Raw genomic sequence first — 144,179 nt, 5'->3', positions numbered from 1 at the left:
TGAGTACCTAGCTGGAGCACCCTTCCCCTCCTGGTGGGGGTTGCTGAGTACCCAGCTGGAGCACTCTTCCCCTGGTGGTAGGGATTGCTGTGTACCTAGCTGGAGTACCCTTCTCCTGGTGGTGGGGGTTGCTCAGTACCCAGCTGGAGTACCCTTCCCCCTGTGGTGGGGGTTGTTCAGTACTCAGCTGGAGCACACTTCCCCTGGGGGTGGGGGTTGCGGAGTACCAAGCTGGAGCACGCTGTGGGTGGCTCGTCCAGGAGAGCACCTTTACCTCAGCTTTCTGAGTTCCCCAGGGGAAGATGCTGTGATTCTGCAGAAATGAAACTTCCTTGACAATGCAGCCTTAATTGGTTATCGTCCTTTCCAAAAAACACTTCACTATCATCCAAATTAAAGACAAAATCTCTAATCTGATATTTCAGAATGATTGAAAATTTAAAAAACCATAAGACTGATACATACCATAAAAAATACACCAAGAAAAATAAAAAACAAAAAGAAGAGTGAAACTGTTCAACGATAAATAGAAAAAACTATAAAAAGGGCATGAGAGAGACTGGTACGTGTAAGACAGGCAAGGGAGATCTAACAGGTGTAAACTGAAATTCCCAAACCAGTACACCAGAGCTGTGAAACAGAACAAATATTTAAAATTAGAATTCTAGAAAACTTTAACAAAATAAAAACATTGTATTGAAATATTGAAGACACATTGCATAAATGAAAGGAGCCGGGCTCCAAAGGACATATATTGCGTGATGGTACCTCTATGACATTCTGGAAAAGGCAAAGCAGGGGACATTATACATTTGTCAAAACTCATCAAATGTACAGCGAACTCTAGTATAAACTATAGAGTTTAGTTAATAATAACCTGTCAGTATTGGTTCGTCAACTGAAGCACACGTACCATACCTATAAATAACAGGGGAAACTGTTTGGAGGGAGAAGGGGTGTGCGGGGGCGCTGTGGACTCTGCACTCTGCTCAATTTTTGTATAAACCGAGAACTTCTTTTAGAAATTCTCCATTAACTTTAAAAAGTGGAGGAATCGTGATTTTTATGTTAGGAAAGGTATATAATGTAATAAAAAGTATGAAATGAGAAAAAAGATGGGTATTTTTATAAAAGGCTACCTTCCCATGTGAATATATAGAAGGTACAAATATCTATGCCCCAAATAAAAAATAAACAACTTTTGGACCCAGAATATGAAAGAGATCCTAGGAGGAATAGAAACTCATAACAAGAGGCATTAACATGCCTCCCTCAGACAAGGCCAGATCAAAGAGTCAAAACATTCGTTAGAATTCAGAAGATCTAAAATTATTCAACGAAGCAACTCTAATGGAAATAAATTAACCTCAAAACTCTGCCATAAGGGAATATACCTTCTTTTCAAGCGCAAATAAAAATTCATAAAAATCGACACTGTATTAGGCCACAAAGAAAAAATAACTCTATAAATCACAATGAAAGAAATAATGCACCATACAATAAAACTATGAAAGAAATAAACAAATAGCAACAACACTGTATTTCTCTACCTATTCCCTAATAATCTCTCCATTTAAAAAGTCTTGGTTTAAAGGGAAAATGCAAATTCTTCATAAAGTTACACTGTTAAAAAACATGACAAGGCCAGGTGCAGTGGCTCACACCTGTAATCTCAGCACTTTAGGAGGCCGAGGAAGGCAGATCACTTGAGGTCAGGAGTCTGAGGCCAGCCTGGCCAGTATGGTGAAACTCTGTCTCTACTAAAAATACAAAAATTGCTTGGGTGTGGTGGTGTGCCCCTGTAATCCCAGCTACTTGGGAGACTGAAGCAGGAGAGTCACCTGAACCTGGAGGCAAGATTGCACCACTGCACTCCAGCCTGGGTGACAGAGTGAGATTCTGTCTCAAAAGCAAACAAACAAGCAAACAAAAACCCATGACATAGGAGAACCACAAAATTGTGATATAAAGTATATGGCTGAGAAAAAAATAATGTTTAATTTGTTATTAAATTAATATTAAAACTATTACTTATATTAGGTATTAAAACAATTTAATATTATAATGCTTTAAATATTAATAATGTACATTTAAAATATAAAATTATAAATTATAATTATTAAGATTATTGATTATTAAATTTTAATTAATTTTGCATTAGCAAAAAATAATAAGTGGATTAAACATCCAATTCCAAAGAGTCAGAGGTTGACGATTGTTTTCAAACCATGTGTGTAAGTGAAGCCAGCCTTGGGGATAGAAAAAAATAGAGGCCAACTCCCCTTATGATTTGGGGACATGAAGAAAGACCCTACTATCTAAACATACTTCTTTTCCCTAGCTTAGATACGACAAACACATTAAATTCTACCCTTAGAAAGTATTTCCTTTAGTTTCCCTTTCATATTGCATAATACCAGGCAAAATTAAAGCATATTAAAGTTCATTGGTTAAGAACGAACTGGATAAATACTCCCTTAGCAAGAATGACCTGGGTGAAAACGAACAGGTAGAAATATATAATGGGAAAGAATCAAAGCAGAAGCGTGAAAAGCCAAAATTAAAACCCAAAGTAATCAGTAAATGCAAGCTACTGCTTACTAGTATTCACATCACACATTCCAGCATTTCCACTGGGAAGTGCTGAATTCCACTGAAAAGTGACCTATTCCAGCATCCGGAAGCGCAGAACGTTGTCTGAGGGCAGTATAGAGGTGCATGTGAAATGCTGCATAGCGCTGCAAGTCCTAATGTCCAGCCCAAGACAGTCACACACTCGCCCCCTGCAGAGCTGGATCCCAAGTGGGAATGAGTTTGCCGTCCCTTTTAGGATGGGTTGGATTCACACTGAGCGCATACAGAACTCAGTCCTCACTCTTTCTAAGCACGAGAGCATGCTTTCAGATCAGTTACTTCTGAGCCTTAGTTTCCTTGTGCATCAAAAGGAATAGTTAGGGAACCCACTTCAGGAGGGGTTTGTGATGACTAATAATAAAAGCAGGCCGGGTGCAGTGGCTCGTGCCTGTAATCCTAGCACTTTGGGAGGCCGAGGTGGGCGGATAACCAGACGTCAGGAGTTGGAGACCAGCCTGGCCAACATGGTGAAACCATGTTTCCACTGAAAATACAAAAATTAGTCTGGTGTGGTGGCGCGTGCCTGTAATCCCAGCTACTCAGGAGGCTGAGGCAGGAAAATCGCTTGAACCCTGGAGGCGGATGTTGCAGTGAGCCAACATCGCGCCACTGCACTCCAGCGAAACTCTGTCTCAAAAAACAAACAAAACAAAAACAACAAACAAAACAACGGTTGTGCAGTGCTCCCATGCAGTGGGTACGGGACAAATGCTGTCAATCTTTAGCTCGCAGACTCCTCACTACACTCTAAACATCAGGCACTGGTGTCACCTCCAATGTAAAGAAGAGGGACAGCTGAGGCACCCGTTTGAAAAGGGAAAGCCAAAGCACACCGTTGACACACCTGTCTGACTCGGAGGCCGGCACCTAATGGTCATGCTGGCCCAGGAGACAGTCAATACATGTTAACTTCGGCTAACAGGATTATGATCACAGTCACTTGGCATTTCTGTTGGGCGTGCAGCAAAAAATAACCGAATATGGTCTGTGAAATGCTCTTTGAAAGAGGGATTTTGGTGCTGAGTTACTTCGGGAATCATTGCATTTTTCTCTCTTTTAGACGGTCATAAAACTGATTAGCATATGAAAAGCTCTGAGAAGCCTCAAAATCATGCATCTCTTTAAACCAGAATTTGATGAACTTAGTTGAACCAAAACCCCGCTGATTTTCTTTTCATATAGTTGCTGTTGTCCTAAATATCCTAAATAATACTTTCACTCGCATGTTGGGGGAGAGCGTGGCACACTGACCTAATTGCGTTATAATAGCTCTCACTTGCATCATATTTACATATTTCCAAACAACTTGCTGTGCATTTCTTTCATTTCGCCAGAACAGATGTTTTCCTTATACTGGAAGAAGCTGAGGCAGAGAAAGCTTTGGAAACTTTGCAAGTTCACTCAGGTCCAGAACTCCTACAGGAACCCACTTCTTGTCACTTTCTTTTGAGTTCTTTAGCTCATCACAGACATGGGAGGACACTTGATAGGATGACGGGTGTGCTGCAGAAACAATGGAGTGTATCCAACTTAAATTTGTCTTGTATTCTGGAAATAAGGGAGGGCCCTAAGAGAGGACCCTTTCAAGGGTCCAACAGAGATACACAAATGGCATAGTAAAGAAATGAAGAGAATCATAGCGATAGTTCAGTTTAATGTGTGTGTGTGTGTGAGTGTGTGAATAAATGAGGAGACCGAGGCCCGGTGACCTTCAGTGATCTGTCAGCTTTGCAGGAGCGCATAGGCTGGTTTGAGTCCAGGAGGCATTGGTGCCCCTAGCCACCTCTGCACTCCACCTGGCTTCCTCCCCCGAGATGGCTGCTCCTCCCCTGAGATGATCACTGTAGTCTCCCTTGTGAATCTTCTTTTGAGCCTTTTTTTTTTTTTTTAATTGTTGGAAGACCCATTGTTCAGCCATGGAACATCTCATTTCTTTCTATGCATGTTCCCTACGTGATTCACAGTGTCTGCTATTCTCATTTTGCCTCTCGATACTCCCCCTCCACCCTTCGCTGCCGTCTCTGTGTCTTGGATGTTCAATCTGTGGGCTATACCAAGCGGGCTTCCTTGCCCTCATTTGGCTCAGTCAATGACAAACATCGGCAGCTGATCGGTGAGCAGGTGGAGGAGATGCTGGGAGTGCTCTTGCTTCAGCTCCCATACTGCCAGGACGCGGTCTGTCCATGGCATTGTCCTCTTACCAGTGACACAGCCCTTTCTGGTGGTCCTGCTCCCATGGCTACAGACCGCTCTCCCCAGAGTCTACACCAGCTTCCTACCATTTTTATGCTCTGAGTGCTAATGCTGACTGTTGTTGGTGCCCTTCATGAAACCTTTTTCAATTGCCCCTTAGTCTACGCCATCTTTTTCTTAACAGCATTTCTATGTCTATAGACAACATTGTTTAAGTAGAAGGACCCTATATGTGCATCTTCATCTCAGACATTTCCCAAGAACTCAAGATTCATGTTTAATAAGCATTTCAAACTTAAAATGCGTAAGACTAAGCTGATATTTCTTTCTCCCTTTCAAATTTGATCTTTTCACAGTCTTCCATGTTTTAGGTTCTGGAAATCCTTCCAGATGTTCAGAATTTACCTTCTCTGTTTCCCACACACCTCCTGTCTGAATGGCAGCATAGTCTGTGGCTCTGCCTTCAACCATCTCTTAACACCTCTGCTGCTACTACTTTGGCTAAAACTATCATCATCTCTTATCTCAATTATTGCAACTGGACTCCACCATTCTGCCCTGGCCCACAGGCATCCCCTTCTGTTAAATTAAATTAAATGTGGCCTGAAACTGCCTTCATACTTTGAGTTCCTGGATAGAGGGCTGTAACCCAAATTAGTATACAAAAAACAACTGCAACCTAACTTAAGTGTGTTATTCTTGTAACAAATATCTTAGTTTCAACCAGTCACAGCCACTGAGCTTCAGCCCATCGCATGCTGCCAACTCATCAGACCACACCCGTACAAGGCAAATGCCTCACACCACACAATGCCCCAATAAGGCAAACGCCCAGCTGTGACTCATCCAGCTGCTTCTGTACGGCACTTCCCTTTTTAATATGTAAATACTGCCTGCCGTGGAGCTGGGTGGAGCTCTCTGAAACTCTGCGTGTTCAGGGTGCTGCCCAATTCATGAATCAAATCATTCTTTGCTCAGTTAAACTGTTTAATTTAATTTGTCTAAAGTTTTCTTTTAACACTTCCCAACACAGATCTTGCTAAAAGAACATCAGACCAAGTCACTGCTCTGCCCAAACCTTCTGGTGGTTTCACTTTTTTCATGAAACCTCCCAGGTGGTTTCATTTCACTCTGGTAAATAGCCAGAGGTCTTGCTGTGACCCATAAGGTCACATGGCTGGCCCTAAGACTCCTCTGCCCTCACTGCCTCAAGCCTCAGTCACCCACCCTTCCCACCACACTGGCCTCAGCTCCAGACTTTGAGTATATCCCAGTGTCCTCCTGCTGACATCTCTTGAACGTGCTGTGCTTTTCTCCTTGATGTTCTTGTCCTGGATTTCTGAAGGACTCACTGCTTCACTTTCTTCAAGTCATATGTCATTTTTCTCTGGACACTGTAGGTAACATCTCAAACTGTTCCTCCACCGATACTTCCTGTCTACTTTCATTTTACTTTTCTCCTTATCTTTTATCACTAGCTAACATACCATACCTGCCTTCTTTTGTGGTTGACATCTCTCCACTGGAACATGAGCTCTGTAAAGTAAACATTGTTTTCCATTTTACAAACACCAAGGCTGGGACTTAGGGAGTTGAAATGACTTAAACAACATGGCAGGGTTAGCAAGTGAATACACCTGGGTCCAAGTGATGATCTTTCTAGGATTTCCACTAAGCAGAGATGCCTTAGAAATGTGATGAAGAACTGGATAAAACTTATGTGGATGTGGACACATGGGACATGGGAGAATGTTTTAAGGGGACATTAAAAATGATACTTTATAACAATTCATGCTTTTTGGGGAAGCAGAGAGTGTTGTTTGTTTTCATTTTATGCCCGAACTTTACTTTCTGTGTCAAAGTGTATCCCCCTTACTTGGATGAACACAGAGTGTCAAGCGAGCAAAAGAGTGGTCTGAGAGCTGAGAGTTTCTGGGCACTTGGACTAGGTGGGCACACCATCTTCACATGCATTATCTCAGTTTCTCCTCATCTCCCTCCTAGGAGGCAACTGTCATCATCCTATTTAGAGATGAAAGACCAAAGGGCCCAAATCCCTTGTGCAAGGTCACCCAAATGGTAAGGCGCAATGTCAGTACTTGGACCCAGATCCGTCGGACCCCAAAATCTGTATTCAGAACTGTTACTCCTGCCTGCCAATATTGTTTTTGGTAGAACAGAGTCCCGGGATTCTCAGTTTCCAGTCACTCAGCAGCAGCTTCCTCTGTTGAGTGTATATTGGAAGGCTTCTTTGCTTACGTTAGGAGAAATCATTATGTTTCTTTTAAAACTATGTGGCTCGTTGATGTTAATTTCTTCTAAGCGCTTAAGAAGTATTTTAATTTATGCTGGCATCTGAATTAGTATGGCATTATTTCAAAAGATGACAGTAATTCAAAATTCCGAAGGCTGGAAAACATCCAATCAAAACAAAACCCAAAGCTAACAAAGCCAACAACATCATAGCAGGCAGCACCTTTCCCTGAGGAAGGCAAAGTGTTCTGCAGGCACATGCCCATCCGGAGACGTCTCTGCTATTTTGACAAAGTGGGGATTTTAACCACATTTAGCAAGTGCCGCCATAGTCTGCGAATGTGAACGATTTAACTCAAATGGAAGTTTAGTGTGAGACTGCGTTTCCCGAGTACTTGCCACCTCTTTTGTATCACATTCTCAATTCAGATCAGTGTACTGCAGTCTATTTTTACCTCTCCCAACTCAACATACCGTTGGTTCTGTACAACTATGTATCGGGTGTTCCATTCATCAATAAAATAGTTTTATTGTTCTTAAAAATATATGACAAACTGGTCTTAGGTATCACTCAGCATCTTGTTTCAATGAAGAACTTCTGTATTTTATTCCTCAGCTTTCTTTCTCACAGAAATAGATACCATTCCAAATCTTCTGGTATTTATTTTATTTAATTAATTAATTTTTTTGAGACAGAGTCTCACTCTGTTGCCCAGGTTGGAGTGCTGTGGTTCGATCTTGGCTCACTGCAACATCTGCCTCCCAGGTTCAAGCGATTCTCCTGCCTCAGCCTCCCAGGTAACTGCGATTACGGATGCCTGCCACCATGCTCATCTAATTTTTTTTTTTTTTTTTTTTTTTTGGTATTTTTAGTTGAGACGGGGTTTCACCATGTTGGCCAGGCTGGTCTTGAACTCCCGACCTCAGGTGACCCACCCACCTTGGCCTCCCAAAGTGCTGAGATTACAGGCGTAAGCCACCGCACCCAGCCTCTTCTTTTAATTTTTTTAACCTGTCATGGCTTGCTAAATCAACGCAGCTGAATTTGATACAAGTTCCATGCTATTTCACTTATTCCTGGGCTTAAAATATCAAGCAAGCAACACCTGACCTCATCCAAACTCTGCAGATATATTTTTTATCCAAAAAGTTGTGAATGTCAGCAAAAATCCTGGTCTCCTGAATGATAACTTTGTCGGGAAGGTGGATGCAGGCAACCTCATTTTGTAGTGGAGATCCTTGATCATGTTCGGTCAATGACAATATGGAGTGCAAAAAAGAGCTGATTTCTTTCTTTTTCCTACCATTCATCAACCCAGGGTTGCTTGTTTTTTTTTCCAGGGAAGCTGAGTTTCACCTTGATGTGATTGAGGTTCCTCTGCAGGACTCTTCCGGGGTCCTTCATAAAATGTGGATGTCCCTTCTAAGTGACGTTGACATTTTGTGAGAGGTCAACTGTCTGGTTGTTGAGAATGATGATCATTCTCACCATAGACGCTGCAAGAATGGACCACATGCTGTTATTCCCACACTCTCCTCTGTTACTTGTTCAGAGCCTTACCGATGGTGTGTGGTCAAGGTATGTTAAACTTTTACATTGGACCTGTTGTCTCTGCCCTTCCCAGCACTTCTACCCTCTTATCTATTTTATTTATCTAAAATGAACTATTCCTGGTGTGTGTGTGTGTGTGTGTGTGTGTGTGTGTGTGTGTATTTAAGCTACCAGACATGGATATTTCCTCTCCTTCTTGGCAAATATGTGGTCAACTCAACTCTAGATATATTTGAAGTCCTATTTTTAAATACAGGCTGAAACGGGTATCATGCGGTGCAACATTTGTGTACAGGGGAAGCAAACAGGGTGTGAAGCACTATATCCTGAAAGAAAATCATCTTACAATTCCTTTTAGAGAAGCAAAACATATTTATATCCTGACTTGATATGTAAGTTTCCAAGGCTTTCTATATGTGCACCCAGATTAGGCTACAAACACCTAAACTTTTAAAAATAGCATCATGGTACAAGCATTGTTGTGCAATTTGCTTTTTTAAAATTTAAGAATATGTATATTGAAACAAAATGAATTATTTATAGATAAAAAGATATGATATCTTAGGTTTGATTAGAAGTAATTCTGGCTGGGAGCAGTGGCTCACGCCTGTAATCCCTGCACTTTGGGAGGCCGAGGCAGGCGGATCACGAGGTCAGGAGATGAAGATCATCCTGGCTAACATGGTGAAACCCCGCCTCTATTAAAAATACAAAAAATTAGCCAGGCGTTGTGGTGGGTGTCTGTAGTCCCAGCTACTTGGGAGGCTGAGGCAGGAGAATGGCATGAACCTGGGAGGCGGAGATTGCAGTGAGCTGAGATGATGCCACTGCACTCCAGCCTGGGCAGCAGAGCGAGATTCCATCTCAAAAAAAAAAAAAAGGGAATTCTGACGGGATGAGCGAGTGAGGGTAGAGATGTCACAGGACTGGCCGTGAGCTGAGCTGACAATAGTTGTGGCCGGGCCACGTGTGCAAGACAGCACATGTTTGATACTAGTACCAAATGACCATGGTTATCCTCATAGAAATAGCAGTATGCATATGCATGATTATTTCTTTTTTTATTTTGAAAATATTTGTATTGTAAAACAAAATCACATGCAAAGTGCACACAACAAAATATTTAGGAAAACAATTTATCATCAAGCGAACATCTGTGGAGAAGTGGTGGCAATTTGTGCTCTTGCTCTCTTGCTTCTCTGTGAGCTTAGTGATTAACATGAATCTTTCTTCAGAAAGAACTTTTGGCTTAATTTTTCTGTTTCGTCTTCCATTTCATTGATTTCTGGCCTTATATTTAGTATTGTCTTTTTACTTGTTTGGCAGATACTGCCCTTTTAAAAAAAAATTATCTTCTTAAGGTAAAATCTTGGGAAGCTGAATTTAGATTCTGTTTCCTATCTAATAGAACCATTTAAAGTTATAAGTTTTCCCCTACACACTGCTTTATCTTTACCACATAAATTTTCATATATTGCATTTTCGTTATTACATTTAAAATATTTTCTAATTTTTCTTTTGTGTTCTTTTTTGTGATCAGTAGGTTATATAGAAATGTGTTATTAATTTCCAAAAACTTAGGGGACTTTTTCAGAAAGCTTTTAATTATTAATTTCTAACTTAATTACATGTGGTCAGAAAACATACTCTATATGATTCAGTTCTTTAAAATTATTGAGACTTGCTTACTGCTGCAGCATACGCTCTATTTTGGTGAAAGTATCATGCATACTTGAAGAAAATGAAAAAGAATATTTTGCAATTGTTGAGGGTGACCTTATGTAATATCAGCAAGTCCAGGAGGGCAGTTAGTGTTTGCCACTTGCGTGTTGCATATATATGTGTATATGAAAATTGGTTTTATACATGAACCTTGTATTCAGCAATCTACTAAACATGTGTATTAATACTAATAATTTGTCTCTTGACACTTGGTTTTTCTATGGACATAATAATATAATCCAGTTATAATGAAAGTTGTATTTCTCATTTTCTTTTCTTTTCTTTTCTTTTTTTTTTTTGAGAGGGAGTCTCTGTTGCCCAGGCTGGAGTGTAGTGGTGCCATCTTGGCTCACTGCAACCTCTGCCTCCTGGGCTCAAATGATTCTCACATCTCTGCCTCCTGGGTAGCTCAGATTACAGGTGCCCACCACCATGCCTGGCTAATATTTTCAGTAGAGACGCGGTTTCACCATGTTGGCCAGGCTGGTCTCGAACTCCTGACCTCAGGTGATCTGCCCAGCTTGGCCTCCCGAAGTGCTGGGATTACAGGTGTGAGCCACTGCGCCCGGCCTTCTGATGCTCTTTCTTAAGTTTCTGTTTATTTTAACTGATATGTTGATAACAGATCTTTCATCAGATTAAATATATTCCTTTAGATACTTCATGTGGTATTTTAATTATGAAAGATAATTTAATTTTTTCTATATTTACTAAAAGAGAATAAAGTTTTTTGGTTGTTGTTACTTGTGAGCTGTAAGAATTGTGCAAATGTTAAACTAACTTCAGATTCCAGAAATGAGTCCCAAGTTGGTCATGATATTTAGAATTCTTATAAATTGCTGGATATTATCTGATATATATTTAATTGTACCTCTTTTTATCAGAGGGATTGTCCAGAACATTTTCTTTCTTATAATTTCCATTTAGATTTTGGTATTGCAGTTTGGCTTTAGAAAAATGTTAGAAAATATTTCTTTATTCTTTGAAGAATATGTGAAATAATTGTTTTATGTCTTTCTAAAATGTTCTATGGAATCTAGGCCTAGAGTTTTCTCCACTAATTTTAATTATGGATCCAATTTTGTTAGTAGTAATGATATTCATATTTGTATTTTTAGTGCATCAGTTATAAGAAGTGTGTTTTTCTAGGAACTTGTTCATTTCACCTGAACTGTCAAATGTTGACATTAATTTTTATAATTTTTTAAATTATATATTTTTAATATTTATAGGATCTGTAGTGATTACCCTTTTAAAATTCATAATAGCAGTTATTTGCACCTTGCCTACCTTCCCTCCTTTGTTCCTGATCAATCTGGTCAGGAGTGAATCATTTTCATTTATCTTTTCATACCAACTTTTGGCCTTTTCTATTGGACGATGCTATAGTTTGAATATTTGACCCTCCAAACCTCTGTTGAAACGTGATCCCCAGTTTTCAAGGTGGGGCCTAATGGGCAGTGTTTGGGTTATGGGGGCGGAGTTCTTGTGAAAAGATGAATGCCCACCCTAGGAGGGAGGGAGAGAGGCAGTTCTCCCTCTGTTTGTTCCCGGGAAAGCTTGTTAGAAAGAGCCTGGCGCCTCCCTCTCCTCTCTCTTGCTTTCTTTCTCACCATGTGACCTCATCACACAGGGGCTCCCCTTCCCCGCCCACCTTGAGTGGACGCAGCCTGAGCCCTCCCCAAATGCAGATGCTGGCGCTCTGCTTCTTGTACAGCCTCCAGAACCATGAGCCAAATAAACCTCTTTTCTTTATAAATTACCCAACTTCAAGTATTCCTTTATAGCAACACGAATAAAGACAGCTGTTATTTTAAATTTATTCCTGCTCTCATTTTTATTTTGAAGAGCCAAGTTCTCACTCTTGTCTCCTAGGCTGGAGTGCAGTGCTGTGATCACAGCTCAGTACAACCTTGAACTCCTGGGCTCAAGAAATCCTCCTGCCTCAGTCTCCTGAGTAGCAAGGACTACAGGTGCATAATACTGTGCCCAGACAGTTTTTCTATTTTTTTGTACTGACAGGGTCTCACTATGTTGTCCATGCTGGTCTTGAACCCCTGGCCTCAAGTGATCCTTCCACCTTAGCCTCCCAAAGTGCTGGGATTACAGCTGTGAGCCACTGTGCCTGGCCTCTTAGTTTTGTATATATTTCTTTTTACTTTCTTTGTATTTAATATGTTTTCCTTTTTGCAAAATTTTTTTATTATTAGGCTTTTTCTGTATATATGTAATTTTCAGTTCCCATCAGATCATAACTTTGGCTGTCTCCTGAAGTATTGATGTAGCATATTTTTTTATCATTCAGTTTAAAATATTTTAAAATTTCTTTTGTGCATCCTTCTTTAACTCAAGAGTTATTTAGAAGTATGCTTTCTAACTTTCAATTATTTTGAGATTTTACAGGTTTCTTTTTTCTTATTCTGTGAGACTTTTGCTCGTATGATTTTTGTTTTTGATTTTCAGCTTAATTCACTATACTCTGAGATCATACTCTTTATTTCTTTGTTACCCAATCGATGTGTTTTCTACCTTGTTGGGTACAATTGATGTGTATTCTACCTTGTAGGGGACAGTGTTTTCAGTGTGTGGCCATGTAACTTTAAACAGTGTTAAAAACAGGGAATTATTTAACTCTTCTGTATAGGTACCTGTTCTTTTCAGCTGCTTTCTAAAAATCACTGCTGAGAGAAGTGAGTAAAACCCTTCCATGATGATTGGAGCTTTTTCTGTTTCCTCTTAAGTTCTGATAATTCTGACAATTTATATACATTTGAGTCTAATATTAAAAGATACTACAACTTTGGAATTATTCAGAAATTTGGAATTATTAATTATTTGAAATAGGAAATTACTATATCTTCTTAGTAAATTATGGGATACCTCTCTTTATCACTAGCAAATCTTTTTGCTTTAAAGTCTAGTTTATCTGATATTAATATGACCATACTGGCTTTCTTTTGGTTAGTGGCTAAATGGTCTATCTTTTCTCATCCTCTACTTTCAAACTTTCTAGATCCCTGCTTTTAATGTGTATTTCCTTCCACAGAACATATGGAAGTTATCTTTAGCACCTTTGCAGGGTTACTTTAGAATTTTATGTATCATGCAATATCAAAGTCTAAGATAAATAATTACTTTTACAAATTTCCAGACAAATGTTGAACTTCATGTTGTGACTTCAGTCTCACATGAGTCTCACTTTTCCCAAAACAATTAGTTGAGAACTGAGAAGTAACTCTAGTCCACAAGTGATTTGTAGGAATTACCGGCTTGATGTAATGGGCCATAAGACCTGCTTTTGGAGGGTGATCATGACCCTGCTTCTACTGAGCTTTCTACGGAGCTGGATAAGCTCCCCATTGTGTTTATTCACAGCTAAAACGTAAATGCTCACCAGCTTTACACAGAATTGGCCAGCTGGAGCTCATAAAACACAGAGGATGTGGTGCACACTCCTCGTTTATCATCAGAATACAGATACATCTATTAAAGGTCAATTCACTGTCTTTCTTGGTCTCACAGTCACATAAAGAAAACATTAAAACATTTCTAAATGCAAGCTGCATTAGAATACATATAAAACTAGAATAGAAACTTCTATTTCTGGAAATGTAATGGGATTCTTTAAATGGCTACCTACACAATGAAAGTAAATCAGGGATAAATTATGACAGACCTATTCCATGTAGTGATGTGATTCTTAGAAAGTAAGTGACATTCCCAAGGGTGAATACTGAAGGAAACAACAAGCTGGATCTGCTGAGCGGTTACCTTGGAGAAACGGAAGATTATGCATTGGACCCAAAGAAAGAGGGGGCCCAACCGGGTATTTCTACGTTGAATTAGGACTTGTAAACTCCTACAATCGCAGTGAAGGGGAGGGCCAGCTAAAAGGCTGCGTTCCAGAAAAGGCAGCATTTTAGGAAACTTGTTTCTGCTGTGGCTTCTGAAGAAAAGAAGAAAAAGGAGAAGAGAAGGAGGAGAAGAGAAGGAGGAGGAGGAGAGTCTATTATGAATATGTGAGGCTGTAGAACTGCCTTGGGGTTTGGAAATCAACACTCTACACCAACCTCTTGGTCAGAGAAAAATCCAAAAACAACAACAAAAAATTAGATTAAAGTAAATTCAGGTCGGTAAACCCAACACAAGTAGAAGAAAAACCCAGAAATCCTCATGGAAGAAAAGTATTCCCAATTACAACCTGCAGAATTTACACACATAAGTACACAATTACCCAACACTAAGTAAATGAGACATCATCACACAGGCAGTCAACGGGAGAAACAAATTAGAACGACAAAGACATCAGGTACTGGAATATTCAGACATCTGTATAAAATAGCCATGCTGACATTACTATATATTTTAAATACAAACTTATATATATGATTTATGTGTACATGCACATAGTTATTGTATTTAGAATATATATAAATGTTAGAGGCCAGTGCGGTGGCCCATGTCTGTAATCCCGGCACTTTGGGAGACTGGGTGGACAGATCACTTAAGGTCAAGAGTTCGAGACCAGCCTGGGCAATATGGTGAAACCCTGTCTCTACTAAAAACACAAAAAAACCTATCAGGGTGAGGTGGTTCATGCCTATAATCCCAGCTATTCAGGAGGCTGAAGCATGAGAATCCCTTGAACCTGGGAGGCAGAGGTTGCAGTGAGCTGAGATCGTGCCACTGCACTCCAGCCTGGGGGACAGAGTGAGACTCCATCTCTAAATAAATAAATAAATAAATAAATAAATAAATAAATAAATAAGAAAAGTCAGCAAGGAACAGGAAACTGTCAAAATGAGAAGGCACATTTGACAAATAAACCAAATACAACTTTTGGAAAATAAATGCTGTCATTAAGACTAGATTCTTATCCATAGCTTAAATAAATGAGGCAGCATGAAGGAAAATTCACAAACCGGCAAATAAAAATAAATGTAGCACGCAAAAGGAAGTTGAAAATACGTGAAGTTAAGAAATACGGATGACAGAGCGAGAAGTCTTAATGATAGCTTGTTAATATGCTGGAATGAGAAAATAAGTAAAACAAGGGAGCAGTCCGGATTTTTAAAACTGTATTAGAAACCACAAAATCATAGAATAGAAAAGCATCTAAAAATGAACACTGAGACACACTGAGTATACTCAAAAAACACTGAAAGAGAGAGGAAGACAGAGAGAAAGGGAGGGTCTCACCAAGATATTTTTCTGATTGAAAAAATTCCCACACACACACACGTGCGCGCGCACACACACACACACACTCTGAAGCATGTAATCCAACAGACATATACTAAGGAAATCTAAACAATGAACTTCACCAGAGAAGAGGAAGAAAAAAGACTCCAGGAAAAAGATATTCAACAGTAAAAATAGTGAAAGAAAAGGTAAAATTTTTAAAAAATACTGTGTAGAAATCACAGTAATAATAGTGTCTAATCCATGGTGTTATAAAAAAGAGGGATTTAAAATAGTGACTGGAAATGGCATGTGTGTCTGGTCAGGGATGATAGGTGTTCAGATTTTAAAAGCACTTAATCAGACAGAGGGTGGACTCTTGATGAATTTTAGACTCTTGAAATTTATTTATTTATTTTTATTTTTTGAAATGGAGCCTTGCTCTGTCACCCAGTCTGGAGTGCAGTGGCATGATGTCGGCTCACTACAACCTCTGCCTCCTGGGTTCAAGGGATTCTTGTGCCTCAGCCTCCGGAGTAGCTGGGACTACAGGCACCCACCACCACGCCCAGGTAATTTTTTTTTTTTTTGTATTTTTAATAGAGAGGGGGTTTCATCAGGTTGGCCAGGCTGGTCTCGAACTCCTGATCTCAAGTGATCCACCTGCCTCAGCCTCCCAAAGTGCTGGGATTACAGGCGTGAGCCACCGTGCCCAGCTAGACTCTGAAAATTTAAATGGAAAAACACTTAGAGAGTAGAGAAAAAATTCTTCAATTCATTAGAGGAAAAATAAGTGGAATCAGGAAAAAGATAAGAAGGGAAGAATAAAAACGACAGAGCAAATAAAAACATGAAATAAGACAGGAGAAAGTATAAAAATGAATGCAAATGTATACCTGATCATTATTACTGCAAATAGTGTAAACCAGGGATCAGAACTTTTTTTTCTGTAAAGAACCAGGGAATAAGTATTTTACGTTTTGCAGACCAGTTGGTTTCTGTCACAGTTACGCACCTTTGTCATTGCAGAAAGAAAGCATCCATGGACAATGTACAAATGGACAGCTGTCTTCCAGTAAAACCTTGTTTATAAAACTAAGCAGGCTGGGCGCGGTGGCTCAAGCCTGTAATCCCAGCACTTTGGGAGGCCGAGACGGGCGGATCACGAGGTCAGGAGATCCAGACCATCCTGGCTAACATGGTGAAACCCCGTCTCTACTAAAAAATACAAAAAATTAGCCGGGCGAAGTGGCGGGCGCCAGTAGTTCCAGCTACCCAGGAGGCTGAGGCAGGAGAATGGCGGGAACCCGGGAGGCGGAGCTTGCAGTGAGCTGAGATCCGGCCACTGCACTCCAGCCTGGGCGACAGAGCCAGACTCAATCTCAAAAAAAAAAAAAAAAAAAACCACACACACACACAAAACTAAGCAGTAGGCTGGATTTCAACAATGGGCCATGATTTACTGACTCCTGTTCTTAACTTATTTTAAAAATGCAGAAGTTAAGATTGGGAACAAGGCAAGGATGTCCTCTTTTACTACTTCCATTTAATTTCCTACTGAGAGTCCTAGCAAGTGCAATATGACGAAACAGGGAAATAAAAGGTATGCAGATTGTGAAAGAAGAAATAAAATAGTCTTTGTACATAGATTCCACATTGCAACTGATATTTGAGAAGCTATCAGTTTCTTAAATCTTAAATGTTCTAATCACACACACATGCATACACTCTGTAACTATGTGAGGTGATGGACAGGTCAATTTGATTGATTGTGGTAATCATTTCACAATATATATTTATATCACATTGGGCTGGGGGCAGTAGCATGTTCCTATAGTCCCAGCTACTCAGGATACTAGGTGGGAGGATCACTGGAGACCAGGAGTTCAAGGTTGCAGAGAGCTATGATGGTGCCACTGCACTCCAGCCTGGGAGGCAGAATGAAGATGTGTCTCTCAAAAAAAAAAAAAAAAAAAAAAAAAAAATGAGGCTGAGGTGGGTGGATCACGAGGTCAGGAGTTTGAGACCATCCTGACCCACATGGTGAAAACCTGTCTCTACTAAAAGTACGAAACTTAGACAGATGTGGTGGCATGCCCCTGTAATCCCAGCTACTCAGGAGTCTCATGCAGGAGAATCACTTGAACCTGGGAGGCAGAGGTTGCTGTGAGCCAAGATCATGCCACTGTACTCCAGCCTGGGTGACAGCGCAAAACCCCATCTCAAAAAAAAAAAAAAAAAGAGAGAGAGAGAATCAAGTGGAACGTTCTTGTTGAATGCCTGGGACATTCAATGGAGTCACCACAGGAGACACAAATTAGAGTGGGCTAAACTAGTTCTAGAATAAAGCTACTATAAACCTTCTGTAACAAAGCTTAAAAACAAGCTTCCAAAAGTACTTCAAGTAATGTAAATTCCTGCCAGCATGAGGTACAACCTTCTTGAAAGGAAGACAACCGAACCTAGACACTCAACAACAGGATATGAACAATGCGTAACCTCCAATATGAAAAAGTAGCAGACATGACAAGAAGCAGAAAAATGTAGTTCATAATCAGAAGAAAAATCAGTCAAGCAGTCTACATAAATAGAACCAAAAGATGACAAAGTTAGCAGGCAATGGCTTTAAATTGCTATGATAAATATGCTCTTAGATTTAACTATGAAAATATCAAGGAGAGACATGAAAGATATTAAGGAAAAAACCAAAACTTCCACAGATGAAAAATGCAATGCCTAAAGTGAAAAATACATTGAATAGACTCAATAGCAGTCCAGACACTGCAAAAGAAAAGATCAATGAACTTGAAGAAAGAGAAATAAAAAGTATCTAAAGTGAAGCACAGAGAAAAAAAAAAAAAAAAAGCTGACCAAACTTCAGTGGCCTATGGGGACAATAGAAGGCAGAAAAGGAAGATGCAGAAAGAAAGATGTAAAAAAAAAAAAAAGTAAAAAAAATTTCCAAATTTGATGAAAACTATAAGCTAACATATCCAAGACTCAAAGAATTCCAAAACAGAATAGAAAAAAGAAAGAATAAAGGAAAGAAAAATACACCCAAGTCACAAATTCTAACTGAAATACTAAAAAAAAAAAAAAAGATGAACATCTTGAAATCAGACACAAAAAAAGACATATTGTTTATAGAGAAATAAAGAGGAGAATGACAGCAGTCTTCATGTTAGAAAAAATGCAAGCCGGAAGACAGTGGAACAGGGCTTTGAGTACAGTCATGGGTCACTTAATGATAGAAATACGTTCTGAGAAATACATCATTAGGTGATTGGTGTCATTGTGTGATTATCACAGTGTATTTACACAAACCTAGATGGTATAGCCTACTACATACCTGGGCTGTATGGCATAGCCTATTGGCATTAAAGATAAAAAATACAACACCTGTTTAAGGCACTTGCCATGAGTGGAGCTTGTAGACTGGAAATTGCTCTGGGTGATTCAGTGAGTGAGTGGTGAGTGAATGTGAAGACCTGTGACATTACTGTAGACTTTTTAAACACTGACTATACACTTAGGCTACACTAAATTAAAAAACAATTAAGTAATTGTGTTGTGACATTACAATGGCTATGATGTCACTAGCTAATAGGAATTTTTCAGCTTCATTATAATGTGCTAGGACCACCATTGAATATTCATTCCATCATTGACTGAAATGTCATTACACATTGTATGACTGTATGTGTTTCTTGACTTACAACGGGCTCACATCCTGATAAATCCATTGCAAGCTGAAACTATCGTAAGTCGAAAATGCATTTAATAAACCTAACCTACGAAACATCGTAGCTTAGCCTAGCCCACGACAAACGTGTGCAGAACAGTTACATTAGCTTATAATTGGGCAAAATAATCGAAAACAACACCTATTTTATAATAAAGTGTTGAATATCCCATGCAATTTATTGACTACTTACTGAAAGTCAAAGACAGAATGGTTGGTGGGTACTTAAAGTGTAGTTTCTCCTGAAGCATCATTTTTACTCTATCATAAAGTCAAAAATCATAAGTTGAACCATTGTAAGTTGGTGAACATCTGTACATGTAAAAATATCTGTATATACAGACACATTCTAAAATTTTCGGAATTTTGGAATTCTATACTGAGAAAAAAGTATCTTTAAAAAGTGAAAACGAAAGAAGAACGTTTTCAGAGAAATAAGTTTGTAGAACTCGTCACAGAACGCCTGCGCTGCAGGAAGTAACGAAGGGTTTTCTATGAGCAGAATTAAAGTCATACCCCCCAAAATTTTTTTCTCATTTGAAAACCTATTTTAAAAATAATTAACTGTTCTACAAGGAACTCAAACAAAACAGCAAGAAAAACAAAGTATCCCATTAATATGAGGGCAAATGACATAAAGAGACATGTTTTAAAAGAAGATGTACAAATGGACAATAAACATATGAAAAAATGCTCAACATAATTAATCATCAAGGAAATGAAAATTAAAGGCGCAATAAGATACCACTTTACTCCTGCAGGAATAGTCATTATTAAAAAGTCAGCAAACAACAGATGTTGGCATGCATGTGATGAAAAGCGAACGCTTATACATTGTTGGTGGGAATGTGAATTAGTACAACCTCTATAGAAAATAGGACAAAGGTTTCTCTGAGAACTAAAAGTAGATCTACCATTCCATCCAGCAACCTCATGCTGTACATCTACCCAAAGGAAAAGAAGTCACTAAATGAAAAAGACCTGCACATATATGTTTATCACAGCACAATTCACAATTGCAAACATATGGAATCAACCTAAGTGCCCATCAACTGAGTGGATAAAGAAAATCTGGTGCATATATACACCACGGAATACTGCTTATCCATAAAAACGGATAAAATAACATTCTTTGCAGCAGCTTGGATGGAACTGGGGGGCCATTATCCTAAGTAAGTAACTCAGGAACAGATAAATAAATACTGCACGTTCTCACTGATAAGTGGGAGCAAAGCTCTGGATATGCAGGGACTTCCAGAGTAATGAATACTGGAGACTCAGAAGGGAGAAGGATGGGCGGGAGGTGAAAGATTACCTACAGATGAAAAATTACCTACTGGGCACAATGTACACTATTTGGGTGAAAGATACACTAGAAGCCGTGATGTCACCACTGCACAATTCATCCATGTAACCAAAAACAACTTGTGTCCTTAAATCTATTGAATTTTTTTTAAAAAAGAAAAGACATGTCAACAAGACTTGGCACCTTGATATTCTACATTCACAAACTGAAAAAAAGAAAAGAAATTGTTAAAGTGAAATATAAGTCACTGAATGCAGAAGTCATATGTGTGACAACAAGAGTGAACAGGACAGGAAGTAAAAAAGAAGTATATTATTGTAAGTTTCATACACTATACTGTACATGAAATGGTATTAATTAAAGGTAGACTGTAGGCCAGGCACGGTGGCTCACACCTGTAATCCCAACACTTTGGGAGGCTGAGGTGGGAGGATTCCTTGAATCCAGGAGTTCCCTTGAACCCAGCCTGGGCAACATAGTGAGACCTGGTCTCTAATAAAAATTCAAAAATTAGCTGGGTGTGGTGGTGCATGCCCATAGATCCAACTAGTTGAAAGGTTAAGGTGGGAGGATCACTTGAACCCAGGAGTTTGAGGTTGCAGTGAGCTGAGATTTCACCACTGCGTTCCAATCTGGGCAAGAGAGCAAGACTCTGTCTCAAAAAAAAAAAAAAAAAAAAAGAAAAAAAAAAAAGATAGGTTATGATAAGTTAAACATGCCTGCTGTAAAACCTAGAGACATCATGAAATAATGGCAAAATAGGGATATAAATAAAACACTAATGAAGATAAAATAGATACAATGAAATTAGAAAAAAATTTAGTATCTTTTAAAAAGCCCCATTTGCCTCTATTTTCCTAGTTACACAAAGGAGGCAAAGTGTGAAAAAGAATAGACCATGTTCTTCTAAGAACCTATGTCAGGTGTCAGTAGAATGGAGGTGATGCAGGAGGGTGGGAATGGATGCCCAATGTTGCTAAAGCTGTGGGGTGTCTTCTCTTTTCATTTTTTAAAATCCAGAAATGTAGATCTGTTCATTCATCCATTCCCTGATGTAAAACCTGGTTTCTGAGGTGTTCAGCTTGCTGACTGATCTATGTATACGTCACCATCACAATCACACTCACTCACATTTCCATCACCTCGCAGAGCTGCCCTCTTTTGTGTGTGTGATGAGAACACATGAGATCTACCCTCTTAGCATGTGTCAAGTGTACATCGCAGTGTTGTTAGCTATAGTCACAGTGTTGTACAGTGGATCTCCAGAACTTACTCATCTTGCATAACTGAAATTTTGTATCCTTTGACCAACATATCCCCGTGTCTCCTTCTCCCAGCCCCTGGCAACCACTATATACCCAGTAATCCCCTTTCTGGGGATATAGTAAAAGGAAATAAAATCAATATCTGAAACAGGTATCTGAACTGTCATGTTCATTTTGGCATTTTTTACAATAGCCAGATAATGGAACAATCTAAATGTCTGCCAATGGATAAATGAATAAAGAAACTGTGACATATATATATGTATATACACACACACACACATATACACACACACGCATACACACACACGTATAGGTATATGTATATACATACATATATGGCAGAATATTATTTAGCCCTAAGAAAGAAGGAAATCCTGCCATTTTTGACCACATGGATGAACCTGGAGAACATGCTTGGTGAAATAAGCCAAGCACAGAAAGACAAATAGCACATGATCTCGCTTATACGACGGCACTGTGTTCATGTCTCAGCCACATCTACCACATCCACCCATGCAAACACAGCCACTGTCTCAATTCCCGCCCCTGACTGGGGTACAGGTGGGTGCTCTGTGAACATGTGTTCTACTCCTGGCCCAGCTTCCTCATCTGCAGCTATTTCAGGCTGTCACACTGGAAATGAAATTCTTATCAAGACTGGGCCAAGACCGAGGTTGTGTGGAACTAGGGTGCCCTCTACTGTCTTCCACAACGATCACGTCATTGCTTAATTTCATTCAATAAAGAGAAAATGCTAATGGAACAAATGGGAATTCAACGGATAGCCCATTATTTCTCAGCACAAATACAGAATTCCATAGTAAAACAAAAATCATTGAAATGGTAGTAAGTACTCTTCTAGCAATGTGAGTTTCTATAAGGTTCTGATAGGCCTTACGATTTCACTGTCCCCTCAGGGCAGTCCATCTAAAGTGAGGCTATGTTATGTTACATAAACACTAGGAGGAGAGAGAGTGGCATAGCATTTCATTACAGGGAAGAGAAAAGAATGTAAGCAACATGCTGAAATACAATGTTAAAGAATGACTCTAGCTTAAGATGAGTTTTATATATTCAATAATATGTGTTGTGTGGACATAAAGCTGATAGAAAGTGCACCAAAAAAATGGAAGTTTTAAACATAATCCATCAAAAGAACATATTTACTTACAGCTGACATTTCTTTTATTGTTAAGAATTAATGTCTATAACCCTCACTAATACAAAAGTCATCCCTTGTTTATATACATTTATGTTTGCAAACTCACACTGAACGACTTTGTGTGACAAACTGTGAAGTTTTAAATTGACCAATTCTTCCAACTCTTTGATTTGCATTATGCTGTTTAATCCTGAGAGAAGAGCAGCTGTCGCTGGTATTAGGTGTTAGAATTCCAACACCTAATAGGTGAAAATTATATTAGGCTGATCATAAAACCATGTTGTTAACTTTCTAAAATTTAATGTCTACCAAGGAATTTCACCCTAGTGGTACATCTTTTGAGAAATTAGAAAACGAAGAAATGCATACGTTCAATGGTCCATTTCAGCATTAGAAAATTCAAATTAGCATCTTATTTCATTCATATTTCCTGAAGAACCACTGGAAACAGTTATTTAATAGCGTGGCTAAATGTATAGTCAGAGAAACACTTCCTGTATATTTGCACATTTATGTATATTTATGTCCTATTCCTGGAATAGATTTACAAGTTCTGTTTTTCAGAAAATTTCAGAGTTTCTGGAATGTGCAGAAGTATTAGCAGGTAACTTAGATTTGGAATACACTGTATTAGAGATAATTGGAAAAATGAAAGGCTTCCTACACTGGAAGGTCAAAGATCTTTCCCGGAGGGGAGCTAAGAATTTGCCTTTACTTACCATTATTCTGTTAAAAGAGACCATGAACAACGCAGTTTCACAAAAGGAATGGGAGAATGGTGTAAGTAAACCTCCCCATCACGTTCTCAGTGGCTTTCCTTTAAGTCTTGAACGTTTTCCACTGGGTGTTACAGTCGAGAGTCCCCCAACTCCTGAGGAAACAAGAGCCCGCAACCCCTGGACGATGCGCTCTTGCTTGTGTTGTTTGAAGGGGCCCTGCTGCCCCGCAGTTGTTATTAATGCCACCCTCACCTCCCAGGGACTGCACCACTAGGACCAACGACACACCGACGGAATGACCATAGTAAGACCCCATGTAGGTGGCTAACGAGACAGTGACGCCATGTGGCTTGGAAGCCCTGCTGGGAAGATCCCGCCCCGTCACCCCAGAAGCGCTCTCCGACCTGCACCCCCAGGGCCCTTTCCCGTTGCCACGGCGGCTTGTTGTCAAGAAACAGAACTTCAGAAAACCCCCAGATAAACACTGCATTAGGTGAGGATTTCATTCTAATCCAGTCCAGTGTGGCCCTGGCTGTCCCTCCCTTAGTAATGCATACCTGTCTATGAGGGAGATGGAAAGAATGTCCAAGGCCAGTTTCTTTCAGAAGCGCCTAGAGATGCGCATGTACAGGGGTGTCATGGAGCGCCCGGGAAGGACCAGGCCTGGGCAGGGAGGCGCTGGGGCCGACTCTAGGGAGCAAAGCCCTCCAAGTCCCGACCTCCGTCACCCGACTGCTGACCCTGCCCTCCCATCCCTGCTGCACAAGGGAGCAGTGGTGACTACTCGAGGCGCTGAAGACACTGTTGAGGGCCCTGAAGAAACTTCAGCAGGGCAGGGCCTCTCCCCTTGCAGGCCGAGCGCGGGCCCTGCGCCCTCCCCCTCCGCCGAGCCCGGCCGAGGGCGCGTTTGCGAGAGTCTGGCGGCCTCTACCGGAGCGCTCCGCAGAGGGCCGATGCTCCAGCCCGGAGACGACATGTGGCGCTCGGGCGAGGTGAGAGCGGGCGCGAGTGCGCCGGGGGCGCTGGGGGGCTCTGCGGCGGGCGGCGCGCGGCCCCGGGCGCGGCGCGGAGCGGAGCTGCAGGGCGGCGGCGGGAGCGCGGGGCGCAGGAGCCGCTCCGCCCGGGAGCGCCGGGGAAGTTCGCGCTGGCAGCATGGGGCGGTGACGCCGCACCGGCCTTCCGCGCCTGCCAGCCGGGCGAGAGCAGGCGGAGGAGAAGGAGGATGCACCCTCACCGACGGCTCGCCTCCCGGGGCCGGCGCGCAGGGTGAGCCCTGGGCGCGCCGGGCCGGGGCAGTGGGGTAAGAGGACGCGAGCGGGGAAGAGAACCGGCGGCCCCGGCTCGGTCCGCACCCCTTCTCCTCGGGGCGCCGGAGCGGCAGGCTGCGTGGCCGGGGAGGAGAGGTGCAGAGCGGGCGGGGCGCGCGGCCAGGCCAGAGCGCAAACTTTACCCCGGCGACTGCGGAGCTGAAGCCGGGCACGGAAGGGCGCGGGGTCCGGGCGGTCAACCCTGCCGGACGGGGCACCGGGGTGCAGTGACCAATTGGGGGTGGGGGACACCCGCTGCCACCATCGCAGGAGCCGGAGGGGAGAGATCGCCCACCTGGAAGGCCAGCGTCAGCCCCGGGGCTCTGAGGCGCGCGGCGTCCCGGCGCTGCTCGCGGGGTGGACTCGGACCCCGCGGGGGTGGCGCGCGCGTGTCGCGCGGGGTGCTCGAGGCCAGGGGACTCGGAGCCACCGCTGCACCGCACGCTCCCAGCCCAGGAGGACGGCGCTGCCCGGCGGAGCGCTCGACTCGGACCCGGGGCAGGAGCCGGGGAGGTCTGCGAAAGCCGGGAGCGAGCAGGGGAGGGCCTGGGAGCTGGAGACCCTCGGCGCGCCGCTGCGGACCGGGCGGGTGGCAGACCGCGGGTGCCAGGGCGACCCAGGCTGCGGCTCCGCAGTGCAGCCCCCGCGCCCACCTGCCCTGGCGCGCCGGCCCTGGTGAGCCTCTGTGGGGGTCGGGAGGGTCGTGGGAGCGCAGCCTCTCCTGGGGGTCCCTGGCTCGGGGCTGAGGGGCGGCTGGAGGCGCCGCCCGGGTTTCCCGCATGCAGCGCCGCGTGCTCGCCGCCTGGCTCTGGCCCGGGCCCCGCGACGAGCCCCAGGACGCGCCCAGGCGACCACCGCATGGCACCCTGCCCTTCTTGGCAGGAGTCGCAGAAGGCCTTCGCTTCCGAGGTGGAAGTACCTGTTGTGCCTCCCAATTCCGGAGTTTGCGGGGGTTGGGGGTGGGGGGGCTTGTTGGGAAAATGCTTCTTTTCGAAGCATTCTGTTCGGATGCCATGAGCACCTATTTGCGTTATGCGCATACTGAGAAATGCGCGTTTTCGCGAAGGTTGGTCGTTGAGCCCAGGGACAATGTCTGCCTGGATCTCAAATGCATTAATTAGGGTCCAGCACTGAGCGGAGAGACTTCCACAGATGCAGTGGTTAAGTTATGTAGTCACGGGGACCGAATGCCGGGAAAGTAGCCACACTCTTTTATAGGCAGTTGTTACAGTATTGTGATCCTGCAGAAAACCTGTTTCTTAAATGTGCTTTTCCCCACTTCTTTCCACATACTTTCTCAGTGCCTTGCAGAGAGAGGAGTAGCTTGCTGGCTTTGAACGCGTGGCAGATATTTCAGAAAGGTAAAATTATTGCACTTGTGGATTTGACGGATACAAAATACAGTCGCTCAGATAACTAAAGCGTTTATTTTAATAATTGGACTAATGGTTTATTTGATAACATACTGAAAGACAAAACAGACTATTTGAGTGGAAAACAATAAATTAGGATGATTCTGCACCCTGACTAGAAGCAAAAATAAGCCTTTTGTTACTTATTTTTATATTCCAACTTACTGCCCAGTGAGGGTGGTGGAAAATACCTGGTGTGCAGCTGTCCTGGGGAAGGACAGCAGGCTCCTTTCTTTGCAAATTGTTGTGATAGCAGTGTGATTTCATTCCAGGAACTGTGACACAACAGCATTGATGTTCACGTGCTTCCCCGCTTTGTGTGCTTTTCAGCTTCAAGATCAAGCTGGAGAAGGGAAGAGTTATTCCCCCATATTCACCTGCTTCAACTCCTATTCTTATTGGGAATGGACAATGGAATGTTCTCTGGTTTTATCATGATCAAAAACCTCCTTCTCTTTTGTATTTCCATGAACTTATCCAGTCACTTTGGGTAAGTTACCATCTGTGCTTTTATTTTATGATGTGAGGGACACTGGTGCCTTTTTCAGGCATGTTGCAGGAGCAGCACATCCGTTGAGCAAGCCCTCGCCTGCCACCATCGCAGCCCCAAGCCCTTCCCTTGTTGTAAATAAATGGAGTCCTTGCCCTGACCCACGCTTTCTTCCTGAGCAAGGCTGCTCCTCGCGTGGGGTCTCTGAAGTGAGTCAGAGAAAAAAAGGCAGATTATGTTTTCAGAAATGGAGCTGAAGATGAGATCCGAGTCAGCTGTGATTCTTCCTACTCAGGTTAAAACAAGATTCAGGAGTTCACGTGCATGAAGGATAGTCACTGCTTGTTAGACAAGGCAGTGCCAATATTTCAGTTGCCCTCCGCAGTTCCATTATGCAATCGAAGTTGCCTTGAAAGCTAGGCCCATGCTACTTGGCATTGAAAGGGACTCACAATGGTCCTGGCCTGAGCCAAGGCCCTAGAACTGTGACCATCTGAATGCAGGTGCAGACACTGTAAACCACAGGTGCCCGAAGATCTGAAAGACATCCCCAAGGTTCTGGCATTATCATTTCCAGTAACCCCTCTTTCATTTTAGCCTTTAGTATCCGTATACCAACTCTAACCTTTTTTTTCATGAAACTAGTGATAACCGACATGGTGGATGAATGTTCTTAGGAGGCTGCTGTTCCTGTTCTGACCTGTGCCCCAGAATTGTTCTGGTTAATCAAAAGGATTGTAACTTGAAGTTGATGGCGTATAATTAAGAAATTAAATGTCAGGATGAAAGTTGCCAAGCATTAGTGCTGCAAAAATGGGGTCCAGAGGTTTCACAGCCTATCCGCATTTATGTTAATCATCACGGATGGAGAGTAGACAGTGGCTTGGCAACAGCCTGTAGACAGCCTTTCCATCCAGGGGAGAAAGAGGACATCCCCAGGGCCACGATGTTTTTTGTCTGTCCTCTGTACACTTTCTGCTCTTCTGACTCTTCTATGCAGAGGGAGGGGTGGATGTGGGGGCCTTGCTCAGGTGCAGTGGCTGGTAGAAGACCGCACTGGGACTGTAGTCCAGGTCCACCCGGGTGCAAGCCTGAGCCATCAGCTCAGACTTTGTCCAGCGGAGCTGAGCTAAGGAAGATGCCTGTCCCTCACCAGCAGAAGCCAGGCAGTGTGTGCACTCTGACCCCACTGACGGGAACAGGTGTGTGGCATGTCTCAGCGCTTTGAGCCATTCTAAGTATTACCTTGGGAAAGAGCATGGGCTGTGAATATTGCCTTGCTTATCTTGAGTGGACGCCTCCCTTCCTATGCCTTGGGACTTTTTTTATCTGTTAAATGAAGGTTTTCCTTTACAAGTTCTCTGCAGCTGTCAAAGCCTGTAAACTAGCATGTTCACAATGTTCTTCTGAATGAAATGTCTGTACATAAGTGAAATCACACAGAATATTCAAATTTGTCAGCTAATGCATTAGGTAGTTGGGTTTTTTTGATAGACCACATATATTTGGTAGCATTTTGGAGGTGAAGAGTATGTCAAGATTGGAAACTTATATTTTCTTGTATTTTTTATCTTTTCATATATTTTCTTTAAAAGGTCTTGGCTAGTGCAGGCGCAGTGGCTCATGCTTGTAATCCCAGCACTTTGGGAGGCCAAGCAAGGGGCGAATCGAGATCAGCCTGGCTAACATGGTGAAACCCCATCTCTACTAAAAATACAAAAAATAGCCGGGCATGGTGGCACATGCCTGTAATCCCAGCCACTCAGGAGGCTGAGGCAGGAGAATCGCTTGAACCCAGGAGGTGGAGCTTGCCGTGAGCCGAGATCATGCCACTGCACTCCAGCCTGGGCGACAGAGCAAGACTTTGTCTCAAAAACAAAACAAAACAAAACAAACAAACAAACAAAATCTTGGCCAAATGTATTACGAATTTTCATTGAAGAAGCATGAAATAGTTTCACTCCCTGGTAGATGCAGGTCTGGAATAGGAGGTAATGTCTATAAGGACTTTAGCCCCAAGAAGCAGTTATGCTTTCTTCTTTAGTTCTGTAGCTTTCTGAGGTCATCTTCAAAACAGAGGGGTATCTTAGTCTCTGAAAGCTAACACTGAGTAAGTGGTAGAATACTCCTCAAATTTTCCAGAAAATTAACTGTTGGAGCAGCTTTTAATCTTATGGTATATGGCCAGTAGTCCATCATAAAACAGCACCTACTAACTGCAGCAAATACATGAGATACAGAAAACGATAATAAAAGAAATCTCTTTAATTCCGCCACCCAGAGACAACCGTGCCTCCCATTTGGTGCACTGACTTCCCCTTGCTTCTGCGCATGTTTTTATACAGTGGGATCAGGCTGTGCAGTTTGGTACTGTGCTTTTTTCATATCCAATCCATTTTTACAGTTTCTTTAAATGTACTAGTTTAAGTGGCTGCATATTTGACAGGGCAAGAGTGCCTTGTGTTAGCTTCTTCCCTAATTGGGGATGTTTACGTAGTGAATGATTTTGCTGTTATAACTTTTCCTGTAGTGAACGTATTTGGCTTGCAAGTTTTCTTAGGTATTTGAGATTATTTATATTAGAAGATATTTTCGTAAGAGGAATTTTACATCAGGTTCTTTGAGCACTTTTCACTCTTGACCCTGCGCGCCCAGTTGCTTTTGAAGAAGTGGGGTTTCTAGCAAAGCGGGAAGCCAGTTTCACACATTCTGGCCAGCAGGGCATGTTTTTCAACAGCCACAAAAGACATCATAAAATACATCAAGCCCCTATTTATTTCTCTTCCTATAGGAGGCTCCTCTCACTTGTATATTATCTAAATGGACTTAAGAATAATTGTGTCAAATCCCAATTGAAGTTTCCTAATATTGAATTAACTTTAAATCTTGAAAAAATAGCTACCACAACATGGAACACCTGTCTTTATGTTTCGTGTTTTGGTTTTCGATGAATCCTGGGAGCCACTGTATGAGCTAAGCACCGTTAGCCCATCTTCTGGCTGGGAAGGAGGGAGGATGAATGCCTGACCTCGGAAGTCGGGAGTCCTTACTCGGAGCTTCCTGTGTGACTGTGCCCTCTGTTACTTCTTGGGCTCCCTGACTTGAATGCACACAGTTTGCAGGGTAGCTCTGGATCAAACCAGTCTAGACAAGAGGGGATATAATTCTAAAAGGTAGTCCCTGCTTCAGAGTGGAGAGAGTTTTCAGTACTTGGGGATTAGGGGGAAAAAGAGTGTGGGTCAGCTCTGTTTATTTTCCCTCCAAAGAAAGAGTTTATGTGATTGGGCTCAAAAGAAAGGGGAAAGAAGAAGCATCAAAGGGTTTAATTTGAACCTGATTCTAGGACAAGAGAAGTGCTCACTCCTGAGAGACCAGAGAGCTGGCACAGGGTGAGGAGGGCTACAGAGAATCAGGCAGGGGAGAAGAAGGAAAAAGAAAAAGTGTAGGGCTATGTGCATGGACCAAGTTGAGATGCAGTGTTTGTGAAATGTGTGTGGCACTGGCAGTTGGAAAATTTACAGATGTGATAAGTGCAATGTACTTGGTGATTATATGGGATAACTGATGTGAAATCACTTTGAAAATACATGAGTGTTCTTCTCCTTCTCTTGGTCATATTCTGAATTTGATTGGAGTCACCAGCAGCTCATTTTCAGTAGTCTTTCTAATTCTTCTGTTAGTTTTAACTTATAGAACAGAGCCCGAGTCAAGCACACAATACAATAAGGCCCTTTTTGGACACTCAGCCCTGTGCTAAGGTACTTTTGATGACCTGGGATTATTTGAGGCATTCTATTTATTTTAGTAAGACCAGTAAACAAAAGTACATAGTATAGAAAAACCAGTACAGAAACAATATTGGCACCAATATAATGTCAAAATACATAATATTAAATTTAAACTGGAATTAATTTATCATCATTAAGAAAATCATACTTTATCAGACCTGATAGACCAGTGACAATTGTAAGATAAAATTGAGGATTATCAGCTTTAATAATAAAGTCTGAGTCCATTGATTTTATTGTCTTAAATATATTTTGGAGGTTTACTGATTGATAACAAATCTGCTGAACAATTTTGTTATGTGGGAGCTGCAATTCAAATAGAGTTTGGAAAACAATATTTTATAAGCAGCAATTAAAAGTGTAGGTTCTTGCAGAAGTGGCTTTTGAACATGAACAGATAGAGTCTTCTTTATCTGTCTACACAAGTGTGCCAGTGTGGACCTTTGGTTCTGTGAAGAGAGCCATTTCATACGCGCATTCAAGGACAGTTCCCTTCTTTTAAGTGGAGCAGAAAGTACATTGTCTCGGAATCATGCAGGTACTCACGATATCTTTTTAAATGGAAAGTTCTCCCTTGTGAATCCTCAGATGACAAATTCTTCCTGCACCATAGCTGCAGGTTCAGGAGGCCCGGGACAAACAGTCATGGTAACAATCCTAAAGGCTCTCAGAAAGCCCACTGAAGCAGGTAGCGGGCACACAAGTGGTGGTGCGCCTACAGACCTCAGCGACCCTCAGAAAGCCAAAAGGCAGTTCTTGCATGTGGCAAAAAAAAGTAGGTGGTTAAAACAGGGCTCTAGGGGAATGTCCAACATTTTTTTAAAGGTACCCAAAGAAGATAATTCCCAGTTGTCTGCTTTATAAAGGAAACTTTCCGCGTGTTCAGCAGGCACTGAGCAGGCAGGAGAGTCGGCCAGCGCAGCGCTTCGCCAAGACCGTCTGGCAGTCAGCTCAGGAGTGAGTCACCGGCTCCCTTCAAGGGGAGAAGGAGCTTGTGGGCTTTGGGTTTTTACAAAGGTTCAAATTGCATAAGATGCTCATTTTAATTAATGAGAAATTTCAGAGGAAAGTACCAGAAGCAAAAATAAAAAGAAATCTCATCAGAGAAGTCTGGTGGTAGCAACGATAATTATCAGCATGTATATGAGTGTATCTCCTTAATATTCAGAATGCATTTTTTAAAAAATGCACTGTTTAATTTACACATAATTCTTGATTTTCAGGTGAAAAGAGCTCAGGCATTAGAGCTTAGAGAAGTGTGTCCAAGTTTCACCTTCTGAAAGTGGTAAAAGCAAGGACTCCCTGAGAATGCAGGCTGAGCTAGCACAATCCACTGCAGGGCCTGCTCCAGAATGTCCTAATTTGTATTATAGCGCCCTGAAATGGGAAGGAATGAGGGGAGGACTATATATGGGAAACCAAAGAATATCCTAATCTAGAACTCACATGTTTACCACTGTGAAAACATTGTCTCCTGCAGCCCGAATAAACTCCGCCACGGAATATAGATTGTGAACTGGAATGCTGTAGACAAAGATCATTTGCTGGTGAGAGTAAGACCTGCAGTGAAACAGCCTTCAGCGGTTCATTGAAAACTCCATTTTATTTGTATTTATTTAACAACCTATTTTAAAATCAAAGGCCAGTCTAAAAGTGAATGAAGCACAGAACCAGCTAATTTTCAGTTTTAATAAGAACAATTGGGCCATCACTGTACTGTCAGTTCGGTTCCTGTTTCAGGACCGATGGTGAATATTTAGGATGGCATTAAGTGTCATTTTGACAGAGGGCAGTCTAGCTGCCCGGCTTCCATCTCTGTCCACACGCTCTCTGTGTGATGTCAGAAGAGTTACTTCTCCTGCCTGCAACTCAGTTTCTAATCTCAATGTGGGATTAATCGTGGGTCCAGGATCACAAGGCTGGTATGAAGGATCCATTGTCAACCTATGCCAAATGCTTACGCAAGCCCAGGTCTGTCAGGGGAAGGTGTGCTAAGTGCACCAAGCCATTCTGGGTACTGTGACCAGGAGATTCCTGGGGTTTACTGGACCCAGAGTGTGAGATGGCGCCTGGCCTCAGCCTGAGCACAGCAAGGTCATTGCCTTGCCTGCATCTGCAATGTCTCCCTCACAGGGGCATCCTGGGGGACATTGCCCTTCAACTACACCAACGTGGATTGTGCCCTCACCATGCACCAGGCACTGTTCCAGGTGCTGAGATGCACAGAGCAGAGCAGGGGCAGAGTGGGGCCTGCCTTCCAGGAGGGTGCACTCTGGTGTGCACGGAATAAGTGTCAGTAGGTTATGGCGATTGCTATGAAGAGTGATTCAGAGTAAGAGACAGTGCGTGTGCTGGAAAGAGATGCTTGAGCAGAGATCTGAGGGAGGTGAGGATGTGAGCAAAGCTGTTGGCAGAGAAACCTGAACTGGCAGGAGGAATGGCGGGTGAATCCCAGGCTGTGTGGCAGGTGCATGCTTGACGTGTTAGGAACAGCGGAGGGGCAGGCATGAGGAAGTGAGAGATGGGGAGAGAGCATCATCAGGGAGGAAGGGCTGGGGTCAGGATCATGTTCGGAAAGTAGGCCATACAGGGGAACATCAGGAAGGACAGTTGACTTTTATCTGGAAGGGCAGAGAGGGCCACTGAGTGGTTTCGAGTAGGTTTGAAACATGATACAATTTAGATGTGAGAATGATGTGACTTAAACGTTGAAACTCACTCTGGGTGCAGAGTGAAAGAATAGGATGGAATCTGGAGTGAGGTGAGAGGGAGTTAACCCAGGACACAGTGGGGACAGTGAAGAGGTGATTACAGGGGCCCAGGGGAATGGCTGTTTTGGCCAGCAGCATTAGTTGATGGGTTATTGTAGGCATGAAGGAAAGAGAGAAGTCAGGGATGACCCCTAGGTATTTTACTAGAAAACCTGACAGGTTCACCTGCCTATGATTGAGCTGGAGAGGGCAGTAGGGAAGAGGTTTGGGTACAGAAGGCCACAGGTGCAGTGGTGGTGTGGGAAGCCCCTGGAGACACTGCTAGGTCTCCCAGTGGATGTAGAGGTCTGGAGGACAGAGAGGGATTGGGCTGGAAGTGTGGACCTGAGGTGTTTCCATACATTGGGAAGTATTTAAGCCACTGGATTGGATGAGACAGTCAGAGATTAAGTGCAGACAGAAAGGAAAGGGTGTCTGGATGGTGCCATGGAGCATGCTTGTGTTCTGAGGTCAGGAAGGTAAGGGCGGCAGCAAGACTGAGGGGAAGAGGCAAGTAGAGAGAAAGACAGAGCTGCGCCCTGAGGTCAAGCGGAAAGGGGTTGTAGGAATGTTGCCCACAGGTCAACTAAGCTGAGGACTAAGACTTGATCTTCAGATTGGCCATGTGGAGTTCATTCCTGGCCTCCCGAAGAGAAGCTTCCTTGGGATGCAGGCAGTGAAGGCCTAGCAGAGTCATTGCAAGAGAAGGGAGGGGAGGCAACGGGGTTTGCTCATACAGACAAACCTCCCAGTGAGTTTTCATGAGAAGACGGGCAGAGAATGGAGCAGTGACTGGAAGGGAATGTGGGGTGAATGAAAGGCTCTTTTAAAGAGTGTTGATATTAGAGCGGATGTGCTTGCTGATGGCCATGGCGAGAGAATGGGGAGAACGTGTGTAAGGACTGGGATGGAGCATCACTGTGTCATCACCTATGCAGGACCCCCAGTGTGTCTGGAAGGAGGGATGGGGCTGAGTCGAGGAAGGAGGGCAGGGTGGGAGAGGTGGCTCTGGCCTGTGGGACCAGAGGACTTGGGTTTTACCTTGTGGGCAGCAGGATTCTAAGCTGGGCAGCAGTGTCAAGGGCAAGAATGCAGAACCTCCGTGAAGAGTGAGGCATGCACTTCAGCAGGATTTTGGGAGCTGCAGGGAGAACTGGGGGATTTTAGGATTTGGCAGGAATATCAGAGAGTTCTAGCATGGTGTTCCATGGCACAGACTCAGAGCTTCATAAAACAATGTGGCGTCTGTCCATGTTTTCTACCTTAAGAGGGGAAAGCTGTTATTTGGAACCCTAGGATTGACCCTCACTGTCCAGCCAGTGTGCATCTTGGTTTTGTTTTTCTGTTACATTGCTGTTGTTTTTCTAATATGGTGCTTAAGTGATGGGTAATGGGCATTTGAGGAAAACATCACACAATGGTGCCATTTAGAGGTACTCATTTAATGACCTGAAAGTAACAGACAAGTAAACGGAAGAGACATTCTTTTAGAAGTCATTGAATACTGGGGAAGAACAAAATTTAAGAAGACGGATAAGCTGCAGCTTAAAACAAACAAACCCAGTTCAACGTCCAAAGTAATTTCCAATCAAAATACGTCTGCAGTTGCCATTATCGAGCTCACTCTACGTAAGTCAGAAGCGGTCATCCATATAAGGAAGATTACATCACAAAGAAGCACATCACACACTGCCTTCACTAGCACCCGTCGTGGAATGACAATACCGAAAAGACTTTTTCTTCTCCAGAAGTGACGCCACAACTTGTACTCTTTCAAGTACCAAATAAGGAAAATGTTGGAACTGAGAATATGGCATAAGTGGGACATGTTTTGTAGAGAATATGCATTCAATATAAGGAACTAATTCCTATTTTAAGAGAACCTAGTGAATTAACCCAGACTAAAATTGAAGGGTAAGTCACCAAATTTTCAAGTATTTCTATTATGTCTAAGACTGTTGTTAGTAATAGGGATATAATCTCAGCTCACAAAAATTCGCTTCCCCAAAGAGCGGAGACTTTACTTGTCCTTGAAGCATTCGTGGACTCTGGTGGACTCTGGTCGACCTCAGGATGAGCAGAGCTCCTGGGCTGTACTCAGTGCAGTTAAGCAAAGCGGAAGTGGAGTGTCGCCGAGTCCAGGCTGCCTGCTGACCCTAAACGGAGTGAGCGCTTCCTGGGCCGAGGACATCTTGGTTTCCACCTGTAGGACTCATCCGTCACAGGCTGCACATTATTGCTCACCAAAGGCGTAGCCCTGGATTTCTGTGTTGTTTTTCCAGTGCTTTCAATGAGCCAAAATGGAACAAAGCCAGCTGAAGTTCCTCCTTAGCTTAGCAGCAGTTCTTAAAGATCATGTAGCTTGATAGAGGCCCTAGCCATTTCCCCAGGCATCTGTGAAGGTCTCCTGTATGAAGGCACTTACACACCAGGGGCTGAGAAAACATAGCATTTGCCTTCATGAGTACAGCAAAGAAGATTTCCTCCACTTAACTGTAGGCCCAGGCATTATAACTCCTTTTCTGAATTGAGCTTATTTTGAGGATGATCACTGGACTGGAGGGAGGGCCCCCAGTTCCTTGAAAAACAAAAAGCTCTGGAAACAGAACCAGGCCCTGCTCCTGTGGGCATCATCAGGCTTTTTTTGCAGGCTGGGTCTGCCTCCTGTCCTTGGGCTTTTAGGTGCAGAAGTGGCCGGATCACCTCGGCTCCGCCACCAAGCTCAGCCTCCGGGTTCACGCTATTCTCCACTGCCTCGGCTTCCAGTGGCTGGGACTGAGAGCGCCGCCACCTCGCCAGCTAATTTTTATGGCTTTTAGTAGAGGCGGGGAGTTTTACGCCATTATTAATAGGATAGTCGATCCCCAGCCTTGCCCGATCAAGCCCGTCTCTGGGCGCCGAGTGGCTGGGATTACAGGCCACGCCCGGCCGTCAGGCTTTTAAGGTCTGGCTGCTTCCGGCGGCCCTCTTTGAATTAATGCAACCAAGGACAACACTTGCTGGAATCCTGCCATGGCCTATCGCCGCAAAGAAAGGTCTACAGGTAAATGCAAAAGGCAGTTATGACAGGAAAGGGCAGACACTGAAATTCCTCCAAGAAAAGTGTAATTATGTGCAGATGTGTGTAGATATACCGAAACTAATGAAAATAATTTTGATCAAGAAGTAGAATCCGAGCTTTGAATTCTTAAGCATAGCATTCTGTTCCACCACTGTGGGAATTGATTAGGGTATTTGTGAGTGGGAATCAGAGCCTGGTGGGACGGTGTTTCCCTAAAACTGGCAGAGCAGTGTGTCTTTATCTCCGCTTCTGGAGAGAGCCACGGAAAACAATGTTCACAGAGACATCACGGCGGCTGCACAGCCTCCGAATGGTCAGTCATGAAGTCAAGCCCTTGTCTCTGGACAGCCAGGGCTGTTACCATCTAACACAGTTTAGGAACATTTTCACAACAGAGAATGGAGTAGCTTAGAAAACTTTAATTTCAACATTAAGATTTGCTTTTTCTACTACTACCTCAATTGGTACGATAAAGAGACAACAAGGACCTTCCAAAAATTGAGCGCCTGGACATGGCCTAAAATTGAGTTGCAAACTCGACGATAATTATGAAGTCCATCATGAGGCCAGATCTGGTTTGACCAATAGTTACACAACTGGGCAGGTACAAAATAGAACCTTCTTTCTTCCTCCCACAAAACCCTGAAGAAGAAAAAGCAGTTCCCTGGAAGGAGCCATGCTAGGCTTAGCGCTTTGTCCTTCCGAAGTGTGCAACTAACGGAATGTGAGAGCAAGGGGAATTTAATGTCTTCAAATATGAAATCACAGAGTTAAAAAAGTATACGTCTGTGGGCTCCATACTAACAGGAATGAATTTTAGCTTGTTAGAGCTTCAACTATATGCATTTTTATGGGGATGTGAAAATTAGATCAAAAGAACTTTATTCTTTTATTCTTTATTCTCTTATTCTATTCAAAAGGGAATAGCTTTAGGGCTAGCAAAGAATTGATCTGTTTAGATGCAATCAATGAAAATGACTGACTTTTAAGAACAGGGTGGAGCAGACCGGCATCGATTCTGACCTCAGCATCTCTCCATGTCTGGTGGCTCTCAGCCCGGATTTCAGCCCTTTCATGGGAGAGAAAGCGCCTTAAGCAGAGCTAGGGCCCCACAGCCAGGCACTTCAGGGAAGTACCAGGAATCACGTGTTCTTCTCCCAAGTGCCCAGGGCGCTCACTTCTTGGGAACCACAGCTGGCTTTCAGTTTGGTAAGTCCCCTTGAAGCCAAATTTGCAGTCAAGTGCTCAGTCATTCAAAACCGGTTGCTATTTGCACATCTGAAAGCAGCTGTGGAAACCTGAGGTGGGATCCATGCTCTTCAGCTGTGGGTCTGTCTTCTGGGCCTGTGGTCTCTCTGTCCCCCCGATACCATCCTCAGTTTGTCTAGATCTGCTAAGGCAGTTTCTAGTTTTGTTCTGTTCATACTACATAAGCTTTTGGAATCTGGATAACTTAATTGAACAAACAAAAAATGTTCTTGTGTCTTCCCTGAGGCTCTGCCCACTCTTCTCGAGGGTTTATTGTGACGCTGGGTCCCACAGAATGTGCTGGGAGCTGGCCCACTGAAGGGGCAGGACCCCAGAGATGACACAGACTCCATCATGTCTGTCACTCACTCCCCAGTCCTGGCATATCATTCACAGCACAAATGCTCCCAGTCCAACTAAGGATGCAGTGAGGTTTGGGCACAGTGTCGCCACCACGCCCCAGTGCCCAGTTGCAGGTGACTCTAGCAATACCAGAACTCGGTTTTTGTGTGTTTAAACCACACTTCTGAAATCCCCTGTGAGTGGATTAGGCTCTGCCAGTCCATGCGCAGTGGCTAATCGCTAATTGGTTGTTTAAAATGGCTAAAATATTGACATAAACCAACTCCTCAGAATCACAGAATGATAGACTTTGAGCCTCAGGTTAGGTGGTTGGATAACTAGCCCCAAGCAGAGTATCCTTGGATGTTCGAGAACTGAGGTGTATCGAGGCCAAATAATCCCCCAGGCAGTGTGGGAGCTGTGTTCTCAGATCCTGGTCTCAGGAGACAAGCCTCCATGTGACTCCCTGGTTTCTGTATCTTGAGAAGAATTTGTAAGAGATAATATGTTTTAATGCTTTCTCTTGTTTCTCTTTTTAAAAGCTTTTCACAGATGCCAACCAGTTCAGTGAAAGATGAGACCAATGACAACATCACGATATTTACCAGGATCTTGGATGGGCTCTTGGATGGCTATGACAACAGACTTCGGCCCGGGCTGGGAGGTGAGTGTGCTGTCCTCGGCTGAGCCCGGCAAGGATCTAGGAAGGGCTTACGCCTCATCTCAAGCTTGTGTTTGCGCTGATTCAAACAATTTCTGAAAGAGCTTCCCTGCCAGGATTTTGGTTTGATGGCTGTTCCACTCTCGCCAAGGATGATGCCTCCTCTGTTATTTTCTAGATGCAAGAACCTGGGGGAAGTGGTCTCCCCCAAGCATCTTTGCAAAATTCCCTCTTCCCAGATAATCTGAATGTCTAGTCTGGTTAACTTAAGGAGGAACCGGCTTTTAGGTGTTACTAACGCTGAGATTACCCTATGTTAAGAAATAATATAAAATCAACCTCATACTCTTGTATCTATGCGAGTCCTTTTCAGAAATCCACTGTGGAACGCAGTCATCCTTTATAGCTTCATGGGTTATACATTTAATGCTTCACTGTGGCCACAGTCCTAGTATTTACTTTGACTTTATGGAATTCAATAAAAATGAACTGATGTAGATTGCTCTCAGTAGGGCACACCTGGCACAGCTTCATTGCTGTGCTAAGAATTGTGTACAGTTTCCAGTTTAGATGTGGAGTCTGAACTTGTTGGGTTAGGTGAGGTAGATACTTTCCAGTGAATACATTCTTGGAGGACAAAATTTAGTTCTCTAGTATTTGCATTTTTTTTTTTTTTTTTGAGATGGAGTTTCATTCTTGTTGCCCAGGCTGGAGTGCAATGGCATGATCTCAGCTCACTGCAGCCTCCACCTCCCAGGTTTAAGCGATTCTCCTGCCTCAGCCTCCAGAGTAGCTGGGATTACAGGCGTGCACCACCAGGCCCGGCTAATTTTAGTATTTTTAGTAGAGACGGGGTTTCACCATGTTGGCTAGGCTGGTCTCAAACTCCAGACCGCAGGCAATCCACCCTGCCTCAGCCTCCCAAAGTGCTGGGATTACAGGCACGAGCCACCGTGCCCTGCCTAGTATTTGCATTTTTAACAGGGAGATCCACTTAAAGCATGAGTGGCTACTCTTTGCCTTTTGGGCACAGGCTCCTTGACAGTCTCTTACTCTGCCCTCTGAATTATGTTCCTAGGCCTCTGTGCCCAGCGATCCAGTCCCTTGAACACACTTAGAAGGGTCAGAGCATCTAGAGGAGCCCTAAGCTGCTGTCAGTGCTTGTGGTATTCTGTCATCCTCCCTGCCTTCCAGTCCTGCAGAGTGGGAGGAGACCACGGAGAGCCTCTCAGGCCACCCTGCTGGGGCTGGCATCTCAATGAGGAGACAGGCACACTGTATCATACAACACACAGCATCACGTAGACACCTGCCTGCGCACAGATGCACTCCATGCAGACGGACGATCATCACACCGCCAGCTGCTGGAGAGGCAGCCCCACAGTGTGGCTGGAAGTTACTCGGTGTGAGCTGGGGTGCACTTAGAATTGCTTCTTACTCATGACCTCGGGGACTTACAGGGCCCTGGTAGTACCCAGGGAACCACACAGGTTTTCTCCCAAATATTATTAGCCACTTTTATCACTTTACCTATTTGCAATAATTTTTTTTTTTTTTTTGAGACGGAGTCTCGCTCTGTCGCCCAGGCTGGAGTGCAGTGGCCGGATCTCAGCTCACTGCAAGCTCCACCTCCTGGGTTTAGGCCATTCTCCTGCCTCAGCCTCCCGAGTAGCTGGGACTACAGGCGCCCGCCACCTCGCCCGGCTAAGTTTTTGTATTTTTTAGTAGAGACGGGGTTTCACCGTGTCAGCCAGGATGGTCTCAATCTCCTGACCTCGTGATCCGCCCGTCTCGGCCTCCCAAAGTGCTGGGATTACAGGCTTGAGCCACCGCGCCCGGCCACCTATTTGCAATAATTTTGTTTTAAATCATAGTCTCCCACGATAGGGCTTTCTATAATAATAATTCAAAATGCTGCATAAGGAGAAGTGGGTCTTCCTTCCTGTCTCAGGGCACACTGGGCACATTCTCATCATCCTCTCCCAGAGACCACCCAGGACCTCCAGCTTTGATTGGAAATTCAGCTCCCCTCATCCTGAATTGTCTGACCCTTTTTAAAGCCCCTCTCTGTGGTGATGGCATGGCTCTAAGCTGCCCGGCTGGCATTATTGTTCCAAGTTTACAGAGGAGGAAATGGAAGCTCAGGTGTTTGCAAAACCCCAAGGCCCCACAGCCAGGCCTCAGCCCAGCTGTTCCCAGGACTGCTCCCCAGGGGGCAGAAGGAGGGGGAGAGCCAAGCCGTGTTCTGTAGGATGGGAATTTCGTTTCGTGGTATAGTGGGGAGCAGCTTGGTTTCATCCGGCGATTGTCAAGTCCTCCAGGTTTACGAAACGCACTGCAAAAGCCCCCGGTTGCAGAGGGTGGCACTGGTTGATGGACTGCGGGCACGAGCGTGTGACAGACGCGCAGGTGAGTCGCTGCAGCCGAGGGACCTGTGTGTGTGTTTCAGAGCGCATCACCCAGGTGAGGACCGACATCTACGTCACCAGCTTTGGCCCGGTGTCCGACACGGAAATGGTAAGTCCCGGGGCATGGCTGGGCGGACAATGCTTCCTCCGCCCCGCGGACCCCGCCCCGGCCCCGTGCCCTCTGACCTGCCTCGTGCCTTCCTTTGCACTAGGAGTACACCATAGACGTGTTTTTCCGACAAAGCTGGAAAGATGAAAGGCTCCGGTTTAAGGGGCCCATGCAGCGCCTCCCTCTCAACAACCTCCTTGCCAGCAAGATCTGGACCCCAGACACGTTCTTCCACAACGGGAAGAAGTCCATAGCGCACAACATGACCACGCCCAACAAGCTGCTGCGGCTGGAGGACGACGGCACCCTGCTCTACACCATGCGGTGAGCGCCGGGCGGGAGCGGGCGGGGCAGGGGACGGTGCGGGGCAGGTGCGGAGCAGGTGCGGCAGGTGCGGGGCAGGTGCGGGGCAGGGGACGGTGCGGGGCAGGTGCGGAGCAGGTGCGGCAGGTGCGGGGCAGGTGCAGGGCAGGTGCGGGGCAGGTGTGGCAGGTGTGGGGCAGGTGCGGCAGGTGCGGCAGGTGCGGGGGCAGGTGCGGGGGCAGGTGCGGGGGCAGGTGCGGCAGGTGCGGGGCAGGTGCGGCAGGTGCGGGGGCAGGTGGGGGGCAGGTGCGGGGCAGGTGCGGCTGCCCGTCCTGCTGCAAGATCGGCGCCGCGGAGCTGTTCCGACGGCAGGTCTGAGATGGCAGCGCGTGTGTGCTGGGGGCTCCCCCTTGCCATCTGCCCACACCAGCGCTCTTGGACGTTCTTTCCCTGGGCTGCCATAGGTCCGTGGCCGTTTGTTGTTCGGACTCGTTTATTGGGTTCAAGCTCAAGAGCATCTTTGGAACCATGGCCCAGATAATGTCAGACAGGGAAAAATTATTATATAAAACTTAAACATCTAAGGAGGATAGGGCGTGGTGGCTCATGCCTGTACACCTGTAATCCCAATACCCTGGGAGGCTGAGGTGGGAGGATTGCTTGAGGCCAGAAGTTCGAGATTAGCCTGGGCAATATAGTGAGACCCTGTTTCTACCAAAAAAAAAAAAAAAGACGAAGATCTCCCCCCGGTGTGGAGGCGTGCACCTGTGGTCCTAGCTACTTGGGAGGCTGAGGTGGGAGGATCGCTTGAGGCCAAGAGTTTGAGGTTGCGGTGAGCCATGATTGTACCACTGTGCTCCAGCCTGGGTGACAGAGATCCTGTCTCGAAAAAAGAAAGAGAGAGAAAAAAAAGGAATTTTTTCTTTTCTTTTGTAGCAATTGTGTAGCCTTTGAAAGTTTTAAAAGCCCATTTCTCACATGCTTGGATAACATTCCAATGTTGAGGTTAAGTTTTAGTGTTTATAATTTAAATGGACTGTTAGTCATTTTTAAAATTTTGAATTATTCATTGCCTTGGGTAAATCAATAAATTGATCAATGAGAAAGGCTCCTTTAGAGTTTTTCAAAGTTTCCAAAGTGGGTCTACGGAAGTAGGCTTCAGAAAATATTTTTTTTTTTTTTTTTTTTTTGAGATGGAGTCTTGCTCTGTCGCCCAGGCTGGAGTGCAGTGGCACGATCTCGGCTCACTGCAAGCTCCACCTCCCGGGTTCCCGCCATTCTCCTGCCTCAGCCTCCCGAGTAGCTGGGACTACAGGCACCGCCACCTCGCCCGGCTAATTTTTTGTATCTTTTGGTAGAGACGGGATTTCACCGTGTTAGCCAGGATGGTCTCGATCTCCTGACCTCGTGATCTGCCCGCCGTGGCCTCCCAAAGTGCTGGGATTACAGGCTTGAGCCACCGCGCCTGGCCCAGAAAATATTTTTTAAATTGAAAAAAACAGCATTAAAGTCAAGTTAAAAAAAGGAAGCACATTTCTTTTGCGTAGGTATTGGAATTTCTCTATCTTGCTACAATTTTTCACAGTAAACTTTATATTTAAAAGTGTAATCATAGTAGAAACTAATATTGATGCTTTCATCTTTGGAGGATCTGTGTTTCCTAGTATATGCCCTGGTGAATACTCTGACACACTGTGTCCTGTTGATTAAAGGGGAATAAAATCAAGCTTTTAAGGAACTAAAGTTAATTTTGTTCAGAGGTCTTAGAGGGGACTGCAGCCTGAGGCCTGTAGCCTGGGAGCCGCCCTTTGGAGAGGGTTTACCAGGGGCTCCTCGCAGTGTTTCATCCCGCTGCTGTGCACAGGTGGTGGATGATCAGCCTGTGCAACATCTCATCACAGCTTGGGTGCAAGGGCACATCTGGTTATGGTTTGCAGAGGCATAATCACTAACCCCCTCAGACCTTACTTCTGTGTAGGAAAAGGCAAGGACTGGTGCTTTTATCTTGTAAAGAATGTAGTGACTCAGGTAAGAGATGTAGGGGCCGTGTGCTCTATCCTGTTTGGGCTTCAGGGGTCTTTCTGGAGACACAATCAGGGGCTTTGTGAAATGATGCTGGCAGGTGGAAATGAGCAAAGGTGACTTCTCTCACATTTGTTGCCTCGTCTCACAGTTCTAAATCTATTTGGCAGCAGGACTGTCCTGGTAACAGCCCGATAAGGAGCTGTAATGAGGGAGCCTAGAGCACACATCTTGGCATTTTGTCTTTCCTTGCATTGATCTTCAACGTGTTTGCCCAAAGATGGAGATGTGAGTTTTGAGCATCAGTGTCCTTGGACATCTCCTTGTTGATGTAGAGAGGTTTGTTGAAAAGCTGAGAAATGTTGCAAGCGTTGAGAATAAGTCCTTAGCCATCAGTCCATGGAAAAAGGAAGGGTTTGGAGAGAAGCGAGTGCAGTCTCAGCCCTGTGTGTAGACAGCAGGTGTGGAGACAGAGGCCAAGGTGTTGGAGGATGTCTGAGAGTTCACGCAGGGCTGGGAGGAATGCTGGATTTGGTTACTATGGGGATGCCTGTGTTCTGATCATGGAATGAAAATACACTCCTGGTCCTCATCGGACTAGTGCTCTTGATTCTCATCCTAATTAAATCTAAATCAAATCTTTGGATCCAAAGCCTGAAAGGTATATCACAAGATATGCAGTTTGTTGTTGTTGTTGTTGCTGTTGTTGTTTTTGAGATAGAGTCTCACTGTGTCACCCAGGCTGGAGTGCAATGGTGCGATCTTGGCTCACTGCAACCTCCGCCTCCTGGGTTCAAGCAAGTCTCCTGCCTCAGCCTCCCAAGTAGCTGGGGTTACAGGTGTGTGCCACCATGACCGGCTAATTTTTGTATTTTTAGTAGGGAGGAGGTTTCACTACATTGGCCAGGCTGGTCTTGAACTCCTGACCTCAGGTGATCCACTGGCCTCGGCCTCCCAAAGTGCTGGGATCACAGGCGTGAGCCACCGTGCCCAGCCAAGGTATGAAGTTTTAATTCTAGGAGACAATGGGGCACACTCTGTCCTCTGAAACATTGTTGCCTGAATGGGATGGGGAGTTAGTGTCATTCCTTACAAGGGGGAGAGGCAGGAAGGGGGCCTCATACTGAGTCTGTATAGCAGGCAACTTCACAGACACAGCGTCCTTCAGCCCTCAGACAGCCCTGCCAGCCAGGTGACACTGTGACCATAATGGACAGGGAAAGTAAGGCTTAGGGGTTTTGATAACCAGCCCAGGATCACACAGCCAGTGAGGAGGTCACAGGAATTTCAGCTCAGGTCTGAGCAGCGTTCTTGTCTAATCCACCACATCTGAAAATTCGAGGGACACAGCATCATTAGATCAAGAGTGGTTTTTTGGGAGTGTCATGCCCAGAAGGGAGCCAAGGAGAGGTGAGAACCAGAGCGACTTGCCAGTGGTAATTAGTGGCTGTTTGTGCGGAGGAAGAGTCTGCTAATGAGCTGCAAGGTTGATAATGAGTTTTCTTTTTCAGTCATATACAACATTTGGAAAGTGGAAATAGTTCCACTTCCAAGTGTTATGAATTTTAATATGATAGAGCTCTAGCTAGAATGCCACAGCAGTTTTACCCATGGATTTTGCAAAGCTGGTGAAACGGCTGTGCAAACTACTGATGAACTAGGAATCACTAAACCACTAGCTAGAATGCCACAGCAGTTTTACCCATGGATTTCGCAAAGCTGGTGAAACGGCTGTGCAAACTACTGATGAACTAGGAATCACTAAACCACTAGCTAGAATGCCACAGCAGTTTTACCCATGGATTTCGCAAAGCTGGTGAAACGGCTGTGCAAACTACTGGTGAACTAGGAATCACTAAACCACGAATCACCCCATGGTCGAGCACTTCAGTGCCAGGGCCCTTCTGGTCGGGAAGACGCCACACTGTCAAGTCATGGAAAGCCGACGGTATACTTTGATCCAGTCATGCCCACATAGTATCCATCTCAAGGAAATAATTAGGACTACAGAATAAGATTTATGCACAAAGGTGTCTATTATATTACTTATGATACCAAACATCGGAAGAAATATGAAAATTTGGTTAATTTTTCAAATAAAAATGTATCTTTAATTTTTTTCAGATGTTGGACCTAAGTAAAAAGACAAAATATGAAAGTGGAGAACAAACTAGGTTCCCATGAGGCCATTTATTTATTTATTTATTTTTGAGACGGAGTTTTGCTGTCATCCAGGCTGGAGTGCAGTGGCGTGATCTCGGCTCACTGCAGCCTCCACCTCCTGAGTTCAAGTGATTCTCCTGCCTCAGCCTCCCAAGTAGCTGGGATTACAGGTGCTTGCCACCATGCCCAGCTGAGTTTTGTATTTTTAAAGTAGAGACAGAGTTTCACCATATTGGCCAAGCTGATCTTGAACTCCTAACCTCAGGTGATTCACCCACCTCAGACTCCTAAAGTGTTGGGATTACAGGTGTAAGCCACCATGCCCAGCTCCCATGATGCCCTTTTAACCTGAGACAAACATCTAGAAATGTTTGCAGGAGTTCAGTTACCATTTTCTTAAAATTGACTCCATACAGGTTATTGTACTTAAATACAATTGCTTTTAAAAAATTCCCTTTTATTTTTAGTTGACCCATAAGAATTGTACATTTAGATGAAATACAGACTGATACATGTATTCAGTGTATAATGATCAAATCAGGGTAATTAGCATATCCATCACCTCAAACATGTACCATTTCTTTGTGTTGTAAACATTCAAAATCCTCTCCCTCTCTTCTACCTTCTTGCAAATATACAATAAATTATGGTTAACCATATTGAATAAGATTTTTAAATGGGAAATCCCTGCCATGCTTCAGAATTCCTTTAAATTAGTATTCAGAGATACGCACAATTGAGTGAGCTGGAATTCTTTACAAAAGAGATTCGAAAGAGGCTGAGGGAATGTATGCTGTTTGCTCCCCAAATGTCTGGCAGGGAGCCTGAGGCATTTTTCTGGAACTTATCCATGATATTGGCTCTGAAGAACTTCCTACCACGAGTGGGTCATGCATTCACTGAATTTTACCAGTGAAATTCAGCAGCTTCTCAGAATCAGCCCAAAGACAGCAGCAAACATCTCCTATTGCATCCTCTAGAGGCTGCCTATAAAGTACTGAACAATTTCTTTGAGGACCATCTTTCAGCAAATGGAATGAGCCATTTTACAGAGCCACGCCCAGAGTTAGGCTTCCAGCATTAGGCAGGGCAGTCAGATCACTCCAAGGAAGCGCAGAGCAGTTCCTCCCCACCACACCTTCCTCTGTAGGGCTGGAGAAGTTAGGGAGCTGAACCCCGTGACTGGCCTGAGGTCATCTAGGGTCCAGATGGATGACCGTCCCTTAATTATTTTCTTGGGTGAGGGGAGGTAGAACTTTTGGTTGTCATTGTGTAGCAGCAGGTCCCTAGTCCCCCCCAGATAAGTGCCTGAAGTACAGGGTGGCCACCTGTCTCAGAGACCGCACCAGATCTGACCATACATACACCACTATGTAAGTTATAAAGAGCATATAGAGATAATAACCAAGTGAGTTGGGAGGCAGTGGCTCCCTTTCAGCTCCCGTCTTCCCACACCTTCTAAAAGTGCCAATTCATGTGAGAACACACAGTGAGGGTCACCTTAGGGAATGTCCCCCTGGTCTTTGGGCCCCTGGCAGGAGAGCAAGTCCCCTCCGTAGGCTCTTGTGACTGCAACAGGCAAGGAGGGAGTCCCTAGAAGGCTAGCTCTGCCTGCGCCACGTGGTTCTGCCTGTCTCAGAGAACCTGGCCGCTGCTCCACCCAAGCTCACTTGCCCGTGCCTGTTTAATAGAAAGATCTGGGCAAACATTGTAGAGTGTTGACAGTTTTACCATTGTAGTAGAATACGCTGCACCAAGTAAAACAACACTAGGCAGTCGTGCACTGAATAGCACGCTGCATCATCTCTTTTGCACACTATGCTGCTTTTACTTTAAGGAAGACATATTTTTATGATTGCTTACACTCCATTTAGATTTTCCCCATGAATGGAAACCACTGCTTAATTCATGAATTGGGGAAATATGTAGTGAAGATTGTGGACTTTGGAGTTAGGCTGACTTATATTCAGGTCCTGATTGTCATTTAGTAGTCATGAGTCCTTGGCAATTATATTTTAATCTCCTAGAGCCACTGTTTTTTTTTTTTTTTTTTTTTTTGATTGGTTGGTTTTGGTTTTTTCTCTTTTCCAGTGCAGTATATAGCCAGCTGCGGGGTCTGTTCCGTTCTTATTTGAAAACGGCTAGTAAATATACATATTCCTTGAATGGCCTCTTGGGGGCAGCATTGTCACATTTTTGCTTCATGATCGGTATCAAAGAGCATATAGGTAAATATCAAATAGCATAATAGGTAACTTGGATACATATATATCTGGAAGTTTTGAACTAGACACTGAGATGTGTTTGTATATATATACAAGCATGCATAGCTATACATTGTCAAGTTCAAAGCTTCTTTCATGAAACCACATGTATTGGCTGACTTGCAATTTTTAAGGTAACACATTTTATATGGACAAGAATCAAAATATGATTTAGAAATTTGTAAAACATAGAAAATTACAAAGTGTGGAATATGGTTATGATAACACCAAGACCAAAGAGAATTAATTTTGGTGTGTATCATGTTTATATGTCTCTGCGTATAGACATACATGAATACATATGTGTATGCCTGTGTATGTGCACATAGTCTCCTATAGTTTTTGAGTGGCCTCATTCACTGAAAACTTTTGTGAATAGCTTTACAACTTAAAATACACAGCATTGAAAAAACATTTTCCCATGTCATTAAACATTGTTTTGAAACTTTGTGTTATAGCACATCCCATCATGTGGTTATACTGTGTTTATATGATTTCTGTAAAAAATTCATGATACATCTATTTTTTTTCTCTGTGATAACATTCTGATCCAAGCACCTACATATATCCTTTGAACAAATCCCAGGAATTGGACGAAACATAAATTTTTGATATTAATACAAATTTTCAAACTGTTCTCTAGAAAAATAGTACCAGTTTCACTTCCATGAACAGTGACAGTAGAGACCATCTAGTACTTCCTCTCTGGCACCTTATATATAAAAATGAAAATGAAGTTTCCGCCTGTTTTGCTACATGAGATCCAATTAGCCAGTCCATTAAAAACCATACATAACGTTTACTCATCTCAAGATTTGTAGTCACTTCAATTTTTTTTTTTTTTTTTTTGCTTTGGGACATGCACAGAGCTCCCTTGCTCAGACTTAATTTGGAATGAGCCTTGTTCCCAAGATTGGAGACACGGAGCCTGCCTGGGACACCACTGTCCTTTCCTCTGTCTAGTCCCGCTGAGCACCCTGTAGGCACACACCCACACCCTCCCTCATGTCCTCAGGCACTGAAGACAGAGACTTTGCACCAGCCTGCTGTGGAGGCAGGCAGTGGGGCCAGGGGGTGGCACGTTGGGCACACTGCCTTTGACTTCCCAGCTGAAGTTCTGTGTTCCCTGCAGAGTGTCTTTTGGACATATATGTCTCAATCATGTATGACATATGTTTGACACATGTCTTCTGTGTCATTCCATATATTCCATGTCATTCCAGCACTGGGCACTCAGGAGGAACTTATGTGTGCTTGTGAATGAATGAACCATAATGGAATGAATGAGATCTCCTTTTCCTATATGAGGCCATCTCACCACCCAGACCCTAGTATGAGGGACTTGGAAAGAGATCCAGAGAATGTCTGGTTCACAGACATGTTCTGTGCTTAGGTTTTTGCCACTTTAATAAAGAGTCAGATTTATTTTTGCTAAAATTGTACTTGCAGCATACAAATAAGGACATTTCAACACACATTTCTTACGTATTTGGTTGGAAAACGTGACCAGACACACTCTGGGCCTGTTGAGAAGGCCATCAGTCTGCAGCCACTGCAGGCAGTTCTATCTGGCCAGGCCATGCTTTGGACTGTCGGGCACACATCTCACACAGGACCACATCACCCTTTGCAAATGGACCCTCTCCAGCACATATTTGCTTTCTTAGGTCCTGACCCCACAAAGGCTGCAGACATCCTCGTCCTAGTGGGAGAGGAACCCCAACTTCAGAAATATAAACCCATTTAAACTGCGTAAACACCTTAACATTTGGTAGTATGTTTATCCCCCTTCACAGATGAGATAAATTAAACAGGTGAAATGAACACATGGTAATTAACCCATCGATAACGTCCAAATGCCAAACCTCCGGGCCTCTCCCTATTTTCATAGATATTTTCATAGATAGAATATACATCAAGCATGCAACAGGAAGCTGTGCGCGCTATTCAGCCACGGGGATTGAAAATAACGTCCACGAGGTGGCGCCGTGGCCTCGTGCATCGAGGGGAAGACAGGCAGGAGGGCGTTCTAGGGCCCCGTTAAAGCCCCGGATTCCCGGAAGCACGTCCCGGGAAGACAAAGTGCTGCGCGTCTGCAGCGTGTTCCCGAGCTGCTTGGCGGGTCTGCGCGGCCTTGAGGTTGCTCAGAGCCAGGGAGCCCGCGCTCAGCCCCAGGTCCTCCCTAGTGTGCAGCCAGCCTGCACCTCCACCGCGCTTCCGGACCCCAGAGCCCCGAGTCCGGGCCGCAGCGCTGCCGCCGGCATCCCTCCCGTCCCGGCCAGCGGGGAACGGTGAGCCCGGTGACCCGCTCTACTCGTTTCACTCTGACGGCGGTCCCCGCAGCAGGCCGAAGCTGCTGGTCTCATCTCCTGCACGCTCTCCGTTTGGCCTTGGGCTCAAATGCCCCATAAACGCCGGTCAAGCGCCCCGGGTGGTGGAAAATTCGGAGCAGCCGCCGCCTGGCAGGAGTGAGGCTGATGCAACTGGGATTTCCATGTTTACCCTGAGAGCAGTTAGGCGTTTGCCCCGTGCTGCTGGAGAAGGGAGACTTGGCAGAGGCCTCCGGGCCCAACGTGGTTCCCGGTTGGCCCGGAATCCGGCGTTGCTGTGGTCTTCCCTCCTATAATTTGCGCTGTCTGAAACGGCGACTAGACATTTATCACCCTTTAAAATTAAGGTCGAAAAACATTAATAATCCGGCTCCCCCGTCGTGCCAGCCACATTCCCAGCAGTGGGTAGCCGGCTGTGAACGGTGGCTTCCGCGCTGGCGGGCAGTGTGGACAGCGCAGTCGGCTACCCAGCCCCGGGAAAATGCAGCCCCGTGGCAGCCCCAGGCGCCCTTCTCCGGGCCCTGCCCAGCCCGCGCCCCGGGGCCCCGCAGTGGAGGCCGCCTTCCCCGGGCGCGCACGTGACCTGCGAGTCCGCGGACACAGGGAAGATTTTTTTTTTTTTTTTTTTTTTTTGAGACGGAGTCTTGCTCTGTCGCCCAGGCTGGAGTGCAGTGGCGCGATCTCGGTTCACTGCAAGCTCCGCCTCCCGGGTTCCCGCCATTCTCCTGCCTCAGCCTCCCGAGTAGCTGGGACTACAGGCGCCACCACCACGCCCGGCTAATTTTTTTCTTTTTTTTTTGTATTTTTAGTAGAGACGGGGTTTCACCGTGTTAGCCAGGCTGGTCTCGATCTCCTGACCTCGTGATCCACCTGCCTCGGCCTCCCAAAGTGCTGGGATTACAGGCGTGAGCCACCGCGCCCGGCAACACAGGGAGAATTTAAAAGATTTCGAGTCAAGTTAGAGCATTTATGCTACAATCTTTTAACGGAGGCGATTTTTCTAGAGCATTTTGGAAGTTTGAATGAGTCCCAGCTACTCGGGGGGCTGAGGCAGGAGCATCGATTAAACCCGGGAGGCAGAGCTTGCAGTGAGCCGAGATCGTGCCATTGCACTCCAGCCTGGGCGGCAGAGCGAGACTCCATCTCAAAAATAAAAAAAAAAGAAAAAGAAAAAGAAAATACAAGTGAAAAGAGTTTTTCACAGCATCCAGCCCAGAGATACTCGTGTAGCCCCTGTTGGCCATGCTGGGTACCGTCTCCCTGAGAGATGGACCAGCCTCCCCCTGCCTCCATGCACAATGGCCCGGATCCCCTTCCACCGTTCCCTGCACCCTGTGGTCGCACATTCTTCCTCCCGGTTATCAGCGCCCGTTGCTCCCACCCTTCAGTCATTCCCCAACCTCAAGTTGTCCTAGAACCAGGCACCCTCTGACCACTCCTTTGCCCTACATCATACAGAGTCTTCAATGATTTGGAATGTTTTTTCTTCCTTTTTAAGGGCTCTGAAGTATCTTTGTGTGTGTTCATGTTGTCTCCAAAGAAACAAACATTTATTGGTGTCTCTGCAAGGTAGCCAAAAATAGCTTTACAGGCCGGGCGCGGTGGCTCACGCCTGTAATCCCAGCACTTTGGGAGGCCGAGGCGGGCGGATCACGAGGTCAGGAGATCGAGACCATCCTGGCTAACACGGTGAAACCCCGTCTCTACTAAAAATACAAAAAATTAGCCGGGCGTGGTGGTGGGTGCCTGTAGTCCCAGCTACTTGGGGAGGCTGAGGCAGGAGAATGGCGTGAACCCAGGAGGCAGAGCTTGCAGTGAGCCGAGATCGCGCCACTGCACTCCACCCTGGGTGACAGAGCGAGGCTCAGTCTCAAAAAAAAAATAGGGGTACAAAATAGCTTTACAAAAGAGGTGTATGAAATAGGACATAATTTCTCTCAGAAATTCAAATGTTTTAACCCTGCTTTAAAATCTCGCTGACCAGCAATCACGATTTAAGTAATTGGAATAGATTTCCTCATGGTCTGTGTCAGTCTCTCTCTCCCATCATATGTCAGATTTGTCAGGCCAGAAACCCAGTGGGTTTTAATTAATTAAATGAAAATTAATTGGATATGACTATGGACTGAATTCTGTTGCTTCCAATTTTTTTTTTCCAGGGGAAGAACAAATAATGTTTACTAGAAATAAACAATCACAAGACTTTCTCCATCTTTTAATTTAACCAGGTCCGTGTGTTAGGCAATTACTACTTTGCAATAATTTTTATTATTTAAATTTATAGTACTCCAAAATAGGAGTTGGTAGGTCTGTTTTTACAATGAGAACTGCTAGTGTGATTATACACACTGGCCTAAAGATGTTGAGAGAGTATATGAAGGAAAAAAGAAATTGCTGTAGTAATGAGTGTGAATTAAACATCAGAAGGACGCTAATGTACCACCTGGTTAACCCAGTCATCACCAAGTTGGCCAAAAGTGATACAGCAAGTACTTCTATCACTGCTCCATTTCCTCAGGTGATTTATTTTTCTGTATGTTTTCAAAAAGTTTTATTATGTGAATTTAAGCAGTGTAAATTAATATGTAGAGAAAAAAATCTCTACACCTGAGAGATGTAGAGATGTAGATTTTTACATCTCTAGATGTAAACACATTTACAACACACCCCTTATGACAGCACCTACTGACAGAGAGTTCCCTTGACTGCCATTATCATAGCGAATACATGAGCGTGAATTTTAACCAGCCAAAGCAGCTACGTGACATGCCTTTGTTGCTTCCAGATTCTTAAGTCCTAACCTCTCAGTTGTCAGAATGTGACTGCATTTGGAGATGGGGTTTGAGAGAGGTAATTAAATGAATTTGAGGTCATTAGGAAGGGCCCTTATCCAATATGATCAGATTCTTATACGATGAGGAGAAGATTAGGACACAGGCACACACAGAAGGAAGACCACGCGAGGACACAGGGAGAGGACGGCCATCTGCAAGCCAAGCACAGAGGCCTCAGAAGGAACCATCCCTGCCGACACCTTGATCTCAGATTTCTGCCTCCAGAATGTGGGAAAATACGTCTGTAGGTTAAGCCACTCAGCCTGTGGTACTTTGTAATGGCAGCCCCAGCAGAGTACTACAGAAGCAATGAGAAGCTCCAGTGCTGTGCAAAGGAAGAGCCCTGACTCGGCGGATCTGCTGCACCAGCTTCACCCTCAAGGTGTCAGTCCATTTCTTTACAAACTCAACAGGAGTACAAGTTCCTCCTTGATAACTCTTAAAGTTTCAAGATTCAAATGTCTTTCAATCTTAAAGAGGGTGGAACAAGATACCTCTCGTTACTTTCCCTGTTACACGTCAGCTCCTCCATCACAAGTCTCTGATTCTTTGCTGCACTGACTTAAAAGAAGTAGACCCGTCAACATCACTTGTCAAACATCCCCTGTGTCCCGGGGATGCAACTGGCCCACCGGGAAGCTTTTTAGTGCCCATTTTATCACACTGTTTTCTAAAAAAAATGCATCTCTTCCAAGATCATGACACTTGGGCACTGGTAACCCTGAGCTCAATAATTTAAACGATGGCAAGAACAACGTGAAACCTTTCCTCATTCACAGAAACTCCAGATGGTCCCAGAATATTTGCCTGGCCACTTAGGAGGAATGAGAAACTGACATAAAACGAGTTGCCATGGTAGAAAATAGAGCATTTTTAAATGTGCAGTGGAAAGAAGAGATTTAGGGTCAGATCACTTTAATAGAAATTGAGAAGAACGCTACTGATTGGCAGATAGGTGGAAAATTGCTGTCAAGTCTCCAAGTATGGAAAAACAAATCCTCTGCTCAGTGATTCAAGGCCCATGGGAAACTTAACCCAAATATTTGCACAATGGAGGATGCTGTACAGCTGTGCTGGTGAGGCTACCCTCAGGTGGGCTTCTGAGTGTCACTTTATACATCAAATATCTATCCACCCACCCATACGCTTCAACAAGCACCCTTTCTCTCCACTCCCCAGAGGGGGATGTGGTGCCATCATTTGAAAGAGTCTGGGTTGTTAAAAGAAAGTGCTTAAATGGCATTAAAAATATTAGCTCAGGCCGGGCGCGGTGGCTCACATCTGTAATCCCAGCACTTTGGGAGGCCGAGGCGGGTGGATCATGAGGTCAGGAGTTCGAGACCATCCTGGCTAACATGGTGAAACCCCGTCTCTACTAAAATTACAAAAAATTAGCCGGGCGTGGTGGCGTGCGCCTGTAGTCCCAGCTACTTGGGAAGCTGAGGCAGGAGAATGGCGTGAACCCAGGAGGCGGAGCGGAGCTTACAGTGAGCCGAGATTGTGCCACTGCACTCCAGCCTGGGCGACAGAGCGAGACTCTGTCTCAAAAAAAAAAAAAAAAAAAAATCAGCTCAAGTTATTCATTCATTGTCAGAGGCATTCAGAATTGTGAAAGAGGAGATCCAGGGATTGAAAGCTGCAACACCTGTAGGGTGGAAGACTGGCACCTGTGGGCAGGGACTCTGTGGGCCTTCACATCCCCAGTCAGCATTCCCTCTGACCTGCCTGTAAGCCCAACAAGCTATGGGCTTTCTCGTTTCCATTTCATTTACCCAATCTTTACTTCCTTTTTTCAGTTACCTTTGGGCTTAGCGTGCTCTTTTATTTTTCTAGTTCCTTAATGTGTAAAGTTCAGTTATCAGTTGAAATCTTTTTTCTTTTTTAATGTAGGCATTCAGAGCTATAAATTTGACTCCAAGCACTGCTTTTGCTAGTCCCATAAGTATTGATAACTTGGGTTTTTGTTTTCATTTATCTAAACATTTTTTTCTTTTTTTAGGGACAGGGTGCCATCATAGCTCACTGCAGCCTAAACTCCTGGGCTCAAGTGATCCTCCCACCTCAGCCTTCCAAGTAGTTAGGCACATGCCACCATGCCCAGCTAATTTATTTTTATTTTTGTAGAGACAGGGTCTTGCTATATTGCCCAGGCTTGTTAGGAACTGCTGGTTTCAAGCAATTCTCTTGCCTTGGCTTCTTAAAGTGCTGGGATTACAGGTGTGAGCCACCATTCCTGGCCTCAAAAGTTTTTAAATTTCTCTTATAATGTATTCTTTGACCCATTTGTTATTTAGAAATGTGTTTAATTTCCACGTATTTGTGAATGTTTCAATTTTCCTTCCGTTATTGATTTCTAGTTTCATTACATTTGGTCAGAAGAGATACTTTGTATGATTTTAGATTTTTTAAGTATGAGATTTGTTTTGTAGTTGAACAGATTGTCTATCCTGGGCATGCTCCCTGTGCGCTTGAGAAGAATGTGTATTCTGCTTTTGTTGGATGGAGTGTTCTATATATGCCTGTTAAGTCCAGTTGGTTTATCGTATAGCCAAAATCTTCTTGTCAATGTTCTCTCTAGATATTCTACTCATTATTGAAAATGGGATATTGAGGTCTCCAACTGATATTGCAGAATAGTGTATTTTTATTTGAAGTCTGTTAGTTTTGTCTGATATATTTTTGAGTTTCCATTTTGAGTTTCATATATGTTTATAATTTCTCTATATTTTGATGAATAGAGCCACTTTTTATCATGTCATATCTTTGTCTTTTGCAACAAATTTTGTCTTAAAGTTCTCTTTGGTTTTGATTTCAATGGAATGCCTTCTTCATCCTTTCACTTTTGACTTTTTTATGGTTTGGAACTAAAATGAATCTCTTGTACATGATAAAGAATTATTTTATATATCTATATTGATTCTGCCAATACCTGCCTTTTAATTGAAGTATTTAGTCCATTTACATTTAATATAATTGCTGAAAGGAAGGACTTTCTACCTTTTTCCTATTTGCTTTCTATATTTCTTATTCATTTCTTGTTCTACAATTCTTCCATTTCTTCCTTCTTTTTTGTTTGTTTTTTTTGTGTACGACTTTAATTTTCATCTAATTTTTTACTGATATTTAAAAATTTTTCACTTAGTACTTATCCTGCAGAATAACATTAACATCTAAATTTATAACAATATAGTTTGGGCTAAAACCAACTTAGTTTCAGTCATATATAAAAAACTTTGCTCCAATAGCTCTGTCCTCCCATTGTTATTGTCATAAATTGTATCTTTTCACATAGTTTGTATAACATAGATTTATAATTGTATATTAACATAGATTTACAATTATTATTTTACACATTTGTATTTTTAAAATCATATTGGATAAAAATGGGTTACAAATCAAAAATATCATCACACTGATTTTATATTTACCTATGTCATTACCGTTACTGCTGTTCTTGATACGGTTTTGAGTTATCCTCTTGTGTCCTTTTATCTCTGCCTAAAGGATTCCTTTGGCATTTATTATATGGCTAGTCTTATAGCAACAAACTCCCTCAGTTTTTAAAGAATGTATTTTTTTAAAAATTTCATTTTTGGAGCAGTTTTAGGTTTACAGACAAATTAAGAATATGGTACAGAGATTTTCCATAAACCCCTGTCCCCACACATGCATAGCTTCCCTCCTTACACATCCCCAACCAGAGTGGCACATATGTTACAATTGATGAACCTAAATTGACACATCATTATTGCCCAAAGTCCATACTTTACATTAGGGTTCACTCTTGGTGGTGTACGTTCTGTGTGTTCAGACAAAATTATAATGACATGTACTCACCGTTATGATATCATGGAGTATTTTTGCTGCTCTAAACATCGTCTGTGCTCCGCTTATTTTTATCCCTCCCTCCCCTGAGCCCCTGACAACTACTGACCTTTTTTACTCTTTTTTAGTTTTGCCTTTTCCCAGAATGTCAAATAGTTAGAATCATAGCGTGTGTCATATTTTCAAACTGGCTCACTTCACTTAGTAAAATGCATTTAAGTTTCCTTGGCATAACTCTGTATTATTTGCATATACTATAGTTTATCCATTCATCTATGGAAGGACATCTTGATTGCTTCTGAGTTTTGGTAGTTATGAATAAGGCTGGTATAAACATTCTTGTGAAGGCTTTTGTGTAGACATAAGTTTTCAATTTCTTTGGGTAAATACCAAGAGCACAATTGCTGGATCATACAGTACGGGTTTGTTTAGTTTTGTAAGAAGTTGCCAAGCTGCCTTCCAAAGTGGCTGAGACAATTTGCATTCACGTCAGCAGTTAATGAGCAAGTTTCTCTTGCTCCACATCCTCTCCAGTGTTTGCTATTGGCAGTGTTCTGGATTTTGGCCATTTTAGTAGATGTGTAGTGGTATCTCAATGTTGCTTTAATTTGTATTTTTCTGATGACATCTGTCTTGGAGCATCTTTTCATATGCTTATTTGTCATCTGTATCTTTTTTAGTAAGATGTTTGTTATGGTCTTTTATCATTTTTTAATTGGGTTATTTGTTTTCTTATGATTGAGTTTTATGAGTTCTTTGAATATTTTGGATAACAGCCCTTTGTCATATATGCCTTCTGCAAATATTTTCTCCTACTGTGTGACTTGTCTTTTCATTCTTTTCACAGTGTCTGTCACAGAACAGAAATGTTTAATTTTAATGAAGTTCGACTCATGAATTCTTACTTTCACAGATTGTGCTTTTGGTATCTCATCTAAAAAGTCATTACCAATCCCAAAGTCATTTAGATTTTCTCTTGTGTTATAGGAGTTTTATAGTTTTGCATTTACCATTTAGATCTGTGATCCTTTTGAATTAATTCTTGTGAAGCATGTAAGGTTAGTGTCTAGATTCATCTTTATACACGTGCATGCATGCCCATTTGGTCCAGCACTTGTTGAAAAGACTGTCTTGTCTTCAGTGTATGGTCTTTTGCTCCTTTGTCAAATATCAGTTGACTGTATTTTTGGGTGTCTAATTTCTGGACTCTCTTCTATTTATCTGGTTGTCTATTCTTTCACCACTTCTACACTGTTTTGATTACTATAGCTTTATAAGTCTTGAATTGGGTGGTGTCGGTCCTCTGACTTTGTTCTTTTCCCTCAATATCATTATGGCTGTTCTGGATCTTTTGCCTCTCCATATCAATATTAGAATCAGTTTGTTAATATCCACAAAACAACGTGCTTGAATTTTGATTGGCATTGCATAGCATCTGTAGATCGAGTTGAGAGGAACTGAAATCTTGACAATATTGAGTCTTCCTATGAATGAACATGGAATTTCTCTCTATTTAGTTCTTTAATTTATTTATCAGAGTTTTCTTGTTTTTCTCCTAAATATGATATACCAATTTTGTTAGATTTATACCTAAAGATTTCACTTTGGGGTGCTAATGTAAGTTGTATTGTGTCTTTAAAATTTCATTTGTTCATTGCTGATATATAATGAAATGATCGACTTACATACATTGACCTTGTATCTGCAAGCTTACTCTATTCATGTATTAGTTCCAGGACTTTTCTGTTGTTGATTTTTTCAGATTTTCTTTTTTTCTTTTCTTTCTTTTTTTTTTTTTTTTTTTTTTTTTTTGAGATGGAGTCTCGCTCTGTCGCCTAGGCTGGAGTGCAGTAGGGAGATCTCGGCTCACTGCAACCTCCACCTCCCGGGTTCCCGCCATTCTCCTGCCTCAGCCTCCCGAGTAGCTAGTAGCTGGGACTACACCCAGCTAATTTTTTGTATTTTTAGTAGAGATGAGGTTTCACTGTGTTAGCCAGAATGGTCTCGATCTCCTGACCTTGTGAGCCGCCCCCCTTGCCTCCGAAAGTGCTGGGATTACAGGCGTGAGCCAATGCACCCGACCCTCTTTCAGATTTTCTACATAGACGAGCATGTCATCTGTGCTCAAGGGCAATTTTGTTTCTTTTTTTCTTTAATCTATATAACTTTTACTTCCTTTACTTGTCTTATTACATTAGCTAGAACTTTCAGTATGATGTGGAAAGGGTAGTGAGAGTAGACATCCTTGCCTTGTTCCTGATCTTAGTGAGAAAGCTTTTAATTCCTCACTATTATGATGTTAGCTGTAGGTTTATGGTAGATTTAAAAAAAATCAAGTTGAGGAAGTCCCCTATGTTCCCAGTTTACTGAAAGTTTGTATCATGAACACGTATTAGATTTTTGTTAAATGCTTTTTCTGCATCTATTAATATGAACATGTGATTCTTCTTGTTTAGTCTGTTGATGTAATGGATTAATTGATTTTTGTTTTTTTAAAACCTTCATATGAGGTTCAAGGGTACATGTGCAGGTTTGTTGTATAGATAAACTGTGTCACAGTGGTTTGTTTACATATTATTTTGTCACCCTGGTATTAAGCCTAGTAGCCAACAGTTATTTTTCCTGATTCTCTCCCTCATCCCACCCTCCACCCTCAAGTAGGCCCCAGTGTCTGCTGTTCCTCTCATTGCATCCATGTGTTCTCATCATTTAGCTCCCACTTATAAGTGAGAACATGAACATGTGGTATTTGGTTTTCTGTTGCTGTGTCAGTTTGCTAAGGATAATGGCCTCCAGCTCCATCCATGTCCCCACAGAGGATATGATCTTCTTTTTGTCACTGCATAGTATTCCATGGTGTATATGTACCACATTTTCTTCATCCATTCTAACTTTGATGGGCATTTAGGTTGGTTCCATGTCTTTGTATTGTGAATCATGCTGTAATGAATGTAAGTGTGCATGTGTCTTTATAATAGACTGGTTTATATTCCTCTGAGTATATACTCAGTAACAGAATTGCTGGGTCAATTATATTTCTGCCTCTAGGTCTTTGAGGAATTGCCCCACTGCTTTCCACAATGGTTGAACTAATTTACACTCCCACCAACAGTGTATCAGCATGCCCCTTTCTCCACAACCTCACCAGCATCTGTTATTTTTTGACCTTTTAGTAATAGCCATTTGACTGGTGTGAGATGGCATCTCATTGTGGTTTTGATTTGCATTTCTCTAATGATCAGTGATATTTAGCTTTTTTTCATATTCTCGTTGGTAACATGTATGTCTTCTTTTGAAAAGTGTCTGTTCACATGCTTTGTCCACTTTTTAACAGGATGTTTTGTTTTCTTGTAAATTTGTTTAAGTTCCTTATAGACTCTGGATATTAGACTTTTGTCAGATGCATATTAGACTTTTGCAGATATTTTCTCCCATTCTGTAGGTTGTCTGCCTGCTCTGTTGATAGTTCCCTTTGCTGTGCAGAAGCTCTTTAGTTTAATTAGATCCCATTTGTTCATTTTTGCTTTTTGTTGCAATTGCTTTTGGTGTCTTTGTCATGAAATCGTTGCCCATTCCTGTGTCTAGAATGGTATTGCCTAGGTTGTCTTCTAGGGTTTTTATAGTTTTGGGTTTTACTTTTAAGTCTTTAATCCATCTTTAGTATACTTTTAAGTATATGGTGTAAAAAAGGGGTCCAATTTCAGTCTTCTGCATATGGCTAACCAGTTATCCCAGCACTATTTATAGGGAGTCCTTTCTCCATTGTTTATTTTTGTCAGTTTTATTGAACATCAGATGGTTGTAGGTGTGTGGCCTTATTTCTGGGCTCTCTGTTCTGTTCCATTGATCTATGCATCTATTTTTGTACCAGTACCATGCTGTTTTGGTTACTGTACATCTGTAGTATAGTTTGAAGTTTGGTAGTATGATGTCTCCTGCTTTGTTCTTTTTGCTTAGTATTGCCTTGGCTATTCCGGCTCTTTTTTGATTCCATGTGAATTTTAAAATAGTTTTTCTAGTGCTGTGAAGAATGTCATTGGTTGGTTGATAGGAAATAGTGTTGAATCTGTAAACTGCTTTCAGCACTATGGCCATTTTAGTGATATCGATTTTTCCTATCCATGAGCATGGAATGTTTTTCCATTTGTTTGTATCGTTTCTGATTTCTTTCAGCAGTGTTGTGTAGTTCTCATTGTAGAGATCTTTCACCTCCTGGGTGAGCTATATTCCTAGGTATTTCATTTTTTGTGGTAATCATGAATGGGATTACATTCCTGATTTGGCTCTTGGCGTGACTGTTCCTGATGTATAGGAATGCTACTGATTTTTTATGTTGATTTTGTATCCTGAAACTTTGTTAAAGTTATTTATCAGCTGAAGGTGCTTTTGGGCTGAGACTATGGGGTTTTCTAGATGTAGGATCATGTCATCTGCAAACAGGGGTAGTTTGACTTCCTCTCTTCCTATTAGGATGTCCTTTATTTCTTTCCCTTGCCTGATTGCTCTGGCCAGGACTTCCAGTACTATGTTGAATAGGAGTAGTGAGAGAGGGCATTTTTGTCTTGTGCCAGTTTTCAAGGAGAATTCTGGCAGCTTTTGCCCATTTAGAATTATGTTGACTGTGGGTTTGTCATAGATGGCTCTTATTATTTTAAGGCAATACAGAGTTTATTGAGAGCTTTTAACATGAAGGGTACATTAATTGATTTTGGAAAGCTCCCTCAGCAGCTGTTTATCTGGAATATCATAATTTCTTCTTCATTTTGAAGAATCATTTTGTTAGAAATAGAATTCTTGGTTGACAAGTTTTTTTTTTTTTTTTCAGCACATTTAGTATTTCCTCCCACTACCTCTGGGCTTCCATGGTTTCTGATAGAAATCACCTATTAATGTTACTTAGGATCCCTTGTGCATAAATTGCTTCTATCTTGCTGCTCTAAAGAGTCTCTCTTCATCTTTGGCTTTTGAAAGTTTGATTATAATGCATCTCAGTCTGGATTTCTTAAATTTATACTACTGGAAGATCATTGAGTTTCTTTTCCTTCATAAAATTTGGGACATTTTCAGCCATATTTTTTTTCAAATATTCTTTCTGTCCCTTTCTTCTTTTTCTCTTGTTCTGGAACTCCCATTATGCATAATTTAATACTGTTGATGAGGTCTTGTTAAGTCTGTTAGACTCTGTTCATTTTTCTTCAGTGTTTTCTTTCTGCTCCTCAGAATGGATAATTTCATTTGACTTATCTTCAAATTTGCTGAATCTTCATCTTTATTCTACCTGAACAATCCACTATTGAAACCTTCTAGTGATTTATTTACTTCAGTTGTTGTTTTTTTTTCCATCTCCTGAAGTTTTTTGGTTCTTTTCATAACTTCTTTTTATTTACATTCTCTATTTGTTGAGACATTTTTCTCCAGGTTTCCTTTATTTTCTTATTTCTTGTTTCTTTTAGATCTTTGATATTTAAGACAGTTGATTTAACATGTTTTCTAGTAAGTCTAATGTCTGTGTGTTCTCAGAGACAGTTTTCATTCATTTATTTTTCCCTTTGAAAAGGCCATTGTTTCTTTGATGTCTTTTGTTTTTTTTTTTCTTGAAAACAGGACATTTTGATTATGATAATGTGGTGACTCTGGATGTTATATTCTCCCATGTCCATAGTGTTTTTTGTTTGTTTGTTTGTTTATGCCTGTTGTGATTATTGTTGTTTGCTTGGTTGGTGTGTTTTTGAGCTAATATTGTAAAATCTGTATTGTTTGTTCTATGGGGCTACTCTTTCCTTAGTTCATTGGTCAACTAATGATTTGACAGACATATTTTTAATGCCTGAAACCAAAATTTAAAAACCAAAACAATTAAAGCCTCTCTCAGTCTTTGCAGATAGGGTCTGCATGCATGTTGAAACACTCTTTCAGTGCCTAGCCAGATAGTTTACAACATTGCTATAACTTCACTTTCTTCTTGTGTGGAGTTTGAAGGTCAGCCAGACGTGAAAACTTTAGGTCTTTTTAGGTATTTTTTTAGTATGTGTCCAGCCCTGGGCATGCATGTGACCGCTTAGATTTCCTGGTATAAGTGGGAATTTTACAGCCCTTGTTCTTTATGTATACCTTTCCCCAGTCTCTTCTTTCCTAGTTTTATGATGAAATAAATGCTTTTATTTCTTAAAGTTAAACTTTGAATTTTATTTTGAGAAATAACCTTTTTTGTGGATTTGTGCTGTTTCTCTTTTGTAGTAATTTTTAAAAAATCGTTCAGGCTTATGTGTATTTTCCTACATTTGATCTGTTAAGAAGATTTTTTGTGGGGTGTGTAGATGCACATAACAAATTAAACAAAAAATATTTCCATTTCATGTCAATTGTTGCGATGTCCTCCTGAGAAACATGAGCATTAGAAAAAAGCAACAGCTATGTTAATCAAAATAGATCAATATACTTTATATCTCTTTTGGATAAGAAATATACTAACATCTCAAAATTATCAAACTTATGCTGGTTTTCCCAACATAAATAGGAATTGCTGACATCTTATTTTCAGTGGCCAAAAAGGAATGAGACTCGTAATAGCGAAAAGCACAGTGAAAAGTTCTAGCCCAGTATAATTCTGGTGGTTGGTCTCGTGTATCTCCTTACTACATGCAGGGATACAAAAGAAATCCATTAGCCTTAAAATAATTCATGAAATCTGTAATTCAAACTCAAAGTAAGTTGTAGAATTTGGATATATTTTTAAAAAGGAGACAGTCACTTTGTTATCTCAATAGCAGATTTTTTTTAAAGCAAGGAAGTCTACAGTAATATAAACCAACACGTGGATTATTTTAGTGTATTCTTATTTGAAAGTTTTAAAATTTCAGTATTACATTAAGCTGATTTTTACAAGCTTGCCCTTCACTGAGTTTTAATTCTATTATGTATAAAATAGGTTGCTGTACACTTTATTCTTCTAGCTCTCTGCTGCCTACTCCCCATTCCCGCCCCACAGCAGGACTTGATGTCTCATCTATTTCTTATCACAGGCAAAACCCTGCTTTGGATTTGATGGGGTCAGGCTTAGTGCTAAGGTAAAGATCCCTTAGGAGGTTGGTGAACCAGGACAATCACAATGGCCAGGCCCTGAAAGAAACTAGGTCTACAGTTCTTGTGTGGATCAAACACAACTGCAGTGGATCTACAACCGTCACAGAATGGGACCAGTACACACGTCACAGTCAGAAAAAAAGGCGAGGGAATTGCTGAACCTGGCAGTGACCTTTGGGTTCCAACATACACTGTTCCTGACTTACCAACGTTTCTGTTCCCAGAGTTCAGTTTTCATTTAGTTGACTGAGCTTCAGAATCCTTTTTTCCTTGAAATATTGTAAGCTGAAGCTAGGTTCCTAGAAAATCAAGCAATGCCTAACTACAGGTATACAAATAACACATATGGTTCATCATGATACTGATTGCATATAATAAAACAAATACATCGTGCATTCTGTTCCTTAGTAAACAAGTTTGGAGTTATTTTTATGAGCACAGCAGTACAGGGGAGAAAGGTCTAGCCAGGCAGGATTTAGGCATCAGGCAGGGCTCATGGGAAAGTTTCTGAAGGAGAAACAGGCCACCTGTATTGCTAGCATCAGTAAATTATTAAATATGTATGTATATATGTATGTATACATTTGTATGTATGCCTATGTATGCCAGTTCTTTTTAATTGAATATTTGGATCAGTATCTCTTCATTTGCCAATCTTGATCTGAGTCAGTTGTAGGGAAACAGGCCTATAATCCTTACAGCTGGGTTTCCTTTCCAAGACGTCCTACTCATAGCACACACTGTGCTCCCTGTGCATGCTGTGAATCTCCTCTTCCATCCTTTCTAAGGATGTGACTCAGGTGTAGAGTGAAAATTCACCAGCAGCATCCCTGCTGGTGTGCTGAATAAGCCCTGCACAGATTTGCAGCTATGAGTACACCAGAGGCACCAGAGTCAGGCTGCAGCCCAATAGAAGAATAGTGCCTACCGTCATGCCAGCTGCAGAATGCCAAACCCTGTGTCTCCAAACCCTGCAGGCTTTCCGATGGCCACAGCTCTGGTGCACAGGAAGTTTTCTCTATTAAGCACTGGTGTGTTTTTTACAAGGCCTCTCAGGACTAGACAAAGATCATGATGAAAGTAAGCCTTATTTCTTTTCTGTAACATCAATCTTTAGACACTGTGTTGATACTGAATTTCAAGGGTCCCTAAATAAATTCCCTATATTGCCTGAGAGTCACGGGTAGCATCTTCACAGGGAGGTCATGTTTCCAGTAATTCCGGCTGAGGCACAGCATGCTGTTCAGTAACCGACCCAGCTAGGACGCCTCGCGTGAGACGTCTATTTCATTATCAAAGTCGGAATTTTCACTGCAGTGAACGTGGTGTCAGTTACTTACAAATTGGCTAATATTACTAAATTTATTTGTCAACTTTGTGAAAATGATTTCAAAATATGCATGGGGCTGCTCTTCAGCACAATAACTGCTGGTCATTAGACTTGTATGAGTTTCCTGTTGCTGCTTAACAAATTGCCACAAACTTAGTGGCTTTTCAACACCAATTGATTCTCTCACAGCACTGGAGACCAGAAGTCTGCAATGGGTCTTGTGTGTCTAAAATCCAGCTGTGGGCAGGACGGCCTCTCTTCTAGCTTCTCTAGGGGACAGTCTGTGTCCTTGCCTCTCCCAGCCTCTGGAGGGGCCAGATTCCTTGGTTCATGGCCCTGCATCACTCTTGCTTCCGCTCCCGCCATCAGATTTCCTGCTCTGATTCTGACACTCCCATCCTCCTCTTCTACGTGGCCTCATGATGACATTTATCCCACCCAGATAAACCAGGAAAACCTCCCATCTCTAAAGCTTTAACTTCACCACATCTGAACAGTCCTTTGTGCTATGAGGGAAACGTATTGACAGGTAGGAAGGGTTAGGACATGCACATCTTTGGGTACCGCCATTTTGTCATAGCATCAATAGGAAATACAAATTTTGGCTTAAAACACAACAAAGTTATTGTCTTGTAGTTCCAAACAGGGTCCCAGGAGGCTAGAGTCAAGCTCTTGGCAGGATTGCATTTCTTTCGGACACTCTAGGGGAGAGGATGTTTCTTGCCTCTTCCGGTTTCTAGAGGACACTTGTATTATTAGACTCTTGGCCACTTTGCACTGGCCTCTGCTTCCTCATCACATGTCTTTCTCTGAATCTGACACTCTTGCTTCCCTCTTAGAAGGAGCCTTGTGATTATATTGGGCTCCCATGGAGAATCCAAGATTATCTCTCCATCCCAGGATCCTTCAATGAATCCCATCTGCAAAGCCCTTCTGCTGAGTGAGGTAGCACACTCACAGGTTTGGGGTTTTGTGCATTGGCACATGGACATATTTGCAGTGCCATAATTTTGCCTGCCACTGTCACACCTACTGCACTGATGCAGGATTTCCATGAGAATGAAAAAGGCTTTGATTTGAAGAAGATTTTAGTAGAATTTTGGAGACTTTCTTCAGTCACCTCATTGTCATCGAACTGGTCATAGCCAAAGCCATTTTACCCTTTTTATACCTATCATTTATTTATTTCAGAGAATAAAAGAATTTTTTTTTCTTTTTTTCACACAAGAAGACTGGACCAGAGATGTTAGGCAGTTTTACAAAGGTGACACAATTAGTTAATAGCAAAGGTACTCTAGAATTTGGCCGTTTTACCCATCATAAAGTACTCTTCAGCCATGAGCTGCTCCTGACCAAGCAGAGAGCTCTTCTGTGAGTTTAGGACCCTAAGCCCTCAATTACGATGATATAAATCCGAGTTGAAGCAATTATCTTAAATTATAAAAATGCCCGACTGGGCATGGTGACTCTTAATCCCAGCACTTTGGGAGGCCGAGGCGGGTGGATCACAAGTTCAGGAGTTCGAGACCAACCTGGCCAACATGGTGAAAGCCCGTCTCTACTAAAAATACAAAAATTAGCTGAGCGTGGTTGCGGGCGCCTGTAGTCCCGGCTACTGGGGAGGCTGAGGCAGAGAATAGCTTGAACCTGAGAGGTGGAGGTTGCAGTGAGCCGAGATCACGCCACTCGACTCCAGCCTGGGTGACAGAGCGAGACTCCATCTCAAAAAACAAAACAAAACAAAAACAAGCAAGCAAGCAAGCAAACAAAAAACCCTTCTTCTTATCCTAAAATCAAGATGCTCTTCAAAAATGGGACATTATGCTTCAATAAGTGAATGCTTGAATGTCTTAACAGAAATTGGAAGTAAAACAGAAATGGGACCTTTGGAAAACTGGATTCCTGGGTCTTCCAGTAATTCAGTGAAGTCTTTCCACAGTCAAGTATCTTAACCTTTTGGGCTTGATTTTCTTTATCTAAAAAGTGAGGGTTTCAAGCAGGTGACCTGGCTGTCTCTCTCGCACTGTGACGGTCACCCACAGCACAGAGGCCTTGATCTCAGCTCTGTGTGGAGGCGGCTGGTTCCACATCAAGGCATTCCACGTTTCAAGAGCCCCATGAATAGAAGGCCTTCTTTCACAGAGAGATCCTTTGTGAGTATTATAAAAGCATAGGCCATTTTTGAAATGTGTTGAGGGATCGAAAATTTAAATTTATTTCCTGACTGAGGCTGAAACAGTTCTTATTGAGAGATTCATCTGAATAAAACATTCATGTGTTAGAGGAGAGAAACTATCATAGATGAAGTATACTTTCCTGAGGTTTAGAATTCTAATTCTAAGGAGCTCTATAAAGTTGGGAGAAGTCACAAGGCTCTAATAATAGCATTTATTGAGATGGTAATGTAAAAAAAAAACTGTCTTTTTTACATTTTTACTGGAATTATTTTTTCTTTAAAACTGGCCTTTTTTGTAGATCCAGCTAAATGCTGTCCACCTGTGTTTGTGTACCCTCACTGTCCCTGCCCTTGCATGCACACACACACACACACACACACACACACGCGTGCTCCTACAACATGCTAAAAGCCACCACCTTGGTGTACATTCCTTGTTAGAATGCCATCTTTCAACATTGTCAGTGCAGTGATTTTCGGAAGGTGGGCAGTTCTCAGGGCCAAACAGCTAGAATGAAGCTCACTGTGGCAGAAAGAGTGGCTCTGGTCCCTTTGTAAACACATGATGTTGGCCAGGAAAGGAGGAGGAACGAACCAGGAGCTGGCAGAGTGCCTCATGGGGCATTTGGGATGAGGTTTCCCTGGGGTCTGCTCTGAGAGTAGGGGCATGCAACAGGAACGTCAGGTCTGGTGCCTGCTGTGGCCTAGTGGATTGGAGCTGGACGCCAGCACAGAGCAAGGGGGCGAGGGTAACTCAGACTCTCCAAGTTGTCAAGAACTCAGCCCACAGACTGGCTTCTAGGCAGCCTCCAGACCCAGTGGGAAAGTGAGTGCCTGCTGGGGGCTGGCAGACATGTCTGTGTCTGGAGAGAAGACAACCATCTCCACATCCACCCTGACGATGGCGTAGACCATGTGGGGTTGTCAGTATGGTTGTCGGGAGACTCAGAGAGTAGAACCAGGGCTGCTGGTTGAAGTCTTCAGTAGCACAGCTGGGCTAAGACAGTCGGGTCACTTGAAACGCCCTCCCCTCCACCCCACCTCAGACTGCTCCCCTGCGGCCCCGCGTGCTCCTGTTAGAGCCGAGGCCACGGGCCAGCGCAAAGCATGCCTCTCCTGATGAGAAGTGTCCTCTGAGCTCCCGCAGTGCTGTTTCCTCGCGTGCTCATCTTCACATTTATCGCTATGTATCTAATCTTACAGCTTTGTGTACACTTCCTATTGCCCAACTAAAGTCTTCCTTCTTAAGGAAATTCTAGATATTTTGAGCTCATTGTGATTTTGTCCCCAAGAACACATCTGGCCCCGTGAGATTCTCTGCTCCAGTAACTGCATCACTTGACAAATTGCTTGAATTTGCTCACCACTATATAAAGTAACCTGTTTTCCTTTGTGTTGGCTGAATACCATCTGTATAGGCATTTTTTTTTAAGTTCTAATTTTCCTAATTCCAATAAGTTTTTTCTTTATTTACCTTACCAATTTCATAGTCTCTAATAACAGCCCTTTTTGATAATTTATGATTGAAGTGGTCAATTGCAGGCTATTAGGTAAAATAATAGAAAAGTCCAGCAACAGCTAATTGAAAATTACACATACAGACAGAAACACACACATATGCATGCACGCTAGAATCAAATATTTAACCTTTTAATGTCATGATTATATAAAGATTTTGGTGATAGGGAAAGTACTTCTGCTCTAATGTTAGGTGTAAAGAAGACTGACATACACCAAGAATGAAAAGAAAATATATGTACATGTCGAAAAACTGAGGACTAAATGAAGGTGAAATCATAAGTGAGGTGGTAGATGTTTATAATTTTCTTGTTATTCTAGGAATATGTGTGGAATATCATTTAAAAAATCCTCTCCCAGCCAGGTGCAGTGGCTCACACCTATAATCCCAGCACTTTGGGAAGCTGAGGCCGGCAGATCACCTGAGATCAGGAATTCGAGATCAACCTGGCCAACATGGTGAAACCATGATCTCTACTAAAAATACAAAATTTAGCCAGGTGTGGTGTTGGGCGTCTATAATCCCAGCTACTCAGGAGGCTGAGGCAGGAGAATTGCTTGAACCTGGGAAGTGGAGATTGTGGTGTGGCAAGATAGCACCAGTGCACTCCAGCCTGGGCAACAGAGCAAGACTGTCTCAAAAAAAAAAAAAAAAAAAAAAAAAATCCTCTCCCTGCCTGAACGTGAGACTTTTGTGTTTTGTTCTAGATCATCTAACACACAGGCCTCCGTGAGTCACTCTATCTTTGGGGAAACTGTCCGTCAAAAGTTTTGGCAACAGAAGATTTCCTATCTTTGAAGGACACGGACCTTCCTTCCACTGACATGTATTTTAGTTTCATTCAGAGAATGCACACATTGACTACTCAGTCTGCAATTACCGTGTGAATTATGTGCCCAATTTAACAGCAAAAGGTTAATCTATTTCACAGAAGGAAGTAGTAAAAGCAAAAATGGATGTTTACGTTTTGATTCTCACCCTAGGCTAATCAGGGACATTCAGTCTTAAATAACAAGGAATGAACAATAGCACTAATGTAACCTTGAATTATTATTTGCTCTAAAAATAGAATTATAACATGCACTCGAAGTTGAGCGTTTTGTATCTCCATCTTTCATTGTATGTAATCTCATTTATTTTAAATAATGGAAAGAAGAACTAAGGAACAGAAGATGGACTCATTAATAAAATTTAGAATCATCCCTAATTGGCAAAGGTGGTAGAGAAATGAAAGCACCACGGTGTGGCAGCTCTGGGAGTACACTGGCTTCCTACAGAACAGAGCCCTGCCTATGCCGCGTGTGGTGGTGCCTTTCAGGGACCTCTGCAGCCAGGGCCAGGCAGCCTGGGTGATTGTCATGGCTCCACCACTGAGCAACTCTGCGTTCTTGGCCCCAAACTCCTTAATATCCACACCTCACTTTTCTTCTTTGTATACTGAGATGGTCATAGCACCAGATCTCCCCGTGCTGTTAGGGTGAGATGAGTCAATGCAGGTAGAATCCCTCACAGGCTGCCTGGCACAGACATGCCAGCTCTTGTTACCATCACTATTGTAGTTACCGGTGACAGTGGTAGTGCTCGGTGATATTAGAATTTGGAAGACTAGGCCTGGATTAAAAAATAATAATTCGGGTGTACCAGAAGATTGTTATTATGGGTTCACTTACTATACAGTTTCATATTGGCCCATTACACAATGGTTATAGCCAGGTTCTGGTCAAAATTTGGGCATGTAGGAAAACTCTGTGCTAAATGTACCACGTGAAGTTATAAGTGAAATAGTAGATATTTGTAATTTTATTAAACTTTTTCTGTATTTTCCCATATTCTACAAATATATGTGCATTTATTCTACATTTATATTTTTTGAGCTTATAAGCCATTTTAGCAAATGCGTATGTTTTCAGTTCTGTCAAGGAAAGCTTTATGATAATGCTCAATAAGGGATAGGAAACAAGGAATAAATAACTTTTAAAGGCATCTTAAATTGTTTTACAGGCAGTAATGTATGTATAGACACACACCCTAAGCCACTGAACTGCTGAGTAGATTTGATTTAAGCCTTATTTCTGAATGATACTCACCTACAACACAAACTTATGTAATTTGGTGGGGTAGTTCAGATAATCTCATAAAAGACATTACATTTTAAAAGTACTTAATATGGCTTTCTGGGACATGATGGTGGCTCAGTGAATGGCTAGAGTGAGAGAGTCATTGAAAGGTCTTGATCTTTTATTTTTTAGCTTGACCATCTCTGCCGAGTGCCCCATGCAGCTTGAGGACTTCCCGATGGATGCGCACGCTTGCCCTCTGAAATTTGGCAGCTGTAAGTTATTTTCACAAGTAAGAGCCTTGGACATATATTTTGGGGATCAATTCCACATTTATTCAGAGGAATTTAGGTTCTGCATATACATAAGCACAGTAGGATGCAGTCTGTTTAAGAAGCCTGGAGAGTGTTTTGCTCTCCCCAGACTAGCTTTCTTGTTTGTAAAATGGGGTCATTAACACCTGCCACACATCACAGATTAGGATAAACTATGACAATGCCAGTGACATCACTGAACAATCTGGGATGTGCCCCTCTGGGGGTGTTTCTCCTCAGATCTCCAGTAGGCAGTTCTTTTTTGTTTTTGCATCTCAGACTACAGGTCACCTCGTCAATGGTGACCAGTACCCAGTACCCAGCCAGTGATATTTTTTATTGTGCTGTAATCATCGCTGTGTTGACTCACTTCTTCTAGAAAGTTTCATAAGAGTAACAGCCTCATCTGTCATGTTCATAGTCAGTGCTCACCCAGAACGCTCAGCATTTTAGGAAATTTGTGTTGCTTGAACAAATAAACAAATTATCTGTATCACATTACTATAGATATATACTTACACAATTCTAATAGGAATTCCTGGATTCCAGCCATTCCAGACAGAGGAATTGACAGTTGAGACAGTTGAAAAGTTCTGTGTCTTATGGGAAAATGTAATCTATTTTCTTTACTGTGACAATTAGAATGTTTTAAAATATTCTTGAAATATTTATTTCTCCAGATGTTAAATTTTGTTACACTTATTGTTTCAGCATCATCCCCACATGTGAGATATTTGGAGCAGACTTGAAATTGATCTAGTTTCCATCTTTCTTTTTACTCTTCACTTGCGCACATGCTATATGAAGTTTTCACTTTGAAAGCACAATGTTCTCGTTGAGATGAAGCATGGAAACTATGGGTTTGAATCCTGGCTCTCTCACTCCTCTGCTGAGTAACTGTGGGCAAGTTAATTAGAGTCTCTGAGCCTCTCTCCTCATTAAGCTCTCATAAAATAGACGAGAGCTGTTGTAATATGTTTGAAACTGGCAGAGTAACACCAGTTAAAGTGTTCAATAAATGCCCATCATCATCATTACTATAAAAGTTCATTATATTTATAGCTTCTTGACAGGATGCATGTCTTATCACTATAAATCATCTCTCTTTGAACATGTAATGCCTATGCAACTAAATTTTGTCTAATATTAATATTGCCACACTAGTTTCTTTAATTCTTGCCTGGGATATCTTCTATCCTTTTTTTTTTTCTGTTTCCTGTTTCATTATATATACAAGTTGAAAAGTTCTATGCCTTACTGGAAAATGTAATCCATTTTCCTTACTGTGAAAATTAGAATGTTTAAAAATATTTCTGAAATATTTATTTCTCCAAGTATTAATTTTTTTACACTTATTGTTTCAGTTATTTTTCCCTTCCTCTTTAAAAAGAAACATCACTTGTTGAAGAGACTATTTTTTCCTCATTTTTGTATTCTTGGCACTCTTGTCAAAGATCAGTTGACTGTGTATGCATGGATTGATTTCTGGACCTTCTATTTTGTTCCATTGGTCTCTATGTCTGTCTGTATGCCCATGCCATACTGTTTTAATTGCTGTAGCTTTGTAACATATTTTGGAATGCCTCCAGCTGTCTTTTTTTCCCAAGATTGTTTTGGATATTTGGGGATTTTTGTTATTTCATATGATTTTAAACATTGTTTTTTCTATTTCTATAAAAACTGCTGCTGGAATTTTGATGGGCATTGTATTGAATCTACAAATCACTTGGGGAGTGTGGACATTTTAATAACATTAAGTTTTTAATCCATGAATGAGTGGTGTATTTCCATTTGTTTGTGTTTTCTTTAATTTATTTCATCACTATTTTGTAGTTTTCATTGTACAGATTTTTCAACTCCTTGGTTAAGTTCATTAATTATTTTGTTCTATTTCATGCTGTTTTAAGTGGGATTGTTTTTCTAATTTCTTGTTCAGATACTTCATTGTTAATATATAGAAATGGCACTGATTTTTGATGTTGATTTTGTATTGTGCAACTTTAATGAATTTATTGACTAATTCTAACAGTCTTTTGGTGGAGTTTTTAGGGTTTTCTGTATGTAAGATCATGTAATCTATAGATAGGGAGAGTTTCACTTCTTCCTTTATGATTTGTATGTCTTTTAGTTCCTTTTTTTGTTGAATCGTCCTGGATAGGTATTATACTGAATAGAGGTGGTAATGGTGGGTGGGCATCTTTGCCTTGTCCTGATGCTAGAGAAAAAGTTTTCAGTTTTCCACCATTGAGTATGCAATTCACTGTGAGATTTTCATATGTGGCATTTATCATATTGAGGTGATTTTTTGCTATTCCTTGTGTACCAAGAATTTTTATAATGAAAGGGTGTGGAATTTTGTCAAACACTTTTTCTGCATCTACTGAGATGATCAAATGATTTTTGTTCTTCATTCTCTTAATTGTATTACATTTTGTTCTTCATTCTCTTAATTGTAATGTATTACATTAATTGATTTTCATGTGTTGGACTTTCTTTGCATCCCAGAGATAAATTCCACTTGATATAAACCTCTTAATGTATTGTTGAATTCAGTTTGTTGAGACTTTATTGAGGAAGTTGGCATCTATATTCATCAAGGACATTGGCCTCTTGTTTTCTTTTCTTGGAATATTTTTGACTGCTTTTCATATAAGAGTAATGCAGGACTCATGAGTGTGAGTTTTGTTCCTCTTTAGTTGTTTTGAAGAATTTGAGAAGGATTGGATTAAATTCTTCCTTAAATGTTTGGTAGAATTCACTAGTGAACTATCTGGTCCTGGGCTTTTCTTTGTTGGGAGGTTTTGATTATAGATTCAACTTCCTTACTAGTTATTGATCTATTTAGACTTCCTATTTCTTCGTGATTCAGTCTTAGTAGATTGTATGTATCTAGGAATTTACCCATTTCTTCTAGATTATCCATTTTATTGGCATATAATTGTTCATTGTTGTCTTTTACAAATCTTTTCATTTCTGTGGCATCAGTTGCAATGTCTCCTTTTATTTCTAATTTATTTATTTGACTTTTCTTTTTTCTTAGTTTACATAAAAGTTTGTCAATTTTATTTTTTTTTCAAGGGACAAACTCTTTGCTGATTCTCTGATTCTTTTTTATTGTTTTTATATTCCCTACTTCATTTATTTCTGCTCCAATTATTATTTTCCTCCTTCTACTACATTCAGACTTAGTTTGTGCTTCATTTTCTAATTCCTTGAGGAGTTGTTTATAAATTTCCCTGTTGGTGCTGCTTTTCTTATATCCCATAAGTTTTGATATGCTGCATTTTCAGTTTTTGTCTGTTTCAAGATATCTTCTAAGTTCCCCTTTGATTTCTTCTTTGGCCCATTAGTTGTACAAATATGTGTTGTTAAATTTCCACATATGTATGAATTTTCTAGTTTTTCTTCTGCTGTTGATTTCTGGTTTCATTCCATAGTGGTAGGAAATTTCTGTCTTCTTAAATTTATTACATTTGTTTTGTGACATAAAATGTGAACGTTCTGTGTGTGCTTTAGAAGAATGTGTATTCTGCTGCAGTTAAAGTGTTTTGTGTATGTCTGATGTTGTTCCAGCCCACTGTACCTCTTTGTTGATGTTCTGTCTGGTTTTTCTATCCATAACTGAGAGAGAGGTATTGAAATCTCCTACTATTATTGCACTGCTATTTCTCCCTTCAGTCCCGTCAATGTTCGCATTATATTTTCAGTTGTTCTTACGTTGGGTGCATATTTACTTATGATTGTTATATCTCTCTGGTGAATCAATCTTTTTATCATTATATATTGTTCTTATCTCTTGTGACAGTTTTTAACCTAAATTTATCTTGCCTTATGTAAATATAGCCACCCCTGCTCTCTTTTCATGGCCCTTTGTCATGAGATATCCTTTTCCATCCCTTCATTTTCAGTCTATGTGTGTCCTTAAATCTACTGTGAGTTTCTTGTAGACAGAGTAGAGTTGTGTAATCCCAGTACTTTGGGAGGCCGAGGTGAGTGGATCGCTTGAGCCCAGGAGTTCAAGACCAGCCTGGGCAATGTGAGAAAACACCATCTCTACAAAAAAAAAAAAAAAAGTTTTAAATTAGCTGGACATGGTGGTGCATGCCTGTAGTCACAGCTACTTGGGAGGTGGAGGTAGAAGGCTCACCTGAACCTAGGAGGCAGAGGCTGAGGTGAGCAATATTTACCCCACTGCACTCCAACCTGGGCAATAGTGTGACACCCTGTCTCAAGAAAGAAAGAAAAAAACCACAAAAAACAGAGTTGGATCTTGTTTTCTTATCCATTCAAACTCTCTTGTGTCTTTTGATTGAGGAGTTTAATTCATTTACATTTAAAGTAAATACTGATTGGGAAGGATTCACTATTGCCATTTTGGTAATTGTTTCTATTTGTCTTTTATTTCTATTGCTCCTCTTTAACTCTCCTGCTGTCTTTGTGCTTCATTAATTTTTTTTTTTTGTATTGATATGCTTTGATTCCTTTCTCTTCTTTTCTGTAACTTCTATAGTTATTAACTTTGTGGTTACTGTGTAGCTTACATAAAATTTCTTAAACATGGCTGAGTGTGGCAGTTCACGCCTGTAATCCCAGCACTTTGGGAGGCTGAGGCGAGCAGATCACGAGGTCAGGAGATTGAGACCATCCTGGCTAACAGTGAAACCCCATTTCGACTAGAAATATAGAAAAAAAATTAGACAGGCGTGGTGGCAAGCACCTGTAGTCCCAGCTACTCGGGAAGCTGAGGCAGGAAAATGGCGTGAACGTGGGAGGTGGAGCTTGCAGTGAGCCAAGATCGCACCACTGCACTCCAGCCTCAGCGACAGAGCAAGACTCAATCTCAAAAAAAAAAAAACATCTTAAACGTGTAACAGTCTATCTTATGATAATATCTGAACTTCAATCACATATAAAGACTACACATTCACTACTATTTCCCACACACTTATTTACATCCATTTATATTGTGCATCATTAACATTTTTAGTTATAATTATTTCTAATACTTTTGCCTTTTGACTTTTATATGAGAATTAATAGTGACTTATTCATCATTGTTACAACAATACAGTATTCTTTATTTATCTGTGTATTTACCTTTCCCAACAAGTTTTATACTTTCTTATGCTATTGTGTTGCCATTTAGCATTCTTTTAACTTGAGAAAGCTCTCTTTAGTATTTCTTGCAAGTCAGGTCTAGTGGCGATGTGTACTTTCTGCTTTTGTTTTTCTGGAAAAGTTTTTGTCTTGCCTTCATTTTTGAAGGAGAGTTCTTCCAGGTATACCTTTTTTCAGCACTTTGAATATGTTCTATCATTCTCTACTGTCCTGCAAGATTTCTGATGAACGAAATCCACTCATAATCTTATGACATGACTATTTATAACAAGTGGCTTCTCTCTGGCAGCTTTGAAAATTCTTTGTCTTTGACTTTTGACAATGTGTTTATAATGTGTCTTGGTGTGGATTTCTCTGGGTTTGCCTTATTTGGAATCCTCTGTACTTCCCAGATCTGTTTCTCTATTTCCTTTCCCAGACTTGGAAATTTTCGGCCATTATTTCTTTAAATAAGCTTTGTTGTTGTTGTTGTTGTTCTTTCTCTCTCTCTTCTCCTTTTAAAACTCAGTATACTTATTAGTCACTTGATGGTGTCCCATAAGTCTCTTAAGCTTTCTTTTCTCTTTTTCGTTCTTCTTTTTGCTCCTCTGACTGAATAATTTCCGCTGACTTATCTTTAAATTAATTGATCTTTCCTTCTACTTGATCTAGTCTGCTGTTGAATCCCTCTGAGGAATTTTTCAGTTCTGTTATTGTATTCTTTAGCTCCATGATTTCTTTCTGGTAATTTAAAAATATTTGCTTTTTATTGAAAATTCACTTTGCTCATATATTGTTTTCAGTAAGTATCTTTATAGTGGTTATTTTAAATTCTTGTCAGGTGAATTATATAACTCCATTTCATTAGGATCAGTTTCTGAAGATTCGTCTTGTTTCATTTTATTGAACATATATCACTGTTCCTCATTTCTTTATATTCTGTATTTGGTGTGCACATTAAATAAAACGTTCACCTCTCCCAGTTTCACAAACTGGCATTGTACAGGGAAAGACCTTCACCAGTCCACCTTTGCCAGAGATTCTGGGGGCCTCTCCAACCTTGGCGCTGGTCAAACTCACTTCCTTTATTCTAAGCAGCTCCTAGGCATCTAGGGTATGCTGGATCCCACTAGCACTCAGAGACAAGCAAGACTGAAACCAGTTCCTCAGACAGCCCTCAGAAAAGCTGTCTTTCCGTGTTTTCTGCATCAGGTCATATAGTCATGTGAGTTTTCTTTAGCCAGTTAAATGGTGGGTTACATTCTGCCTTGCAGCTCTGGAATAAACTTTATTTGGTTATCACATATAATTATTTTTATGTATTGTTGAATTCAATTTGATAATATTTTGTAAATGAGTTTTTGCATATATATATATTTTTTATAATATCTTTTGTTTTGGCGCCAGGGTAATCTTGGCTTCATAAAGTGGAAAGTATTCCCACCTATTTTATTTTCTAGAAAATACTGTATAGAATAGGTGTTGATTATTTAAGATATTTGTTACAATTCTTCATTGAAACCACCAGGGCTTGAAGGTAACTGTTTAGGGAGATATTTATGCTTTAAATTTTCTAAGTGTTTAAGACTGTTTGAATTGGGTACCTCTTATTAGGTGAGTTTGGGTAAATTGTGTTTTCTGGGAAATTGGTTCATTTTATCTAAGTTATATTAAATTTGTGTAGAGTTGTTCATAGTTGTTGTATTACTGTCTTGATGTCTGCAGTGTCTGTAGTGTTATCTCTTATTTCTGACGCTGGTAATTTGTGTTACTCTCTCAGCAAGATTGATAGAGGTTTGTCAGTTTTATTGATCTTCTTATTATTTGTAGCTTTTTGTTTCATTGATTTCTCTATTGCTTTTCTATTTTTTATTTCACTGATTTCTGCTTTCATCTTTTTATTTTCTTTCTCTTGCTTACTTTGCATTTAGTTCGCATTTCTTTTTTGTAGATTCTTAAGGTGGGAACTTAGGTTATTGATTTGAGATTTTTTCTCTTCTAATCTATGCATTTAATGCTATAAATGTTTCTATAGCACTGCCTTAACTGTTTTGCTCGAATTTTTAGTCGTTGTATTTTCCTTTCATAAATGTATTTCGAAATTTCCCTTAAGACTTTCCCTTTGACCCGCATATTGTTTAGATATATGTTATTTAGTTTCCAACTGTTTGTAGATTTTTCTGTTATCTTTCTGTCATTGACTTCTAGTTTAATTCCACCATATCAAGAGAATGCCCTCTGTATCACTACAATTCTTTTAAATTTTTGAGGATTGTTTTATGCACAATATGGCCTACCTGATATTTATTCTGTGAACATTTGAAAAGTATGTGTAGCTTGTGGTTGCTGGGTGGATTGTCTACAAATTTTGATTAGATTATCATGATTATGATGGCGCTGAGTTCACCTCTATCCTTGATGATTCTGTCTCATTGTTATGGATCAGTTCTTAAGAAAGGGGCACTGAAATCTTTAGCTGTAATTGTCTGTTTGTCTATTTCCACTTTCAAGTTAATCAATTTTTGTTACACATAGTTTTTAGCTGTGTTATTTGGTGCATACACATATACAATTGTTGGTGTCTACTATTTAATATTTCTCTCTGTCTCTGGAAATTTTTCTTTGCTTTGAATTCCATATAACTCAATTCAATGTGGCCAGTCTTGCTTTCTTTTGATTAATATTTGAATGATAAATATTTTTTCATGTTTTTACTTTCAGCCTCTATATATCATTATATAAAAAGTGAATTTCTTATAAATAGCATAGCTCAGATTTTTAAATTTACTTTCTCTTTTAATTGATATATTTACACTCTGTATATTTAATGTAACTATTGAAATGTTAAGGCTTAAATCTGCCATTTCTTTGGCTTTCTGCTTTTTCTGTGTTTTTATTTCTTTGTTTTCTTTTGTCTGTCTTACTGTGGACATTTTTTACTATTCCATTTTGATTTATTTATAATGTTATCATGTGCACATTGCTGTATAGCTTTTTCAGTGGTTCTTCTAGGTGTTAATTAATTGATTAGTTAATTAAAGAGACAGGGTCTTGCTTTGTTGCCCAGACTGGAGTGCAGTGGGGTGATCATAGCACACTGCAGCCTCAAACTCTTTGCCTCATGCAGTCCTCTAGACTCAGCTTCCCAAAGTTCTCGGATTATAGGCATGAGCCACTGTGCCTGGCCAGCATTACTTTATATATACAAAATTTATCGCTGTCTACTGTATACTCATTTTGCCAGTTCAAGTGAAATATGAAAACCTTACCTCCCTTTACATCCCTTTACCTTTCCCTAATCCTAACACAGTTGCCTTAAACATTTCCTCTACATACATCTTGAACCACATCAGAGACTGTTGCAATTTTTGCTTGAACTTTCAAACTTAATTTTGAAAACTCAATAGACAAAGGAAGTTTTATTATGTTTATCCATATTTTTACTTACTGTGTTCTTTTTTCCTTCTCAGTGTTCCAAGATTCATTCTTTTATGGTTATCTTTCTGTTAAGCAAACTTTCTCTAGCCATTATTTCAGGGTAGGTGTGCTGGCAATAAATTGTCTTAGTTTTTATTCATCTAAGCATGTCTTGACTTCCGCCCTTGATTACTGAAGGATATTTCACTGGATATAGGATTAAGCTTTGACAGTTCTTTTGGCACTTGAAAAATGTGCCACTTCCTTCTCCAGGTTTCTGATGAGAAATCTGCTGTCTTTCAGATCTTTTTTTCTTTATAGGTAAGGTCTCATTTCTGCCTTGTTACCTTAAAGACTTGTTTTTTCTTTGTTTTTAGTGTTCAGAAGTTTGACTATGATGTTTATTGGTGTAGGCATATGATATTTATAGGTTTATTGGTCTACACCAGTAACCTTTCTGGTGTGCTTGTTTGTTTCTGTAGGTTTCGGTCAAGTTTGGGAAGTTTTATGAATTAATTATTTGAACACTCTTTCTGGCCCAGCCTATTTCTGTTCTTCCCTGACCTCCAAGGCATGGATCTTAGCTCTTTTGTTATACTCTCACAAGTACTTGAGGACCTTTTCATTTCATCTATTTTCTTTCTGTTTTACAGATTGGACAATTTCTGTTGTTCTCTCTTCAATTCTCTGATTTTTTCCTTTTTCCCCTCCATCTTATTTTGTTCCTCTAAGGAAGTTTTTATCATGGATATTTTATTTTTTAATACTGAAACTTCCTTTTTTTTTTCCTGTAGCTTCTGTTTCTGTGTTGAGACTTTCAGTTTTTTAAAAGTTTGTTGCAAGCATGTTTGTACTTGGTCGTTGCATCATTTTACAATGGTTGCTTTAAAAACGCCTTTGCCCAGTAATTCTGACATCTCTGTCATCTCTGCTTTGGCATCCATTGATTTATTTTTATTCAGTTTGATCTCCCTCACTCTTGGTTTGACGAATAATTTTCTATCATAACCTGGTTATTCTGTATGTTATAATACAAGGCTTTTTTTTTTTTTTTTTTCTCACTGTTTTGTCAGGGGAAGGTGCGGTACAGCCTCATTATCACTGGGTCAGGGCAGAAATCAGGTTCCAGCTTAGCCTCTATTGACCCAAGAGTGCCTGGGGTTCCTTGTTAATGCTGGTGTGTACAGGACTTCCAGATCCATGCTAGGCCTCGACTGATACTTCCCTAGATGAGAGGAGCTGGGGTGACTTCAACTTTCCCACAGCTTCCACTGACGCCATATGCATGGCCTCATTACTGCCAAGCGGTGGAGAAAATTTGGAACATCTACTAATCCTTTGTCATGATTCCCATAAAAGGCATAAAAAGCAGGAGGGAGTTGCACCTACTGGTTTAGATGAAACTCCAGGCTTCCCACATGGCTTTTATTATCACTGGGGGATGGGATGGGCCTCACTGCAGCTTGGCAGGAATGAGTGTCCTGGCCCCTTACTATGTGGCCTTCTCTGGTGTCACTCCATCAGTGGGTCGGGCCCCTGGTGAGGGCAGGAGTCTTAGCTGTCTGTTCAGCATTTGCTGGCCTGGAATGGAGTAGGGCCACATTTTTTTCTGGGATGCTTGGTTGGAGTACATTGGTCAGTGTCTAAAAGTTTCTTGTCCTACTAGGTTGCACCCTTTCTGGTCCTGTGGTTAGATCACACAGGCGTCAGTTTTCGTTTGTCTGGCCCATTGGTGTTTCCAAGTTGCCAGTTTCTTTAGCTTCCAAACCTGGGATGTGTAAGACAGGAAGAAAACCAAACAGCCACCACTGGGCCATCCCTTTGGTCCCAAGGCCTATCTGCCTGCTTCTTTCTACCATTCAGATTTTTCCTACATTTATTTTATATATAATATGCACTTTTATTTATAAATATAAAATATGATATTTATTTTTAGTGGGAGGAGTAGAGGAAAATGCATTTTCATCTTTCTGAAAGTGGCAATCCCCCTAGATTTTGTTTTCATTTTAATTTATACTTCTTGTGGTTTACTGAGCCTCTTGACTCTAAATTTGTCTTTCACCAAATTTGAGGCATTTTGACCATTATTTCTTCTAATATTTTTTTTTTCTGTCTCATCTTCTTTCTCTTTTTTATGTGAGGTTCTAATCACATGTACTGTTCCTTTTGGTGTAATCCTATAGGTCACTAGGGGTGTGTTCATGTTTTTAACCATTGTCTTCCCTCTCTATTTTTTATATTGGATAATTTATATTTAGTGCCTCAAGTTCACTGACTCTTTCTTCAGTCATTTCCAATCTGCTCTTAAGCCTAAACAGTAAATTCATTATTCAGTATATAATATGTATCAGGTTTAGAATTTGTATTGGATTCTTTTAAAGTTTCAATTTCTCTACTAGGATTTACTGTTAGTTTTTTATTACAGCAATTTTTTATTATAAAGCATTACATATTCTCTTTTGTATTCTCAAGCATATTTATAATCGCTACTTTGAAATTCTCATATGCTAAATCCATCATCTGAATCCTGTTGGGATTAGTCTGCACTGATTGCATTTTCTCTTCAGCATAGGTCCTTTTTTCCTTTTTCTTTTAAGTATAATAATTTTGAGTTGTCTCCTGGATATTTTATTGTTACATTGCACAGGCTCTGGATTCTGTTAAATTTAAAGTGTTCATTTTATTTATTTGTTTTTAAGCCAGTTAACTTGGCTGAGTGTGAACTCCCAGCTCTGTCTTTCCTGTGGCAGGTAAGCCCTGAAACGCAGGTGGTTCTTGCTCTGGAGTTGGGCTCCTAGAGGCTTATGCTCCCCGCGTGCATATGCATAACTGAGAGGCGAGTCAGAGATCGGGGGAGAGATTGTGTACATCTGTATACATCACTGTGGGCCTCCCTTGTGGCTCTTTCCCTTCTAGGATTTTGCACCTCACTCTCCAGCTGCTGCTTTGATAGTTCCAGCCTCTTTTTTAGGTTCTTCACGCTAGGGAGACGGAGGGGTCCTATCTGAGCATCAGCTGCCTTACAGCGCTGACCCACAGCGTCTTAAGTGAAAAGCCGTTCCTTCGTCTAAGTGGCAACTCCCGTCCGTTTCTGCTTGTCTTTGCGTCTCTCCGGGTTTTCAGGGAATAGTTTTTAATCTGACATCCAGAGATAATGGATGTTACCTAAATGCAGGCGTTCTGCCATTCCTGGACGCGGAAGCTGTTTTGATTTCAAGAATTTCGTTTTATATTACTTCCATCATTACAAAGAGAGTTTTGGAATTAGGAGATGAAGTATACGTGATGAGCCAAAAGTTAGGTTAGATGGAAATAATTCAACTTTTTCAAACTATGATCTTTAAATGTATACAGAGATTAAGATATACATTTATTTGAGGGGACCAGTATAATGGAAAGGGACTATCTCTGGGATTTATTGAAATCATTTGCTCCCATTGGGTGGCTGGGAACGTCATTACTTGGAACAAAGGACCTCTGAAGATCCCTGAGGCCTTTCATTTGGGAATCACTGATTGATGTCTTTGAAAGAAAATTACTTGTTTACATCCTCAGAGGAAGTGGAGTTGTACAACTTGAAATTATGCCACTCTTTGTATATGAAAATTATGCTTTTGATGTGATCAAAAACAAAACACTCAAAGTCAAAGATGATTATCTTTTTGATCATTGGTTAAGTTCAAGTCAGCGTGATACCCAGATGTAATGCTCATGGTGAGCAGGGCAGGTAGCACAAAAGTAAGTTTTGGTAAAGAAAAACTACGTGATGACCTGATTATTTCCTAAATTATCATATTTAACAACGAACCAACTGCAGTTAAATCATTTATCACACTCAAAGTTAAAATACTCATTGAATGAGAACTCTTCACTTTCTATATTCAATCACATAAAATAAGATTTATATTATATATAAGAAATAAAACCAATGGAAGTGTTTCTTGCACTCAGTAGGAATTTTGAACTCTTATGTCAAATTTATTTTTATCTGCCTGCTACTTTTTTTTCTTTTTTGAGACGGAGTCTCACACTATCACCCTGGCTGGAGTGCAGTGGCGTGATCTCCGCTCACTGCAGCCTCTCCTTCCCGGGTTCAAGGGATTCTCCTGCCTCAGCCTCCCAACTAGCTGGGATTACAGGTGCCCGCCACCATGCCCAGCTAATTTTTTGTTCGTTTGTTTGTATTTTTAGTAGAGTCAAGTTTTCACTATGTTGGGCAGCCTGGTCTTGAACTCCTGACCTCGTGATCTACCCACCTTGGCCTCTCAAAGTGCTGGGATTTCAGGTTTGCACCACTGTGCCCGGCCTGTCTGCCTGCTCTTAAGATTGATTTGATTTGCTTCAGAGGTTGATAATTCATTTATATTTACTGTTAATATTATTACTATGAAAAACAATAAGAATGATTTTATTCATATGTCATGTATTGTGTGTATACTGTTGACCAAGAGCTAGAAAACTGTACACACTTCACCTTCCCTCAGTTATATGATTTCAACTCAGTACATGATAATTCTAAGAGAAGAATTGCTATTCAACAAAGATTTTTTCTTTCTTGTCTTTCATCTTTTCGATTTACTAAAAATAGATGCTTGGCCAACTTGTTCACTTATACCATTGGCATCTGAGCATGCAGAGGCTAAATGTGATAGTATAATGAGTTTCAAATTACTCAATTCAACAGTTCTCTGCTATTAGGAGACAAAGGAACGCAATATGTGTCATTATTCTAATGAGCCACGTGCTCCGGTTTCTCTAATGCAGAGCTGAATTAACAGACATTTCTGTTATTGCTATCTCTACGCTCAAGAATGCCAGCAAGTCTTGAAATTAGTCTCAGCTTACAAAAGGATGTTTCTCAGTCCATAAGGAAATTCCTTAAAGATAATGGCATGGTGTCCATTTGGAAGCAAATACTTAAACACGACAAGACTATTTAGGAAGAGAATCTATTTAGACTATGTCATTCATTTTATTTGTGGAGTGATTCATTAAATATTAGCTTAAGTCATGAGATGACATCTGGATTCACGAAAATACATACTAAATTAGAACTGGAAGCTTCTTTGGTAGTTCTCCAGTGGAGAGGATTTCAGGAAATGAGGGGTGAATCTCACTGGAGTGAGCTGCTATTCCATTCAGACACATGAATTGTGCCTGCTGTTGCATTCATCATCCCCAGTTTCTACTGACTCAGATGAGCGTGGATGACCCAGAACTCAGGTTTCTGAGTGCCTCGTGTGAACATGTTACAGTCTCAACACTTATAGAAACACACTGAAGTTTGAACTGTGTGGTGTCTGAATTTAGATTGTTTCAACAATCACGTTGATGTGCTAGTTACCCTTGGTTGTCACTGGAATCTGAATGTTTGTCTCCTCCCCAAATCATGTGTTGAAACCCAATCCCCAGTGTAGGAAGAAGTGTGGCCCTTACAAGGTGATTAGGACGTGAGGGTGGGGTCCTCCTGTGTGGGATTAGTGCTTTTATAAAAGAGGCCCAGAGAGCTCTCCCGTCCCTTCTGCCTTGTGAGGACAATGAGAAGGCACCCAAGCAGACTAAGACAGTTACCATCTAAGAGGTACTCTGAGTGTTGCTTTAGTTTGGTCTGGCTGTTATAACAGAATACCATAAATTGAGGGACTTAAAAACACCAGAAACTTACTTCTCACAGTTCCAGAGGCTGGGAGGTTTTGGATCAAGTTGCCAACAGTTTCAGTGTCTGGTGAGGGCCTGCTTCCTGGGTAAGACAGCACCATCTCACTGTGCCCTCACATGGTGGAGTTCCCAGGGGCATCTTTTATAAGGGCATTAATCCCATTCATGAGGGCTCCATCCTTATAAACTAATCACCTCCAAATGCCCCACCTGCTAATGCCATCATCTTGCAGCTGAGGGTTTCAACATATGAATTTTGGGGGGACACAGTTATTTAGTCTATCACATTCTTCCCTTGGACACCCAACATTCATGCTCTTCTCACATGGTTTCAATCCAAAAGTCTAAAGCCCAAAATCTTAGCTGAATGTCATCTAAACCAGATATGGGTGAGACCCAAAGTACGATTTATCTTTGGGCAGAGTTCTTTTCAAGCTGTGAAACTGTGACCAGACGAGTTGTATGCTTCCAAATACAATGGGGGCAGGCAGAGGATAGACATTCCCATTCCAAAAGGAAGAAGTGAGAAGGAAGAGGGGAGGGAGAGGTGCAGAGAAAGACCAGAACCCAGCAGGACAAGTTCCATCAGACCTTAAAACTTGAGAATAGCCCTCCTTGGCCCACGCTCTGCCCTGCAGACCCATGGGGAAAGAGGTCCCTATCTTCCAGTCACACTGGGGCAGCAGCTGTGTCCCAGCACTTTTGCCAGGCAAGGATTGGGCTGCATGACTTTGGGGATCCCCTGCCCCTGTAGCAGCTTGTGCCTGTGCCTGTGCTCCACAGCTCTCTGGGACTGGGGTTCTAATGGCTGTGCTTGGAACCTCGGTGCTTTGACATCTAGGTGGAGGCCATCGTGCCCCCTCTGCTCTGTTGAGTGCAGCCCGCACCACACCAGGGTCCCCAAGAACCCCTGCTGGGGTGGCTGAGGAGTGTGGTGCTGGAGAGCAGGGAGCGGAGCCCAAGAGGTAAGGCAGTGCACACCAGGGCAGGGCAGGGTGCCTCTCGTCCTGCAGGTACCAGCATCCCTCCTTTGCCTTCTCCCATTGTCTTGCACAGCAGCTCCTGGCTTCTGTTGGGATAGCTGACTAATGAATGTCTTTGTTAAATGGTCCTTTGGCCACACCCCACCCCTGGTATTCTCTCCCAAACAGGCTTTCTCATTCCTTTCAAACTAGATAGGTTGAACATTTCCCAAATCTTTAAATTCTGCTTCCTTCTTTTTTTTTTGTCTTTTGTTGTTGTTGTTTTTTGAGACAGAGTTTCACTCTTGTGACCCCGGCTGGAGTGCAATGGCACGATCACTGCAACCTCCACCTCCCAGGTTCAAGCGATTCTCCTGCTTCAGCCTCCCGAGTAGCTGAGATTACAGGTGCCCACCACCATGCCTGGCTAATTTTTGCATTTTTAGTAGAGAAGGGGTTTCACCATATTGGCCAAGCTGGTCACAAACTCCTGACCTGAGGTGATCCGCCCGCCTAGGCCTCCCAAAGTGCTGGGATTACAGGCGTGAGCCACCATGCCTGGCCTGCTTCCTTCTTAACTAACAATTCCATCTTTAAGTCATTTCCCTCTTCTCCCATTTTGCAATAAACTATTAGAGAAACAGGCCACTTCAACACTTTGTTTAGCGTATTTCCTCAGCCAATTTTCAACTTCATTACTCCCAGTTTCACCTTCCACAAAAACTGTGAACAGAACATGAACATGGTGCAGTCAAGCTCTCTGCCACTTGGTAACGAGGATCACCTGTCCTCCAGCTTCCAGTAACATGTTTCTCGTTTTTTATCTGAGACCTCATTGGAATGACCTTTACTGTCCATATTCCAACCAACATTCTGCTCAGGATTGCTTAGATATTCTCAAAGAAAATGGAGACTTTCTCTACAACTCTCCTCTTTTCTTTCTGGGCCCTCACCAGAGTTGCTGTAAACAGTCCATTCATGAAAATGTAGGCTTCTTCGAGCACACATCTCTTCCAGCCTCTACCCATAACCTGGTCCCAAGGCCACTTCCATATTTCGAGGTATTTGTTATAGCAGCACCCCACTCTTGGTGCCAATTTCTTTTTCTTTCCTTCTTCTTTTTTTTGAGACAGATTCTCACTCTGTTGCTCAGGCTGGAGTGCGGCGGCATGATCTTGGCTCACTGCAACCTACACCTCCCAGGTTCAAGCAATTCTCCTGCCTCAGCCTCCCAAGTAGCTGGGATTACAGGCACCTGCCACAATGCCAAGCTAATTTTTGTATTTTTTTGGTAGAAACGGGGTTTCACCATCTTGGCCAGGCTGGTCTCGAACTCCTGACCTCAAGTGATCACCGTGGCCTCCCAGAGTGCTGGGATTACAGGTGCTAGCCACCGTGCCCGGCTGCCAACTTCTATCTGTGTTCATTCAGGCTGCTATAACAGAATACCAAATGTTGGGTAACTCATACATAACAGGAACGTGTTTCTCACAGTTCTGCAGGCTGAGAAGTTCAAGACCAAGGTGCTAGCAGATTTGATGTCTGATCAGAGTCTGCTTCCTGGTTCACAGGCAGCCATGTTCTCATGTGCCCTCACATGGTGGTAGGAGTGGGGGGTCTCTCTGAGACCTCTTTTATGAGATCTCCCCCTTCATGACCTAATCACCTCCCAAAGGCTCTTACGACCAATCCCATTTAGGATTAGATTTTAACATAAGAATTTTGTGAAAGACACAAACATTCATTCTATAGCAGGTGTGTTAAGCATTCAGCACTCAGCTAGGTACAGTGAGGATCACAGAAGCGTGAACCATGGTCTGTTTCCAAGGAGCTCATTATGGGCACATTTGGAAAATTGGGTTAAATGCCTTTGTGCAGTTGAAACCATTTGGAATTCATAGATGGGAATATTTATTATGAGGACCATGCTTTGAGCTGAACCTGGTAGGACTGGAATAGAAAGAGGTATAACGGAAAACAGAACAAAACACAAATGACCACCAATCAGTTGTTAAGGTATTGAAACAGAAGAGAAGCCTCATCTGGGGAAATGACAGGGTAGCATTACCACTCAAACAGGAAGGGTCTTAACTATGAAAGAGTCAAAGTAGCAGGCAGGATATGCAGAAAATTGAGAGTGGACCCCTCCCTTACACCTTATACAAAAATCAAATCAAGATGGATTACAGACTTAAATGTAAAACTCAAAACTATAAAAACCCTAGAAGAAAATCTAGGCAATGCTAGTCAGGATGTAGGCATGGGCAAAGATTTTATGACAAAAATGTCAAAAGCAGTTTCAAAAAATGCAAAAATTGACAAATGGGATCTAATTAAACTAAATAGCTTCTGCACAGCAAAAGACACTATTATCAGTGTGAACAGACAGCCTACAGAATGGGAGAACATTTTTGCAAGCTCTCCATCTGACAATTGTCTAATATCCAGAATCTACAAGGAACTTAAACAAATTTACAAGGAAAAAACAACCCCATTAAAAAGTGGGCAAAGGACAGGAACAGATAATTCTCAGAAGAAGACATTCATGCAGCCAACAAACATGAAAAAAGCTTAACATCACTGATCATTAGTGAAATGCAAATTAAAACCACGATGAGATACCATCTCACACCAGTCAGAATGGCGACTATTACAAAGTCAAGAAACAACAGATGCTGGCGAGACTGTGGAGAAACAGGAACGCTTTTACACTGTTGGTGGGAAGGTAAATTAGTTCAGCCATTGTGGAAGACAGTATGGTGATTCCTCAAAGACCTAGAACTAGAAATACCATTTGACCCAGCAATCCCATAACTGGGTATATACAAAGGAATATAAATCATTCTATTATAAAGATACATGCATATATATGTTCACTGCAGCACTATTCACAATAGCAAAGACATGGAATCAACCCAAATGCCCATCAATGATAGACTGGATAAGGAAAACGTGGTACATATACACCATGGAATACTGTGCAGCCATAAAAAGGAACAAGATCATGTCCTTTGCTGAAACCATCATCCTCAGCAAACTAACACAGGAACAGAAAATTAAACACTGCATGTTCTCACTTATAAGTGGGAGCTAAACAATGAGAACAGATGGACACAGGGTGGGGAATAACACACATTGAGGCCTGTGGCAGGGTAGTGTGGGGAGGGAAAGCATCAGGAAAATTAGCTAATGAATGCTGGGCTTAATACCTAGGTGATGGGTTGATAGATGCAGCAAACCACCATGGCACGCGTGTACCTTTGTAACAAACATGCACATCCTGCACATGTATCCCGGAACTTAAAAAAGAAAAAGTAGCAGGCAGGGTGAGTGATGTTTGTTGAAGCAGAGGAAGAATATGCAAAAATCACTATTTGTGGAGCTGAAACCAAAAGCTGGGAATTCCCGTGAAGTCTTTAGAAGTGAGGGAGCAGAGAGCAGGGTGGTGGCCAGATATGAAAAGTGGATGTAGAGGGGAAAAGAGGGATGTAATTCAAAGACAGCCGCTCGATTTTAAGATCAGATGACTTGGGAAATACTGCTTTCCATGAGGAAATTGGAAATAATTGGAAGGAGCTGGTGAATTGAAGGTAAAAAAGCCAATTGGCGAATGAGGGAGGGGTAAGCAATTGTTACATGAAGGATTTCTTCCTAAACATTGCTGGCCTCCTGCCTTGCTTCTCACTGCTGTCTGCAAGGCAGACAGTCTTTTCTGCTGGCAGAGCGACAGTTCTTTTTCTTTTTTCCTGATCTGGGCCCATTAAGTTCATAAACAGTAACAACATGGTCTCTGACTCTCTCCGTCAGGCCAGTCATGGCCATAACCCTATGTGATTCTGCAAGGTCTTACTGTGGCGCAGTGATGAGAGTGTATCTTCATTGGTACCTGGGCAGACATGTTATCTGTTCGTCCCCATTGGCTTATTCCTCTTACCTTCCATTTGATCTTGGGCAAGGCAAAGGGTGTGGCCAAACCCCACTGATGTCATTTTTACTGTCAAATTTAAAGCAGAGATATTGGGTATCCAGTAGGCCATCAGAGGTAACATGTCTTTATCCATTTGTGTTTTTCAAAGTTTTACAATTGACGTGTTAGGTGCTGACATGTTGTTCAGCTCAGGAGGCTGCAGATGGTCTCACTGGGGTGCTGTGACAAGGTCTTGTGCTGTTGTTATTCTGCTCATTCCCGCCCAGGCTTTCAAAGAAGGGGAGGCCGAGGCGGGTGTATCGCCTGAGGCCAGGACTTCAAGACCAGCCTGGCCAACATGGCAAAACCTGTCTCTACAAAAAATACAAAATGATCCGGGCATGGTGGCATGTGCCTGTAATCCCAGCTACTCAGAAGGCTGAGGTGGGAGAATCGCTTGAACCCAGGAGACAGAGGTTGCAGTGAGCCAATATCGTGCCACTGCACTCCAGCCTGGGCGACAGAGAGAGACTGTCTCAAAAAAAGAAAAAAAAAAAAAAAAAGGAAAGAAAAGAAAAAGAAAGAAAGAATGGGAAGCCTAGAGATATGAGTTTAGGTAACTCAAACCCTGTACATTTTCAAATCCCAAAAATTCTAAGAACCTGTTACATTCTAATCTGCATTGTCATAGGCAGCGAACACACAGAGTCACACAGTTGCCTGAGCTTACCAGAGACTGACAAACTGAGTTTGCTTTGGACCAACAATAAGAAAGTAAATTAAAGTAAAAAGACCTTTTCGGATTTGACACCAAGCAAAAATCATTGCCCACACGGTTATGTCCATTATAGCTGCTGTTGATGACGTACCTGTTGTGAGTCAGGTGTGTGCTAAATACTCGACATTCACATACCCACTTTGTCACGAACTAGTGAACTAGCAGATGGAGGTTATTTTGCCCAATCTACAGATGGGGAAATTGAGGCCGAGAGCTCAAAGAGGTTGCTCAAGGCCACCCTAGTAGTGAGTGTGAGGCCCACGCTGCCTTACTTCCTTTGTAGTTATTCAGAAGACCCACGGTTTCTGAAAGACCTCGAGAATTTGCGCCACTGCTACCTCCCAGTCAGGATTCGCAAGGCTAGGAGAGGACAGGCAGGGTGAACCCAGGGGAAGAAGCCTTGAGGAAATTGGTAATGAATTTCCAAGTTCGATGCGAGTGAAAATGTTTCAGACCATCTTGCCTGGCTCTGCTGATGTGTGGTCAGAGGCGGGTGAGCTCTGTTTTCCAGAGCTCTAAATCAAGACAAATGCTGGCACTGCAACCCTGATTGCCTCATTTACTCTTGTCCCCGCAAAAAGATTGAACGCCACACTGCTGACACAGAGAAGGAATTTAGTGTTGGTTGCTGAACAGTGGAGCTGAAATGGACACGAGAGGTCATTTATTCCCAGCCTTAATGTGATGAGGAGAGCAGAACTTGGTGATGTCAGCTGACGCACTGCAACCACATTGTCTCTTGCTGCTGTCATTATTAATGCTATTGGCATCATCAATATCCATAGGCCATTTACTAGTCACTAGTAGTTTGAAAAACAAGATCATGTGAATTATGATGATGCGTTATATGTCACTCAGTGATTCTAGTTATCTTTCATCCTTACAGTGATAATTTCATTGGACTCATTGGTAAGGATTATCATCCAGGCTCTGCCCCCTAACCGTGGAGAAAGGGGCTCACGGGATTTGCTCCCAGTGAGGCCTCAGGTCAGGCTGGCCTCGGCCCCAGCCGGCCTCTCCACAGCTCTCCCTGCTGGCAGTGCTCAGGCACGTGCCCCTGGTCCCGGGTTAGTATGCCACTTGGCCTTGAGCCCAGGAGGAGCCATCAATGACTGTATGCCGTCCCCAGTCCCACCGAGGAAAGTGATGGGTGGGCCGCAGCCTCCACACTCCACGAATCCCATCGTGTCTCACGTCCTCAGTCTGCCTCCCTCCAGGCCTTTGCAGGAGGCACCTCCACCCTCAGACCTCTACCACTCCCAGAGGACCCCTATGTCCTCCTCCCTGTATCTCTCCTTCTCTTCCCTCCCTGCTTCCCTTTCATCCTTGAGCAGATTTGGCACTGAGTTGTCAGCTCCTCATCAGCTGATGAGCGAAGCACTGTTTCCTGTGCTCTGCACGCTGTGTAGATGAACGTTTGTGTTCTCAGGTGGCCCCTGATATGGTTTGGCTGTGTGTCCCCACCCAGATCTCACCTTGGATTATAATAATCCCTACATGTCAAGGGCGGGACTAGTAGAGGTAATTGGATTATGGGGGCAATTCCTCCATGCTGTTCTCGTGATCGTGAGTGAGTCTCACGAGATCTGATGGTTTTATAAGCGTCTGGCATTTCCCCTGCTGGCACTCCTCTCTCCTGCCACCCTGTGAAGAGATGCCTTCTGCCATGATTGTAAGTTTCCTGAGGCCTCCCCAGCCATGTGGAACTGTGAGTCCATTCAACCTCTTTTCTTGATAAATTACCCAGTCTTGGGTATTTCTTCATAGCAGCATGAGAACGGACTAACACAGTCCCTGACTGTCAGAACTGCCCTAAGCTTTGGGCTCCTTTGCAAGCTTCCAGATTCATATATTCCAGCCTAGTCACATCTTCTAGAGGCTGCCCACTCTCCTTGGCTTATGGCCCCCCTTACGCCATCCTCAAGCCAGCAGTGGTGAGTGGAGCCCTTTTGTCATGCTTCTAACCTCTCTGATTAGGGAAGTTCTCTGTTTTTAAGGGGGCAAGTGATTAGATTGCACCCCCTGGGAAAATCATATATAATCTTCTGATATTGAGGTCCAGAACCTGAATTCCATGAGCATAGTGTCTTTTGCCAAGTAAGGTACCATATTCACAGGTGTGACACCAGGGGTGCAGGTCCTGCTTGCCACAGCACCTTCACACCCAGGATGGCACGGACAGCAGGTGCCTGCTGGAGAGTGGGAGGCTTGGAGTAGGGAATGCGGCCGGGTGCTGCTTCAGGCACTCCGTGCTTGTAAATCTTGATGTAGGTCATGCAGTCATAGCCAGGGCCCTCAGACATGGTTGCTGTTTTAATCCCATTCTATGATGAAGGCACTGAGGCACAGAGAAGAAGTGACCTGACAAAGTCACAGAGCTGGAGGGACCCAGGCAGTCTGGTCTCAGAGCCCACATTCTCACCTGCTGCACCATCGTGCACTCTGCAGAGAAGCACCACGTACCAGGAAGTGCCAGACAGCAGCCTGGCACCCAGGCCTTTAGACATGGGAAGAAGCTGAACTGCAGTGTCATCTGCCCTGGTCCAACCACCCTATGCATTCTTTAGGTCGTGGAACCTTGACTTTTCAAACGTTCTCATCCTCTCTCTTGCTACTTTAGTAAAAGCTTCTGTGTTTCCCAGGCTGGGAATGATTTCATGTTTATGTCACTTTCTGCCCCCTCCTCATACAGATGCCTACCCTAATTCTGAAGTCGTCTACGTCTGGACCAATGGCTCCACCAAGTCTGTGGTGGTGGCGGAAGATGGCTCCAGACTGAACCAGTACCACCTGATGGGGCAGACGGTGGGCACTGAGAACATCAGCACCAGCACAGGTGAGGGCTCCCAGGTGCACTCCGGACACCACAGCCCCGGAGAGCTCGCTGCTCCCAGCACCCCTCTGCAGGGCCCACGTGGGAGGTGGCACAGCAGCCAAGCACACCCTGTCCTGGACAGCTGTGCTCTCCCTGGGCCACAGCTGTGTGAGAGCTGACCAAGGGAGTCCTCCCAGCCCGCCCCTCCCTGCAGCGGCACACAGAGGCACCAGCTGTGGCCGGCAGTTGCAGTGGACCTGCTTATATAACACACCCCTAGGCAGGAAAGGTAGACAGCTTCCTACAAATACCCCCAGTTACCTGCTGCCCCACCTCCGGCTTTAAACAGCGCAGAGATTTCCCTGGAGTTGAAGTTGGGAAAGCACAACCAGGCAGCCTACAAAGAAGAGCTGAAATGTACACGAAGGAAGCAGACACTCTCAATGCCAGGTGCCCTGGGCTGGCCTGAGCCCTGCAGGGTCAATATCCCAGCCTGGCTTCCCCGAAACAAAGTTGGTGGGGAGACTAAAGGAACCGGATACATTGCATCTCCAGAGCCTGCAAGTTATGTGACCAGATATCTCCAGGGCAGGCAGGCCCAGCCATAGGGGTCAAGGTCACCAGAGAGTGCCGTGAGCAAAGGAGGGGGGTTTGAGCTCCAAAGAGCTTCTGCAGCCTTGGAGAAAAGCCTAAAGGGAGGCAGGGAGCCCTGATGGCAGAATGAGCTGTAAGCCCCAGAGGATATTTTCAGGGGAGCGCTCTGTCAGTACGGCTAATTGTCAGCACCGCTATCCTTGCAGCTGGCCGAGCACACAGGCCGTTGAGTGCATAGCCTGTTCTGGGTGCACACACAGGCAGTCAGCACCCTGTTGACCCACAGGCCTGCGCACTGGGCATCCCTGGGGGATATGAGAGTCTGGGAGGATGGCTTCACCATTTGGTTACCACGCTAAAGGGAAAGGCAGAGGGAATGGGCCGGTTTTATGGAAACCAGTGGAAGGTAGTGTAGCAAGAGTTTGGTGTAAGCAATTGCGATGCTGAGGGAGGATATTCCAGTTTGGAACTGTTTCATATAGTTCTTTGAATATTAATAACTGAGATTTCTACTCCTATTTGCATTCTACAATCTTTTAAAACAAACACGATCAAATTTTCCTACCCTCAACTCAAAAATATAACAAGATGAAAAGAACTACCAGCAAAAGAATTAGAAGTAGGAGAGTAATTTCAAGCCCTACTGTAAAACAGAATGCCATTTCACTTCTTCAAGTGCTAAGGAGACACAGACTTGGATCACTGGTAGAGATCCAGTCCTTGCTACCAACATACCCTTTGCCTCTTCTTTGCCCATTTCTCTCTCTGGTCTTCGAGCCAGCTCTGCTCCCTCACCTGCTGCGGACTACGGGAAAAGTGCACCTTTGCATTGCCGGCCTGTCCAGGCACGGCTGAGATTGTTGGCTCCTCTTGTGTTAGAGGGCAGATTTTGCCACATGTGATTGCTATGGTTCCTTCATCTCCTACATACGACATGTTTTGAGTTGACACTCAGTGAAGCAGCCACAGTGGGCCTTGCTGAGCTGTGGGCTTCCATCCCAATAGTAAACACTGCAACTGTGATGTCAGACTCTAATGTCCCAACACGCAGTCCCTGCAGCCGCAGACCACTACTGTAACAGACCGGGGCCTGCGCTGATGGAGTCCCCAAGCCTGTTCTCCCCACGATCACAGTGCATCGCAGCTCTCTGGCCACACCATCCACTCCTCGCAATTCAGCCAAAGTTTTTTGAATTGCTCTTCCTATACCCCTCAAAGAACACTTCCCATCTCCCCAGGGAGAGGCAAATCCAGGCAGCAAGAAGACTGGCCCAGCAGGGCTCACACTCCCTGACCACAGCCCCCGACCTCAGCTCCTTACCAGTTCACCATGAGGACGGCATCATTCTCAGCAATGAATGGGAGGTCTCCTCGTGCCTCCCACACAGCCAGGCAAATCCAGAGAAGGCACTGGGGCATCGCCAAGGAAATGCCCCCGATTTCAGAGAACAGGTGACACAACTCTGGTAGGTGGCAGAAGGGATGAGCTGCCAGGACCCAGGGCCTCCTGAGCTGCTGCATCTCACTCTGCACCTGGGACGCAGCCAGCACAGGGCCTGCTGCTGGTGGGAATGGTCGTCTCACCTCCCTGGAGCCTGTAGACTGGAAACAAGAAGGACTCTGTCCACCTCTGCAGGGCTCTGTGAAACCCTCAGTTATATCCGGGGAGGCTAAATCCTGAAATCCTAATTGCAGAAGCAGGCGAGGGAGCAGGGGGGAGAGAGGCACAGATTGTGACCGGAGATTAGTAAAACACACAAATCTGATTTCCCCCAGGAAGAGCATCCGTCAGCAAAGGCTCTTCAGAGACCAGGGGTCGTAAGACTTATAAAATGACTGAGAAAAAATTCAGGCATCCTCCTGTGTCCTCTCCTTAACCCAGATCATACAAATGAATGCTTGTCCAGCCTGACAGGGGAGTGGAAGGGAGGCTCCTGGTGAACTCCCTGGATGCAGCAAGCAGAGACTCTCGGGGACTGATGTGCAGTCATTTGCTTATTTGCAGGCGAATACACAATCATGACAGCTCACTTCCACCTGAAAAGGAAGATTGGCTACTTTGTCATCCAGACCTACCTTCCCTGCATAATGACCGTGATCTTATCACAGGTGTCCTTTTGGCTGAACCGGGAATCAGTCCCAGCCAGGACAGTTTTTGGTGAGTGTCCCCAAGCCAGGCCTGGACACTGGTGTTTTGCCACTGACCCTAACCACCCCAAAGCAACAGCAACAACCTCCATGCAACTTCTAGTGCTGCCTCTGTGTTGTGTGACCTGGAAAACAAATTGACCAATTCATTAAGAATTTAATGTTAAGGATTAGGGTTTAGGATTTCTCTCCAAAGAAGGATTTAAGGAATATCACATGGTCTATTTATAGTTATTTCCTTGCTGAAAAGCCTTTTTGCGTGGTTTGACCTTGCCAGCATGTATCTGTTTTATGTGAGATTTTGCTATGCAGGTTGAGCGTCCCTTATCCCAAATGCTTGGAACCGAAAGTATTTTGGATGTCAGTTTTTTTAAAATTTTGGAAGAACTGCATGATACCAGTTGAGTATCTCTAATCTGAAAATCTGAAATGAGCTCCACGGAGCATTGTCTTTGAGCGTTATGTCGGTGCCCAAAAAGTTTTGGATTTTGTAGCATTTCAGGTTTCGGATTTTTGAAATAGGGATACTCAGTCTGTAGTATTTTTGGTTCTCATCAAGTATGACTTTGTAAGTTATCAGGCAGTTTTCTTTGAAATGTGCATGCCACTTTAAAATTAATCACCAAATAACAATCAAAGAGATGCAATAGGAATAAATTAAATCTGTATACCTGATGAGAACCTACAGCAGCATCATTTTACGTCCCTAAGACATCAACTAAATTGGGAGAACTCTAACTCAGGAGGTACCGCGGCTCAGCAGACACAGTTGATCGTCTGAGTCTTAATTACCTCGAAGCTCAGCTGCCTCTGATTCAGGAAGATACGAAAGGCACTTTTGCCAGTCAGTTGTGATCCTAGATGCTCACATCCCTGTAAACTGTAAAGTACGATTCACACATCAGCATTTGCTATTGCAGTTTCCTTTCCAAAGCAGGAAAACGTTAGCATGCATTTTATCTTAATGCTCCCCCAGAGTGTAGGCTGACCAAGAGCTCAGAGAGTTCAGGAGTGAGGGGCACAGGGGTGCTCCCGTCTCCTCAGTACTCTGCCTCCAGCCAAGAGTCCAGCTTCACTTGCCAAGCCTGAGCGAGCGTCAGGATTGTTTCAGGAGGGTGTGGAGGTTGACTGGTGACCAGGCCGTGCTCCCCAAGTTAATGTGCCTCATGAACTCTTTAGGGGAAATTTAGTTGGTAGGCAGAAAGAAAGCGGGCAGGGGATTGCCTGTTACTGTCGGGGTTTTTTGGCAGGGAGTGGAGGGAGATGCATGTTAAGATATTAAAGGCCCAAGAAGAAGACTCAAGAGGCTTGTTTAAGATCCTGCGTAGAGCTCTTCCCCCTCAACACAGTGATTAACTGGATTTCTAAAAAAAATCAAAGATCTCTATTGATTCCTTTGGCAGTGTTGATTTCATGCAGGGAATGACGTTCACTGTGTACTTGTATTGCTGTGAAGGATGGCGTTGAATGAAACCCCAGGCATACTACGTGTCCTTGGTGCTGTGCTGGTCTCCTGGGACTGCCGTAACCAAGTCCCACACACTGGGGGCTTAAACAGCAGAAATGTATCAGCTCACACTTCTGGAGGCTGGAAGGCTGGGATCAGGGCGTTGGCAGGGCTGGCTCCTCCTGGGGCCTGCAAAGGAAGGATCTGTTCCCGGCCTGTCTCTTGGCCTCTGGTAGCTCTTTAGCTCATGGCAGCATCACTCCAGCCCTCCCACGGCATGCTGCCTGTGTGCATGTCTGTCTCCAAGGTTCCCCATTTTATAAGGGCGTCAGTCATAGCAGATGAGGGTCCACCCCAGTGACCTCATTTTAACTTAATTACTTCTTTAAATACTGCATCTCCAAATAAGGCCATAATCTAGAGTACTGGAGGTTAGGACTTCAACATATGAATTTTGCAGGCCCACAGTTTTTAGCAGGCGTGTTACACCCCCATTGCCCACACAGGTGCATGCTTCTGCAGAAGGCAGGGCTAGCAGGTGGAAGCTTTGTGAACCGCGAGAGTCCACAGGCCTGGCTCCCAGTGTGGGTAGTCTCATCTCCTTGCTGGCAAGCTTGGGCACCTTGCTAACTACTTCCAAATCTTCAGGCTCCCCAACCTGCCAAACAAGGATACTGACACCCATCCAGAATGCAGCTTAGACCAGAGTCTGACACTCAGCGGACCCAGTAGCTGGTGCATAGTCTGCCAGTCCTAAGGAACGTCCTCTTCCAGGGATCCGGCCTGGCTGGGTGGTCACTGCAGAGTTTTCCTAGTGGCCACAGGCTCCAGGCACAGCAGCCTCCAGGGGACACTGTTCCCTCTTTGAGGGACTGACATGCCCAGACCCAGATTCAGATATGGCGCTTCTGTTACTGTCTGGCTCTGACAAGTCTGCAGTCAGGTGAAGGTCTGTCTTCCCTGTTTGCAGGGAGCCGTCTGCTTCCGGGTACATAGTAAATCACTGGGAGGCACCTGCTGGCTGCGGTGTGAATGTGACTGTCATTCTGCCTTGGATCTTGCCTTCGTGCTACAGAAACACATCACTCGCTCTACGTGTCTTTGTGGAGCACTGGCTGTTTGCCTGGCTTTGTTCATGGCAGTGGGAGCCAAAATCAGACCACAATCCCTGCCCTCCTCAGTTCATATTCTAAAGGGAAGGGACAGTCAAGACACAGAGTGTCAGCAGTTGTCTATCTAAGTGCTGTGAATCTGTTAGGTGTTAGCAAAACAGTAGAGGAAAGCGCAGGCTGGGATTAAAATCACCAGTCCCTTGGGAGGCCGAGGCGGGCGGATTGCATGAGGCCAGGAATTCGAGACCAGCCTGGCCAACGTGGCGAAACCCCGTCTCTACTAAAAATACAAAAATTAGCCAGGTGTGGGGATGCCTGCCTGTAATCCCAGCTACTCAGGCAGCTGAGGCATGAGAATTGCTTGAACCCCGGAGGCAGAGCTTGCAGTGAGCCGAGATCACATCACTGCACTCCAGCCTGGGCAAGACTCTGTCTCAAAAAAATTAAAAAAAAATCGCTGGTCCCCTTTGTGTCTATCATTTTGGGCATGTTGTACTGGGGTCCTGGGTGCCGGCACTGAACCCTGTTTCCGTTTTCCACTCTGCCCCGCCTGACCCCCGCAGGGGTCACCACGGTGCTGACCATGACGACCCTCAGCATCAGCGCCCGGAACTCTCTGCCCAAAGTGGCCTACGCCACCGCCATGGACTGGTTCATAGCCGTGTGCTATGCCTTCGTCTTCTCGGCGCTGATAGAGTTTGCCACGGTCAATTACTTTACCAAGAGAGGCTGGGCCTGGGATGGCAAAAAAGCCTTGGAAGCAGCTAAGATCAAGGTACTGACTGTTTCTCCTCCCTTCTTCCAGGTCCCCTTGACAGAGAAAGTGTGCCCGATTCTATCCAAACATAAGACAAGGTGCTGCTCTTTCCTACCCGGCAGCTCCCAAATGCTGCTTCCCTTATACTCAAGGCCCTTACCAAGTCTTACTGACAACAAGTCCAATTTCACTCCAGCAAAAGGCGACAGGATGTGAATGGCTTGGGCCTGTTTATATTCAAGCCTATTATTTTGGCAGAAGTAACTCCTGTCTCTCAAGGGATGACACGTGTGGTTTTAATTGTGGAATCTGTTCTTCTGCTCGTTTTATCCCCCTTCACCATGCAGGCTGTCCTCTTCAGGTGGCCGTCAGGTCGAGAAGGGGGCGCCAGCGTAATGGAAGGAGTTCATCAGCAAAGCACACCCAAGCCCCGCTGAGTCCATGATTTGACCCCCTTTTACCAGGCACATAAATTGTTGTGAAAGCATTACTCTGTTCAAAGCAAAGAACCATCAAGTATTTAAAGGGTGATTTATGCCCAAATCTTAAGAACATTTGAAGAAAAAAGATTTACCAAGATTCCAAGCTGCATTGTTTCCTTGGGGAGATAAGAATAGCATTCATGGACAGTAAATAAAGCAACATAGGGTGAACTGCTAATTTCACCACACAGAAAACAAACACACACATCTCTGTAAGGAGAGAACAGGAGGTCAGAGCCATCGGGGTGACCTGAAAGTAAAACTTAATCTGTCCTTTGGAAAATCAGCATGAAGGGAGTCTTGGAAGGCATTAGAGAGGCCTGGAAGTGTAAGTCCCGACCTCCCAGCCAGGGACCACAAGCCAGTTACAGCAGAGCAGGAGGCCCTGGTTCCACCGGGAGAACGGCTTCCGTCCCATCCACGGCCCTGGGCTTGCTCTGAGGGTTGGACTCTGCTGTCAGGAGTTCTGGCCTGACCTTGCCCTTGTGCCTTCACTATTTCCACGTGCCAGGAGTCCCTCCCCTGCTGGAGTTTCAGCATAGAAGCCGCACTTCCAAGCCTAGCTCCCTGGCTGCGGGAAGGCCTGGCAGGACCCCTTGTGGGTGCTCTCATGGAGGGAGGAAAGGAGAAGCTGGAGGAAGGGCCTCGGGCGTGGGTGTGCTTTGAGGGCTGGGAGGAGGGACAGGAGTGATCTGACCGCACTGGGTGATAGGGACTGGGGAGCGGGGAGCAGGCTGTTCTCAGATGATGGAAGTTCTTGGCCGACACGTTTGAACTTGTTCCTGCAGACCAGGGGGCCAGAGAAGGTGCTGTGCGGGGAGGAATGAGAATGGAGTTCGGGGAGATGGGGCTTCCCAACACTCCGCACTGTGTTGCTGGAAGGTGCGTGTGTGTCACCTGCCTGGGACATAGACGGTGCATGAAGGATAGTGGGCTGGAGCCTGGTATGAAGTCAGGGAGCAGCCAGAGGTCCCTGACAGTCACCAAGGTTGTCGGGCTCATGCCTGTGAGTCCAGGAGGAACGTGAACCCCCGGTGAATGGAGAGAGCACGCATGTGGTTGGGTGGTGTTGTTGGGTGTCGCCATCACTGGCTAGTCTAATCGCCGTAGATCTGAATTCTGAATGGAGGGTTGGAGGGAAGAGAGAGGATGAAGGTGACCTGCATTGTCTCATTCGACGAGAATGAGGGTCTTCTAGAATAAGCAGCATGCCTCAGACTGGCTTGTGGAATGTCAAGACTCTCCCGTTCCCGGGAAGGCAGTGACGCTAGGGGTTCCACCGGTGCCGCCAGGAAGGGTCTGTGCGCTGGAAGGCATGGAGCATGTGCAGGCAGCACACCCCGCGGTCAGACTCCGGCCGCGAGCGTGAATTCCACAGCCTGGTGTCAGCCTACCCGAGTAAACTGTTCCCTGGAAGTAGAGAGGACTTTTAAAAAATAGACTGTGTTCACCATTGTTCCAAGTTGGGATCTCCAGAAGCAAACACTGGGTCAGCGTTTGGGGTGTGGCAGTTTTTAGGAGGGAACGTTTGGGAAAGGAAACAGGGGGCAGTGAGATTCGGAGAGGAAGAAATCAAACCGTGACGCAGGCCTAGCAAAGCCCAGGCTCACCCGCTGGGGCGTGTGGAGCAGGTGGCCAGTGGAGGTGCCCCGTGTCAGGGATGTGGCCAGGGCTTTAGACTCCTGCCTCGCTGCCCAACAGATGTGTCTGGTTTCCCCAGGAAGGGCATGAGTCTGGCCAGACCGCCCTCTGCAACTCAGGCTACCAGAAGAGCTGATACCCGGCCACACTGCCTGCAGCTGGGGAGCACGTCCTTCCGGACAGGCGGATTCCGGGGCGCGTGTACATCTCCACCACCAGCGCTGTGACTGTGCTGAGTCCCAGGCGGGTGTTCCCTGCCACCTGCCCCCACCCCACTGCACATTCCTTCCCAGTAAAAACGCGCACCCTCAGGACAGAGCGGTATCTTCTAAAGGGCTTGCCCTTCACTTGGTTCCACCCAGAGCTAGAACCATTCTAAGCAGTAACTCACATGTATGGGTTTCTTCTGGCGGATCTGCATGAGCGCTCACGTGACGGTGGGGAAGGCGGGGCGGGCAAAACTGCCATCGCATTTCTGAGGTGTGACCCGCCTCCCTCAGGCTCCCGCACGGTTTCCCCAGGAGGTCCTCATGCCCCTGCCCCTGGCCTGGTTTTGGTTCACCTGTTTCACCTGTTTCCCCTGACTCGTGCTCTATGCTTGGCCTTTCTGCTTTTTATCTTTTCTTTATTCTTAACGGTTGATTTATTTTCTTTACTCTCTTGTGTTTTTCAAGTTTTAATTAATGAGACTGTATTACTTTAGTAGTGGAACACAGGTTGTCTAACATTTTATTGTGCACATTTTTAAACATACAGCAATGTTTAAAGAGGTTTACAGTGAAACCGTCTGCTGTTAACATTACCTGTGGCTGTGTCCTCACCACCTGTCACCTCTCCCTCTGTCTGTCCACCAATATACCCATCCTCAATCTGTGATTTTTTTTGCTACATTTCAAAATAAATTTCAGGTGGCAATGCATTTCCCACTCCATATGTCAGCATGCATGTCATTATAACTACAGTCCAATACTAGCTTACTGTTTTATTCCTTTGAAGCAAAATTTGTAGCGTGAAATGCTCAAGTATTAATGACACCTTTGTTGCGTGTGGCCAAATATGTACATTGTGTGTAACTCGAATCCCTGCCACAGTAGAGGACATCTCCAGCCTCCAGAAAACTCACCATGCCTCTTCCCAGGCAGGGCTTGACCCCACCTCTCCAAACATATCCACTATTTTTATTTCTTCCACCATAATGTAACTTACCTGTTTAGAATTTTATATCCAAAAAAAAAAAAAAAAATCTTCACAAAAAACGTATACAAGAATGTTCATAACTGCTTAATCCGTAAGAGTTAAGATTAGAAACAGTCCAGGTGTCCATCGATTGGAGAGTAAGCAAACGGTGGCACATTCGTGCAAAGATACATCACTCAGCCATGAAAAGGAGAGGATGACTGATAGACACAGCAAATGGGCGAGTCTCAAAAGTCTTGTGCTGGGTGGAAGGCACCTTGCCACAAGAGTGCATTCTGTACCATGAGGTTTAATTGCGTCCTTTCCTCCTTCCCCGCAGGCCACATCTTAGGGCTTCCCTTATATCCACACACCTTATTCCCTCCCGCTGGTGCACTTGAAGGTAAAGAAGTGATGGCTGCCTTTGCAGGGGGGAAGTCCTAATTCCGTTTATGCCAAGATCTTGAGAAATGCCAGACTTTTTTTTTTTACTTTTATTTTAGGTTTAGAGGTACATGTGCAGGTTTGTTGTAGGAAAATCAAGTCACAGGAGTTTGTTATATAGATCATTTTGTCACCCAGGTACTAAGCCTGGTATCTAATGGTTATTTTTTTCTGCTCCTCTTCCTCCTCCCACCTTCCACCCCAATGTCTGTTGTTCCCCTCTTTGTGTTCATGAGTTCTTATAATTCAGCTTCCACTTGTGGTATTTGGTTTTCTGTTCCTGTGTTAGTTTGCTAAAGATAATGGCCTCCAGTTCCATCCATGTTCCTGCAAAAGACAAGATTTCATTCTTTTTATCATTCTTTTTTTATGGCTGCACCATTCCATGGTGTATATGTACCACACTTTCTTTATGCAATCTGTCATTGATGGGTGTTTAGGTCGATTGCATGTCTTTGCTATGTGAGCAGTGTTGCAATGAACATTCTCATGCATGTGTCTTTATGGTAGAATGATCTGTATTCCTCTGGGAATATATCCAGTAATGAGATTGCCAGACTTACATAGCAATCATAGCTCTCATGTGTGCCCTGTCTGCAGGCTACCTGGAGACATCAGTGGAAGAGGGCCCTCTCCCAGGCTAAGCAGGTGTTTCTCTCTTTTGAAAGGTGCACCTTTAGAACTCCAAGGTGAGCTGACCATTGCCTGTAAGCGGCGCGTCCTTACATTCCTATTATATTTTGCAGAAAAAGCGTGAAGTCATGCTCAATAAGTCAACAAATGCTTTTACAGCTGGAAAGATGTCTCACCCCCCAAACATTCCGAAGGAACAGACTCCAGCAGGGACGTCGAATACAACCTCGGTCTCAGTAAAACCCTCCGAAGAGAAGACTCCTGAAAGCAAAAAGACTTACAACAGTATCAGCAAAATTGACAAAATGTCCCGAATCGTATTCCCAGTCTTGTTCGGCACTTTCAACTTAGTGTACTGGGCCACGTATTTGAATAGGGAGCCGGTGATAAAAGGAGCTGCCTCTCCAAAATAACCGGCCACACTCCCAAACTCCAAGACTTCCAGCGAAATGGTATCAAGGGGAGGGCTTGCTCGCAGGGACGTTCCATATGTGAGCACTATCTTTCAGGAAATTTTTGCATGTTTAATAATATGTACAAATAATATTGCCTTGATGTTTCTATATGTAACTTCAGATGTTTCCAAGACGTCCCATTGATAAATCAAGCAAACACCTTTCTAGAAAAACGGGATACAATGACCGACACTCAGATGCCCAGTATCATACGTTGATAGTTTACCAACAAGATACGTATATTTTTAACTGCTTCAAGTGTTACCTAACAATGTTTTTTATACTTCAAATGTCATTTCATACAAAATTTCCCAGCGAATAAATATTTTAGGAAACTCTCCATGATTATGACTTGACCAACTCTATTGTGAGAAACAGGGATCATAAAGAGCACGTTTTTCATGACCAGGAAACTTGGACATTTACGTACAAAATGAATTGCCTCTGATAATTCTTACTGTTCTGAAATTAGGAAAGTGCTGCATGATCTTACATGAAGAAATAGAGTCGGCAAACATTTATGCAGGCAGATTAATAACAGAAACACATCATATGTTAGACACACAAATACAGTATTTCCCTGAGGAAAAAAAATTAACTGCTTAAATTTTTTGGGAGGAAAAAGACACATTTCTTACCCCACCCCACACCACCCACTACCTGAACAACAGCCAAGGAAAGAAAGGAGATGTTCAAACAAACCACAAACAGTGTGTTGACGGCACTCTCAGCCCTTGGCCCGTGTGATCACTGTCTCTGAAACACCGACCACCTCCCTCTGCAGCCAGCGTGTAGCGCTTCAGTGGTGAGAAATTGTACTTGAGTTATTTTCCATTTTATTTCCTTGTATGTATTTCATGACTGGACTTCCTGCTCTGTCAGCTTTTGTATATGAATCTTAAATGTTCATTAAAAAATAAAAAATGAACTGATCTTGTGGACATATATGACTTTTTTAAAAAATTCGTGTTTTGGTGGACTCATTTCCTGAAAGTGACATAAATGGAACCCATCATGAAATTGCTTGGGAACGAAGCAGAACAAAACAAAACGTTTACTTGGTGGCTTGTCTCTGGTCCAACCTAATTCCGTAGAGTAGCACCTGGAGAGAAAACTTGTTTAAACCACGGTGAGGGTAGACAGGTGAAAGCAGGTACAGCCCATCACAAATTTCTCAGTGGTGCAATGTCGCTTGGGCCTCGACTTGATAGAGTCTTCTCTGAGTGTATTTCAGGGTGGGTGTTTGTTGTGGGCATGGTGACTACCTGGTTCTTTACATATGGGAAGATTTAATTATCCCCCCACCCCCCTTTATTTTTTTGAGCCAAGGTCTTGCTCTGTTGCCCGAACTGGCGTGCAGTGGCTCAATAATGGCTCACTGCAGACTCAGCCCCGTAGGCTAAAGCAATTCTGCCACCTCAGCCCCCTAAGTAGCTGGGACTACGGGCGTGTACCACCATGCCTGGCTTATTTTAAAATTTTTCATAGAGACCAGGGTCTCACTATATTGCCCAGGTTAGTCCTGAACTCCTGCATTGCCCCTTCATTGGTTTTAGGATCTCACAAATGGAAGGGTAAAGGCCAGCAGAAAAGGCGCTCGTCAGTGTTCACATGAGGAAGCATTTCCCTATTATAAATGATGATGATATTTGTAGAATGAGAGTGCTCTCTGTTATACCACAGCAAAAATCCCAGCAAAACAAAAAACAAACTTAAGGCTCAATAGAAGATCCTGTTTTCATATACTATGTAGTTACATTTCTCTCCTGTAGTCTGTAGAGTTTAGCTTTGTGCTGTAGTTTGGAGAAAAATATACTGTAAGTTATGTCCAGATGGCTACATGCATGAACACCCTCTCTGAACATCTCAGTCCATCGATAGCAGAGTAAGCAACAGGTGACCTCACCACCTGTCACCTCTCCCTCTATCTGTCCAATACACCCATCCTCAATCTATCTTTTTTTTAAATACATTTCAAAATAAATTTCAGATGGCAATGCGTTTCCCATTCCATATGTCAGCATGCATGTCATTGTAACTACAGTCCAATACTAGCTTACTGTTTTATTCCTTTGAAGCAAAATTTGTAGTGTGAAATGCACAAGTATTAACAGCATCTTTGCTGAGTGTGGCCAAATATGTACATCGTGTGTGACTCCAATCCCTGCCGCAGTAGAACACGACGTCTTCCATATCAGGCTACAGGAACTTTCTGGACAAGGTCTAGCCTTCGTTACAGAAAACCTCCAGTGAGCTCCGGTTTGAAGACAGGCTGACCACATTTACCAGCTGCTGAACCTCAATTCTGATGAATGTTTAGTGAAAAAGGTCACATTCGTTTTCTACTTTCTGATTTTGTATTGTAGATATTTCAGTGTTTGTTATTTTTAATGAGAACATAATAAGAATCACCTTGGGGATAATGATAATAAGGCACAAAATAAAAACTTCTGACAATAATTATAAATTACAGTACCCTACTTTTACAGCAAGGATATTTAAATGTATCTCTTTTGACGTCACCACAAATAGAGAGAATATTCTAATATGTTGTTAATCAGTATTACTTCTGGACTTTCTTTGGAATCTAAAGACCTATCCAGGAAAAGCCTTGACTAATGTTGGCCTAAAAGTATGTGTCTGTCTACAATAATTGGGTTCAAATGCCTCTGGAGTAACTATCAAACTTAAAATAGCACAGCAAACATCCTCTGTTGAAGATTGACAAGGAAGTTGTAAATCTTCTGACCTACTTGTCATGCTTATGTCTTAGAAATAATGCTTTATGTCTCTCATGGGACTGTGAAAATAAAATAAATCTCGAGACCCCAAAATCACTAAAGCAAGGGAAAAGTGAAACTGGGAACGATGTCAGGCAAACCTGCCTCCCATTTTATTTCTAAATAAGATAGCTACAAAGATAAGAAGCTACATACCTCCTTCACAGTTTGCCCACAAGGAAGTTCCTTGTGAACAAAGGACAGGCAAAACTCAAAATCATCCCTCTGCTCACATGAGACAAACACATATCTGATTGCTTCCTTTGCTTTACTGTTTCACTAAGCCAGGTTGTCTAGCTATGACCTGGAAGCCCCCTCCCCACTTTGAGTTCTCCCACCTTTCCAGACCAAACCAGTGTACATCTTACATATATTGATTGATGTCTCCTGTTTCCCAAATATTTATAAAGCCAAGCTGTGCCCCAACCACCTTGGGCACATGTTGTTGGGTCCTCTGGAGGCTGTGTCATGGGTGCATCCATAACCTTGGCAAAATAAACTTCCTAAATTGATGAAGACCTGTCTCAGACACTCTTGGTTTATAGGACAAATTATGAGAAGCGGGTACACTAAATGAGTAACCTCTATTTTATAAACAGGAATACTGCTGCCCAAAGAGGTTAATCTGTTGGCTCAGAATCGTATCAAAAGTTAGGAAGACACACAGGCCTAGATCCTAGTCCTCATAATTTCTAACCCAGGGCTCACAACACCATGCAATTGCTTCCAGATGGAAGTTGATTTAGAACAAAAATGTAACCTAAAATGAAAAATCTTGCTTCAAACCCTGGTGGAATTATTATCTCTTAACAATGCCCTAGAGAAATTTGTTTTGTTTTGTTTTGTTTTTTTGCACTGAAAACATGACCTTTAAGTTTGCCCCTTCTTATATAAAACGTGTGCTTCTGTGATCTTCAAAACCTGTCTTGACGGAATGGATCTGTGTTAGGGTAGCACTCCCCCCAACTACCCTTCAAGGAGAGAGAGAGAGAGAGAGAAGCACTGATTGACTAGAGCCAAGGATCTTGATGTGATTTCTCCTCCCAGAGCTCCCACCTGAATGATGATGTGACTGCCTTGGGAGGGGTCTGCCTCCAGGGAAAGCATAACTGACTGTGACACTGAGTCTTCAATCAACATCATCCTTCATTGTAAGAACTAACTTCAAATCAAAAAGAACCCTTTCTTTGGAAAATTGGAAATGCCACAGTTTACTCAGGGAAAACAGTATTTTAAATATTAAAAATTAGTCTTAATGTCTTTTTACCATATACTAGCACATCTGGGACAATCAGTGCCCTGAGCAAACACATTGAGCATTTGAATATGAATTACTCTGATCACTGAAATTACTTGCCAGGTTTGCAGTGATATAAGGTAATGATTTTGAAGTCTGCGAAAAGGTTCATTTCATCAAAGATTTACATGATTATCTGTTTGTCACTGTCATTTTCAATAGACTGTCTCAACTCTAAATTCAAATGCTCTGTAGCCTGTTTTGAAATGAGTATGGGTTCTTTATGGAAACTTGTGATTTGAAAAATATTTACTGCTCACAATTTCCCTAATATAAAAGTCTGAAGAGATATTTAAGGAAAAAAAAAAGTCTGAAGAAATGTTTGCTTAGCTTTTCTGAGTTACTTGAAAATCAAATAAACCAAGGATCAGGCACTCTATTTTGCAATGTGAGACCTCAGAAGGAAAAATTTGAAGTGAGCTCTAATTGATGCAATATACTCATTTAAGTCCAATTTATTCTGCATTCTTCATGTTGCTATCGTTGTCTCCTTACCAGCCAGCATTATTCCAGGCCAGTAGCAGGAGCTAGATGAATGTGAACTGACTGAAGAAATCAGTCCTGATAAGTGGGTGGACTGGATCTGATGAAACTCCTTCAGTTAAGGATTGCAAATTGGTGGTAATATTACACCTGATGGAAATCCTTTCTTAAGAATTTATAAAATAAGAATTTCAAAGATTTGTATAAACCTATCCATAGCTGACCTAACAACACTAGGAACACAATCTCACAGGGTGACAGTTGTCTGGGCTTGAGTGACAGGCTGCTCCTTTAGGTCAGGTAACCATGTAAATTTATCACCCAGACATGAGACTTGCAGTGTTGGACTGAGGTCCTCAGTAAATCCTCTCCCCACAAAAAGCAATGAAAACACTGGCAAGATTATATCAAAGCAGACATTTCAGAACTCTGGAAATAAAACCAAAGGCATACAACACATTAAAAGAGTTTATTGAAGAAACAGTACTGAACTTCAATAAGACCAATAAGGTCTATGCCATTTTAACTTAGAGATTTCCCTGTCTCCCTATCAGCTCCTTGGCATGGTACCATGAAGACCAGAAGCCTTGCTGCCACCCGAGGGGGCTGATTTAATTTGGAACTCTACAAAATGCCCCATCCCCAGAGTTTTGCCACTATTTGACCTGACCTGGAGCCCCATGGGAAAGTTTTATTCCCAAAGCATTGTTGATGATAATGATGATCGGCATGACTTGAGGAAGGTGAACACTGAAACCTTCAAGGCAGTGATGCCAGCTAAGGCAAGAAAGAAACCAGCCAAACATGTACAAGGAAGATCTGGGGAATCAGATCTAGTTCACAGTGGACTATAAACATCTCAGACATATTCCTGAGGATCTGAAAGTCTGTGTGTATGTGCAGGGTCGTGTGAACAGTCAGGAAAGGGCAGAGAGAGTCTTAGTTACTTACTCATCCCTGGCTGACCCTGATGTCCTGTGAAAGCAAAAAGTGAAAGACAAGGAAGACTTAATCTGCCTAAACTTTGAAAGCGTGCTCCAAACTACACATAGATCCTCACGGCAAAGGGTGAAAAACGTATCACCATAAAGCATTCAAGAGAATTAAGGACCAATCATTGACTGCCCTAAGCTGTGCTGACATAGGGGTGACCCCTATAAAGCCAGGACTAAAAATGAAAACAGATGGAGATGGAGACTTCAGTATAGGGAATGCAAACACTAGCATACTTGTCCGGGAAAGTAATTAAACAAACAAAGCCTAACCCCAACAACAACAAAATACAACAATAAACAGTGGGAGAAAGGGATGATCAGATTTCAAAGGTATAAAAATATATGGCTAGTGTTTCCAGTTTATTAGGAAGCATGCAAAGAAATTGGGATGTGCAGCCGTTATACAAGAAACAAAACCGTCAAAACGTACTGGTCCTGAGGGTGCCCAGAAGTTGGATTTAGTAAATAGACTTTAAATCAGCTATTCGATAATAAGAATAAATAATATAATATATAATGAGAAGAAGTAATGGTTGAACGTCCCATAATTTATTAAAAGCATTAATTTACACCTCCAAGAGGCTCAACTAAGTCTTAGTATAGTAAGCTTAAAGAAATATACACCCGGATACAACATAATTATTCTGTTGAAAGCCAAAGGCAGAGAGAGAATCTTGAAAGCAAGAGAGAAGAGACTCATCATATACAAGGATCCTCAATAAGAATAACAGCTGACTTCTCATAAAAAACCATGGAGGCCAGAAGGCAGTGAGATAACATATTCAAAGTGCTGAAAGAAAGTGGGGAACCCTCCACCATCAACCAAAACTTCTATGTTGAGCAACATTACTCTTCAAAACGGCAAGTGAACTAAAGACAGGCCCAGGTAAATAAAAATGGAGAGACTACATCTATAGCAGCCCTACTCTACCAGAAATGCCAAAGGAAGTCTTTGAAGGTGTATAGGAATGATAATCGATGTTAACTTGAACTCACACAAGGAAAGGAAGATCACCATAAAGGAAATTACATGGGTAAATATAAAATGTAAATAAAGTTTTTGCTCTTTTCTTCCTTCAACCAATTTAAAAGACAATTGTATGAAACAATAATCACGAAGCTATATTGATGAGTTTATAAGCACAATTTGTATAACAATAGTATCACCTTGGAGAAAGACAAGTCATTATATTGGAAGGACATTTGTGTATACTTTTGAAATTAAGTTAGTAATAGTTGGCTCTAAATTGTTTTAAGGTAGGATGCATATTTAATCCCCAGAGCAGCCATAAAGAAAATAAGTTAAAGAAAACGTAGTGAACAATCCAAAGGAATTAAAATAGCGTGCTAGAAAATAACACAAAAGAAAACAAAGAGCAAAACAGCAGCTGTAAATTCAACCACATCAATAATTAAATGAAAACGCATTACATAGTCCAATCAAAAGGCAGAGAATGTCAGACTGGATTAATTAAAAAGGACATAACCATATAGTTTCAATAAGAGGTATGTTCTAGATTCAAAGACACAAATAAGTGGAAAGTAAAAGGATGGAAAAGATATACTATGCAGATAGTAACTGAAAGACTGCTAGAACTATTATACCAATATCAGAAAAAATTACCTTAATGCAGATAATATTACTAGAGACAAAGAAGGACATTTTATAGTGGTAGAACAGTTAATTTATCTGGAAGATATAACAATTAAAAACAGATATGTATCTGTGTACCTAACAACAGAGCCCAAAATACATGAAGTAAAAACTGATGGAATTGAAAGGGGAAATATACAGTACAACATTCATAGTTGGAAACTTTATTCTCCACTCTTAGTAGTTGGTGGGACAACAAGACAGAGAATCAACTAGTATGTAGAAGACCAGAACAACACTATCAACCAACTTGATCTGCTCACATCTAAGGAACACTGCACCCAACAGCAGCAGAATCCATATCCTTTTCAAGGCCATTCTCCAGAATAGAGCATTTTGTATGCAATAATACAAGGCTTAATAATTTTTTTTTATTTTCATTTTTTTGAGTCAGGGTTGTTCTCTGTCACCAAAGCTGGAGTGCAGTGGCATGATGAGGGCTTACTGCAGCCTTGACCTCCCAGGCTCAAGTGACTACAGGCATGCACCACCACGCCCAGCTGATTTTTAAATTTTTATTAAATTAGAAAATATAGTGAGACAAGGTCTCACTGTATTGCTCAGTCTGGTCTCGAACTCCTGAACTCAAGTAATCCACCCGCCTCGGCCTCCCAAAGTGCTAGGATTAAAGGCATAAGCCACTGTGCCTGACCAAGTCTTAATAATTTTAAAGAGATTGAGATCATACAAAGTATGTTCTCAAAAAACAATGGAATTAAATTAGGAGTTTGTTTTTCAAACCAGGACACTTTTAACAAGCATAACAATAATAATTACATCAGAACAACAGGCATACATTAAAATGCTCTTGAGCAAATCAGAACCTGTGCTCATCCTGCCTTTAGCAAGGAATCCGTTATACAGTTCCCATCCAATCCATGCTTTAGTCATCTCCAGTGTGAAACCTGCCTCACCCTGTAGGCCTTTGAGTTTGCAATGCCTCGGTTAGACCAGTATGAATTGGGTCTTTGTAGGAAACATGCACTTTATTTTCCAATGAATTAGTCTTAAACTCTACCATGCTCCATTCCTATTTTATCTTTTACATTTGTATTGATATTAGGCGTAGTGTGTGTATATATTTATGGGGTATATGAGATATTTTGATAGAGGCATTGAGTGCATAGTAATCATGTAAGAGTAAATGGGGCATCCATCACCTCAAGCATTTATCATTCTCAAGTACACATGAAAAATCTACAAAATTAATCATATACTGGGTCATATATCAATATTAAAAATATTGGTACATTCATAATATAGGCTATATATATATTTGAGACCAGGTTATGAAACTGGCTAGTTTTTGTATTTTGGTAGAGACAGGGTTTTACTACATTACCTAGGCTGGTCTCAAACTCCTGGTGTCAAGCGATCCATCCACCTCAGCCTCCCAAAGTGCTCGATAACAGGCGTGAGCCACCATGCAGGCCAATAATATAGAAATTTTATAAAATAACACTTTGGTCATAAGTAATAATATTGAAAATGGAAACAACTTTTTAAAAAAGTATCTTCCAACTAGAAATTTAGAATTTCTTCTATTAAACAGCAAAAGGATGAAAATAAAGATTTTAAAATATCATTAAATTTCTAAAAGTCAAATTTAAAATTACACATAAAAATTTACGAGATACAAGAAATCATTGCTCAGACTAAGGTAGCAAAGGTTTTCCCCTATATTTTCTTTTAGTGGTTTTATAGTTTCAGGTCTTATGTTTAAGTCTTTTATCTACTTTGAGTTGATTTTTATATGTAGTGTGAAATAAGAGCCCAATTTCATTCCTCTGCATGTGACGTCTAGTTTTTCCAACACAATATATTGCAGAGACTGTCCTTTCCTCGTTGTGTGTTCCTGATATCTTCATGGAAAATTTATTGGTTCTACATGTGTGAGTATATTCCTAGGCTCTCTATCTCTATCATCTCTATCCACTGGTCTATGTATCCGTTCTTATGTGAGTGCCATATTGCTTAAATTACTGTAGTCTAGCAGTGTATTGCAAGTATGATGCTACCAGCTTCATTCTTTTTGTTCAAGATTGCTTTGGTTATGTGGGATCTGTTGTGGTTCCATAAAAATTTTAGAATTTTTTTCTACTTCTGTAAAAAATCATTGGAATTTTGATAGGGATTGCATTGAATCTTTGATGGCTTTGGGTAGTATGGAGATCTAAATAATATTAATTCCTCCAATCCATGGACACAGGATCTCTTTCCTTTTATTTGTGTCATTCACAATTTCTTTCATTAATGTATTATAGATTTCAGTATATAGATCATTCACCTCTTTGATTAAATTTACTCCTAAGTATTTTATTTTATTTTATTATGGTACAGTAAATGAGATTGTTTCATTAATTATTTTAGGATAGTCTGTTGTTACTATATAGATATGCTACTGATTTTTTATGTTGATTTTGTATCCTGTAACTTTACTGAATTTATCAGTTCTAACACCTTTTGGTGGAGTCTTTTGGGTTTTCTACATAGAAGATCTTTCATAAAAAAGACAATTTTATTTCTGCTTTTACTTTTTGGATGTCTTTATTTCCTTTACTTGCTTAATTGGTATGGCTAGAACTTCCAGAATTATACTGAATAGAAGTGATAAGAGGGAGCATCCGTGTCTTATTTATGAACTTAGAGGAAAAGCCTTGAACTTTTCACTGTTGAGTATGATATTAGCTATGGGCTTGTCATATAGGCCTTGACTGTATACAGCACAAGAAAATTTAAGGGAATTGCTCTGTGACCGTGGTCTGGGCAATAATTTTTTGGATAGGACCCCAAAAGCACAGGCAATGAAAAACAAAAATGGACACATGGGATCGTATCATACTAAAAAGCCTCTGCACAGCAAGGGAAAAAACTAGCAGAGTGAAGATAAAATCCATGGACAGGGAGAAAAGATTTGCAAATAAAATATTTTCTTTTCTTTTTCTTTTCTTTTTTTTTTTTTTTTGAGCCAGAGTCTCGCTCTGTCACCCAGGCTGGAGTGCAGTGGTGCAATCTCAGCTCACTGCAACCTCCACCTCCCTGGTTCAAGCAATTCTCCTGCCTCAGCCTCCCAAGTAGCTGGGACTATAGGCGCCCGCCACCACACCTGGCTAATTTTTGTATTTTCTAGTAGAGATGGGGTTTCACCATGTTGGCCAGGCTGGTCTTGAACTCCTGGCCTCAAGTGATTCACCCACCTCTGCCTTCCCAGCATTATAGGCCTGAGCCACCACACCCACCCCAAATATTTTCTATAGGGGTTAGTATTGAAAATATATGAGGAACTCAAACACCTCGATAGCAAGAAAACAAATAACCTGATTAAAAAATCGACAGAGGACTTGAACAGACATTTCTCAAAAGAAGACACACAAATGACCAACAGATATATGAAAAAATGCTCAACATCTCTCATTATCAAGGAAATTCAAATTAAAACGATGAGATATCATTTACACCTGTTAGAATGAGTGTTGTCAAAAAGACGAAAGATAACAAGTGTTAGGGTGTGGAGAAAAGGGAATCCTGGTATACTGTGGGTAGGAATGTTACTTAGTACCGCTCTTTTGGGAAAACAGTATGGAAGCTCCTCAAAAAACTAAAAATAAAATCACAATATCATCCGGCAATCTTACTTCTGGGTGTATATGCAAAGAAACTGAAATCAGTCTGTCTGAGAGCTCACTGCACTTCCATGTTCACCGCAGCATTACTTTCAATAGCTGAAAAATGAATGCAGCCTAAGTGTCCGTTAGTGGATAAATGGATTAAAAACTGTTGTCTATATATATAGTGGAATACTATACAGCCTTTAAAAGAAGGAAACGCTGTCATTTGCAACAACATGAATGAACCCAAAGGACACTATGTTAACGAAAGCCAGACGGAGAAAGGCAAATACCGCTTGTTTTCACTTACATATGGAACCTAAAAGAGACAGATTCACAGAAGCTGAGAGTAGATCGGCAGTTACCAGAGGCTAGGGGTGAACGTAGAGAAGGGGGAGACGTTCGTCAAAGGATGCAACGTTTCGGACAGGAGAAATAAAGTTGTAGTGATCTATTGCACAGCACGGTGACCATAGTTAATAATAATGTATTGACTATTTTAAAACTGCTAAAGTAGTTTTTAAATGTTCTTACTACAAAAAATGATAAGCAGGTGAGGTAGTACAAAGGCTAATGAGCTTGATTCAACCTTTTTACAATGTGTATACAAATGGAAACATCACATTTTATCTTAAATATGTGTACAATTATTATTTCTCGATTTTTAAAAAGTGGAATTACAAACAAAAAGTAGAATAATACTTGATTTTAAAAGTTTATGAGATATATTTAAACCATATTAGAAGAATATTCATATTGTTAAGCATATGTCAATATAAATAAAAATATAAGAAAATGAACTAACTTCCCACTCAAAACTAGAAAAAAACCAAAAGAAAGCACAAAGTAAATTAAAAAAAAGATAAAAGCAGAATTTGATCAGATAGAGAATACAAAGACAAGAGATATAATGAATGACTCAAAACTCTGGTGATTAATAAAATGAAATACACAAACCATTTAAGAAAAAATGGGGAATATAAATAAAATAATAAATGACACAGTAAAAATAAAAGTCATAACAGATGACCTACCCACCTTTATTAAAAAAATTCAGAACATATATGTGTTGGAGAATTTCTTGGGGACATATAATTTACTACCAAAATTGACCCTATTAGGGGTAGAATGCTTAAGAAGGCCATTTTCTATGGAAAACAGAGAAAATTACCAAGGAACTTCTACTCGCCCACACACACACACACACACACACACACACAGAGAGAGAGAGAGAGAGAGAGAGAGAGAGAGAGAGAGACAAAGGGCTCAGGTGCCTTCACAGGGAAATTCTACCAAACATATAAAGATCATGGATCATGCCACTCTGATGCCAAATAAAGTTTTCCAAAACATACAAAATGAAGGAAAACTCACAAATTTAGTTTTAGGAGTAGAAGAATGATTCAACAGAAAGAAATTCAATAATGCAATTTACTGTGGAGAAGAAATTGATGCTCCCCATTGGGTCTGACAAGTTTCAACACCCATTCTTGATTTTTTTTTTTTTTTTTGCTTTTTGAGACGGAGTCTCGCTCTGTCGCCCAGGCTGGAGTGCAGTGGCCGGATCTCAGCTCACTGCAAGCTCCGCCTCCCGGGTTTACGCCATTCTCCTGCCTCAGCCTCCCGAGTAGCTGGGACTACAGGCGCCCGCCACCTCGCCCGGCTAGTTTTTTGTATTTTTTAGTAGAGACGGGGTTTCACCGTGTTAGCCAGGATGGTCTCGATCTCCTGACCTCGTGATCCGCCCGTCTCGGCCTCCCAAAGTGCTGGGATTACAGGCTTGAGCCACCGCGCCCGGCCCATTCTTGATTTTTTAATAAAAACCCTGAAAATAGTAAGGTATGGGCATCTCCTCTGTTTTCTCCTTCTGTCAGTCTGTCTGTCTCCGCAGGAGACCTTTCCAGGATGATCTGGAATAGGAAGAGAGTGCCTATTATCTCCTGCCCTTATCATTTTTACAGAAGGCATTAACCACTGCAGTTAGTCTACAAGACACTTATTGGGGGCATAAAAATTGGGTATGATGAAGTACATCTATTTCTGCTTGCAGATAATATGATAGTAAAACTGGAAAACACTGGAGAACCAGTGATAAAACTAACACAACATTAAGAGAATTCAGAAAGCAAGCAGGATATAAAAATTACATGAAATAATGGAAATGCTTATATTCATGATTAATAAGCAATTAGAGGACACTGGAAGAGAAAATACCATTCAAAATGTATCAAAAAGATAGATAATAGTCTCACAAATGAACTTAATAAGAAGTATGAAAACCCTGTGCGAAGTACCTATGAACAAATAGAAAATGTAATCCTTGTTATTTATAGGATAACTCAATATTATAAAGATGCAGATTCTCCCTCAGTTAATTTAATAGAACCCCAATAAAATATGAAAAAGTTTTTTCTGAAGCTATATATGTTGAGATTAAAGTTAATTTGGAAGAATACATATGTAAGAATACATGAAAATACTGAATAAGATGAACAGCTAGCCCTAGCCCAACCAGATATTAAAACACACACAAAGTCTTTATAATTAACACAATGGTATAAGCAGATTACTCATTAATTAGCTATTGAAAAGAAATACAAAAATAGATCCAGGTATACATGGAAACTTAGCAGATGATAATTATGGTATTTCAAATTAGAGTGACAAAGTTGAACTTTTGAATAAGTAGTGTGGGAAGACCTGGATGGTTATATGGAAAATATTTAAGTTACATCAATACTTTATATGTTACTTAAGACTGTGATTCAAATGGATCAGAGATGTAAGTGTAGAAGATGAAATCACAGAGATACCAGAATAAATCCTGGGCAAACCCTTTTATAACTTAGGGGAAAGTTATCGGGAAAGGTTCTAATTATTTCCCCAAATCCAGATGCAAAAAATATTGATAAATTTGACTCGAGAAACGTGTAAAATTTCATGATCAGTAACATATAACCAAAATCAAAAGACAAAGGATAAATGGGAAGAAATTATTTGCAACTTATGCCACAGAAAAATGCCTGTGACATGTAAAATTTGAGGATAAGATATGAAAAAATTTGATAGAAAATTGTGCAAAGGACAAAAAAGATAATTTGCTAAAATATAAAAGATAGTCCTAAATATTTCTTTTTTTTTTTTTTTTGAGACAGAGTCTCACCCTATTGCCCAGGTTGGGGTGCAATGGCACAATCTCAGCTCACTGCAACCTCCATCTCCCAGGTTCAAATGATTCTCTTGCCTCAGCCTCCTGAGTAGCTGGGATTACAGGTGCCCACCACCACGCCCAGCTAATTTTTGTATTTTTAGTACAGATAGGGTTTTACCATGTTGGCCAGGCTGCTCTTGAACTCCTGACCTCATGATCCGCCTGTCTCAGCCTCCCAAAGTGCTGGGATTACAGGCATGAGCCACCATGCCCAGCTGGTTCTAAATATTTTTAAATGTTCAATATACTCATAATTAACAAAACACAAATTAGAACCATATTGTCATATCACTTTTTACCCCTTAGCTTGGAAAAATCTAGCAAATTTGAAAATTCACTATCGACAAGACTATTGAAAAATAGGTATCATCTTTCATTGATAGTGGGAATGAGAAATGGAGAAAACTTCCCTATGAGAAGGAAATTTGACAATATATGATAAAATTACACATGTACCCTTTGACCTAGAAATCTTACTTCTGGAAATTTACCCTGAAAATACACCTTCAACAGCATAAAAATTGGCATGCACAAAGTTGTATGATTCAGTATTATATGTATTTGCAAAATATTGGAAGCTGTGAAAATACCCCAACAAAGTAGATTAATTTAAACATTATGATATTTACATGCAATAGAATACTATGCAGTTATGTAAAAAGGATAAGTAAGAGCTGCATTAACTGGTGTATTTCCAAGGTGCAATATTGAAGAAGTTGAAGAGTCAGAATGGAAAAGTTTTGTATAGCATGTGATGTTTGATGTCAGAAAGGAAGTAGAATTAGAAAATAGTTATTTGTCTGTTTATTTATGGAAAAAGAAAAATAAACCAGAAATTGATGAAATGTATTATTATGTAGAGGAGGTGTCTGTGTATGTGTATGGCAGAAACAAGTAGAAGCAATGGGGTGGGATGGCACTTCTCGTGATATTTCTTGTTTCATCTTGTACAGTGTTGATTTTTGGGATCATGTTAAAACTTCACGTATTCAAAAATAGAATTAAATCCATAATAATGAGGAAAAGCCCTAAAGTGTAATACAAATAGAAACAAATGAACTCAGCTCCACTTTAAATTAATAGCATAACCACACTGGAGAAAAAAAAACTAAATCAAATAACTTTTGAGCATAGCATTTTGATTACTCTCTTGTATTCTTAGCTTAAAGGGGGAGAGCAGAAACATCTGAAAACACATTCTGAACTCAGCCTAGAGGTCTTCTTTTCATTGTAGCCTGGTTACTGTAATTCTGAAACTAGATCATGTATATTGCACTTTGAGCAAATTAAAAAATATATTAATTTTGTTAAAAATTGGAGGGAAAGTTCAAAGACAAGGAAGGATTTTATGGGTGACATCAGTACATGCTCATTAATTTCTAGTGTGTAATGAAATAGTATTATTATATCATAATATAATGTCCTCTAAAAGGTCTCAAAGCAGTAATACTTCAGAGCAACTAGATTTGTTTTCTAAATATCATTCTCTATTAAAAGGAACCAAGGGGGCCGGGCATGGTGGCTCATGCTTGTAATCCCAGCGCTTTGGGAGGCCAAGGCAGGTGGATCACGAGGTCAGGAGATCGAGACCATCCTGGCTAACATGGTGAAACCCTGTCTCTACTAAATATACAAAAAAGTAGCCGGGGGTGGTGGCGGAGCTTGTAGTCCCAGCTACTTGGGAGGCTGAGGCAGGAGAATGGCTTGAACCCGGGAGGCGGAGTTTGCAGTGAGCCCAGATCAGACCACTGCACTCCAGCCTGGGCGACAGAGCGAGACTCCGTCTCAAAAAAAAAAAAAAAAAAAAAAAGGGGAACCAAGGGGAAATTTTGAATTCAAGGGTAGGGAAAAAGAAAATATGAGTGGCAATCCTGTTGCTCCAGAAAGTAAGTGGGGAAAGAAAGGTAACTAAGTGAGGTGAAGGCTCTGCTAACCAGTTCATATGGGAACCACTTCCCAATGTACGCTTATATCGAATCATCCCCTTGTATGCCTTCAATGCATACTATTTTGTTTGTCTCTTATCCCTCAATAAACCTGGGGAAAATTTAAAATTTTTTCAAGGTAAAAAAATTGAGACAAATGTCAAACAATAAATATTGGGGACATGCTAAATACAGGAGTCAGCTTCAAGAGGCTCCTATTGTCGAAATCTTGGATGATTTGAGAATAACAATAAATAATGACAGTAATGGGTTAAAGTGCATTGAATAAAACAAGAAACCATGAGTCTCTACAGAAAGTAATACTAGAAAAAGAGGAGGAGTGCTTCCTATGATATGATACCAACTAATGAACGTGGAGGAACAGTGAAATTAGAAAATCACCATTTTACAAGCAGCAAGCAAGAATCATCAATGCATGTTGAAACTAAGATAGTTAAACATTTTCAAATAATTTCCCCAAAGAACAGTCAGCCATTTGAAAAGAAAAATAAGTAGCTTGACAGTGGAGACACTGGCAGATTCCAGCTCCACTAAGTGATCAGTGTGACCCACGGTGAGATAAACCGACGTCGTGCATTTCCTACAATAACGCACCAAGAAAAGCAACATCACTTATGTCATATATCTTCCCAAAATGCATAACCTGCATCTGATCAGGAGAAAGACTCACACAGAGGTGCATTCTACAAAATACTTTTGTCTACGGAAACTACTGTGCGGTGAAACATCAAGAACGGCCACAACCTGTTCTGGACTAAAAACAGACCAAGTGGACACAGTAACTAGCAAAATGTGTGATCCTGAATGGGTTCTTGGGCTATATGGGAAAAATGCTATTGAAGGTATTATTGGATCAGTTAGAAAAATTAGACTATGTGCTGTAGATTAGATAATATTATAGAAACTTACAGGATTAGTTTTACAAATTTATTTGTAAACTTGTGAATATTTCCAAGAGAACAGTTTTAAAAATTGGGGGACAATTTAAAAGCTGATCTATCTGGAGATGCAAACAACCTAGAACAGCAATAAATAAACAAATAAATGAACAAATTCAGAGAAGTAACAATAATAGATGTTAAGAAAATAAAAGGCCATAGTAATTTTTTTTAAAGTGATACTGGGGGGCTGGCACAGGGCTGCCATGTTGCATCAGGACAGTAATGATGACACTGAAGACATTTCAGTGTTGGATGCGGAAGAGACAACTAACAAAACAAAACAATCCAAAATCAGATATCCAGCGGCCTCACTTTTCCAGTTATTCTTTCGAGTCAGTGCAGTTGTGGTCTATCTTCTTTGCAAATTGGTCAGCAGCAGTTTTACTGCTTGTATGGTGACAATTATCTTGTCGTGTGACTTTAGGGCAGTGATGAATGTCACAGGTGGACTAGTGGTGGGTCTACAGTGTTGGAATCACATGATGAAGATGGAAAGAGCCACTGGGTGCTTGAGTCCAGAAAGGCATCCTCTCGGGAGGACGAACCTGTTTCAGAGGCTGAATCGAACCTTTTGGTTGAGACTTAATGCCTGTCCAGTGCTGTGGGTGATATATTTCTTTTGTGGCCTCTTCTCCTTCAGGGTAGCTAGCCGTGGTTATCATGGGTGTGGTGCTACAAGGTGCCAACCTATATGGCCACATCAGGTGTAAAGTAGGCAACAGAAAGAACGTAACAGCATGGGTCCCTCATACTTGGAAGGCAGTTTTTAAGACAAAATGCTGAAGATGATCAGACTTTGTGAACGGAGAGAGAATGCGTATGTGCTTTGTTACATTGGGGAACAACCAAAGAGATTGTTGACTCTGAACATTTTAGACCTCAGTCCATGATGCAACAAGGAGTGGTGGCTTTGTTTTTCACTTAAAAACTGTAGTTAAAGCAAAGCAAAGTCGTTTCCTTATTAAGGTTTTATACCCTTTCCAGTAGTTGGGGCTAGAAGGCATGTTGTCACTGGAGACACTGCCAACATTTGTTTTATGGTGTACATAAAATATACACATAGTCATGTAATATCAATATATTCCAAACTAATGAAAGTGTGTTTATTTACATATGTAATGGAGCACTTTGTATTTTGGTCCATAGAACATAGAAGGATGTTCTTAGTCTGTCTCAAGCTCTGTGTGTTTACATATTATTTCTGTAGATTATTTTCAGAAGTTAGTTTTGCTTCCACAGTAAGAGTGAGCAGCTTGGCTCATGTACACCTCAGAAATTATTGCTAATTTTTAATATATACTTCATGTTGAAATTTCTTAGACATACACAAGAAAGTAAACACCACATTCGGCCCAGCGATGTTAACTAGTTTCTAAAATGTTATTTATTTTTATTTGTAACGAGCCATTTACTTAAGTTTATGTAAAGGGATACTTTATGCTTAAGGGATAGCAGAGGTGGTTGCTGTTCTATTTATTGTATAGAAAACATGGCCAGATTTTACTTTCCAACTTACTGGAAGCTCTTCCGTGGACCTTGAGCTAATACAATATATCTTTTGTCACCAAAAGAGTATTATTCTTATGTCATAATGAGAACAATAATTTATGTGCTTGGCATAATAAATGCCTAAAAGACATTTTATTTTATGACTGTATTCTTTGTCTTGCTATAATGGGGATATTGTAAATCATGTATTTGTATAATATTGACAGTATGTATTAAAGCAATAGGTGTAACGGTAAACAAAAACATAAAAACACAAAAAGAGCTTCTACAAATAAAAAGGCCAACAGTCTAGTTTTAAAATGAGCAAAAGACTTAAACAACGCTTCATAAAAGAAGATATTCCAATGGCTGGTAAAAATTTGAAAGAAGTTCTATGAAATCAAAACCAGAATGAAATACCAGAATGGCAGGCTGGGCGCTGTGGCTCATGCCTGTAATCCCAGCACTTTGGGAGGGCCGAGGCGGTGGATCACGAGGTCAAGAGATCAAGACCATCCTGGACGATATGAAGAAATCCCATCTCTACTAAAAATACAAAAAAAAAAAAAAAAAAATAGCTGGGCATGGTGATGCAGGCCTGTAGTCCCAGCTACTCGGGAGGCTGAGGCAGGAGGATTGCTCAAACTCAGGAGGCGGAGGTTGCGGTGAGCCAAGATCGTCGAGACTCCGTCTAATAATAATAATAATAAAGAAATATCAGAATGGTGACAAAAAGAATGGCAAGGCCACATTTCATCAAGGGTATACACCAGAACTCATTCATGGCCAATGTGTGATAAACGTAACTGCTTTAGAAATCTCTGTAGTAATATTTATTACCACTAAACGCATTGCCTTCCTTGTGATCTGGATATTCTGTTTTCAGTCAGATAACCAAGAGAAATGAACACATATATCCATCAAAAGACAAGAGTATTCATGTCAGCTTTATTCATAACATCCCGAAGTTTCAAACAACCCAAATATCCATTGGCATAGGAACAAATAAATAGCGTGTGGTGTATTCACACAAAGAACTATCGTGCACAGCAGTAAAAAGTAATGAATGACTGGTAATGTAGCCATAAGGGTACATCTCACAGACACTGCACTGCGTGAGAGAAGCCGGAGGTTAAATGGATAGTACTGCATGACCACATCTATGCAAACTGCAAGACGAGGCAAAACTAGGCTTCTGTGGCCAAAGGCTGAATAGTTGGTTACCCAGTATCGGTACTGACTTGAAGATGGCCCAGCCACTGGGAATTACATAATTATGTATTTGTTATATATAATAATCCAGGTGCTATACATATGCTATTCATATACATACGGTATACACATGCCAAATAGTTCACTGAGCCATACTTTTAAGATGGGTGCATTTTTGTTGTGTGTGTATTATCCCTTGACAGTGCTGTTTTGAATGACAAGGGAAGGGCGCTTTTTCAAAATATGAAACCACGAAACATGTAGCCCAGAAGTACAGTTTTGGGAGTGGGAGGGATGTTTCTCAAAGCAGAGCTCGGGGCAGCCACGGAGCAGCGGATGCGCGGTGAGGGGCGCGTGGGCAGCCGGGCGGCTCCGTGGCCTGGGAACTGAAAGGCGCTTCCTGGCAACGCTGCCAGGGTCCCGCCGCCCCCGCCGAGGTGCAGCCCGACCCGCCGCTGCGCGGGCAGCCCAGGTCTTCCCCAGAACCTCCAGAGCCGAGGACCCAGCGCCAAGCCAGGAGCAAAGCAGCGCGCCAGGCTGGAGCTGTTCGTCACTACGGCCGCGTCTGCGCTTCGGTTTTGAGCACCGATCAGTTACCTAACCTCTTAGGACTAACAGCCAGTCTTCTGGTGGCGCTCGCTTTCACCTACTTTTTATTTCCCTTTCTATTCCTGCGAGCTAGGGGGAGCAAGTGTAAATCCCGCCCGCTTCTCCCGGGCTGAAGATGGAGAGGCTGAGGCGGGTTGGAGAGTGCACACTGCGCATGCTCCGCAGAGCATCCCCGCAGGTCGACCGGGGCGAGGGAGCTACATGAAAGCCTGTGGCTTCTGCTTTGAACAGTCTTAACCTTGCATTTTGCTTTCACACTTAACGCCTAGAAAGCTTGCTTTGATTTTTCCCCAACCTTCCAGTTCATTTAGCTTTAAAAAACAAAATCTCCTTCCAGGAAGAGGGGAGGGGCTTTCCAAGGTAAAATGCTCAGACGTATCAAGTTGAGCTACTCAGTCTAATAAATGAAGCAAAGCATTCCAAAGGCCAGAGGGGATCACCTTGCATTCATCCATAATAGCACGTTGAAATATGCAAGAAAGGAAAAGAATAAAGAGCATAGGGATGTAAAAACAGTATTGCATTTTCTTGTCCACTCATTGAATTGTAAAAATAGTAATAACAACAACTCTGAGGACACTTCTTATTTACTGATATTTTACAAAATCACTCAAGTAACAGTCTATTTCTATTATAAACAACTTGTGAATATTTTAACTCATGCTCAAAAAAATAAATAATACGGTAAGGAGTCCACAACTTTCATCAACTAGCCAAACAACAAATGTCTGCTGAGCTCCTCCTCAGGAAGGCAGTATGGTATCGTGATTAGGACTGAAACATTGGAGCCAACTGCCTGGCTTTTAACATCCTCAGTCTACTAGCTGTGTGACCTTGGGGTAAGTGACTTAACTTCTCTGTGCTTTTTCTCTAGATGCAAAACGGAAATAATGTTGTGAGAGTTGCCCTGGTCCATCTTATGTGATCAATGTCGGATGATTATTTTTGCTTATGTTCCTATTACTGTGTTAAGAAGGCAAGCACAAAAGAATTGTTTCTATTTGCAGCATTCTTGCAGCACACTCAGGCGCGGTGGCTCACGCCTGTAATCTCAGCACTTTGGGAGGCCGAGGCGAGCAGATCAGTTGAAGTCAGGAGTTCCAGAAGAGCCTGGCCAACATGGTGAAACCCTATTTCTACTAAAAATACAAAAATTAGCCAGGTGTGGTGGTGGGTGCCTATAATCCCAGGTACTCAGGAGGATGAGGCACGAGAATCGCTTGAACCTGGGAGGTGGAGGTTGCAGTGAGTCCAGATGACACCACTGCACTCCAGCCTGGGCGACAGAGTGAGACTCGTCTCTTATGTGGAGATGACATATTTCTATAAGCAATGAAGGAACAATAAATCATCATCTAATTGATTTTTAAAGTACTCAGATTTCGGCACAGAAAATTACAGATTAGGGCAGAGTATGATAAATGCTCATATTCCCCTGAAGCCTACAGGTGTGGTACAGGTGTTGGAGATGGAAGAATGCAAGCGTCAGAGTCTTCATGAAAGAGGGGACCTTATAGGCCATGTGCACCTAAGTAGGAGGGATGTGCTGGGCAGAGGAAGATGAGAATGCCAGAAAGAGTCCTGGAAAGGGGGGAGCTGGGCGAGTTCAGCACCGCACAGAGACAGAAAGGTGATGCCAGGGAGATGACAGCTCCACTGTTGAAAAACAATATTGTCATTAACAACTGCACTCCACTCCACTTCATGCCTATCCAGAAACGAGGGGGAACACACCAGAGGAATACAGGCCCATGCCACCATGCTCAGCTAATTCTTTAGTATTTTTTGTAGAGACAGCATTTTTGCATACTACCCAGGCTGGTCTTGAACTCTTGGGCTCAAGTGATCCGCCTGCCTCGGCCTCCCAAAGTGCTGGGGTTACCGGCGTGGGCCACTGTGCCTGGACGAACAAAGCTATTTGACAATATTAAAGAAACAGTTATCACACCCTTACATAAATCTATGAATAGCACTTACAAAATATTTTCTAAGAATTTTTTGGAAGTGATAGAAATGTAAGATTCTTAGTGGATTTGCTACACTGTTGAGATTGCAATACTTACATGGTGTAAGACTAACTTTCTGAATGATTATGACAAATTAAATCGTAAATGCCATTTTTGGTTTTCGGAATATGAAAATACATGGGATGAGGCGCACTTCATGCTTCCGCCAAACGGAATGTCTTTGGTTTCTTGCCTTAGGATCTACCTAGCTCCTACCTTTAACATTCCTTTCTACCTCTACTGTTTATTGCTACGTGTTAGTCTCTCTTTTCTGTAAGAAAGGCATAAATCTGGAGTGCTTTTTTCCAAATATTCCCGCAGAAAGCCACCTTTCCAAGCACAGAATCTTACCAGTGCCCAGGAGTTCAGCCGACTTAGCACGAAGAGTGCGATGAAAGGGCTGCTTTCAGCAAACCGTCTCGACCCTGGGCGACGGCGGCCACGGGAGGTCAGGGAGCGCTGGAGGAAACCTGCACGGGGTAGAAACGGCCGGAGGAAGGCGGAGCGCGGGCTGGCTCTCAAGGTGCCCACCCCGGGGACCTCTCTTCAGGCTCCCTGCGGGATCCCCAGCCTCCCCTCCCCCTCGGAGCTCCGCCCCCTTCCTGGCCTCAAACTCCGAGTCCATTCAAACCTCGCCTTCCTCGCCCTGCGCGTTGTCAGGCGTGTAATTGGGGAAACTCCTCCCCGCCGGGACCGCCTCAGAGGCGCTGCCAGAGGACAGCCGCCCGCCTGCCCCCGCCTCTCCGCGCGGCGACCGCACAGCGCTCACAGCCCGGCCTGGGCACCCGCGCCCGCTCGCTGCTCCAGGCGGGGTGGGCGGCGCCGCGCCAGGGGGTCCCCGGCGCCCATTGCTCCCCCACCCGGCTGCGCGGACCGGCGCCACTGTGCGGGCGGGGGCGGCGCGCCGCGAGGGGCCGGCGTCCCGTGTGCGTCCCGTGTGCGCCCCGCGGGGGCGCGGCCAGCGCCGGAGTAGACTCCTGTCCCGCCCGCCGCCAGCAGCCTCGGAGGAAGCCGGGCCAGAGAGGGCCGGCGGGGACGAGGTCCGCGCTGCAGGAAGCCGCGCCCGGCCGAGGCCCCGAGCTCCACGGCACCATGGCCCCGAAGCTGCTGCTCCTCCTCTGCCTGTTCTCGGGCTTGCACGCGCGGTAAGTGGCGCGGGGGCCGCATCCCCGGAGGCCCCGAGCTGGGCGACAGGGCGGCGGGGGGCGCTGTCTGTCGGAGTCCCTGGCGCGCCAGCCGTCGGCTGGGCTGCGGCACGGCGGGCCGGGAGGGGACGGGAAGTCGGCCCACACCTCACCTGTCCCAGCTCCCTTAGACTGCTTTCTCCTCTGCAGCCGGGAGTGTGGGGACTCAGATTAATGGCTCGTCTCCTGAGGCTTTTAGGATCTGGTGATTTTAAGGGGTTTTGAAAACCAGGATCATGGGGCAGGGGCCATTTCTGGCTCCTTACCGACCCCTAATTCCCACCTCAGCTGTTTCAGGGGGCTCTCACACACACACTTTGGCTGACATTCTCTGTCATTTCCATCACTCTGAAATTTCCAAGAACCCGGGAACCGTGGTTCTAACTGCCCAGTTTAGACCGGGCTGGAAAGAGCTAATGCATTGGAGGCAGGTGCGGGGGGATTGGGACCAGGTGGGCAGCAGAAAGCCCTGCTTGTCTGAGAGGACTCCCCTGCCAGGTCCTGCAAACACACACACACACACACACACACGCACACCTACCTACCTTCCAGATCAGCCACTTTCACACACAGGAACACACGCACTCCCACCCCCATAAAGCACGCATGTTGAAATGGATAATAAGGCTTCTGCCTGGTAATGTAAGAAATTATCTCACCATAAATTCCGCAACCTTCCTCCCAGCACACCAGCCAGCTAATGGGAGCTTAGAACCACTCCAGAGGAGACTAAGAGGGCGCATGAGGATACGAAGACAGTGGGACCCAAAGGGTTAAACCCTGTTGCTGTAAACACAACTGGAGATTCTGGGTTTAGTTTCTTTAATTCTGTCTCTCTGGCTGGATCTCTGGCCAGAACTTGCCGATTGCCCTGTGATTTAAAAATCGGAGCAGTGTCTGGCCTTCCCCTTTTCCCACCCTAGGAAGCTCAGCGTGCCCCTAGCCCCTAAACCCTCTTGTTTTGACGCTTCTCCATTTCCTGGCTCTGGGAGCCAGAGAATCAGAGGGCGTCCTTGCGCGCACAAGCCTGGCCACCATCAGGCCTTTTCATTCATATTTGTGAACTCTCAAGGAGCTAGGAAGACACATGAATAAATCCTACTAAACATCAAGGGGCCCCCAGTTCTCACTCCTGAACTGGGCAGAGGAGCTTACCCTGAGGGAGGAAGCCCTGGCCGTCCCCCTTGCCACTGCTCCTCTTTGCTGAGTTGAGTGTGGAAGCCGACTCCACCGGTGACTCACCGGCAACTCTTTCAAAGAGACAGAGCACTCCTTGGGCCTTTCAGCTGAAGTTTCTTTCTATCTAAAGAGGCAGCTGGTGAAAGAGATGGAAATATGCTTTCTGAGGTTGCTTATTCCTGGTTGTGTCTCTGTTTAGAGGCAGAGAGGGAGGTAGACAGCACCGGGCGTAGCGTTGAGGCCCGCAGTCACATCTCTGCCACCTTTCTATTGCCACCAACTCAAACGAGTGACCGGCCCTTCGGGTTCAGTAATCAACTGTTTAGATCTCTGGATTCTTAACATTCTAAAAGAAGCACAGACTATCGTCCTCACTACTGCATGTGCTTAGGAAAATACCTTAGCCTCTGCCTTAAAACAGTCCTGTTACTGGGGATTCCCAAATATACGCAGAATCTCTTGGGATTCTTCATCCTTCCATTCTGCGAAGACAGACATAATGATTTTCATTTGTTCTGTATTTGGGTTGGTTTCCCAGCTTTCATAATAGAGCTTGCAGATCAGTTAAAAAATCCAAATTTTATACTAACTTTATTGCTATATGCCTCTTCTTTGAGAGTGTCTTTGTTCTCTGAATGGGTTGTACAGACATGTGAAGCAATCTGATGTGCAGTGTCATCTTTCAAAACTGTTTTGAATTCGGAGGGGGTTCTCATTTGCACTCTGAGTTCCTTCCTGCTGTGGAAGTTCCTTGGATGAGGGTCTGATGTCTGTGCTTTGTGGTGATGGCTCAGCAGCTCCCGAGGAGGGGGCCTCCCCATTTTGACACCCATGGGCTTCATAAAACGCACCGATTCCCACTCAGACCTTGGTGATGCCTTAACTGCTTTCTGAGGTTTAGGAACTCCTTTTAATGTTTAAAAATACTTCAGACTTTTTCTCGGTCCTTCTGCTTTAAGCAAAGGTGTAAGACATGAAGATAAGATCTGAGGGTTGAGTTGTTTTTTGACAATGACAATACATCACTGATTTATTTTTAAGAAAAAGCTAATTGCAGTAATGATGTTTAGGATCCAACAATGCAAGTAACAGTGCTCATAAAGACTATATATAATTCACTTAGAATTTAGGGAAAGAAAATATTTCTGTATTATCCACATTCTAATGGGTCCTCTGAGATGAGATTTCGTTTTCATGAAAGCAAGGATTTTCCTGTGGGCCTGGTGGTCTGGCACTAGCAATGTGAGGCTTCTATTTCATTTTCAGGATTTGAGGGAGAAGGGTGCTCACAGCCCAGGGACCTAGAGCATCTCGGCCTCACTCTTCCCACTGCCTACCCAACCAGGTTACACAGCTGGGGCCCTGATATGCCTGCTGAAGGGGTGGAAGAGAACGTTTCTGCTTGCTTTTTCTTGGTCCCCCTCACTGCCACCTGTACTGGCCTCGAAGGAGGAAGCTCTTGCAATTTCAGGAAAACCCTCTCATCGCCACTAGAGGGAGAATTAGACTTATTAGAATACCTGTAAGTAGCTGGAAGTAATTTTCAAAAACGAAGGCTGCGTATACAGAGAATGATGAAAAGCTGGTTACTGTGCTCGGTTTGTGTGTGTGTGACTATCAGGGCCATAGACAATAACAGACTGTGGAGTCTGTGGTCTGGCTCTGTAGTGGTGGGGGTAGGAGAGGGGAGGCGAATGGGAGGGGAGGGGAAGAAGAGAGAGGGGAAGAGACAGAGACAGCAGAGAGAGGGAGGAAGGCCCCTGGGCTGAATCGCCAAGTGTCCTGAGCATGTTGTGCCAGATTCTGCTGAGATGAGTTACCAGCCTCTCCTCACTGCTCCAGATGCCCTTGCTCTGTAGTGATCTGCCCTGTCCTGTGGGCAGTGCTTGATTCCCAGCTATCTAAATGCTTCAACCTGCTCTTTAAGTTTTAAAAAAATTTTGCAAGATGATAAAATTAACATTTCTGATAATACTCCTGATGACACAAAATATTTTAATTTTAAAATTTATTATTATTATTATTATTATTATTGTTTGAGATGGAGTCTTGCTCTGTTGCCCAGGTTGGAGTGCAGTGGCACTATCTCAGCTCACTGCAACCTCTGCCTCCTGGGTTCAAGCAATTCTCCTGCCTCAGCCTCCCGAATAGCCAGGACTACAGGCATGTGCCACCATGCCCAGATTTTTTTTTGTATTTTTAGTAGAGACAGGGTTGCACGCTGTTGGCCAGGCTGGTCTCGAACTCCTGATCTCAGATGACCCACCCACCTCAGCTTCCCAAAGTGTTGGGATTAGAGGCGTGAACCACCATGCCCGGCCAGATGACATGAAATATTTTAGAGTAACATTTAAAATTCTGTAGTATTACTTGTAAATGTTCACTTTTATAAATAATGAAATGCAACATATTCCTTACTGAATATGTGCCCCACATTTAAAAGTTCCTATCTATCATGAATATCAAATGTGCGTAAAAATCAACAGCAATGTATAGTTTCTGTGGATGATTTAATTTAACCTTCTAGCCAATAGGTACTCAAGGAATAGAATTACAGTTTAAGATCAGCGTAGGAAAAACGTAAGTGGGGAAGTCATTCTTTGAGACATATGCCGTATACTCATTGTCAAGATCTCTCGTTTATGTACATGCTCATCTAGGTTTAGACTATCTGGCCAACACTCTAGTCTACATTATGGCTAGTTAACACACTTTAAAAGACTCATGTATATATTACATAAGTATGCATATGTGTATATATGAAGACCTAAATTCAGTAGCAAAAATGAACGTGAAAATTTTTTTTTAAATTAACATCTTGTGAATTATAGATAATTTAGACAATTCTCAAACTTAAGTTCAAGAAACTCACATCCCAGAGCACAAGTGTCCTGACATGACACTGACATTCTGGCTCCCATCTGGGAAGCTAAACAGAAAAGAGTTCGTATCCAGTCAGGACAAATCTGCCTCCGTGCAGTTTTCGATTCTTTTTATTCTCTTCTGTGAAGAGAAAGTTACTAAAGCATGCACACTGACAAACTAGAAAGGAAAAGGTTGGTTTATTTCACATGCTTTCTTGCTGGGGTCAATGGTAGTCTGCCTGGAAATGCTGCTTTAAGGCAGAAAGAGACTGTCTGCTCTCTAAGCCCACGTGACTATAGTGTTGAGATGGCCTCACTCATTGAGAAAACCAGCTTGTCAAGTACAAGTGTGTGTCAATTATAAACCAATTTTTTTTTTTTAAACCAAAAACTGGGCCGGGCGCGGTGGCTCACGCCTGTAATCCCAGCACTTTGGGAGGCCGAGGCGGGCGGATCACAAGGTCAGGAGATCGAGACCATCCTGGCTAACACGGTGAAACCCCGTCTCTACTAAAAATACAAAAAATTGAGCCAGGAGAATGGCGTGAACCCAGGAGGCGGAGTTTGCAGTGAGCCAACATTGTGCCACTGCACTCCAGCCTGGGCGATAGAGCGAGACTCCGTCTCAAAAAAAAAAAGAACAAAACAAAACAAACAAACAAATGAAAAAAAAACCAAAAACTACAGAACCAAAAAAATAAAAAAATAAATAAAAATAAAAAAAAATTAAAAAGTAAAACTAGCTAGTCATCCTGAGGCCTCTCCATTCAGGCACCCCTGTCAGTGCGTGTCACCCGGGAGAGGAGGCTGTCCAGCTCATCTCTGCACAAAACAAGCTCAGAGATGCCCAGGCGTTCACTGAGACTCATTTACTAAGAAGTCAGAATGTTGAAGATGTATTCGAAAGCTTGGTTTTTCATGTCTGCGTTAGCCTGCTGTGCAGAAGATGAATCGGTTTGTGTGGACCGAGGCGTGTAAGATTGCCAGAGGGTCTTCACTAGTCACCTGCAGACATCTCTGTCCTTGCTTCCAACCTGAGTGCCGGCAAAGCAGACCCCCTCACACTGTCCAAGTGTCTAGACCCCCAGATTCCCGCCTCCAAGAGAAGCACAGAGTCAGACTCAACTATTTTGAATGAGTCCAGTCTGCAAAAGCTAATCTCACCTTCAAGTAAAATGAGGTCTTGATGGTTAGGGGTGGAAACAACATGATACAATCACCGTATGGAAAACCTCTAGAAGGTTTGTGCCTTGGCCTTCACAGTCTCTCAGGGTGGATTCAAGGGTTGTGTTGCCTGCTGGTTAGCCCTCTGGTATTGTTTACCTGCCATGTTGTCTGTAGTTTAACTGGGATGGGGGATGGTCTTGTGACATTTAATAAAAACGTACCTTGTTAATAGCAGTAGCATTCTTCTTATGGAATCATTCCTATTTTGTGTTTCTTTCTTTTTTAAAAAAAATTTTCGGGGTTTCACATGTGTGGTTGGGCTGTGGGTACTGGGGACTTTCTACCCCTTTCATGATACTTGGATAGGACAAACTTAGGCTCTTCCTAGAGCCATTGCTGCCACTTACTTGTCGCATTTTTGTGCTATAACTCCAGGTCCAGAAAGGTGGAAGAGGATGAATATGAAGATTCGTCATCAAACCAAAAGTGGGTCTTGGCTCCAAAATCCCAAGACACTGACGTGACTCTTATTCTCAACAAGCTGCTAAGAGAATATGATAAAAAGCTGAGGCCGGATATTGGAAGTGAGTGTTGTTTCTTGTTATTCTGATAGAAAAATATTCTGCAGTGATAGGTTTTAAAGGTTTTACTTTTGAGTAATTGTAAATTCCAAGAGGATGGCAAAGGCAGTACAGAAAGGTCTCTTGTACTTGTCACACAATAGATAACTTAGTGGGATCCCAAACCAGGAAACTGACATTGGTGCCATTCAGGAGCATGGCTCTGTGTCATTTTACCCCATGTAGGCTTATGTAACTATCCTTGAAATCAAGATACAGAACCCTCATCAAGCGAAAGTGGATCTTGTATTCCCCTTGCTATCCCTTTACTGTCACATCTGCTTCCTTCCCCCCAATTTCTAACCATTGTCAGCCTCAAATTTGTTCAATTTGTTCTTTATTTACTTTTTATTTATTTACTTTTTGCCACTTTGAGAATGTTACATATATGGAATCATTGGCCTTTTGAGACTGGCTTTTTTTTTTTTTTTCCAGCAAAATGATTTTGAGATTCATTCAGGTTGTTACACCTGTCAGTAGTTTGTTCTTTTTTACTGCGGAATATTTGTTCATGGTATGAGTGTATCACAGCTTCTTTAGCCATTCATCTATTTGGGAACATTTTGATTGTTTCCTGTTTTTGTCTATTGCAAATAAAATGACTGAGCACATTTGTATACAGGTTTCTATGTGAGCATAAGATTGTATTTTCTGGGATAAATGCCCAGGAGTACGATTGCTGGGTTGTATGGCAGAGTATGTTTAATTGCTTAAGGCACCGTCTTATACACTATTTTTCGTTTCCACCAGCAATATCTGAGAGATCCAGTTTCTTTGTGTCCTCACCAGCAACTAGTATTTCCACTGTTTTTTATGTTAGCTGTTCTACTAGGTGTATATTTAATAGGTTGATATCTCATTGTTGTCTTAATTTGCATTACCCTAATTGTTAGTGATACTGAACTCCTCTTTTATTTATTTATTTTTTTTTCATCAGTATATCCTTCTCATTGAATTGTCTCTTCATCTTATTTGCCCTTTTAAAAATTGGATTATTTGGTCTTATTTTATTTTTTTACTGCTGAGATTGAGAATTCTCTATATATCCTAGGTATGATCCTTTATGTCAGATCCATAGCTTGCTTTTAATCCTTTTAATAGCATCTTTCACAGAGGAAAAGTTTTTAATATTGACAAAATCCAATTTTATTGATTTTTCTTTTATGGAGCATGCTTTTAGAGTATTGTCTAAGAATTCTGTATGAAGCCCTAGCTCTTGAAGATTTTCTCCTTTGTGTTCTTCTGAAAGTTTTATAATTTCATCCCTTACAGTTTAATTTGTTAACTGTTTTGATTTTTATATAAAATCAAAATGTAAGATTTAGATCTAATTTATTTTCCCCCACCCTCCATGGATGCCCAATTACTCCAGCACCATTTGTTGGAGAGACTATCCTTCCTTGACTGAATTGCTTTTATGAAGTTGTCAAAAATCAGCTGACTTGACTGGTGTGGGTTATTCCTGGTTCTTTGTTTCATTCTGTTTTATCTGTGTGTCTGTCACTCTGTCTATACCCACATTTTTTATTACCATAGCTGTATTATGTCTTCAAATTTTTCAAGTAATTCAACCTCTTCATTCCTCCTTTTCAACATTAACTCATCTTAACTTCTTATAGTTCATATGCTTTTCGATATAAATTTTAGAATAACTTTTTCTGTAACTACAGAAAAATTCTGCTGGGATTTGGTAAAAGTTTGTTAAGTGTAGGTATCAATCTGGAAAGAACTGGCATCTCTACTATGTTGCATCTTCCAATCCGTGCATATGATAGGTCTTTTCATTATTTAGACCTTCTTTATGTTCTTATATCATTATATCAGTGGTTTCTAGTTTTCAAGAGATATGTTCTGAATGTATTTTGTTAGATTTATGACAAAGTATTGTGTTTTGGAGTGATTGTGAATAGCACTGTATTTTCACATTTCATTTCGCCTGTGTTAGTTGCTAGTATAGTAAATACAATTGATTTTGGTATGTTGATGTGTTCTCTGACTTGCTGAACTTATTAGTAATAGAAGTTTGGGACTTTTTTTTGGTTTTGTTTTGGTAGGTTCCTTGGCATTTTCTATGTACACCATCATTGTCATCTGCAAATAGGGAGAGTGTTCATTCTTGCTCTCCAATCTGGGTATCTTTTACTTATTTTTTCTTGCCTGTTGCCCTGGCTAGAACTCCCAGCACTATGTTGAACAGCAGTGGTGTGAATGGACATCTCTGTCTTGTTCCAGATCTTGGGGCAAAGCCTTCAGTCTTTTCCCATGAAGTGTGGTATTAGCTGGCGGTATTTTGTACATGTTCTTTATCCACTTGAGAAAGTTCTGTCTATTCCTAGTTTTCTGATACATTAAAAAAAAGTTTCACGATACTTAAAAAATCATGAATGGGCCTTGAATTTCACCAAAGGCTTCCTTTTACTGCATCAGTTGGTATGATTATATGATTATTTCTTCAGTCTGTCAATACGGTGGATTATATTAATTGATTTTCAAATATTGAATCAGTATGGTATCCCTGGAGTAAATCCCACTTAGTCATGGTGTTTAATAATACTCTTTTAAGGCCGGGCGCGGTGGCTCAAGCCTGTAATCCCAGCACTTTGGGAGGCCGAGACGGGCGGATCACGAGGTCAGGAGATCGAGACCATCCCGGCTAACACAGCGAAACCCCGTCTCTACTAAAAATACAAAGAATTAGCCAGGCAAGGTGGCGGCGCCTGTAGTCCCAGCTACTCAGGTGGCTGAGGCAGGAGAATGGCATAAATCCGGGAGGCGGAGCTTGCAGTGAACTGAAATCCGGCCACCGCATTCCAGCCTGGGCAACAGAGCGAGACTCCGTCTCAAAAAAAAAAAAAAAAAAAAGTCTTTTAAAAACCTCCTTTTGTATATTGCTGAATTCTATTTGCTAATATTTTGTTAAGGATTTTTGCATTTCCGTGTTTAAGGGACTATTTTTTCAGTCTTGGGTAATAGGAGCTTTATACAATGGGTTGGGAAGTACTCCCTCATCTTCGGTTTTCTAGAAGAGATTATATAAGGGTTTGTGTTGATTCTTTAAATGTTTGATAAAATTCTCCAGTGATGCCCTCTGGGCCACGAGATTTCTTTTCTGGGAGTTTTTTTCATTTCCTTAGTAAGTCTATTCAAATGATCACTTTCATATTAAAGTTGTGGTGATTTTTTCAAGAAATTGATCCATTTCTTTTAAGTTGTCAAATTTATGTGTTTAGCATTGTTCATGATATTCCCTCATCATCTTTTGTGATGTCTGTAGGACCTCTAATAATATCCCTGCTTCATTTCTGATACTGGTAACTGGTGTCATCTTCCTTTTTTTGTCAGTCTTGCTAGAGGTTTATTTTATTGACCTTTTTAAAGAACCAACTTTTTGTGTGGTACTTTTTCTGTTATTTTTGTTCCCAATGACATCAGTTTTGCTTTTATACTTATTATTTCCTTTATTTTTCTTGCTTTGGGCTTATTTTGGTTTTCTTCTTTTTGAAGTAGAACTTAGAGTCTTTGATTTGAGACTATTATTTTCTTATGTAAGGAACTTTTCCTTTCTGTAATTCTTTAACTTCATCCCATGAATTTTGTTATGTCATATTTTCATTTTTATTCAGTTCAATGTGTTTTTAAATTTCCCTTGAAATTTTTTGCTTTAACTCATGAATTATTTAGAAGCCTGTTTCATAGGGGAACAGCAGACACTGGGGCCTATTTGAGGGTGGAGGATTGGAGGAGGGAAAGGATCAGGAAATATAACTAATGGGTACTTGGCTAATTACCTGAGTGATAAAATAATGTGTACAACAAACCTCCATGACATGAGTTTATCTATATAAGAAATCTGCACATGTACCCCTGAAGTTAAAATAAAAGTTTAAAAAAGAAACAAAAAAAACAAGCTTGGTCTCATAGAGAACTTTCATCCCAATAAGGACGTGATTTTTCAACTGAAAAACATTCCCAAATTTTACTCTTGAAGAGGGAGATCGATCATTGTGTTTTAGGTTTTGAAATGGAATTGTTTCCAAATTTTGACTTTTGTGAATAAAACTGCTGTGAACATTTCTGTACAAAAAAAGAGAAGTGTGTTTTTAGTTTCCAAGTACTTGGACATATTCCTATTGTATGTTACAGATTTCTAACCTGATTCCACTATGATCAGAGAATATACTCTGTATGAGTTTAATTCTTTTAAATGTGTTAATGTTTGATTTGCCATCCAGGATATGGTCTATCTTGACAAATGCTCCATGGCCTTGAAAAGAGTATGTATCCCGCCATCAATGGATGGACTGGATCCTGTTGTCTGAATGTGTTGTTCAGTTCTATATCCTTGCCTATTTTCTGTCTAGTTTTCTATGGATTATTTGAATAGATTGACAATTGATAGATCAAAAAGTAGATTCTGACCCAAGAGAGGAGTGGTATATTTGGCCAGGAGGGAAGTGGCACATACAATTGCTGGTACAGGCACTCACAGGCCTTGTGGTGACCGTAAGAGGAAGGGGGGATTGCAGCAGACACACCATCGGTGGGATGTGCCTGACTGTGGCTTGCTGTTTCTCTTCCGGGAGGCTCCACTGCCTGACAGCTTGCTAGTGCTCACACTGCTCAGGCACACTGTCCCTCCATTTTTCCAAGCCCAGGACTCCAGCATGTCTGTAGCAGGATCTAGAACTATGCTGGTTCCAATAGCCATAGAATTTCAAAATTCATGTGTGTAGTGTGCGAGACTGTGAAGATGCGTGTCTAGTGCAGTGTTGGAGAAATGTCGTCCTTCATGCCTCAGTCGCCTCTCCTGTGCAATGAAGGAGAGGGACTAAAATGACTTTTAACTTTCCTTCCAGCTTTAAAATATTTAGTCAGTGAGTGATATATCTAAATTCCCATTGCACAAGTTCACAAATTCAATTGTCATCATGGTGTTTGCATCCTAATTAGATAGAAAATCTTTCCAGTGTGAAAAGTGTGTGGCAATTCTGCATTTATATGGAAAGAGATGCTTTAGAATATGTTACCAGTTTCCTCCTTGATTGTCAGATGCTGCTCAGTCAGAGAGCAAAGATACACAAGACTGGTTCCTTGCCTCTCTGGATAAGCTAAGTCCAGTTGGAAGTTCATGTATCCTGTGGTAGGCTACAGGGAAGCATCTTCCTCGTGGTATCACTGGACACCCTGTGGGTCCCCTGAGGTAGAAAATTGCAAATGGGGGGACAGTGGGTGAGCTCCAACCCACTGTCTTCAAACCCAGATCTCTCTGGCTCTACAGCAAGATGATTTGACCATTGCATTATGTGTAGAAAACTCAAGGCAAGCCTATTCAAAAATATTCCCCGCACCCCGGCAATGGAGCGCTTGCAAGAAGATATACCAAGGTGCTGCCATGTGCAACAGGCAAGCGAAATTCACAGTCCTAGAGATTTTATTTTTCCATTGTGTACACAAGGAATTGTGAATTTCCCAAATAAAACAGCATATGTATACACCAAGAGCAAGTGTTCATTTCAAAGAAGGCAACTCCCCTAAAGCATCCTGTCATTTAGTCCTCATAAGTCATCATCACAGGTGAGAACATGCTCTGTGCTTTGTGAGTGAAAAGATTTTTAACAAACAACTAAACATAAAGTCAGGAGGCAGGATGCTCCTCTTTGGTTTCGTGACTTTAACGTTCCACAGTGAACACTGTCCGGTCCTTGGGGCAGCAGAGGGGGCTGATGAAAGCACCCATGATCACTGGGACAAATTACGACTTGTCTTCCTGTCTCATTTAAATCCTAAATCACAACTGATTGGCAGAACCCAGCAACTTGATGATATTCAATCAGAAAACAGAGTCACTGCCCGAGAACAGCTCTTCTCGTAAAAGATGCTGAATTAGAAACCATTTTCTTTCATGGCTCAGAAGGGCTCTGCTTTAAAAGAGAACTTCCTATAAACATCTGAATCCCTTTTCTTTTCTCATGACTTTCTTTTCTTCCCAATCTAGCCAATTTCATTTGCTGTAACCATCAGGCCTTCTCATCCCTCATCAAGGTGCCGTGAACTCATATGTACATAATGTGCTGTACATAGATTCACTGTTAGTTCGTGGGAGAGGCCAGCTCATCGCTCACCTCCTTTACATCCCCGTCCCTGGCACACCTTGGGAGCCCCCGAGAGGCTCTCCATATTTGCATTCTTCTGATGGCGAGAGACGAGAGAAGGGGAGTCTCCAGATAGCACTTAGGAGTAGATAGTAGAAAGTAGGCTCCCACTTTCGTCTAAATTAACCTCTTTAATTTGAAACTCTTGAAAGTTGCACTTTGCTTCTCAGATAAAGACCAAGCCCCTTAAAATGACATAAAGATGGAAGGCTGAAGCAGGAAGATTACTTGAGCCCAGGAGTTCGAGACCAGCCTGATCAACATAGAGACCTTGTCTCTAAAAAAAAAAAAAAAAAAAAAAGAAAGAAAGAAAAAGAAAAACAAAATTAGCCAGGTGTGGTGGCACACGCCTGTGGTCCCAGCTACTTGGGAGGCTGAGGCAGGAGCATGGCTTGAGTCCAGGAGTTCAAGGCTGCAGTGAGCTATGACTGCACCACTGCACTCCAGCCTGGGAGATGGTGCAAGAACCTGTCTCTAAAAGGAAAATAATTTTGAAAAGACATAAAGAGACAAGCCTCAAGCCTCAAACTATTATCTGTTTCTTTTCTGCTTCTTCACTACCATTTCCTGACTCTGTGAATCACGTGCTTCTTCACTACCATTTCCTGACTCTGTGAATCACGTGCCCAGTACTTCAGGGACACTAGACCTCCTGTTTTCTCCGTCTGGACCCTTGATTTTGCTGCTGTCCTGGCCCGTTCCCCCCTCTCCCCGCCCCTGCCCCCGTCTGTGCTGAGCTCATACCATGCTTGTCTTGGAGCCTCGTTGTCGCCCCCTACAGGAAGCCCTCCCTCATTTCGTGTCCCTTCCCCACCTCCCCACTGCGGTGCTGAGTTTCTCCTAGCATCAGTGTTTTCATCTTTGAAACGAGGATAATACATTTTGAAGGACTGTCTTGAGGATAATGTGGTATGGTGTGACCGTGAACAGTTTCTACAACATTGTTGTGTACTTTCCACAGTGTACAGCTGAGGACTGGTCTTTTTTTCCCCCTAGGGTGCTGTTTCCAATTCCTAACTATAGAGGCATCCATGTATGTTGGCATCTCCCAGCATACGTGGTCCAGCTCCTGCACAGCGATCCATCATCAGGAAACAATTGTGTATCACTGTTATTTTTAACAACAAATAGATGGGATTTAATAGACTCGTTCGTTCATGTTGCATGGAAGTAACAAATCTGCATGGAATCCTCTAATTAGTTTTCATAATCTGAATTCTGATCATTATGTTTTAAAAATAATGACTACTCTCCTAGACGTTATTTCTTCTCAACTAACTTCTAAACTATGGATGTATCTGTTTTAGTTCCCCTTCTTTATCCATCGCTTTAAGTAATGCTTCAGTCCTGTCCTTAGCTGGTTCAGGGTGATGTAGGGTATCATTTATGTCAGAACAGATCTTGTCACGTGAGCTGGGAAAGGCTGGTGGAGGATAAACCTTTTAATAAGAAAATCGCGAAAAGGAAGAGAAATGACCTAAGTGAATTTCACTTCCTTCGGGGTTTCAAGAAAGTTGAACCACTCTCCTGAAAACAGATGATTAGGGAATACAGATTCCATCCCCAGGATGTGGGCAATCAATCTGTGCCAAATATGGTCGTGCCGGGAAAAATAAAAGGTTATATATTGGCTTTTAAAGGTGGATAGACACACTTTGTGGAGTCCTGGGCGATGCTGACCGATGGGTTCGCTGAATCCAGGCAAAACATCTGAATCATCTTCTCTTGGCTGTATCAATGACTAGAGGGCTTCCTCGGGTGTTTGCATATCTGAACTTCTGTTCCAGGCTTTTCTAAAATGCATTTTCCCTGTTCAGTTGAAACTTCTGCTAAATATGGCATAAGAATATTCAGTATGTGCTGAAGCTGGTTGCATGGTGAGGAGGTGAGGTGTGTATGGCTGCAGCCCATGGCAGGAGACCCCAGCCTCCTCCACTGCTGTGGCTGCCCACACACCCAACCTGGGCAGAAGCACTGGAGGAGGGTGCCACCAGGGCTTGCTTTCTTCCAGCTTTCCAGGCTGGACATGACACCGGGCACCGACTCAGGACAGCTGAGGTGATGCAGACAACTCCCTGCTGGGTAGTGCGAGAGGAATCCCTGCCCATTCCTGGGGAGGAAGGGAAAACAGAAAATGACCGAAGAGTGGGGCTGTGTCCCCCAAATGGGTCAGGAGTTAGTTTTGTTGCAGATACTAGGTTTTAAAACAACTAAAAGCAATAAAGTGTGGGCCTTGAAGGATAATTTTTAAACGAGCCTTTTTATGCAGCTCCTTGATGTCTTTCAGTGAAAAATTATAAGCACAGTTGAGTTGCCATAGAACTCTAGGCTGGGAGCTGAAGGAGCACCGGTCACAGGTGGGCCACCTCCGAGAGGACTGGATTAGCCAGCAGAAGGCAGACGAAGCCCCCCCACCTACATTTTTCTGAGCTGGTCTTGGTGTAAATGGAATAACCTCGCCATGCCCCGCCACAGGGTTTTGAGAGATTAGATTGGAACGCCCTGTTTGAGTGAATTTCGGAGTGTGTGAAGGGCCATACAAAGCACCTGATGTATGATTAAGATATTATGATAATTAAGGCATACAACAGCCCTTCATCCTGATTGTTTCCGTATTTTAAGAAAAATAGGAGACACAATGTTTTAATCCAAAGGAGTAAAGTACAAATGCCGCAGGGTAGGTGAAGGAAGTGGGAGTTGGAGGTAGAGTGTGGGATATTTTGAGGTCCCTCAATCCACTGTGTCCTGATGACTCACCATCTAGGTGCTCCAGGCTGGTGGCTGCTTTCTGGACCACGTTCTGACTCAGTGAGTCAAACCAACCTTTTCCTTCTCCATGCACATCTGGTAACTGCGTCAGCTGTTCAAGTAGTTCAGCCTGGCCAGTCCTCACCTGAAATCCACAGCCCACCGTGCAGACCAATGACTTGTCATTTACCAGCAATTACTGTATATCCAGAAAATAATTCAAATGTATTCACTCCACTCTCGGAACAGATGTAGGAGGAGAGGAAACAGACATTCTTAATTGCTGTGCTTGAAGTAAAAGCTATTACTGTAGAGTTGGTTAACTGATTCTCTCACAAAGTTAATTCAAATGCATAAGGGAGGTGGAGAATAAATTCTGTTCAGAAATTATACCTGTCATCTCCAGGAGAGACTAAGTAGACATCCAGAGGCCGCCGGGTTAAGACCTCCGCTTACCACAGGTTGGCGGCTGAACTTTCCCTGCCTCTTCCTTACCACGTTGGACAGTTGACCCTTCACACACACACCTGAGTACCTGGGATTGCACCTTGCCCCTCCTATCGCGGTAGGGGCTCCGTGAGACAGTGCTGTGTTGGAGCCCACCCATGCACTTCACAGTTCGTTAAAAATATGTGCTGGTTTTCAAAAATAGGGAATATATAATGAGGTTTCAGCATAGAAGTATTTTATTTTTTCTTATATGCTGTTTGGCAAATAACTCAGGTGACATGTCCTGAAGTATAATCTAGTGACTGGTCTTGATTTGAATATTCAGCTCAGTTCATAGAATAACAAATGGTCTGTTTCTTATGTTTATTCATTACTGCTCCAGGAATTGAGCAGTGTGGATTAGAAAGTGTTTGAGTGGGAAAAGATCTGGACTCACATAATGAGTTCTGCCACCACTTACCAGCAGGTTTCAGAGTGAAAGAGACAGCCTCACTGGCCCATGGGTTTCTGTCTCTAAATGAGATAATTAAACTA

At 42.5% G+C, this 144,179-nt stretch overlaps 2 protein-coding genes, 1 long non-coding RNA gene and 1 pseudogene across 7 annotated transcripts in view; 3 read left to right on the top strand and 1 right to left on the bottom strand.

Annotated features, from left to right (window-relative positions):
* The first annotated feature begins 24,510 nt into the window (after positions 1–24,510).
* GABRA5 (gamma-aminobutyric acid type A receptor alpha5 subunit) lies at positions 24,511–105,992 on the top strand. Of its 4 annotated transcripts, none has more exons than XM_003900674.4 (11): positions 24,511–24,724; positions 26,341–26,400; positions 26,782–26,941; positions 38,673–38,794; positions 41,241–41,308; positions 41,412–41,632; positions 71,407–71,489; positions 94,040–94,183; positions 96,762–96,914; positions 100,027–100,238; positions 104,710–105,984. In XM_003900674.4, the coding sequence occupies exons 3-11, from the start codon at positions 26,856–26,858 to the stop codon at positions 105,007–105,009; spliced, it is 1,389 nt and encodes a 462-aa protein (XP_003900723.1). In that variant the 5' UTR covers positions 24,511–24,724; positions 26,341–26,400; positions 26,782–26,855; the 3' UTR covers positions 105,010–105,984. The 4 variants fall into 4 exon arrangements, with proteins under 4 accessions (XP_003900723.1, XP_003900722.1, XP_009208045.1 ...); XM_003900673.3 differs by lacking the exon at positions 24,511–24,724 and adding an exon at positions 24,736–24,998 and having other exon boundaries at positions 104,710–105,992; XM_009209781.3 differs by lacking the exon at positions 24,511–24,724 and adding an exon at positions 24,776–25,032.
* A 16,127-nt stretch (positions 105,993–122,119) lies between these two features.
* Positions 122,120–122,768, top strand: LOC116275912 (annotated as a pseudogene).
* Positions 122,769–124,107: 1,339 nt separating this feature from the next.
* Positions 124,108–129,786, bottom strand: LOC103885675. The gene is made up of 3 exons (XR_001904230.3): positions 129,621–129,786; positions 127,633–127,751; positions 124,108–124,145 (listed from the first exon to the last, which is right to left on the bottom strand). It is a non-coding gene; the product is annotated as an uncharacterized LOC103885675 (long non-coding RNA).
* The window catches only part of GABRG3 (gamma-aminobutyric acid type A receptor gamma3 subunit), a 556,557-nt gene continuing 540,521 nt past the window's right edge, over positions 128,144–144,179 (top strand). The window contains exons 1-2 of one of the 2 annotated variants that reach the window (XM_021940357.1): positions 128,144–128,426; positions 134,111–134,259. In XM_021940357.1, coding sequence (XP_021796049.1) covers positions 128,374–128,426; positions 134,111–134,259 — 202 coding nt within the window. In that variant the 5' untranslated portion in view covers positions 128,144–128,373. The remainder of the gene's footprint in view (positions 128,427–134,110; positions 134,260–144,179) is intronic. The other variant, XM_021940358.2, reaches the window with a different exon arrangement.

This window comes from Papio anubis, chromosome 7, assembly GCF_008728515.1.
Source record: "Papio anubis isolate 15944 chromosome 7, Panubis1.0, whole genome shotgun sequence".
NCBI lineage: Eukaryota > Metazoa > Chordata > Mammalia > Primates > Cercopithecidae > Papio > Papio anubis.
This window is presented reverse-complemented; position numbering and strand designations above follow the sequence as displayed.

What these genes read in the sequence shown, in the direction of transcription:
- GABRA5 (XM_003900673.3), top strand. Translation starts at nt 26,856, where the DNA reads ATGGACAATGGAATGTTCTCTGGTTTTATCATGATCAAAAACCTCCTT. An exon ending in ACCCTGCTCTACACCATGCG is followed by an intron (nt 41,633 to 71,406) that starts GTGAGCGCCGGG and finishes TTTATTTTTTAG; the next exon opens with CTTGACCATCTCTGCCGAGT. An exon ending in CCCTCTGAAATTTGGCAGCT is followed by an intron (nt 71,490 to 94,039) that starts GTAAGTTATTTT and finishes CTCCTCATACAG; the next exon opens with ATGCCTACCCTAATTCTGAA.